The sequence below is a fragment of the Bufo bufo genome, chromosome 1 (assembly GCF_905171765.1).
Source record: "Bufo bufo chromosome 1, aBufBuf1.1, whole genome shotgun sequence".
NCBI lineage: Eukaryota > Metazoa > Chordata > Amphibia > Anura > Bufonidae > Bufo > Bufo bufo.
The window spans coordinates 295,627,855-295,765,350 of record NC_053389.1 but is presented as its reverse complement, the minus strand read 5'-3'; the positions used below and the strand labels follow the sequence as shown (position 1 = coordinate 295,765,350).

The 137,496-nt window shown below is 45.1% G+C and overlaps 1 protein-coding gene across 1 annotated transcript; it reads left to right on the top strand.

The window, feature by feature from the left end:
* The first annotated feature begins 18,958 nt into the window (after positions 1-18,958).
* Positions 18,959-117,706, top strand: LOC121005713 (E3 ubiquitin-protein ligase RNF213-like). Its single transcript, XM_040438508.1, has 11 exons — positions 18,959-19,064; positions 28,172-28,330; positions 37,913-38,079; positions 40,409-40,583; positions 40,614-41,288; positions 41,325-41,599; positions 55,998-56,098; positions 83,015-83,161; positions 104,287-104,489; positions 109,082-109,362; positions 117,443-117,706. Exons 2-11 carry the CDS (start codon positions 28,222-28,224, stop codon positions 117,704-117,706), a joined length of 2,397 nt encoding a protein of 798 aa, XP_040294442.1. The 5' UTR covers positions 18,959-19,064; positions 28,172-28,221.
* Positions 117,707-137,496: the final 19,790 nt, after the last annotated feature.

The following is a 137,496-nucleotide window of genomic DNA, read 5'->3' as shown; positions in this document are numbered from 1 at the left end:
TACAGTATAGTTCTCAACAAGCAAGTGTCCATTTTGTATCAATAGTCCATAACAGTCCCCCCTTGGAAACTTGATTGTAGACTTTCCCTTCGCCTAGCGAATCCCCTGGGCATACCATTCGTATCCTCTTCACCCGCAGTGGCGACAACCTACCCCTTATAGGTAGGCTCCCGGTTGCTCGGACTTGTGGTAATACCCTGGGATTCATCTCACCCTATCTCAGCCAGGCATCATTGTGAGGAGGGGGATCTGTGTTGAACGATGTTTCCTTCTGTTCTTCCTCATCGTAGAGAAGCATGATAGGTCGTTCATCAGTTTTCTTCATTCTTTTTGAAAAGCGGGTCACACAAATAAGAACAAGCTTAATCACTACATATATCACCAATATTATTAGGGCTACCTGCAATATTACTTGGACACTTCCCATGAGCCAACCCCCAATACCTTTAAACCAGTTGTCGGGGTTAAGGAAAGAGAAGGTATCAGACCACCATGTATCTTTACCAGCTTTATGTGAGTCCAGCCATTTATCCCTTAGATCTGCCATTTTCTCTATACCCACCTTAACTTGCAAATTACCCTGCGGGTCTATGTAATGGCAACAAGAGGGTCCCACAACCTGGCACATACCTCCATCTTTAGCTGTAACATAATCTAGAACTAATGTGTGTTGGTTGGTGACAATGATTAACTGGTTTTGCAGAATGTTCGAGGTATTCATAAGTCTCATCACTTCCCATATTTGGTCATCCAGGTAGTCTGTTGCTACTACCAGATGATCCCACATCTGCATTATCATGGGATATATGAAGATGGAACTAACAATTTTGTTGGAAATGATCATCTCTACTACATGTGGCTTACCATTTGGTCTGGGTGTGTTATCTTTGGCCCTACGATACAAGGTGTGTTTAGGTACTGCATTTATGTCAATTTCAGACACTTTGGGCCAGATTTATCATTAGCTCAGGTCAGAATAATGGAGTGAAAAAGTCCCAAAAAAGTCCCAAACGCTAAAACTGCGCACAAATTTGCGACTTTATTCTGCTCTGCACTATGCTCGCCAGTTTTCTGAAAGTGGGCGTGTCTTCTTATGTAAATGAATCTCTAGACAGATTTACTATTGGGACTATTTAAAAAAGTCGCAAAAAAGTCGCAAAAAAGTCCCAATTTCACTCCAGTGAGGACCATGCTTATCTTATGAGACTTTTTAATAGAACATGCGACTTTTTCATAAAAACGTGCGACTTTTTCGTAAAGATGTGCGACTTTTGTAAAGCTGCTTACTGACGGATAAACTGCTACCGTCAAACCACATTTATTACAGTCTTAAAGGGCCGATCATAAATCTGACTTGGCTAAAACTGACTTTAGCCATATGTTAAAGTGGAGTGAGCTGTCAGAGGAATGATAAATCTGGCCCTTTGTGTCCACAAACTAAGTATATGTCTTCTGGAACTGCCACTGCTGTGCTATTGAATAATCGGGTAATTAGTTTGGCTAATTTAATCCCCTTCGCCAACTCATATCCTTTTAACTGACCTTCAGTGTCTTTAGCTAATATGCCTGTCATGAGATCCTGTACAGTATGGTTGTTACAGGGCAGGTCCTTTCCGTTCACTGCATCTACACCAATACACTGCACGTGGCTATCTGTTTTTTAATTCATTGCAACCTGAGTGTATGTTTGGACTAAATGTCATACCTTTGGTTTGTACTTGGAGACAATAACAGTGTGTCCAGCTAGGAAAACATGTGACATTAGCCCAGTGTCCCTCTTGCCAGGGAGTAGAGCTATAATCTACCGAGGGTCCTGATCTGTTTATCATGAGCCATGGGGCATCTGCCCACCCTGCGACAGGTAAGGCCACTTCCCTGTCCTTGTGTGTACTGGATTTAACTTGGTGTATACTAGTGAGAAAGATGGTAGAATTAGACAGGTCAATCAGTTCAGAAAGGTCCAGGGGTATTGCAAAATAAGGCATACTGGTTGAACTCACGGGACTGTGGGTACAGATCCAACAATCTCTCAGAGTCTCATTCAACCCCTGGACTAGAATTTTATGGGGCCATATCAGTGAATTGTCCCATTCATCACCCAGTGGCGTGAATACTGCAGATATGCCCACTGTCAAAGTCATGATCAGTATGTGAATCCTCATGGCTTATGGTTCCTGGGACGATGGGACAGCCTTCACTCTTTTACAATGTGAAGCATGGATCCAGGTGGGTCTCCCTTCGAGTTTCACAGAGGTTGGGGTGGTCAGCAACACCTGGTAAGGTCCCTCGTATCGTGGTTCGAGGGTGCTTCTGACGTGTTTCTTGACCACCACCCACTCTCCAGGTTTGAGAGTGTGGCTTCCCTCTAGGGAGTTAGGATCTGGAATGGAAGAGAAAACTTGTGCACGTATGTTAGACAATTGTTTACTCAGGGCAATCACATATTTTGCAACAGATTCATAATGTATTTGCAATTGCTGTGGGAAGTACTGCCCCATCCTAGGCCCTGTCCCAAACAAAATTTCATATGGAGTCAGTTTGTGTGGAGGCCTAGGGGTGTGTCTAACTGAAAATAGTGCTATTGGCAGGCATTGTACCCAACTGAGCCCTGTCTCCCTAGTCATTTTCAGCATCTTGGACTTCAGTACCTCGTTCAGTCGTTTGACTTTGTCGCTGCTTTGGGTTCTGTCGGGACACTAGGGGTGACATAGGAGTGACGGGGGGGTCCGGACCGAATGATATTAAAGGTCCGTTCATGGGCGTTGGCTGGGGACAAGATGGCGCTGTAGCTAACACGGGAAGTGATGGGACGTGCCGGGGAGTAGTTACCAAGGTGTGGTTTTGTGGGTGGGGAGCCCCACAGGCAAGGCACATATCACGGGAGGAGGGATTCTGTTGACCACATGTTTTGCAGGTCCACCCACCTGCTTTCTTCCCGGATCCATTATAGGGTGGTGGCAAGTCATGTATCAATGCAACACCAGGTTTACAGAAATATCTCTGTCTTTTCTCATCAAAATTTAGTTCTCCCCCCCGTCTGTTCAAATTCTTTACTACAGTCCAACCACACACGGACCATGTCTGTCAATTTATCATCCTCTAACTTCTCTCTTTTCTCATTCAACAACGTCTGCCGCGTAACAGGGCAGTGTGCCACCTTTTGTTATGTTATACAGATGTAGCAGGGTTAGCACTCAAACTCTTAACTCAAATTTCCTAAATCATCATGTTATCTTGAAACAAAAGCCATTGAAAAGCAATTGAAGGTGTTTGCTTCTCCGGTCCGCCACGTACTGTTCGGGTGAACAGTAGCCCTTCGGGACACTTTCCTCATTTCCCATCTTCTGGATCCTTCACCTTGTTCTGGACAACACAGAAACCCAATATAACACGTTGAGCCTAATGTCCCACACACTCTGGGTAGACACTGGCCGGTCTCCTCCCTTCTGTCGTCTCTCGGTCACAACACTGGGGTGACCGATTGACACAGGCACTTTAGAAGACCTTTTGGTTTCTATCCGTCTGTGTTTCTGTTACAAAGGGTCGCAAATTAAAAACAATAAACCACAATACATCAAGGAAGAACCCTTGAGTACTGTCTCATCGTCTCTCGCACCTACTGGAGCCGCCTAAAGACCTCTGTATAGAGTAATCACTGGACGTGAAGACCTTTGAGTCCCGGTCAGCACACTCTGGGCTACCGCGAACCGCTCTCCACCCATCTGTGATCGTCCCCTTTATGAAGATTTGAGTCAGACACCGGGCTGAACTCCGATACAGGCACACAGGAGAACTCCGTGTCTCAGTCAGTGATACTTGTCAACAGGGTCTTTACAACTTATAGGCATAACACAGTACATCAAGACTTTAAAAAAAACATATGGGGTTCTTACTTTCATGCCCTCGAGGACGTCCCAGACTGCTGCCGCACCCCTCCCTCAGACGAACTCCAAGAGGCTACACCAGGGGACACTTTATAGGCAAGATGACTCAATTTTCCTACCTCGTATCACGGGTTGCGATCCCGGTGTCCGTTAGTGCGCCTCTCCTCGTCTGGTCTCTGGGGGTACGGGAACAGAGGGTCCAATCCTCGAGCCCCACGTTGGGCGCCAAATTTGTTCTGGTTCTGGCCAAGCTGCCAGTTCGGTTGATGTACTGCTCCAAATTAAATAATGTACGTGCACGGAGAGATCAAACTGAGACAACACACAGCTCGGAGTTATAACAGGATCTCTGGTTTATTTGAGGAACAGCAGACAGTATATAGGACTGAAAGGAATGGGGGGTGTAAGGTGGCGTGTATCTTTTCTATTGGCTATAAACTCTTAACTTTTCTGTAACATTGATGACAAGAGGAAGTTCCCCCCCTCCCCCCTTGCTGGTGAGTGAAACCGTTACTTCTTCTTTCTTTAAAACTGCTTGCTTGAGCTGAACGGAAACAGTCTTGTGACACATGATAAAGCAAAGAGCAAGATTCTTATTATAGGGATTGGCTGGGTACCTGGCCGCCATTTTAACTACAGTATAGTTCTCAACAAGCAAGTGTCCATTTTGTATCAATAGTCCATAACACAACTAACATCCTTGCAGTCTAAATGTCTCAAGAATGGACGCTGTGGGGTGTAACAAAGGACGGTGGAGTACTAGCATAAAGGTGACAATATACAAAGTAACTAAAACCACCCGTCCAACCCTACACAGGGTACCATGTTACCTACCCATATTACTGCTGTAAACTGGTGACACGAATCCCCAAACGCCTCTACCTTTTTTTAACACGTGTTTCGCCACGTAGGCTTCGTCAGGAGGTACACACAAACTAAGACAGGATTGGGCATATAAAGACTAAAGAGGAGGGGTCAATTAGCACTAACCGCGATCATCTGTGTCGGGGGCGTTCCGGCGCGGTACCGTTCATGTTGCATGGTTGCCTCCTTCAGCGCTTCCTGGTCACCTGATTTGCGACCTCGTTGGAGCACTTCCGGGTGGCAGCCACACAGCGCATGCGCCGGCCGCGTCATCCCCCGATCACATGATCACTGACCGGTCACCTGGTCCTGACGTCATAGACACATGACAGTCTCCCAGGTCCTTCAACCAAAACTGCACTATTCCCAGGTCCTGAGCGCTCCTGTGCACTCTCACAGACTCTGTGCATATTAATTGTCAATTGATCAAGACGCCATGATCCTGCAACTGACCTGCGTATCCCATACTATCTCTGACCTCAATTATGATGTCATTGTGTCATATGGAAACTGCTAATTAAATTTATCTAAATCCCAACAATGGATTGATGTCATCATTGACTAAATTGCAGGAAAAAAGGGGGGGGGGACCATTATCTCATCCATTCATACAAGGAAGAAACACTTAATTAATAAATAAACTGGTGCAATATATTGGCATAAAGCCACTCCTCAATCACGAGGGATAAAGTGCATGAGTGCTACAATAAAAAATGGCCAGCCATGAAATCCTATATCAGCGACCATAGTCGTGTGTAACCGTGTACAGTAAGTTGCAGGCGACCCCGACCCCCAGTGGCGAGCTGCAGGGCGGCCGACCCCAGAATAACTGGGAGTCCACCGCTCCGCAGCCGCCAGTGGCAGGTCAGTTCCGCCCCAACTGTAAATAAATAAATGAGGACATGCTGTCCAGATGAGGACGGAGCGGAACCACCCAGTATGGGTGGCCCAGTCCCCCATCAGGTGGACAACATACCCATTGAATAACCCCACTGGAGTGCTGAATACAATAACAATTGTTACCGGTGACCCCACCCCCCAGTGGACTACAGCAGAGGAGCCAGCCCAACTTGGGTGTTGGCTCGTCCGCCGTGTACAGTGGAGGGGGGGGGGGCCGCCATCCAAGAAAAAATAATAGTAAAGTGCAGAGGTCGGCTGTCCACCTAAGGGCGGACTGAACCACCCCTAACCATGCGGCAGCCTGGGTAGAGGCGTTTGGGGATTCGTGTCACCAGTTTACAGCAGTAATATGGGTAGGTAACATGGTACCCTGTGTAGGGTTGGACGGGTGGTTTTAGTTACTTTGTATATTGTCACCTTTATGCTAGTACTCCACCATCCTTTGTTACACCCCACAGCGTCCATTCTTGAGACATTTAGACTGCAAGGATGTTAGTTGTCATTTACTAGGGAACAGCATACAGGGAGTGCAGAATTATTAGGCAAGTTGTATTTTTGAGGATTAATTTTATTATTGAACAACAACCATGTTCTCAATGAACCCAAAAAACTCAATAATATCAAAGCTGAATATTTTTGGAAGTAGTTTTTAGTTTGTTTTTAGTTTTAGCTATTTTAGGGGGATATCTGTGTGTGCAGGTGACTATTACTGTGCATAATTATTAGGCAACTTAACAAAAAACAAATATATACCCATTTCAATTATTTATTTTTACCAGTGAAACCAATATAACATCTGAACATTCACAAATATACATTTCTGACATTCAAAAACAAAACAAAAACAAATCAGTGACCAATATAGCCACCTTTCTTTGCAAGGACACTCAAAAGCCTGCCATCCATGGATTCTGTCAGTGTTTTGATCTGTTCACCATCAACATTGCATGCAGCAGCAACCACAGCCTCCCAGACACTGTTCAGAGAGGTGTACTGTTTTCCCTCCTTGTAAATCTCACATTTGATGATGGACCACAGGTTCTCAATGGGGTTCAGATCAGGTGAACAAGGAGGCCATGTCATTAGATTTTCTTCTTTTATACCCTTTCTTGCCAGCCACGCTGTGGAGTACTTGGACGCGTGTGATGGAGCATTGTCCTGCATGAAAATCATGTTTTTCTTGAAGGATGCAGACTTCTTCCTGTACCACTGCTTGAAGAAGGTATCTTCCAGAAACTGGCAGTAGGACTGGGAGTTGAGCTTGACTCCATCCTCAACCCGAAAAGGCCCCACAAGCTCATCTTTGATGATACCAGCCCAAACCAGTACTCCACCTCCATCTTGCTGGCGTCTGAGTCGGACTGGAGCTCTCTGCCCTTTACCAATCCAGCCACGGGCCCATCCATCTGGCCCATCAAGACTCACTCTCATTTCATCAGTCCATAAAACCTTAGAAAAATCAGTCTTGAGATATTTCTTGGCCCAGTCTTGACGTTTCAGCTTGTGTGTCTTGTTCAGTGGTGGTCGTCTTTCAGCCTTTCTTACCTTGGCCATGTCTCTGAGTATTGCACACCTTGTGCTTTTGGGCACTCCAGTGATGTTGCAGCTCTGAAATATGGCCAAACTGGTGGCAAGTGGCATCTTGGCAGCTGCACGCTTGACTTTTCTCAGTTCATGGGCAGTTATTTTGCGCCTTGGTTTTTCCACACGCTTCTTGCGACCCTGTTGACTATTTTGAATGAAACGCTTGATTGTTCGATGATCACGCTTCAGAAGCTTTGCAATTTTAAGAGTGCTGCATCCCTCTGCAATATATCTCACTATTTTTGACTTTTCTGAGCCTGTCAAGTCCTTCTTTTGACCCATTTTGCCAAAGGAAAGGAAGTTGCCTAATAATTATGCACACCTGATATAGGGTGTTGATGTCATTAGACCACACCCCTTCTCATTACAGAGATGCACATCACCTAATATGCTTAATTGGTAGTAGGCTTTTGAGCCTATACAGCTTGGAGTAAGACAACATGCATAAAGAGGATGATGTGGTCAAAATACTCATTTGCCTAATAATTCTGTACAGGGTGTACTGCATCCACAACCACTCCTGTGCCTATAGTCCTGCACAATTCTATGTGATCTGCTGGTTATGGTTACCCTCACCCCCGAATGTGATTCTCCACATTGCAGAGCCCTCCAGGCTAAGTCTTCATGTCCTGTCCCTCTTTTGCTCTCACCTGTATTGATTATGTCATTTGAATTGAATAAAATGAGATTTTTTATCGTGATACATCCTTGCTCTTTTTTTGTACACACTGTGATCTACCGTTATTACAAATTCTGATAACTGGGACTACCTGGTCAGTGGCAGAGAGGAGGACTTGCGTGGCCCCCTGGGGTATCGGCCCACCGGTAAATTTCCCTGTAGGGTCTATGGCCAATCTGCCCCTGCTAAATTAGGCACACCTTCAGCAGTCTGTGCGCCTAGTGGAAAAACTATTCCAGCCCATGGATGGAGAAGTGTTTCGTCAACATTTATGTCTGTTTCCAGGCGTAAAGGTTGGTAAATGTGTCGGCTCCCTGTATGCCCCTACCACACCCTGAACACTCCAATATGTCGAAAAATCGTAAAGAGGGACATTATGTGCGTCGCGCATCACAGCAGTTTTTTTTTTTCATACTAGGCCACGCCTCTAACTCCGCCCGAAGCATAATTATTGACTCAGACGTCAGAACGGCAGCAGCTGGGGATCGGTTAGATATTTTTTACAGTATGTGGAGCCCCTATTTAAATATTAGCACATAAATCATCAGATTATAGATATCTTAACCCCTTCCTAACCGCCATACAGCTATATACATCGGCGATCGGGACTTTAAAGATGGCACCTGCTCCAGTTTCATACAGCAGGCTAATGTCTACGACCGGCAGTAATGCCGATTGTGGACATTTAACCCCTCAGATGCAGTGGTCAATCCTGACCAAGGCATCTGAATGCTGAAAACCCAGAAGCGTCTGCTTCCGGGGGTGCTCTGGCGCCCCCCGACGGGGATCGGGGGGCCGGAGCTTGTTGGCAGCAGCCCCTGTCCTCCTGTGTGACAGGAGGCTGCTATTTAGTAATTTGCTTGTGTAGCAGGGCTTCTCAGAAATACAGTAAAATCCTCAGACTTCAATGCTAATACATTGGAGTCTAGGAGAAAAGCAATTCAATGATTGCTTACAGTTAGGCCTCTTTCACACAACCGTTTTTTTCTTCTGTTTACAGGCTGCTTTTTGCTTTCCGTATACGAAACCATTAATTTCAATGGTTCCGCAAAAAAAAAAAAAAAACGGAATGTACTCCGTATGCATTCCATTTTCGTATTTCCGTTCCGTTGACAGATAGAACATGTCCTATTATTGCCCACAAATCACGTTCCGAGGCTCCATTCAAGTCAATGGGTCCGCAAAAAAAAACGGAACACATATGGAATGTACTCCGTATGTCTTCCGTATCCGTTCCGTTTTTGTGGAACCATCTATTGAAAATTTTATGCCCAGCACGCATTTTTTCCATGTAATTACTGTATCCTGTATATGCCATACGGAAAAACGGAACAGAAGCGGAAACAAAAAATGAAACAACGTATCCGTTAAAAACGGACCGCAAAACACTGAAAAAGCCATACGGTCGTGTGAAAGAGGCCTTATTATAACTTTTTTTAAAAGTGTAAAAAAAGGTTTTTATAAATTACAAAAAAAAATAATTAAATAAACAGATTCAAATCACCCCCCTTTCCCCAAAATGAAAAAAAAAAAAAAAAAAACATCATTGGTATCCCGGTGTTAAAAAATGCCCGTATTATTAAAATATAAAAAATTTAAAGGGGTTATTCAAGAGCTATAATGACCCCCCCATATGCCAGTACCCCTCACACAGATTGTACTTACCTCACACCCCACTTCTGATGCCGGCACACAGCCGCCGCTGCATCTAACCATCACGTGGATCAAAATATCCCGCGACGCTAGGGAGACTTGTCCCGTCATGGCCTGCTGTTGGCTTCCCCCCATATGTTTTCATCTGCGCGACAGGGACATGCACCGGCGGCTGTGCCTGAATCAGAAGCGATGCTTGTGACGGGGAGTGAGGTAAGTACAATCTATGTGAGGGGCCTGGGCATATGGGGGGCACTATAGGTCTTGGATAACCCCTTTAATCCCATATGTAAAATGGCGAAACGGACAAAAAAAGTCAAAAAATTAAAGTGATCAAAAAGTTGTACACGCCCCAAAATGGTATTACCGAAAAGTACAGATTGCCCAGCAAAAAATGAGTGTTCACATAGCTCTGCATACATAAATACTAAAAAGTTATAGGAGGTCAGAATATGGAGACTAAGGCTGGGTTCACACGAGCGTGTCCGGATTAGGTCCGGATGCGTCCCGGTGTGTTGCGGCAAAACCGCGCGAGTAGGAATGCAATTGCAGTCAGTTTTGACTGCGATTGCGTTCCGATGTTCAGTTTTTATCGTGCGTGTGCAATGTGTTTTGCACGCGCGTGATAAAAATCCGACTGTGGTACCCAGACCCGAACTTCTTCACAGAAGTTCAGGTTTGGGTTCGGTGTTGTGTAGATGTTATTATTTTCCCTTATAACATGGTTATAAGGGAAAATAATAGCATTCTGAAAACAGAATGCATAGTAAGTGATCAGTTGAGGGTTAAAAAAAATAAAAAAAATTAACTCACCTTCTCCGTTTGTTCGCGTAAGTCCCGGTCTCTTCTTTACTTCTCAAAAGATGAACTATGGGCTAAAGGACCTTTGGTGACGTCAGATCACATGCTCCAATCACAGGGTCCATCACCGCGGTGATGGACCCTGTGATTGGAGCATGTGATCTGACGTCACCAAAGGTCCTTTAGCCCATAGTTCATCTTTTTAAAGAACTAAAGACCGGGAGAACTACGCGAACAAGAGGAGAAGGTGAGTTAATTTTTTTTATTTTTTAACCCTCAATTGATCACCTACTAAGCATTCTGTATTCAGAATGCTATTATTTTCCCTTATAACCATTTATAAGGGAAAATAATACAGTGTATAGACTGTCACCTAGCAACCGTGCGTGAAAATCGCACCGCATCCGCACTTGCTTGCGGATGCATGCGATTTTCACGCAACCCCATTCACTTCTATGGGGCCTGCGTTGCGTGAAAAACGCAGAATATAGAGCATGCTGCGATTTTCACGCAACGCATAAGTGATGCGTGAAAATCATCGCTCATCTGAACAGCCCCATTGAAATGAATGGGTCCAGATTCAGTGCGGGTGCAATGCGTTCACCTACCGCATTGCACCCGCGCGGAAATCTCGCCCGTGTGAACGCAGCCTAAAAGAGAAAAAAAGAATTCAGGGTTTTTAGAGTTTTTTCCAGTATAAAAACCCAATACAAAATAGACATATGTGGCATTTCCGGATTCGTACTGGCCTGGAGAATAAAAGTAACTGGTCAGTTTTATGATTTAGGGAAGGCCGTAAAAAGAAACCCCAAAAAAACTGTTCTGGAATTGTGTTTTTTTCCAATTTCACCCCATTTATAATTTTCCCCCCGCATTGTATGCAACCGTCAATAGTGCTATTTGAAAGGGCATCTTGTCCTGCAGAAAACAAGACCTCATACAGCTATGTGAACTAAAAAAACGGAAAATTGCTTGGTCATGAAAGGGTTAAAGTCTAAACTGCACCAAACAATGAAGTTCTGATGTAATATACAGGTAGGAAAAATACAGACACTTTAGTAAGGAGCAATTTAGTAATCCACATTTATTTCCCAGGTGAAAAAGAGGGACATTTAAGGATCAAAGAGGGACTTAGGTCAAAAAAGAGGGCCACTTGTTAGGCGTGGGACTCCTTGTTATGATCCGCTGTAAGGGATGGCGTACTGCACCTTTAAGGCAGGGGATTCCCGGCAGAGCGGGTTGGCTGTGGCCGGTCACTTGGTGCTGTGAGAAGACGGAAGTGCTGAGTGCGCTGTGTGTACAGACACTAGGCAGCCTGTCACATGCCGCCGACAAGCACCTTGTCACCCTTCTTGCTGTGACAATAGTCGGTGTATCTGCAGACAGCCGTGTGACCGCCGTGCCCCATCACAGCCTGCCTTCTGGGTGACTACGCCTGTTATCTATAGTGTAAGTTTCAGTCACGTGACTTCAGAGAAGAGGCTGCACGGAGGTCAGGGAGGGCCTCCTTATATCTGCTGAGGGCGAAAAGCTTTTGCCACGTGCCTTGCAAATCAGCAAATAAGAAGTGAAATTTGAAAATATTCTCCACTTTACTTCTAAGGTAATTAAAATGCTTAGAATTTTCCACTCCCAAATCTGGACGTAAAACCTGCAGCTCGTCCGCTCTGTGTGAACGTACGCTGACGTTTCTGAGCGCTGGAGAGCGTCTGACGCCAGGCTTGATTTAGTGAGCGATGCGGCACAGGTGCGTCTTTGCACCAGTATCTGGAATCCGCTTTTAGATTTCAGGTATTTGGGTGGGTTCGCATCACGTTTTTGCCATCCGTTTAATTAAAGTATACGCTGGGGGAAAAAAAACGACAGTTGTTTTTCTCTGCGTCCTTTCCGTTTTTTTATTTTGGCTGATCGGATGGTTACCCATGCATTTATATGGAGCCGTTAAAATTGCGGTGTAGTTAACCATTTCTTTTCTGCATCCGCTGTCCATTTTTCCCGTCCGCAAAAAAAGTATTGCATGTCCTATTCTTGTCTGCAATAAACGTTTTGCGGACCCATTGAAGTAAAAAAAAATGCGGATGACCAACGGAAGTAATCCGTATGTCATCCGCATCCGTATTGATTTTTTTTTTGCGGATGGTTGCTGGGAAACCTGTATATATTAAATGATAAGAATTACAGCCTTTAATCTTTTTTTGCAGACCGCAAAAAACATCTGTCATGTGCATGTAGCCTGAAACGTACAGCAAAAACGTGATGTGAACCCAGCCTTACTGGCATAAGTAAAGATAAATGTCTGGCCTCATGCACACGACCGCATGCCCTCCGAGAAATACGGTCCGTAAGCGGGCCATATGTCCCGGAGCGGCATTGATCGTGTGCGCACGGGAGCACACAGCATCTGAGCCCTAAGAGGTATATTTTGGTAAAACCAGCTCCGATATACAGTTAAATAACATAACATTGACATTGACTCCCATTGCACGGGCGTAACTGTAGCCATAGCACGGGGTCACCAACCTTTGGTGTAAGGAGTGCCAATAAAAAAAAAATATTAAAGGCTGAAGCGCTCAATGTGCCGTGCAACACAGGAAAGTCATGTAACAATCTGTAATTAGTTTAATGTACCCTTCAGGGTGACCCTTGTCCCTGGCTTTCTTTTGCATAACGATCCAAGGTTCCTACGAGGTGACTCGGAGCTGGACACAGGCCTCAGTGGTCTGCAGTAGGCCTGACGGGCAGAAGATGGCATCCAACACATGAGAAGGGACTGTGCGTTCAAGTGATGTGTGCAGCATGTCACTACTCCTCCGAATTTGCCTAACAGACCAAGATATGGGGGACCCCCAACTAACTATACAGTTACTGACAGTGGTGGGGGGTGGCAGTGTATAGTTGGTGGGGCTCCTCCATATACTGGTGCCCTATACACTGGTCACCCCCCACAGTAATAACAACCACAGCTCACTCTCCATGCACCAATCATATCCATATCTCAACCCCCCTCCCCACAGAGTAATTACATTCAGGCTCACTATCCATAGGGGTCATAAATCTTGCTCCCATTGTCCCCTTCCCTCCCAAAAATAGTGAAAAGCTTGTTCCCCATCCTCGACTCCCCCACCCCTCCAGCAATCACATGCTGGCTCTCCAACCTCCCCCACCCCCCAAAGTTGTCAGAAGGTTGCTCCCCATCATACCTCCAATAATCACATGTAGGCTCACTATCCCCCACTCTAAAATTTGTCACTGTGCTCCTTTCTCCCATCATTAGTCACAGTGCTCCTTTCTCCCATCATTAGTCACAGTGCTCCTTTCTCCCATCATTAGTCACAGTGCTCCTTTCTCCCATTACTAGTCACAGTGCTCCTTTCTCCCATTACTAGTCACAGTGCTCCTTTCTCCCATCATTAGTCACAGTGCTCCTTTCTCCCATCATTAGTCACAGTGCTCCTTTCTCCCATCATTAGTCACAGTGCTCCTTTCTCCCATTATTAGTCACAGTGCTCCTTTCTCCCATTATTAGTCACAGTGCTCCTTTCTCCCATTATTAGTCACAGTGCTCCTTTCTCCCATTATTAGTCACAGTGCTCCTTTCTCCCATTATTAGTCACAGTGCTCCTTTCTCCCATCATTAGTCACAGTGCTCCTTTCTCCCATTATTAGTCACAGTGCTCCTTTCTCCCATTACTAGTCACAGTGCTCCCTTCTCCCATTACTAGTCACAGTGCTCCTTTCTCCCATTACTAGTCACAGTGCTCCTTTCTCCCATTACTAGTCACAGTGCTCCTTTCTCCCATCATTAGTCACAGTGCTCCTTTCTCCCATTATTAGTCACAGTGCTCCTTTCTCCCATTATTAGTCACAGTGCTCCTTTCTCCCATCATTAGTCACAGTGCTCCTTTCTCCCATTATTAGTCACAGTGCTCCTTTCTCCCATTACTAGTCACAGTGCTCCCTTCTCCCATTACTAGTCTCAGTGCTCCTTTCTCCCATTACTAGTCACAGTGCTCCTTTCTCCCATTACTAGTCACAGTGCTCCTTTCTCCCATTACTAGTCACAGTGCTCCTTTCTCCCATTACTAGTCACAGTGCTCCTTTCTTCCATTACTAGTCACAGTGCTCCTTTCTTCCATTACTAGTCACAGTGCTCCTTTCTCCCATTACTAGTCACTGTGCTCCTTTCTCCCATTACTAGTCACAGTGCTCCTTTCTCCCATCACTAGTCACAGTGCTCCTTTCTCCCATCACTAGTCACAGTGCTCCTTTCTCCCATCATTAGTCACAGTGCTCCTTTCTCCATTAGTCACAGTGCTCCTTTCTCCCATTACTAGTCACTGTGCTCCTTTCTCCCATTACTAGTCACTGTGCTCCTTTCTCCCATTACTAGTCACAGTGCTCCTTTCTCCCATTATTAGTCACAGTGCTCCTTTCTCCCATTACTAGTCACTGTGCTCCTTTCTCCCATCATTAGTCACAGTGCTCCTTTCTCCCATTACTAGTCACAGTGCTCCCTTCTCCCATTACTAGTCACAGTGCTCCTTTCTCCCATTACTAGTCACAGTGCTCCTTTCTCCCATTACTAGTCACAGTGCTCCTTTCTCCCATTACTAGTCACAGTGCTCCTTTCTCCCATTACTAGTCACAGTGCTCCTTTCTCCCATTACTAGTCACTGTGCTCCTTTCTCCCAACACTAGTCACAGTGCTCCTTTCTCCCATCATTAGTCACAGTGCTCCTTTCTCCCATCATTAGTCACAGTGCTCCTTTCTCCCATCATTAGTCACAGTGCTCCTTTCTCCCATCATTAGTCACAGTGCTCCTTTCTCCCATTATTAGTCACAGTGCTCCTTTCTCCCATTATTAGTCACAGTGCCCGTTTCCACCATCTCACTGCTAGTTTTCCCCAACAACCCCCCCCCCATCCAAGCTCAGCATCCTCCTTCCCCATCCTATTACATACTTTAAGGGTCCATTCACACGTCTGTAATTTGGGTCCGCATTTATTCCACAATTTGCGGAGCCATTTACTTTCAATGGGGCTGAAACGGATGTGAATCCGCATTATCGGGATCCGTTTTTTCGTGATCCGCAATTCCGTTCCTGAAAAAATAGAACATGTCCTATTCTTGTCCGCAATTGTAGACCAGAAAAGGCATTTTCTATTATAGTGTCTGTGATGTACGGTCCGCAAATTGCACATCGCACATTGCAGATGTCCGTGTTTTGCGGATCCGCAAAACACTTATGGATGTGTGAATGGACCCTAAGGGCGCATTCACACAACCGTAGTGTTGTGCAGATCCGAGGACCGCACATGGCCGGCACTATCATAGAAAATGCCTATTCTTGTCCTCAATTTCGGACAAGAATAGGACATGCTCTATCTTTTTTTGCAGGGCTGGGGAACGGGTAGCAGAGTCTGGTGTCTGGCAGGGCGGGCAGTGTGATGGCCGAACCTAGCAGTTGCACCCTGGGTTCTTTCAGCAAAATATGGCCTGCGTAACATCTCTGGCCCGCATGCTGGTGGTTGCCAACCCCGCTATAGAATTTGCAATGGGGGACAGTTAGATTCAAGAACATTTTACCTTTTAGTGGAGAATAATAACAATAATGTGGCTTTTTGCTATGATGTGGGTTATTATACATACCTTTAATTATTGCTACTTATGCTGCAGTTTTAATTTTCTTACAGTAGGTTGTGGGGCCCCAGCTTATTTTTCTACTTGGCCCTATAAATTATAGTTATTCCCCTGTTGTGATATCTATTTCTTGGATCTTTCCCCTTGCATTGAGAGTATGTTCATTTAGGGGTTAAAGGGGTTATCCAATTTCAAGACACCCCCCCCCCACATGTGCGGGCCATTGGCTGCTCTTCCCCAACACTGGCTGTTTTCATCTGTGTACAGGGAGAAGCAGCAGCGGCGGTGCGAGGAGCGGGGTAAGTATATTACTGGTGAGGGACTTGGCACATGTGGGGGATTTTCTTGAAATTGGATAACCCCTTTAATGGGGTTGTCCAGGTTCAGAGCTGAACCCGGACATACCCATATTTTCACCCAGGATCCCCCCTGATGTTAGCAACGGAGCAGGTCATGCTCCGATGCTCTCCCTTTCCCTGTGCAGGATCACGCAGGGCAAGTTTTTATTTTATTTACCATAACACACTGCCGGGTGGAGGCTTCCACCCAGCAGTGTATTCGGTGACATCACCGACTCTGATGGGCCGGCTTTAGCGCTGCCTAGTCGTTGTACAGGCTAGGGCAGCGCTAAAGCCCGCCCATCAGTGCCAGTGACGCCACCAGGCTCACTGCTGGGTGGAAGCCTCCGCCTGGCAGCCCTAAGGAGAGCCCGGTACGTCACCGAATCTCCACAAAATGCCTTTTCCCTGCGCAGGGCAAAGGAGAGCATCGGAGCATGAACTGCCCCAATGCTCTTGTCCGGAAGGGGGGGGTGGGCCTGGGTGAAATTCTGGGTATGTCCGGGTTCAGCTCTGAACCCAGACAACCCCTTTAACAGTTTGTGTATAATGTGATGGAAAAATGAATCTAGCCAGCAAAGGAGGATATCTTGACAATCACTATACATTAGTAACTGGTTTGTATTAACTTTCTGTACATGCCATTTGCTGAAGTGACACAACCCCTTTAACCCTTTCGCTACCAGCGGCGTACATGTATGGCGCTGGTGCGATGTGTAAACATGACGCCCGCTCGCACGTGCAGCGGGCGTCATGGCTGGCGGATCTCTGCTGTTTCATACAGCAGAGACCCGCAGCTAATTACCGTGACTGGCAATAATGCCAATCGCGGTAATCAAATGCTTTAGATGCCGTGATCAAGTGAGATCACGGCACCTAAATGCACAAAAACCTTCCTACCGATTCCCCGTGTGTTCAATCCAGGCATAGACAGTTGATAAGGTCCGGATGCGTTGCGGCAAACCCGCGCGAGTAGGTACCCAATTGCAGTCAGTTTTGACATCACATGATCTTTTACCATGGCGATGGATCATGTGACTGACCATGTGATGATCGCAGTGACGTCATCAAAGGTCCTTTTCCTGTGCATAGCAAAGAAGAAGACAGAAGAGAAGCCGGGCTGCGCGATCAAGTGGATTAAGGTGAGTTAATACAGTTTTATTTAATTTATTTTTTAACCCCTCCAGCCCTGTATTCAGAATGCTATTATTTTCCCTTATAACCATGTTATAAGGGAAAATAATAATGATCGGGTCCCCATCCTGATCGTCTCCTAGCAACCGTGTGTGAAAATCGCACCGCATCCGCACTTTCTTGTGGATGCTTGCGATTTTCACGCAGCCCCCATTCACTTCTATTGGGCCTGTGTTGCGTGAAAAATGCAGAATATAGAACATGCTGCGATTTTCAGTGATGCGTGAAAATCACCGCTCGTGTGCACAGCCCCATAGAAATGAATGGGTCCGGATTCAGTGCGGGTGCAATGCGTTCACCTCACACATTGCACCCGCGCGGAAAACTCGCTCGTGTGAAAGAGGCCAAAGCCTTACTGATGAGGCTAACAGTATTCAAGCTGCAATTCTTATTTTGGCCACGAGATGGCAGGCCAGGATAAGAAATTAGCAAACGTAAGCAAAATGAGCTAATAAAAAATTTCTGATAGACCAAAAAAAAAAAAAAGTGATAAGCTCATATATAAGGCACATAATGATCACAACAAATGTAAAAAATATATATACCGTATATATAAGTTTAAATCACCCCCCTTTCCGTATAATAAAAAAACAAAAACTAAATAACAATAAATATAAGCATCATGGGTATCACCGCGACTGAAAATGCCCATACTATTAAAATCGGAAAAAAAATTCCAATAAGGCGAATGGTGTAATGGAAAAAAGGGTCAAAATGGCCGATTTGCCATTTTTTCATTGCTTCTCTTACCACAAAAAATGTAATAAAATGTGATCAAAAAGTCACGCATATTCCAAAATGGTATCAATTAAAAGTACAGATTGTTCCGCAAAAAATTAGCCCCTGAACAGCTCAGTAGACATAAGTATAAAAAAGTCATGGGGGTCAGAATGTGGTGATGTAAAAAAAAGAAAAAAAAATTCTCAAAGTTTAAATTTATTTTTACACTATTTAGACATAAAGAATCTATACATATGGGGTATTGTTGTAATCGTACTGACCCAGAAAATGAATGAATGGGTCAGTTTTGCCATAAACGAAACGGCGTGGGAACAAAACCCATAAAACAGTGGACGGATTGCGGGTTTTTTTTCCAATTCCACCCTATTTGGAATTTTTTCCCCTCTTCCCACTACATTTTATGCTATAATTAATGGTGGCATTAGAAAGTACAACTTGTCCCGCAAAAAAATAAGCCCTCATACGGCTATGTGACCGGAAATATAAAAAAGTTATGGCTCATGGAAAATAGGGAAGAAAAATGAAAACGCAGAAACGAAAAAACCTCTGGTAGCCAAAGGGTTAAGGGAAATTCCAAGGCAAGATAGAAAGTGGTGGGAGGGCTGCAGATGAGAAATGAAACCGAAAGTTAAGTGAGTAAGATAAAAGGCTTGCAGACGTAGCTAGTACCGGGGAGTGACCGCTGAACTCAGTCAGTGATAGCTTTTCACACGTCTTACAAGGGCTGCAGGTTTATCCTTCTCCAGATCCTCTATAGGAGACCACAACATCTGCAGGAGCGCTTTGGAGGTAATCACATGGTTTAGATTTATTTCTGCTTGATTTTGATGTCCATTCACACGTCCGTGAATGTGTCCGCACCCGTTCCGCAATTCTGCGGAACTGGTGCGGACCCATTCATTCTCTATGAGGCAGGAATGGATGCGGACAGCACACAGTGTGCTGTCCGCATCCGCATTTCCAGAGCGCGCCCCCGATCTTCCGGCCCGCGGCTCTGGAAAAAAATAGAACATGTCCTATTCTTGTCCGCAATTGCAGACAAGAATAGGCAGTTCTATGGGGTGTCGGCCGGGTGTATTGCGGATCCACAATACACTACGGACGCCTGAATGGACCCTAATTAGAGTTTTAGAAACCGTATGTGTTCTATATGTTCTGGAGTATTTTATTAGTCCAGCAGATATGAGGCCGTATCTTAGGGCTACTTTGTATGATTATTTGGAACTCCAAGTATCGTTTTGCTATGGCATTTCATTTTTGTCATAGCATCCAAAAGTAGCCGAGTACAGCGCTCGGCTATCTCTGGAAGTCCCATAGAAATTGAATGGAGCATCAGACATACTACACCGCTGTACCATGGGGCACAAGGGAGTCCCGTTTTTGTGATTATTTGGGGTCCAACCAATGGCAGATTATAATATGAGCAGTTTGGGCAGCCGCCCAGGTCCCAAGTCTCCCAGGAAGTACTCACCGTCTTAAAGGTGTTGGCTACTTCTGATCAATGTGTATGTAGATTATGACACTATTAATATAGACTTTGTTGATATTCTGTGCCGTTTGCTATATCTCATAAGCCATATCCGCACAGAGGTCCTGTCCATAATTCATCTATTGTACTGCGTTGAAACAGATCAGAATCTCAAAAGTTGAAGTCCTTTTGTGGGGATAAAAAAAAAAAAAAAAGCCCCTTCCCCCAAGCCATCTACTATTGTAAAAAAAATAGAAAAATAGACATATTTGATATCGATGTGTCCGCAACAAACAGCTCTATACAAATGTCACATAATCATGATGTTCATATGTACCCCAAAATAGAACCAATGATAATGGCAACTCAACCCACAAAAGATAAGCCCCCACACAGCTCCATCGAGAGAAAAATTAAAAACGTATGGTTGTCAGAAAATAGCTGTACTGGTACCTCAGAGGCAGTGCTCCAGATGGCGACCAAAATGGTCACCAATGTGACTTAGAATTGCAAGATGGCGCCATTTGCCCCTAGACCGTCTGCTGCTCTGCCTCTTCCAGCAGACGTCTGCAGATCCGCCCCTCACACTACCCGGCACAGAGGGTGGGCGTGGCTTAGGTTCCCGCTTCCAGCAGTCTGGCAAGTTTGGAGTGGAGTCTGTTCTGTGGAGCTGAGCTGCTGGAGACATTTCCACTAGGGCCGCACAGAGCTCCTGCACCGTCCACGGCTGATAGCACGAGGCGAGTCACCCGCATGCAGATTTATTAGTGTGTTTTATAGGACTGGATCCCTATGAGGTCACAAGGAGAAGCCAGACATCGGTAAACCCTGTCAGAACAAGTATAAGCACTGGCTGTGCTGGTTTAACACCGCAGTATGGCTACATGCACACGACTGTTGTGTGTTTTGCGGTTCGCAAATCGCGGATCCGCAAAACACGGATGGCGTCTGTGTGCATTCCGCAGTTTGTGGAATGGCGCTGACAGCCATTAATATAACTGCCTATTCTTGTCCGCAAAATGGACAAGAATAGGACAAGTTATATTTTTTTGCGGACTACGGAACGGAGCAACGGATGCGGACAGCACACTGAGTGCTGTCCGCATCTATGGCGGCCCCATTGAAGTGAACGGGTCCGCATCCAAGCCGCAAAAACTGCAGCACGGATGCGGACCAAAACAACGGTCGTGTGCATGAGGCCTATGTCAGTGGGATCCGCTGTCCTGGTGTGCATAGCTTTATACTGATTTATGATGCTATGTAACCCTTAGAGGTCTGGAATGTACTGGATAACATGCACCTAATGCTGTGTTATCCAGTACATTCCAGAACTGTTACATAGCATCATAAATCAGTATAATTCTATGTGACCCCGGCAGTACAGAGCTCCTGCAGACACACTGTGGTGTGAAACCGGCGCAATCCTATCCATGCACAGACTAGTAACCATTTCTGATCATAAATCGTATAATCTATTATCATTATCCCACAAGACCAGTGGGTCTAGCAATCAGCTCTCAACCTTCCCGTCAGTCCGTGTTACTGCTGGCAGAATGATGAAACAATGGGACTCCCCCGGCCTAGGTGTTCGCTCAGCAGTCCCACGCAGATTGCCGCCTATACTGCGCACGTTCTAGAAAAGGACGGCGATGTCCGTCCACGGCTCCTTACTGACACGTGGGTAATGGGCAGAGAGCGCTTAGCTGCTCCTTTCTGCTCCAAAGGGGTTAAGCACAGGCTGGTTCAGCTGCTAGACAAGGTCCCCTACCTTTTCCACATCTCTGCTTGCTGGCAGTGAATGGAAACCTTCAAGGTTGACATTCGCAGACTGAATGGCCATGTCCAGCCACAGTTACACAGTGAGCAGCACTAGAATATGGGCAATCTTTCCTCAAGAAACAACAGCAAACAAGAAAGGTTTTCATTCACTGACAGGCAAGCAGAGGCGTTGAGAATAAAGAGTAAAGCTTCTGCAGTATTAAACTGTTTACAGTTTACCCTGCTAAGCGGAGGCTTCCGCCTAGCAGTATTGCCGGTGACGTCACCGGCACTAATGGGCGGGCTTTAGCGCTGCCGTAGCCTGTTTTAGAGATCAGGCTACGTCACCAGAGCTAATGAAAAAGCCCATACCCCGGGCGATATAGCGCATGGCAAGGGAGAGCATCGGAGCATAAAATGCTCCAATGTTTGTCTCAGAGGGGCCGGAGGGGTGAAAAGGAGGATATTTCTGGGTTCAGCTCTGAACCTGGACAACCCCTTTAACCCCTTCCCGCCCAGCATCGTACATGTATGGCGCAGGGCAGGTCTTTAAAGATTGCGCCTACTCGTGAGCGCAGCTGGTGGCTGCTGTTTTAAACATTTAACCCCTCAGATGTACCTGGGAGCGCAAAAAAACAGAAGCACAAGCTATAGTGTGTGCGTCAGCTTCAGTCCTTCTGAATGATCCAAGGCTGCCACACATAGGTTCCTATATAGTCCCTGCCTGTGGCAGGGCTCCTTAGCAACATATTGTAAGTCTCATAGATAACAGTGCTAATACATTACTACATTCCTATGGGAACTATAAAAAGGTACAAAATGTTTTAAAAAATATTGAAAAAATTCTAAAAAATATAAACACTAAAATCACCCCCTTTTCCACAAAAATGAAAATGGCTAAACAATCAAGGGCATTGCCGCGTGCGAAAACGCTCACACTTTTAAAGGGGTTTTCCGAGATTTTGATACTGATGACCTATCTTCAGGATAGGTCATCAGTATCTGATCAGTGGGGGTTCGATCAGTTGTTTGAGAAGGCATAAAAATGCTATACAACGTACTGTGCTGGGCCTGGTAAGCACAAATAAGGCTGCGGCGCTCACCTGAGCTTGGCTGCCTTCTCAAAACAGCTGATCATCGGGGTTCCTGGGTGTCGGACCCCCATCGATCAGATACTGATGACCTATCCTGAGGATAGGTCATCAGTATCAAAATCTCGGAAAATCTCTTTAAAATATAAAAATATTTATCCCATGAGGCAAATGGCAAAACAGAAAAAAAAAGTCTAAATGGCCAATTTGCATTTTTATTTTATTTTTTTTGTTTTTTTTGTCGCTTTACTACCCACAATTTTTTTTTATAAAAAGTTTATCAAAAAATCATACACACCCCAAAATAGTATCAATGAAAAGTACAGGTCACCCCACAAAAAGGAGCCCTCACACAAATCCATACACATAACTACAAAAAGTTATAGGGGTCAAAATATGGAGATGAAAAGGAAAAACTTCTTTTTTTTTCAAGTTTTTTTTTATTTTTTTCTGTGTTAAAAAAAACAATACAAACTTGTTATCGTCGTAATCGTACTGACCTGAAGACAGTGGCGTACCTCCAATAGAGGCAGACCATGCAGCTGCTGTGGGGCCCGTGAGGAAAAGTGGCCCACAGTGGAGGATAGGCCCCACCCCCTAATTAAACTCATTACGTCCTGCTCCAGTATAGTATCCCTACCATCAGTGGAGAAAACTAAAGGACCTGTGATGATGTCATCACAGGTCCTGTACATCTAGTAAAGGAACTGCACAAAGAATGGTGTAGTTCTTAGGTTAGCTAGGAGCATCTGCTAGGACCTGTGATGACATAATCTTCAGCATCACAGGTCCTGTACATCTAATAAGGGAACTGCACAGAGCATGGTGGGGCTAAGAATGGGGCATGGGGGCCCAATTTAGATTCTTGCTATGGGGCCCAGTGTCTTCTATGTATGCCCCTGCCTGGAGAATTAAAGTAACAGATCAGTTTTAACCACATACTGTAGGGAACACTGTAAAAACAAAACCCATAAGGGCTCATGCACACAAACTTATTTTATTTCCGTTTCCGTTCCATTTTTTTTTACAGGTCCATATGCGGGACCATTTACTTCAATGGGTCCGGATAAAAAAAAACGGAAATGACTTTGTTTCCGTATGTTCGCATGTCCATTCCACAAAAAAATAGAACATGTCCTATTCTTACCCGTTTTGTGGACAAGGACAGGCATTGTTAAAATGGATCCGCAAAAAAAAAACCGGATGCAAATGGATGTCACACAGATGTCATCAGTATTTTTTGCGAATCCGTATTTTGCGAACCACAAAATGTGGATCTTCAAAAAATACAGATGACGTCTGTGTGACATCCATGTTGCATTCGTTTTTTTGGGGCTCCATTGTAACAAGCCTATCCTTGTCTGCAAAACAGACAAGAATAGGACATACTCTATGGAACGGACATACAGATGCGGACAGCACACGTTGTGCTGTCTGCGTTTTTTGCGGACTCATTGAAATGAATCCAATCCGCCAAAAAAACGGAATGGACACTGAAACAAAATACGTTTCTGTGAATGTAGCCTAAACCTGTGGTGGAGTTTTTTTTTTTTTTCCAATTCCACCCCATTTGGAATTTTTTTCTAGCTTCTCACTACATCAAATGCAATATTAAATGGGGCCATTAGAGAGTACAGCTTGTTCCGCAAAAAACAGGTCCTCATACAGCTACAGTACAGACCAAAAGTTTGGACACACCTTCTCATTCAAAGAGTTTTCTTTATTTTCAGGACTATGAAAATTGTAGATTCACACTGAAGGCATCAAAACTATGAATTAACACATGTGGAATTATATACATAACAAGCAAGTGTGAAACAACTGAAAATATGTCATATTCTAGGTTCTTCAAAGTAGCCACCTTTTGCTTTGATTACTGCTTTGCACACTCTTGGCATTCTCTTGATGAGCTTCAAGAGGTAGTCCCCTGAAAGGGTTTTCACTTCACAGGTGTGCCCTGTCAGGTTTAATAAGTGGGATTTCTTGCCTTATAAATGGGGTTGGGCCCATCAGTTGCGTTGAGGAGAAGTCAGGTGGATACACAGCTGATAGTTCTACTGAATAGACTGTTAGAATTTGTATTATGGCAAGAAAAAAGCAGCTAAGTAGAGAAAAACGAGTGGCCATCATTACTTTAAGAAATGAAGGTCAGTCAGTCAGCTGAAAAATTGGGAAAACTTTTAAAGTAAGGGCTATTTGACCATGAAGGAGAGTGATGGGGTGCTGCGCCAGATGACCTGGCCTCCACAGTCACCGGACCTGAACCCAATCGAGATGGTTTGGGGTGAGCTGGACCGCAGAGTGAAGGCAAAAGGGCCAACAAGTGCTAAGCATTTCTGGGAACTCCTTCAAGACTGTTGGAAGACCATTTCAGGGGACTACCTCTTGAAGCTCATCAAGAGAATGCCAAGAGTGTGCAAAGCAGTAATCAAAGCAAAAGATGGCTGTGACGCTATGCAATCCACAGCGATACTAGGAAATCGCAAATGCGCCATATTTCGCAATCACAGAGACACCAGAGCCTTTACTAAAAATCTTCTCTTTTCACTAAAGGAGTAATTCACAGAGCAGAGGTGTCATTATCACCTCCTTGTGACAAATCTTTCCTGCCCCATGCCAAGTTGAGTAGCCATCAATCTAGTTCTCTTATGACAGAACCTCATACACCTGGTCTTTCTGCAGCCATAGTGTCTCCAATACCAGCAGGGGTCTCACACCTTTAGCCTGGGCAGCGAGCTTCAGAAGAAAAGGACAGATCCTTATCACACAGCTGGTTGGTACAGGAAGGAAGATGACCTGAAAGTCCCCTTCAATCCATAAGCTTCATATTTTTCCCATATTTTCCTAATATTTCATGGGTTATGGAAATGTGAAAGGAACCATCTTTTCAGAGATGGTTTTGGTTCTTCTAACCCACCTTCTAGGAAACCCGTGGGCAAATCAGAGATTCCCGCTCTGAGATATAAAGGTTCTCAGGCACCCTGTATCATCTTTTAGTCGTATTTGTTATCAGATGATGCGTAAAATTGTACTGATTATCAATATCAACTATATTTCTTGATTGGACTTACGGGATATGGAGAAATGGGCAAAGCAAAGATTCTGCCAGATTTTCTCCCTATGGGGCAAAGGACTGCCCCTGTTCCAATTACACAAGGCTGGACCTGAACGTGTCATAACCACTCCCCGCTTCAGAGTGGGTAAAAACAGTGACACACTCAGGTCCTGCGTCCTTCTTCTACCATCTGACGTCGACTTACATCACGACCGCCTGCTGGACACGGGCACACCCCACCATCTTGGATTATTCTACAAAGACCACGGTAATTCTGAACTTACAGACATTCTATTCCCTTCCACCTCTTACCTATTTCTATCCAAACCAATCTGTCCAACTGGCAGGTATATTTATCTGTCAGCTTTAATATATATATTTTTGTGTATAGTTTTAGAATAAAAAACTAACGATTTCATCGTTCCAGTTTTGCCCTTGTTACTTGATGACCTGATCTATGCTAAGAACTCTGTCCTCAGAAGACATACTATCAAATTGTTTTATTTTTATAAATTGTTAACTTACTAGCTAGGTTGCAAATAACCATTTCGTCCCTTTAGGATTAGCTAGCCGGAGTCTCTTCGCCCCGATTCAATACGAAGAGTGGTGGCAGCAAATTAAGTTGATTTCCAGCGTGAAATCAGTAATTTTATTTTTACCGATTGTACATACAATCGTGATTGTATCCTGTCTGGGCCCACCAACCAATCTTAAACGTCTTCTGTGCTCACAGTGGATTCGCCTCCAGAAGTCTCTGGTGGAGACCTGTATGGCAACTGTGGCATAGTACGACAGGATTGGCGGGTGGTTGTCACAGTGGCTACTTTGAAGAACCTAGAATATGACATATTTTCAGTTATTTCACACTTGTTTGTTATGTATATAATTCCACGTGTGTTAATTCATAGTTTTGATGCCTTCAGTGTGAATCTACAATTTTCATAGTCATGAAAATAAAGAAAACTCTTTGAATGAGAAGGTGTGTCCAAACTTTTGGTCTGTACTGTATGTGAACGGAAAATAAAAAAGTTATGGCGCCAGAAAGGCAAAAACGAAAAACCCTCTGGAGGTGAAAGGGTTCATTTTTGTGAAGCAAGTGTGGGGTCAAAATGCTCACTACACCCATTGGTAAAATCAGTGAGGGTTGTGTTTGTAAAATGGGGTCACTTATTTTTATTTTTATTTTTTACTTCACCTCAGAGCCTCTGCAGCTGTCAGTCAGTGCTGTATAAGTGTCCATTCAGACGTCCGTAGAATGGGTCCGGATCCGTTCTGCAATTATGCGGAACGGGTGCAGACCCATTCATTTTCAGTGGGGCCATAAAAGATGCGTTCGCAAAAAAATAGAGCATGTCCTATTCTTGTAACAAAAGGAAAATCTGGGCACTCTCAAGATATCAGGCCATATAACATTTATTACTACGCAAATAAATAAAATACAGATTGATAATTCATAAAACTCCACTATTCATACACCTCCTAGGAATAAAATATACATGCCAACACGGATCCCTAAAATGTAAGTATAAATGAATAAATAAGTGGCCGTAGGTCACAAAATAGCTCTGTAAAGTAGAAAGCAGCACTGTCAATGAGGTAGATGTATTACACTTTATAATTGCACTTGATGTATAGTCCCAAATAATATCCTAAGGATCAATAAATGTTCCTGGTGTGGTATCACCAACTGGATCCTGTAAGTCAATAGCAAATCATGTATATATGCACTCAGAGAGATAGCGGCGTCCCACTGGGGAAAGAAACTTTCTCTTGCTCCCTATGCCTGCCGGAAGAATCAAGGCGATCTTACCATGTAGGTGAGTGTCCCCAAGGGTGCTCGGTTCGGTGGTCCTGTGCTTGTCAGACCAATACTCACAACACGAGTGTCTCCTGTCTCCGTTCTCCCGCAATGGTGGTACGTTTAGCTACGTACAGCTAGACTCCAGCTGATCTGGTTAGTCTTGCGCTGTGTGATTCACCTTCCCATTTGCGTGGCAGACGGTATTGCAATCAGCGGCAGGCACGGTCACTTCGGTCCTGGCTAGGTAACAATCACTGCGGTCCTGGCTAAATACGTTTCGGGGTATCTAGTCGCCCCTTCCTCAGTAGCTCAGTATTGGTCTGACAAGCACAGGACCACTGAACCGAGCACCCTTGGGGACACTCACCTACATGATAAGATCGCCCTGATTCTTCCGGCAGGCAGTCATAAGTGCCGGTGATGTGCGGCATCAGTGTTTTGCGGTCCACAATTTGCGGACCACAAAACACTATGGACGTCTGAATGGACCCTAAATCACCAAACCAGGCCTCAAATGCACATGATGCTATTTTTCGTCTGGATCCTGCAGTTTGCCCATACAGCACTTTATGACTCCATAGGGGGCATAGTATTGGGCACTATGGCACATTCCACCTTAGTAATTGCACAGTAGTAAACCAGTGTTAGTAAATGAGCCCACTGTTCGGTTTTCTGCAGGTCATGATTAATCTAGCTGATAATAAATGTAAACTTTGTACTATAGATTCCACAAAACGCGCTGCCTCGGATGGTTTACTTTCTTTAGAAGATGAAGTGTTGCAATTGTGGCCATGAACCTCCTGAAGAAAAGGCCAAGTTCTGCAGTATGTGTGGAAAATCCATGCAACCACCGGCCCCTATCAGTACAGCAATCCAAGGTAAAACGCACTGTTTTTTAGATTATTAATATTTCATTAAGGGTGCGTTCACTTGACATGGTCAAATTGGGGTTTCAGCAATGTGTAGATAAAAATCTGGATTTTGCCCCAATTTTGTTTAAGAACACAATTTGATCACACAGTGTGAACACACCCTGATGTTAAAGGGGTTATCCGAGTTATTTTTTTGTTCTTTCTATGTTCCTAACTAAGCAAATATAACAGCTTTCCAATTCACTCACTTTATCTGCAGTGGCTGCTTTCTCAGATTTCAATGAGGGTCACATGACCTGTGATGTCAGCTTCTCTCCCTGCTCTGATAAAGGTAGTTTACAAGCCTGTAAAGAGACGTCACTGTGCTGGCCACGCCCCCCTCCACTGCCGTCTGCTCTCTGCTAGGATTCTTAACCCCTTCAGCTGCACAGCTCTGCAGGCAGTGAGAGACAATTCTGGGCACATGATCTGACATACTAGAGATAGCATTACACAAAAAGGTAGGGGGAAGATCCTGTGTGTATTAGCAGTGTTATTATACAGGTGGGACATGTAGTCCTACACATACAACATGCTGCAGAGTCTCCCAGCACTCAGGGCAGCTCTTGTATTCACTCCCTTAGCGGTATCATTATACAGCTGGGACTTGTAGTCCTACACATACAACATGCTGCAGAGTCTCCCAGCAGGCAGACATGTCACTCAGGGCAGCTCTTGTATTCACTCCCTTAGCAGTGTCATTATACAGCTGGGACTTGTAGTCCTACACATACAACATGCTGCAGAGTCTCCCAGCAGGCAGACATGTCGCTCAGGGCAGCTCTTGTATTCACTCCCTTAGCAGTGTCATTATACAGCTGGGACTTGTAGTCCTACACATACAACATGCTGCAGAGTCTCCCAGCGGGCAGACATGTCGCTCAGGGCAGCTCTTGTATTCACTCCCTTAGCAGTGTCATTATACAGCTGGGACTTGTAGTCCTACACATACAACATGCTGCAGAGTCTCCCAGCACTCAGGGCAGCTCTTGTATTCACTCCCTTAGCAGTGTCATTATACAGCTGGGACTTGTAGTCCTACACATACAACATGCTGCAGAGTCTCCCAGCAGGCAGACATGTCACTCAGGGCAGCTCTTGTATCCACTCCCTTAGCAGTGTCATTATACAGCTGGGACTTGTAGTCCTACACATACAACATGCTGCAGAGTCTCCCAGCAGGCAGACATGTCACTCAGGGCAGCTCTTGTATCCACTCCCTTAGCAGTGTCATTGTACAGCTGGGACTTGTAGTCCTACACACACAACATGCTGCAGAGTCTCCCAGCAGGCAGACATGTCACTCAGGGCAGCTCTTGTATTCACTCCCTTAGCAGTGTCATTGTACAGCTGGGACTTGTAGTCCTACACATACAACATGCTGCAGAGTCTCCCAGCAGGCAGACATGTCACTCAGGGAAGCTCTTGTATTCACTCCCTTAGCAGTGTCATTATACAGCTGGGACTTGTAGTCCTACACACACAACATGCTGCAGAGTCTCCCAGCAGGCAGACATGTCACTCAGGGCAGCTCTTGTATTCACTCCCTTAGCAGAGCAGGGGGAGGGGCAGAGATTGTTTTTATTGCATGTAAACAAAGGGCCAGGGAAATTAGGAAAAAAATATATATTTTTTTGCATAAAACTTGCTTAGCTCAGTTATATATCAGATTTTCAGTGCTATATTTTTTTTTTTCATAACTCTGACAACCCCTTTATTGTGTCCTCGCTGGTTTGTAAAATGTAAAAAACCTACAACAAAAACAACCTCCTTTTGTTACTTGCTAGGTGTTGTTGATTTGTCCAAAGGCAATAACTTAAGTCACATTGTTTACACATTATAGAAATTGCACCCTTTGAATAAAAAATGAACAATCATATACCTATTCATGAATCAGTTTTTTTCTTCAAAGTGTTTTTTGCTCTGTTTTGTGGCGTTTTTTTCTCCTAACATTTTAAACAAAGTATATATTTTCTGGCAAGTCCTATAGAGAAACCTATGGAAATTAGCCCGAAAAAACGTCATACCTTGGGTATGCTGCTCTAAATATGTGTCCAGTCCTGTAATGTGTCCAACGTTGAAAAACACCCAACAAAAAAAACACATCTTATGTTGTACAGTTCATAATTAGGGATCAGCGAGTCGACTTCGGATGAAACATCCAAAGTTGTTTTGCATAAAACTTTGTTCCAATACAATACGAAGCAGGAGCTCCGTACAGTATTGGAATGTATTGGTACCACTTGGAACCGAACCAGAGTTTAGGAAATGTTTTTTTACAGTACAAATTAATTTATGAAGTTATTACCCAAAGTCTCGTGAGACTTTGCGAAGCAATAACTTCGGCTCATCGGAGCCAATACATTCTAATACTGTACGGAGCTCCTGCTCCGTACAGTATTGGAACGAAGTTTTATGCAAATCGACTTTGGATGTTTCATAATGTACTATAGACTTTAAAGTTGCATTTATAGACTGTAAGAAGGTACCTGGAATCATCGTGGATGGACGGTATGTGTCCCCGAGGTTCCTGGCCTCAGTGAAGTAAGAGCCGGTATTTTATGTGTCAGCAGCAGCTATTGCTAATTGACACCTTGTGATTTAGCATGGCTGTCATAGCTGATCCAGGACGGCTCTTACTGGGAGTAGTCAAAGTGCTGGGTGGGTGACTACTCCCCATGTTCCAGGCCGGGTTTTGCCAGGCATAAAAACCAGCCAGCACTGCCAGGTGTGGTGGATTTACCTCCCTCTGACAGTGGAGCTCAGGAGTCTGTGTTCTCTGAACTGAGGGCTGTGCTGGGATTTGAGGTTTGACCTGGGCTGGAGGACTCAGACCTCTCTTAAGGCGAACAGGCCTACTGTGGACTTGATGAGGCTGAACTGCTAACAGGGTGTGAATTAACACCCAGGAGAAAAGGGTGACTTTTATTGTTTATTGACTTTCCTTGTGTATAACACCAAGCCACCTGCGTTTTGTGATACACCTTATCTGCATTTTGTTATACACCAGTGTGTGAATAAACACCGCTGTTTGATTCAAGAACTTTGCCTATATACTGAATCCCCACAAGACACAACACCAAAAAACAACAACTCCTGGCTAGGTTAGAGAATGCTTGCAAAGACAGTCTCTCACTCTGGAGGACCAGACCTGTCCTGCATTACACAGACAACCCAATGATTTCAAAGGGAACTGTGTAATGCTTAATTTCTCCTGTGGTGGCACTGCAGTGTTTAACAAATATAATAGACCCCTTTAAAGGGAGTCTGTCATCAGCATTTCACATTTGTAACCCTTCCCATAGCTTTCAAGCATGCTTACAGTTAATAAAAACGTTACCTTTAGCATCAATCCTGGACTAAAACCGTCAAAAAACATCTTTGTAGCATATGCAAATGAGGGCTCGCAAGTGCCCAGGGGTGGCGTTACCCTCGTAGGTGCCCTGCTAGCTCAGCCTTTTCTTCGCTTCCCCCCGCCCCTTCCTTCCCTCCGCCCGCTCATCCTTTCCCTCTGACCGCCTATCTACTAACTTGTTGTTTCGCCGAGATCCCGCGCCTGCGCACTCAGGCCGGCTCATGCGCACTGTGATGCCCATTCCTTGTACGGCATCACAGTAATTAATGCGCATGCGCCGATGGACCGCCTCCTTTGTTGTGTTTTCGCGTCATTAGCCGGCGCATGCGCAATAGTTACTGTGATGCCGTACAAGGAATGGGCATCCAGGGCTCCAGATGGCGACCAAAATGGTCGCCAATGCGACTTAGAATTCACAAATGGCGACAAGACTTTTTAGTCTTGTCGCCATTTGCGACTAGACCCGCCGCCGCAGCTCTGCTCAATACAGCGCGGGGCACAGGAGATGATAGTTCTCTGCCCCGCCTCTGATGTTCTTCTCAGCAGCTCTTCTCTCCCTCCCCCCTGTGCTGCCGCCGCCGCCAATAGGAAGAGAGACAGGAGGAGGAGGAGGGGCTGTGTCCACTGCGCCGCCAATGACGATAACTGACCTGTTAATACAAATACAGGAGGCAGGTGCCGGAATCAAATAGCCGGCACCCGACCTCTATGACAGGGAGCGGTACCTGAAGAGTTAACTGCCGCTGATCGCAGCTCCCTGTCGTAGAGGTCTGGTGCCGGCTATTTGATTCAGGCACCCGCCTCCTGTATTTGTATTAACAGCTCAGTTATCTTCATTGGTGGCACAGTGCGCCCCCCCCCCCCCCCCCCCAGTATAATAAACATTGGTGGCGCAGTGGGAAGTGCCAATGAAGGTTAAAAATAAATAAATAAATTAACTCCCCTCCTCCAATTGATCGCGTAGCTGCTGGTCTCCTGTTCTTTCTTCAGGACCTGTGGTGACGTCACTGAGCTCATCACATGGTCCATTACCATGGTGATGGATCATGTGATGAGCACAGTGATGTCACCACAGGTCCTTTGACAGGTCCTGAAGAAAGAACAGGAGACCGGCTGCTACGCGATCAATTAGAGGAGGTGAGTTAATTATTATTTTTTTTTTAACCCTCATTGGCACTACCCACTGTGCCACCAATGTTTATTATACTGCGGGGGGGGGGCACACTGTGCCACCAATGTTTATTATACTGGGGGGGCGCACTGTGCCACCAATGTTTATTATACTGGGGTGTTGGGGGGGGGGGGCACACTGCGCCACCAATGTTTATTATACTAGGAGGGGGGGGGGGCGCACTGTGCCACCAATGTTTATTATACTGGGGTGTTGGGGGGGGGGGGGGGGCACACTGCGCCACCAATGTTTATTACACTGGGGTGTTGGGGGGCACATTATACTGGGGTGTTGGGGGGGGGCACACTGCGCCACCAATGTTTATTATACTGGGGGGGCGCACTGTGCCACCAATGTTTATTATACTGGGGTGTTGGGGGGGGGCACACTGCGCCACCAATGTTTATTACACTGGGGTGTTGGGGGGCACATTATACTGGGGTGTTGGGGGGGGGGCACACTGCGCCACCAATGTTTATTATACTGGGGGGGGGCGCACTGTGCCACCAATGTTTATTATACTGGGGTGTTGGGGGGGGGCACACTGCGCCACCAATGTTTATTACACTGGGGTGTTGGGGGGCACATTATACTGGGGTGTTGGGGGGGGCACACTGCGCCACCAATGTTTATTATACTGGGGGGGGGCGCACTGTGCCACCAATGTTTATTATACTGGGGTGTTGGGGGGGGGGGGAGCACACTGCGCCACCAATGTTTATTATACTGGGAGGGGGGGGCGCACTGTGCCACCAATGTTTATTATACTGGGGTGTTGGGGGGGGGGCACACTGCGCCACCAATGTTTATTACACTGGGGTGTTGGGGGGCACATTATACTGGGGTGTTGGGGGGGCACACTGCGCCACCAATGTTGATTACACTGGGGTGTTGGGGGGCACATTATACTGGGGTGTTGGGGGGGGCACACTGCGCCACCAATGTTTATTATACTGGGGGGGGGCGCACTGTGCCACCAATGTTTATTATACTGGGGTGTTGGGGGGGGGGGGGGGGGGGGCACACTGCGCCACCAATGTTTATTATACTGGGGAGGGGGGTGCACTGTGCCACCAATGTTTATTATACTGGGGTGTTGGGGGGGGCACACTGCGCCACCAATGTTTATTACACTGGGGTGTTGGGGGGCGCGCAGTGCGCCACCAATGTTTATTATACTGGGGTGTTGGGGGGCGGGCGCACTGCGCCACCAATGTTTATTATACTGGGGTGTATATAATGTTTATTATATTGACCTTCTACTTAGCATTCTGTATTAAAGAATGCTATTATTTTTCCTTATAACCATGTTATAAGGGAAAATAATACAGTGAATAGACTTTCATCCTAGCAACCGTGCGTGAAAATCGCACCTCATCCGCACTTGCCTGCGGATGCTTGCGATTTTCACGCAGCCCCATTAACTTCTATGGGGCCTGCATTGCGTGAAAAATGCACAATATAGAGCATGCTGCGATTTTCACGCAACACACAAGTGATGCGTGAAAATCACCGCTCATGTGCACAGCCCCATAGAAGTGAATGGGTCCGGATTCAGTTCGGGTGCATTCCGGTATTTTGAATGCCAGATCTGGCACTAATACATTCCTATGGGGAAAAATGCCAGATCCGGCATTCAGGCAAATCTTCCGTTTTTTTCGCCGGAGATAAAACCATAGCATGCTGCGGTTTTATCTTTTGCCTGATCAGTCAAAATGACTGAACTGAAGACATCCTGAACGGATTGCTCTCCATTCAGAATGCATGGGGATATGCCTGATCAGTTCTTTTCTGGTATAGAGCCCCTAGGACGGAACTCTATGCCGGAAATAAAAAACGCTAGTGTGAAAGTACCCTAAAATATTAAGTTTAAATCCCCCTTTCCCAATTTTACATATAAAATATATAAACAATAAATAAACATAATTACATAGCGCTGCGTCCGAAAAGTCCAAACTATTAAATTATTAAAAAATATCTCCTATGCGGTGAGCATTCGCCATTTTTTAGTCACCCCAAAAAAATAGGATAGGACTGTTCTATTATGGGCCGAACGTTTCAGAAAAAGCTAAATGCACGCAGCTTTTTTTTGGTGTTTTTTTAATTTTTTTTTGCCCTGTATTTATGGTGACAAAAGCGAATCTAAATTTTGGTATCGAAACAACCCTACGCCAATCTGATCGGCGTAGCGTTGTCACGATACCAAAATTTTGATTCACTTTCGATTTGGCGACAAAAAATTAGATTTGGCTCCTAAATTTTTCAGTTCAGGAGCCAATGGCTACTAGGTATTTTTTTTTGTCTGGAGCACTGGCATCGCAGTGCGCATGCGCCGGCCGACGGACTGAGTGCGCAGGCGCGGGATCTCCGCGAAACAACAAGTTAGTAGATAGGCGGTCAGAGGGAAAGGATGGGCGGGCGGAGGGAAGGAAGGGGCGGGGGGAAGCAAAGAAAAGGCTGAGCTAGCAGGGCACCTACGAGCGTAACGCCGCCCCTGGGCACTTGCGAGCCCTCATTTGCATATGCTACAAAGATGTTTTTTGACGGTTTTATAAGTCCAGGATTGATGCTAAAGGTAACGTTTTTATTAACTGTAAGCATGCTTGAAAGCTATGGGAAGGGTTACAAACGTGAAATGCTGATGACAGACTCCCTTTAATGAATATGCTAGGGAGCCTAAATGTCAAATATGAATATTTCTTCTACACTTAAGGCTCATTTACACAGGCAGATTATCAGGGGGATTATGAAGAATGGACCCTTGTTCCTAATCACTATCATTCTATTATAGTAACGATCGTTCAGGTGCATAGCTATAGGAGAAGCAGGGGAAGTGGCTGCTTTGGGGGCCAAACTAAGAAGGGACCAACTTTACAGTAGGAGGACTAAAAGATTTTATTGTCAGGGCCCCATCAACAGTATTATACAATGACATTATATACACATACGAGTATTATACAATGACATTATATACACATTATATACATGTACGAAATGGACGGAGCTGCTGCCGGGCCTCGTCTGAAAGCACAATCTTGACTAGCCACAGGAGTGAGGGTTTCATAGGAGTCAGGAGTTGCGAAGAAGTTGCTGTGGGAGGGGGGCCTGTTCAAAAAATTTCTGTGGTCCCGGTCATTTCTAGTTACGTCACTGCGATCATTCATCCCTATAGGGCCCGTTTATCCCTATAGGGCAATAATTGGGAACTATCTTTCATACCAACACTCATTGGCCAGTGTAAATGGACCTTTACCTCTAAGTATGAGAAGTTGTTACAAGCTCTATGTATTGAAGCATGTTTTCAGAAAAAAATTAAATGCTTCAAAAGTGTCTCAAAATTAAAATACAAATTGCAGTATTTTCCACTTTAAAGAGCACCTTTTCTGTAGAATATGCCAATATAATTAGACTTTTCGGTATTAAAGTTTAAAAAAACTTTTACTGGACTTGCTTAGATGTCCTCCATTTCTGTGGCTCCATGCTTAGACAGCAGCATTGTACTGCCTGAGTATGCGCTACAGGTACTGATTGACTGACTGAGGCTTTCTTTCACCCCCAGTCAGTCTCTAGAGCCAGCTGACATGTCACTCTCTGACTGACTGAAGGTGAAGGCTGCCGCTCATCTCACCTTAAGGCTACATGCACACGACCATATGTGTTTTGCGGATGAAACTGATGACGTTCCGTATGGCATCCGTTTTTTTTGCGGATCCGTTGTAATAATGCCTATCCTTCTCTGCAAACTAGAAAAAAATAGGACATGCACTATTTTTTTGCGGAGCAACGGAACGGACATACTGATGCGGACAGCACACGGTGTGCTGTCCGCGTTTTTTGCGGACCCATTGAAATGAATGGGTCCGCATCCTATCCGCAAAAAAAAACGGATTGGACGCGGAAACAAAATACGGTCGTGTGCATGAGGCCTAAAGGGGTTGTCTGCTTTTTTCTATTGATGACCTATACTCAGGATACGTCGTCAATATCAGATCGGCGGGGGTGATCAGCTGTTTGAAAGACCCCAGCGTCCGTACGAGCCCTGTCTTTTCCTTATTGTTTACCTGCTCCCTGTCAAAACTGCAGCAGAGTGCAGGTGTAATTACAACTATAGCGTCCCATTTACTTCAATAGGACTGCTTCTTCTAGTCGAGGAAGGAGCCGTCCCATAGAAGGGAATGGGACGCTGTTTGTAATTACACCTGCTCAGCGCTGCGATGCCGACGGCGAGCAGGTAAACAGGTGAATAGGAGGCAGTACTCATACGAGGGCTTCTTTCTCCTCATACAGCTAATCAGAGGGGGTGCCGGGAGTTGGATCCCCGCCAATCTGATATTGAGCACCTGTCCTGAGGATGGGTCATAAATATAAATAAAGCGGACAACCCCTTTAGGGTCTACCCCTTTTTTTTTTTTCTCTTGCCAGACATCTTTATTGGTAGAGGGGGCATGGCTTAGTGGAGTTGGGCATGGCCTAGGACAGTGATGGCTAACCTCTGGCACTCCAGCTATGGTGAAACTAGGATTCCCAGCATGCTCCATTCATTTCTATGGAGTTGTGAGAACAGCCAAGCAAGTGTACATCTTGGGAGTCGTAGTTTACCACAGCTGGAGTGCCGGAGGTTAGCCGTCACAGGCCTAGGATGTTGACCTAATTGGGGTTAAGCAAGTGGTCACCCTAGTCCCTCTTCTGGGCTGGGAAGCAGGATGCGTATATGCTGTCTATATCTATGGATTTGAAAGGTGGTGTTTCCATCAGCCATATTAACAGTAACTGAGACTGTCTGAAAAAGCTGAATGGAATTTTTTTGGGATATTGCAACTAATAGCTTGTTCCTGGCACCTCTTTGATTGAAACTGACATCTGAACTTTGCCACGCTTGGATGAGTCTTTGCAGTTATGGACTACAGTCCTGTGTGCCTCTTATTTACTAATGTACTGCTTGTATATAATGTTTGATGTGCAGTGATTTATATTATATGAGGTATATCTTAACTATGTTTTATATATAATGCACTCTCTACAGAGGATACAAACAAGAATTCGATCCTTCTGTCTGAGATTGAATTGGAGCCTGGGAAAGAACTGGTATTAGATGAAGGCAAAATACCTGCCTGTATCGAGCCAGCAAGTATAGCTGAGCATGAGCCTCCATCACTGGGATACACTGGTCCACCAGGCAAGAAAAAGAAGGTAAGTACCGGTAACTTCATTTAGTATTTAAAATGGGGCTGTTGTATATAGAAACTACATCAGTGCTGATCACTGTATACACTTTAATATGGGAAAACTTTGTCACTTTTCTAGCATTTAAAAATGTTTGGTCCAAAAGCTTACAGTCTACACAGTGCTTATTGATTTGCATTCATACTTTTTTGCTTAAAGAAACAGTTCTAGGAAATATTCCTAGTTTAATATGGTTTTTACAGACAGCTTTTTAATACTGTTGTTTTCCCCACAAAAAAATGCAGAATACAAATTGATGGCAAAATTCTGATGACCAGCCACTCACACTCCTAAACATGAGAGGTTTGATGCTCAGTAATACAGTTGCACACCAATATGGTTTCTACGAGGTGCTAGTCTCATAACCCAACTGTTTTAATCTACACATTACATACATGCTGTACATTCTGAATGTCTTCAGCCCTTTAACTTTTTTCACATTTTGTGGCCTTGTGCTAAAATAAAATAAAAAATCAAGTTTTTCCCCATCATTCTGCACTCAATGCCCCATAATGACAAAATGAAAACAGAAAAGAATCTGCTAATTTATTGAAAAGGAAAAACTAAAATATTGCATTGACAAGTATTCAGACCCTTTAGTCAGTACTTAGTTGGAGCATCTTTGGAAGTGATTACAGCCTCCAGACTGCTTGGGTATGATGCCACAAGGTTTGTTCATCTGAACATGGGGATTTTACACCATTCTTCTCAAGCTCTGTCAGGTTGGATGGGGACTGTCGGTGGACAGCCATCTTCAGGTCTCTTCAGATATGTTTAATTCAGTTTGTCAGGGCTGTGGCCGGGGCACTCAAGGACATTCACAGAGTTGTCTCTAAGCCAGACCTCTGTTGTCTTGGCTGTGTGCCTGGGATCATTGTCTTGTTGGGAGGTGAACCTTCGGCTCAGTTTGAGGTACAGAGCACAGGTTTTCATTAAGAATATCATTGTACTTTTTTCCATTCAGCTTTCCCTCAACCCTAACCAGCCTCCCTGTCCCACAGCATGATGCTCCCACCACCACTCTTCACTGAAAGGATGGTATTGGAAAGTGCCTGGTTTCCTCCAAGCATGATGCTTAGAATTGAGGTCAAAAAAGTTTAATCCTGGTTTCATCAAACCATTGAATCTTGTTTCTCATAGTCAGAGTCTTTAGGTGCTTTTCTTGAGCATCCAGAGTGACCATTGGGTTCTCGGTCATCTCTCTAATGCCAAGGCCCTTTCCCCAATTACTTAGTTTGGTGGGGTGGCCAGCTCTAGAAAATCTTCTACCTTAAAAGGGTTTTCTGAGATTTTTTTTTACTGATGACCTATCGTGTGGATAGGTCAACAGTATCTGATCGGTGGAGGTCCGACACCCAGGACCCTTGCCTATCAGCTGTTGGAGAAGGCACCGGTGCTCCTGTGAGCGCCGCAGCCTTCTCACAGTTCACCAAGCACAGTGCCATAGATAGTATAGTGGCTGTGCTTGGTATCACAGCTCAGTTCCATTCAGTGGAATGGGGCTGAGCTGCTCCTAGGCCACGTGACACATGAATGTGTCATCACTCGGCCTAGGAAAAGCAGAGAGAAGCCGGGGGCGCTCACAGGAGCACAGCTGCCTCGGTGTTAGACCCCGACTGATCAGATACTGATGACCTATTCAAGTCATCAGTAAAAAAATCGTGGAAAATCCCCTTTAAAGGGGTTTTCAGGAAATTAAATATTGATGATGTATTCTCAGAGTAGGTCATTAGTATCTGATTGGTCAGAATCCGGCTCCTGGCATCCCCACCCTTCAGCTGTTTGAAAAAGGTCATGGCAATTATTTATTGATTATTCTCCCATTCATTCACACTGTTATCAGTATGACTGCTTAGTAATGAGCAAAGTGTAACTAATTTGCCAGTGTAAATAGGCCTTTAATGTTGCAAGTTTTTTTTTTCCATAAATTCAAAAAGGAAGGAAATTAGGAGTTCCGGCTCAGGAAACAGGTACTGAAACTGCATAGCTCTGTCTACTGTTCAGTGTCCAGCGTTAGTTACTGCAGCGCTGTACCCAAAGCAGACATCTCCTCTATTTTGGGCTTCTAAATAAAACAATAGATCTGACACCTGGGAAATAATGTCAGAAATCAAAGTTAAAGGTTCATGGTCATCTTTACATTCCAATTATTGAGATAGGGGTGAGCCCCATCTCCTGTAGATATACCATAAATGTCGAGTTGGTAATACCTCTTTGAGACACAAGACTTTTAAAAATCCCTTGCATCGGTTGCATTTGTTCTTGAAATACTGTATAACTATATATTTTTGTACAGAAAAAAAACAAGAAGAAAAAAGGAATGTCGGGTCAAACTGAATTTATGTCTCTTCCTGCAACATTGAATGAAAGCCGAGACACTGATAGTCATAATGATGAAGATGAGTGTAAGAGCCTTGAGGTGTCTACTGAAAACAACACTTCTTTATCTACATCAGCAAAAGTCATTTCAGATAACAATGCCATGTCTGAATTTCACTCTGGTAACACTGCCACGTTAGCTGTAAAGACCGTTTCAGAGATAAAGGATTCTAACCTAATAACCAAAGAAATACAAGGATCAATGGAAACAAAAGAACATGAACTTCTACTGTGTAACAAGATGGAATATTCAGAGGACAAAGATGGAAATGAAGAGCCCAACAACAAGGAACCGATTCATAATGTGACCAAATCTACTGGCAACCAAGTGATATCAGATGATAGAACTATAATAGAAAAACTGAAGGAAAATGAAAGTGGCAACAAGAAAAAAACTAATCATAAGCAAACCACAACGGAGGCGGAAAATGTGACTACTAGCAATAGTGTGGCACCAAATGATGGCACCACAAGCAATGAAAGCTCCAGTAATAAGGACAAGGTCACTGATCAGGTCAGCGGACAGACGTCCAAACATCTGAATACTGGGCCTGATAAAAAAGGGGATGATGTGAGCACAAGCTTAGACTCCGAAAGTAAGGACAAGGTCATCAATCAGAATGATGGAGAGAGATACACCATAGCAAATGAATCCAAGTCCAGACTGACGGATGGAAAGGAAATTTCCAAAGACAACAGTAATTCTGACCATCAAGGTATGGATGCAAACAATCCAAATAATAGTTCTAACAAAATGTCTGTTGCGGCACAAGAACCTGATAAACAAGGTAAAAAAGAAAATCAAAAGGGAAAAGTGACACATGGCACCAGTGCCAATGACGGTTATAAAGATGGCACGAATGAAAATGCTCCTAAAAATGCTTCAAGAAAAAACAAAAAGAACACAACAGGGCAGGATAATAAAAATGATGGTGATCGTGAAAGAGATATAAATGAGCCAAAAACAAATCAACCAAATAAAAAAGACATTGATGATACGAGTAATGAGGATACTAAGAAAGATCCTGAAAGTAGCAAAATGAAAGAAGGAAAAAACAAGAAAGGGGGAAATAAAGCCCAGGAAAAACAAAAGTCGAAAAACTCTGAGGTAGGTTTCTAAACGTAAGTGACATTATAATGTGTGAATAATATTTGTTGTAGGGTATGTATTCCATGATATACCACCTTTACTTCACTTGTAACCTGCTTGTTTTCCAGCAAGTGAAGCCAATCACTTTTTCCCATACACAGATGGATCCAGAAGTATTTGGACAGGGAGCCAATTTTCATAATTTAGCCTCTGTGCACAACCACAGTGGATTTCAAATGAAAATTTCAATATGTGACTGAAGTGTGGACTACTAGCATTAATTCAAGGGGGCTGAAGGGAAATGATCAACTGTTTTATGCTGCCTTATCTGAGTTATAGAGAACTTGATTGAAATTCTTGGACTTGGTCACTTACTTTTTCAGCCCAGTTTTTACTTAAAATCCCTGAAAAACTCAGGGATAGACTCCCAGTATTTATGAGATGCGGCTGCCCCCATGGATATTTGACATCTCTCTTTCTATACTGTGTATAGGATGAAAGCTACCAATCAAGAGTGGGTGTCAGAGAGCAGGGAGCTCTTAAAAAGCATCTGTCAACAGGATCAACTCTACTAAACCAGGCATAATGCCTGGTAGGGTTGAACCTGCTGAGTTAAATACCTCATTTATATTCCCTTTGGGCAATAGAGCTTTTCCATTCTTCACTTAGACCACTCCCCCATCCCCTTTTTTACATTATTTCATTCTCATTTATGACAGATTGAGGAGATAAAAGGTTTTGCGTTGATTCCAAGCTTTACATTTGCTAGCTTAAAGGGAACCTGTCACCTCCAAAAACCATCCCAAGCCGCCAGCAGTACCTGACAGTAGCCAGCAGCGTGTTTCCGACGATAATTTTCTTCCTGAAGGCGATGCGGCTAATGCTCAGAAAACGTTCTTTTCTGAGCAAAGACAGCCGAACTGCCGTCTGTCAGTCACAGCGAAGGGGCAGGAAAGGGGGCGTGGTTACCGTGACTTGAAGCAAGGAGGCCGCTGCCCCCTTGACTTCAAGCATGACTAGAGAAGCGTGCTGGCAGGGAATAAAATAACGTTTTCTGAGCATTAGCCGCATCGGCCTTCAGGAAGAAAATTATCGTCGGAAACTCGCTGCTGGCTACTGTCAGGTACTGCTGGCAGCTTGGGATGGTTTTTGGAGGTGACAGGTTCCCTTTAACATTTGTCCAGAGTTGCCTCAATGCAGGTGAATGAGGCCATCATTGGGTTGAAACAAACACAGAAGAAACCTGACAGAGAGATAGCAGAAACTTTAGGCCAGATCACTCTCCCTTAAAACTAATGGATATATGCAACATGATGCAAGGCTAGTTACTGCATTGTGATGAACATATCTGTTATGAAGATCTCATGTGCACTGCTTACGGTTCCCACACGATTGATCAAATATTACACAGCCAGGCTCCCAATGTAACTGCTGGAATCAGATCTAGCATTGATCTCAGCAAGACACGAGACTTTTCAAGACACAAGACTTTTAAAAATCCCTTAGATGCCATGTTCTCTATAGACCGCAGCATCTAAGTGGTTGAGAGGTAGGGGAGCCTGCCTCTGTTTATCCATTGTCACACTGTGACATGATTGTGGGGTACCAATGTGATACAATGGCAGCCAGCATAATAACATAGCACCCGTATCTATTTTTTTTAATCATTAAAATATACATATTCTGTTCTGCTGCAATCGTAATGACCCATAGAATAAAAATGGTTTATTATTTGTAGAACATTGGTTAAAAAAAAATTGAGGATTTGTCTTTTCTTTTAACACCCCCCCCCCCCCAAAAAAAAATATAAAAAAATTAGTCTATAATTTATGTATATACCCCAATATGGTACCAACTTGTCCCAGTAAAAAACAAGCCTCCATATGGTTAAAAGTAAACCTGTGTACAAAAGCAGTAAAAATGCTATACGTTTGGATTTTTTACTGACCCCTAGAATAAAGTTAACATGTTATTTGTACTGCATGGTAGACGGCGGGAAAAGAAACGGCAAATAAAGATTGCAGAACTACTGGGCTTTTTGCATTCTCTTCCAAAAATAAAAACGAATTCAAGCTTGTAATTAGACTAATAAAGTTATATGAACTTCAAAATGGTACCATTGTAGAATACAACTCATCCCACACAAGCCCTCATACAACTACATCGATGGAAAAGTTTAACTTCTGGTTCTTAAAATGCAACAATGAAATAAAAAAATAAAATGATTTACTTCTTTGCCACCCCTCACATAATAGTACATCAGAGGGATGTGAGAGGTCTATGGAGCAGGGCCATCAGCCGGCATCTTGCTGCAATGACTGGGATCACAGAGAACTGTGATCCCGGTTATTTAACCTCTCAGATGCCATGGTCAATAGTGACCACAGGATCTGAGCGGTTAGAAAGAGAGGACTCACAGTGAAACTGCCTCTTTCAATAAGACGGCCTGGAGCCTTGTGAAGGTTCCCAGGCCTGTCAAAGTGAGCTGCCTCCAAGTCATCAGAAGAGCGCATATTCAAGTCTCCTAACGGGACTAAAAATTACAGCAAATAAAAATGGGAAAATAAACAATAAAAAAGTAAAAATAATAGACATTTCTGAATGTGGCAATGTCCAAACTATTAATCCTTTCTACCCCAGAGGTTTTTTCATTTATTGCGTTTCCAGACCCGTAATGTTTGTATTTTTCCGTTCACATAGCCGTATAAGGGCTTGTTTTTTGCGGGACAAGTTGTATTTTCCAATGTCGCCATTTAATAATGCATATGATGTAGTGGGAAGCAGGAAAGAAAATTCCAAATGGGTGAAATTGGGAAAAAAAAGCAATTCTCCCACAGTTTTACAGTTTTTTTATTTACAGTGTTTGATATGCGATAAAACTGACCAGTTACAGCACTTTCATTCTCCAGGTCAGTACGAATCTGGTAATAGCTTATGTGTAGTTTTTCTTGCGTTTTGATACTGATAAAATAATAAAAACCTTACAGAAAAAAAAACTGTTTTATTTTATTGTTGCCATATTCTGATCCCTATAACTTTTTTGTAGTAATGTGTTATGGAGCTGTGTGAGGGCTCATTTTTTGCGGTGCGATCTGTACTTTTCATTGATACCATTCTGGGGTGTGTACGATTTTTGATCACATTTTATTAAATTTTTTGTGGGAATTGAAGCAACCCAAAACTGTGAATCAACCATTTTGACTTTTTTTTTTTTCCATTTCATTGTTTGCCATATGGGGAAAATATTTGTATAGTATGGATGTTTTTTTTTTTTTGTATTTTTATTTTGGGGAAAGGGGGGTGATTTGGATTTTTAGATTTTATTTTTTATTTTTAAAAACTTAAATTTTTTATTTTTACACTTTTTTTTATAGTTCCCATAGGGAACTATAACAAGCAATCATTAGATTGCTATTCTCATATACTCCAATGCATTAGCATTGGAGTATATGAGAAATGTACTAGTTTCCTATGGAGCCCTGGTAGAGACAAGGGCTTCATAGGAAACACTATGCCGCAGCCTCTTGTCATTCTCAATGACAGGGGCTGCCGCATACATGCTTCGGCTCCTCCGATCACTGCCAGGGGGAACTGGAGCATACCCAGTTTTTGCACGCTCAGATGCTATAGTCAGGGTTGACCATGGCATCCAAGGGGTTAAATGTCCGTGGGTGTCTGCTGTATGAAACAGCAGGCACCCTGCAGCTAAGGCGTCCGCTTCCGAGCGGCCGCCATCTTTAAACACCCGGCCAGTGCCATACTAGTATTGCACTGGTCAGTAAGAGGTTAAAATATACAAATGGTTTTCTGGCACAGTGTACGCTGTAACTAAAATAAAAATTATAATTTGCCATATTTGGTCACCTTTTCCTCCCCCAAAAATTGACTAAAAAGTGATCAAAAAGTTGTATGTACCCAAAAATGGTACCAATAACAACTACAGATCTCCCTGCAAAAAAACAAGCCTACAAACCGCTATGTAGACAAAAAGATAAGGGTACTTTCACACTTGCGTTTTTCTTTTCCAGCATAGAGTTCCGTCACAGGGGCTCTATACCGGAAAATAACTGATCAGTTTTATCCCCATGCATTCTGAATGGAGAGTAAGGCTAGTTTCACACTTGCGGCAGGACGGATCCGACATGCTGTTCACCATGTCGGATCCGTCCTTTGGCTGTTTCGCTGTGCCCCCGCTCCGTCCCCATTGACTATAATGGGGATGGGGGCGGAGCTCCGGCGCAGCACGGCGGTGCACGGAGAAAGCCGCCGGACTAAAAAACCTGACATGCAGTAATTTTAGTCCGGCGGCCTTAAGCCGTGCACCGCCGTGCTGCGCCGGAGCTCCGCCCCCCATCCCCATTATAGTCAATGGGGACGGAGCGGCGGCCCGGGGGCACGGCGAAACAGCCGCAGGACGGATCCGACATGGTGAACAGCCTGTCGGATCCGTCCTGCCGCAAGTGTGAAAGTACCCTAATCCGTTCAGTTTGCATCAGGATGTCTTCAGTTCAGTCGTTTTGACTGATCAGGCAAAAGAGAAAACTGCAGCATGCTACGGTTTTATCTCCGGCGGAAAAAACTGAAGACTTGCCTGAATGCCGGATCCGGCATTTTTCCCGATAGGAATGCATTAGTGCCGGATCCGGCATTCAGAATACCGGAATGCCGGATCCGTCCTTCCGGTCTGCGCATGCGCAGACTGAAAAAAATAAATGCCGGATCCGTTTTGCCGGATGACACCGGAAAGATGGATCCGGCATTTCAATGCATTTTTTTCGACTGATCAGGCATTTTTAAGACCGATAAGGATCCTGATCAGTCTTACTAATGCCATCAGTTTGCTTATGTTTTGCCTGATCCGGCAGGCAGTTGCGGTGACTTGCAGTTGCGCTGCTTGCCGGATTTCTCTGCCGCAAGTGTGAAAGTACCCTAATAAAGTTATGGCTGTCAGAATGTGGCGATGCAAACAAATAATTTTTTGTTTTTTCAAAGGCTTTTATTTGTACATACCTCTCTGCTGCACACATACATAGTAAAGCTATTCCATACATAGTACTGCAGAAGTATATAGTGCTTCTATATGATATACAGTGCTTACACACATACAGTGAGGAACAGAAGTATTTGAACACCCTGCGATTTTGCAAGTTCTCCCACTTAGAAATCATGGAGGGGTCTGAAATTCACATTGTAGGTGCATTCCCACTCTGAGAGAGAGAATAAAAATAAAAAATAGGAAATCACATTGTATGATTTTTAAAGAATTTATTTGTCTTGCCCTGCTGAACATAAGTATTTGAACACCTGAGAAACAGCAAGAATTCTGTCTCTCAAAGACCTGTTACTGTACCTTTAAAAAAGTCCACCTCTACTCCACTCAATAATCTAACTTAGTAGCACCTGTCTGAGCTCTTTAAAGACACCTGTCCACCCCATAGTCAGTCAGACACCAACTACTACCATGGGCAAGACCAAAGAGCTGTCAAGACACCAGAGACAAAATTGTGGACCTCCACAAGGCTGGAAAGGGCTACGGGGCAATTGCCAAGTAGCTTGGTGAAAATAGATCAACTGTTGGAGCAATTGTTAGAAAATGGAAGAGGCTAAAGACAACTGTCAGTCTGCCTCGGACTGGGGCTCCATGCAAGATCTCACCTCGTGGGGTATCACTGATGATAAAAAAGGTGAGGAATCGGCCTAGAACTACAAGGGAGGAGCTGGTCAATGACATAAAGAGAGTTTCAAAGGTCACTGTCGGTAGAACACTATGCCGTCATAGTTTCAAATCATGCATTGCACGGAAGGTTCCCCTGCTCAAGTCATCACATGTCCAGGCCCGTCTGAAGCAGTGGCGTGCCCGGGGGGGGGGGCGGTCCGCCCCGGGTGTCGGCTCTCACGGGGGCGCCAGGCCCAGAATCAATGACCACTTCCATCAATACAGATGGAAGCGCTCATTGCTGGAGCGCTGACGCCCACATACTGCGGTGAGGCACGGGAGCGCATAGTTCCCTGCCTGCCCCGCCGCCGATCACCCCCATAGGCTTCAGGCCTAGTAGGCCTGAGGCCTATTCGGTAGTGAAATCCCAGCGCAGGCGTGCGCGATGACATCATTGCGCGCGCCTGTGCTGGGACGCAGCAGCACAGTGAAGTGTGCGCACCTTCCTCTGCGAGCAAGCGCCCGGACATAGGTGAGTAGTTAGCTTTTAGATTTTTTCTCTTTTTTTTTTTGTGCGATTTTTGGGGGACACAGGAGGACATGTGGGGGGGCAAATTATCATGGGAGGGATTACTATGTGGGGGCAATAATTATGGGAGGGAATAGGGATTACTATGTGGGGGGGCAAATTACTATATGGGGCAATGTGGAGGAAACTACTGTGTGGGGGAAATTACTATATGGGGGCAGTGTGGGGGAAATTACTGTATGGGGGCAGTGTGGGGGAAATTACTATATGGGGGCAGTGTGGGGGAAATTACTGTGTGGGGGCAGTGTGGGGCAAATTACTGTATGGGGGCGGTGTGGGGCAAATTACTGTATGGGGGCGGTGTGGGGCAAATTACTGTATGGGGGCAGTGTGAGGTAAACTACTGTATGGGGGCAGTGTGAGGTAAACTACTGTATGGGGACAGTGTGGGGCAAACTACTGTATGGGGCAGTGTGGGACAAATTACTGTATGGGGGCAGTGTGGAGGAAATTACTGTATGGGGGCAGTGTGGGGGAAGTTACTGTATGGGGCAGTGTGGGGGAAACTACTGTATGGGGGCAGTGTGGGGGAAACTACTGTATGGGGGCAGTGTGGGGCAAATTACTGTATGGGGGAATTGGGGGAAACTACTGTATGGGGGCAGTGTGGGGCAAATTACTGTATGGGGGAATTGGGGGAAACTACTGTATGGGGGCAGTGTGGGGCAAATTACTGTGTGGGGGAAGTTACTGTGTGGGGCAGTGTGGGGCAAATTACTGTGTGGGGCAAATTACTGTATGGGGGCAGTGTGGGGGAAACTACTGTATGGGGGCAGTGTGGGGCAAATTACTGTATGGGGGCAGTGTGGGGGAAATTACTGTATGGGAGCAGTGTGTGGCAAGTTACTGTGTGGGGGAAATTACTGTGGGGGGTCAGTGTGGGGGAAATTACTATATGGGGGCAGTGTGGGAGAAATTACTGTATGGTGGCGTTGCTATCGGGGAGGCACTGTAGGGGCAATTCTATTATTTCTGAGGACACTATACAGGGATTATTACCTGGAGCACAATATAGGGTGTTATTATTACTGGGGGCACTCTAGGGGACATTATAGCTGCTGTGGACACTATAGGGACATTTGGGGTCCTTTATCAAACTGGTGTAAAGTAGAACTGGCTTATGTGCCCATAGCAGCCAATCAGATTCCACCTTTCATATTTGACTGCTCTTTTGGAAATCCAATTCTACGTTACACCAGTTTGATAAATGACTCCAATTATGTCTACTGGAGTCACTATTTTTTCAGCAGTATAGTACCTGGGGTATTGGGGGGCACAACGGGCACAGTATTAGGGGTGGCAGCAGGATGACACTGTGGGGACACCAGGATGGGGAGGTTAAAGGAAAAACTGAGAAATCTAACGTGTCTGTGTTACAAACTCTGTAGAGACAAGATGTGGCCGAAAGAATTTGTCATGGCGGAGGAGAAGAGGAAAGAGAAGGTCTACATGACAGGAAATGTCCCTGGATGTAAGAGGTATGTGGTCAAGTATTGGGGGGGGACTTTTTGGTCTAAACTTCACTCGTCATGTTTGGAGGAAAACGAAGGATGAGTTGCATCCTAAGAACACCATCCCTACTGTGAAGCATTGGGGTGGTAACATCATGCTTTGGGGGTGCTTTTCTGCGAAGGGGACAGGATGACTGCACTGTATTAAAGAGAGGATGAATGGGGCCATTTATTGTGAGATTTTGAGCAACAACCTCCTTCCCTCAGTCAGAGCATTGAAGATTGGTCGTGACTGGTCTTCCAACATGACAACGACTCGAAGCACACAGCCAGGATAACCAAGGAGTGGCTCCGTAAGAAGCATATCAAGGTTCTGGAGTGACCAAGCCAGTCTCAAGACCTAAATCCCATAGAACATCTTTGGAGGGAGCTGAAACTCTGTGTTGCTCAGCGACAGTCCCGAAACCTGACAGATCTAGAGAGGAGATCTGTGTGGAGGAGTGGGCCAAAATCCCTGTTTCAGTGTGTGCAAACCTGGTCAAGAACTACAGGAAACATTTGACCTCTGTAATTGCAAACAAAGGCTTCTGTACCAAATATTAACACAGATTTTCTCAGGTGTTCAAATACTTATGTTCAGCAGTGCAAGACAAATACATTCTTTAAAAATTATACATATGTGATTTCCTGAATTATTATTTTTTTTATTCTGTCTGAGTGGGAATAGACCTAAAATGTGAATTTCAGACCCCTCCATGATTTCCAAGTGGGAGAACTTGCAAAATCGCAGGGTGTTCAAATACTTCTGTTCCTCACTGTACATGTATACACATTACACACAGATGCTGCATACTGATACATATTCATACACATTACACATACAAGCCTACAGTATACATACACATGTATACTCATTACACAAATAACCCATAAATATTGGGACATCGACACAATTCTAACATTTTTGGCTCTATACACCACCACAATGGATTTGAAATTAAACGAACAAGATGTGCTTTAACTGCAGACTGTCAGCTTTAATTTGAGGGTATTTACATGCAAATCAGGTGAACGGTGTAGGAATTACAACAGTTTGCATATGTGCCTCCCACTTGTTAGGGAACCAAAAGTGATGGGACAGAATAATAATCATAAATCAAACTTTCACTTTTTAATACTTGGTTGCAAATCCTTTGCAGTCAATTACAGCCTGAAGTCTGGAACGCATAGACATCACTTGACGCTGGGTATCATCCCTGGTGATGCTCTGCCAGGCCTCTACTGCAACTGTCTTCAGTTTCTGCTTGCTATTGGGGCATTTTCCCTTCAGTTTTGTCTTCAGCAAGTGAAATACATGCTCAATCGGATTCTGGTCAGGTGATTGACTTGGCCATTGCATAACATTCCACTTCTTTTCCTTAAAAAACTCTTTGGTTGCTTTTGCAGTATGCTTTGGGTCATTGTCCATCTGCACTGTGAAGCGCCGTCCAATGAGTTCTGAAGCATTTGGCTGAATATGAGCAGATAATATTGCCCGAAACACTTCAGAATTCATCCTGCTGCTTTTGTCAGCAGTCAAATCATCAATAAATACAAGAGAACCAGTTCCATTGGCAGCCATACATGCCCACGTCATGACACTACCACCTCCATGCTTCACTGATGAGGTGGTATGCTGAGGATCATGAGCAGTTCCTTTCCTTCTCCATACTCTTTTCTTCCCATCACTCTGGTACAAGTTAATCTTGGTCTTATCTGTTCATAGGATGTTGTTCCAGAACTGTGAAGGCTTTGTTAGATGTCGTTTGGCAAACTCTAATCTGGCCTTCCTGTTTTTGAGGCTCACCAACGGTTTACATCTTGTGGTGAACCCTCTGTATTCACTCTGGTGAAGTCTTCTCTTGATTATTGACTTTGACACACATACACCTACCTCCTGAAGAGTGTTCTTGATCTGGCCAACTGTTGTGAAGGGTGTTTTCTTCACCAGGGAAATAATTCTTCGGTCATCCACCACAGTTGTGTTCCGTGGTCTTCTGGGTCTTTTGGTGTTGCTGAGCTCACCAGTGCGTTCCTTCTTCCTTCTTTTTAAGAATGTTCCAAACAGTTGTTTTGGCCACGCCTAATGTTTTTGCTATCTCTCTGATGGGTTTGTTTCATTTTTTCAGCCTAATGATGACTTGCTTCACTGATAGTGACAGCTCTTTGGATCTCATCTTGAGAGTTGACTGCAACTGATTCCAAATGCAAATAGCACACTTGAAATGAACTCTGGACCTTTTATCTGCTCATTGTAATTGGGATAATGAGGGAATAAACACACACCTGGCCATGGGACAGCTGAGAAGCCAATTGTCCCATTACTTTTGGTTCCTTAACAAGTGGGAGGCACATATGCAATGTAATTCCTACACCGTTCACCTGATTTGGATGTAAATACCCTCAAATTAAAGCTGACAGTCTGCAGTTAAAGCACATCTTGTTCGTTTCATTTCAAATCCATTGTGGTGGTGTATAGAGCCAAAAATGTTAGAATTGTGTCGATGTCCCAATATTTATGGACCTGACTGTACATATAACAGTAAGAATCTCTGGCTGTTGTAACTTAAATGGGCAGAAGAGAGACATGGAAGCCAGCACCCCTCTCTGCATCTCTACCTCACTGCACCTTGGGAAAGTGCCACTCCGCCAACTAATTACGCCTCTGTCCAGGGCCTGAAAATGATGTTAACTCCTTAACTCCCAGCACTGGCGGGGTCTTTGAGGATGGCGCCTGCTCCTGAGCGCTGCGGGCGCCATAGCCGCAGGTGGCCGCCTGCTTCTTATAGCAGACACCTGTGGCTCATGACCGCAACCGGCAGTAATGCCGATTGCGTACATTTAACCCCTCAGATGCCTTGGTCAATCCTGACAGCAAAACGGAAAAAAGCATCCAAATGGCCGATTTTGGTCACTTCATTTTCTACAAAAAATGTAATAAAAAGTCATAAACACCCCAGAATGGTATTAATGAAAAGTTCAGATCGCCCTGCAAAAAATGAGCCCCCACACAGGTAATTACAAAAAATTACAGATTTTTTTTCCCACTTTTAATTTTTTTTATCGCTATCAAAACGCAAGAAAAACTATACATATAAGGTATCGTCGGATTCGTACTGACCTGTAGAATAAAAGTACGGTAACTGGTCAGTTTTATCGCACATCGAACGTCGTAAATAAAAACCTGTAAAACTGTGGTGGAATTGCTTTTTTTTTTTTTTGCAATTTCACACCTACTTTCCACTACATCATATGCAATATTAAATGGTGGCGTTGGAAAGTACAACTTGTCCCGCAAAAAACAAGCCCTCGTTTGGCTATGTGAACAGACAGATAAAAAAGTTATGGCTCTGAGAAAGCAGAGAGCGCAAAACGAAAAAGCAAAAAAATAAAAATAAAATGCCTGAAAGAGTTAGCATATGTGTAAATGCATATTACGTTTTCATAAACTTGCCATCTTTAGGATGGGGTTCGCTAAAGACTTTGGTTGCATAATAGCTGTGATAGCAGGAGTGATTTGCTCTGCATGAATGTACAGGGTGGGCCATTTATATGGATACACCTTAATAAAATGGGAATGGTTGGTGATATTAACTTCCTGTTTGTGGCACATTAGTATATGTGAGGGGGGAAGCTTTTCAAGATGGGTGGTGACCATGGCGGCTATTTTGAAGTCTGACATTTTGAATCCAACTTTTGTTTTTTCAATAGGAAGAGGGTCATGTGACACATCAAACTTATTGGGAATTTCACAAGAAAAACAATGGTGTGCTTGGTTTTAACATAACTTTATTCTTTCATGAGTTATTTACAAGTTTCTGACCACTTATAAAATGTGTTCAATGTGCTGCCCATTGCGTTGGATTGTCAATGCAACCCTCTTCTCCCACTCTTCACACACTGATAGCAACACCGCAGGAGAAATGCTAGCACAGGCTTCCAGTATCCGTAGTTTCAGGTGCTGCACATCTCGTATCTTCACAGCATAGACAATTGCCTTCAGATGACCCCAAAGATAAAAGTCTAAAGGGGTCAGATCGGGAGACCTTGGGGGCAATTCAACTGGTCCACGACGACCAATCCACTTTCCAGGAAACTGTTCATCTAGGAATCCTCGGACCTGACACCCATAATGTGGTGGTGCACCATCTTGCTGGAAAAACTCAGGGAACGTGCCAGCTTCAGTGCATAAAGAGGGAAACACATCATCGTGTAGCAATTTCTCATATCCAGTGGCCTTGAGGTTTCCATTGATGAAGAATGGCACCACTATCTTTGTACCCCATATACCACACCATACCATCAGTTTTTTTGTTCCAACAGTCTTGGAGGGATCTATCCAATGTGGGTTAGTGTCAGTCCAATAGCGGTGGTTTTGTTTGTTAACTTCACCATTCACATAAGTTTGCCTCATCACTGAACAAAATCTTCTGCGTAAACTGAGGGTCCTGTTCCAATTTTTGTTTTGCCCATTCTGCAAATTCAGTGCGCCGATCTGGGTCATCCTCGTTGAGATGCTGCAGTAGCTGGAGTTTGTAAGGGTGCCATTTGTGAGTAGCTAATATCCGCCGAAGGGATGTTCGACTAATGCCACTCTCCAGTGACATGCGGCGAGTGCTACGCTCTTGCTGAATGAAGCTAGGACAGCCACTGATGTTTCTTCATTAGAGACAGATTTCATGCGTCCACATTTTGGCAAATCCAACACTGAACTAGTTTCACGAAACTTAGCAAGCAGTTTACTAACTGTAGCATGGGAGATGGGTGGTCTCGTAGGGTGTCTTGCATTGAAATCTGCTACAATGACCCGGTTACTGCGTTCACCAGACATCAACACAATTTCTATCCACTCCTCACGTGTTAACCTCGGCGACATGTCAATATCTGTAAACAAAGAGAAACTTGTAAATAACTCATGAAAGAATAAAGTTACGTTAAAACCAAGCACACCATTGTTTTTCGTGTGAAATTCCCAATAAGTTTGATGTGTCACATGACCCTCTTCCTATTGAAAAAACAAAAGTTGGATTCAAAATGGCCGACTTCTAAATGGCCGACATGGTCACCACCCATCTTGAAAAGTTTCCCCCCTCACATGTACTAATGTGCCACAAACAGGAAATTAATATCACCAACCATTCCCATTTTATTAAGGTGTATCCATATAAATGGCCCACCCTGTAGACTCCACCAATTGTTTTCATGCTGTAAAAAAGTGTTCTTTTTCTCCTGCCCACTGAAATCAGCTTAATATGAAATGTGTAACTTAACAATATTTTAGTTTTTATTGGGGAAAATATGATATTTGATATGTGACATCTGCACATTATGAATATGCAGGGAACAGAGGATTATTGTCCAATGTACTAATATTTATAGTTTTTTTTTTTTTTTTTCTAAAAAAGTAATAATAGATGCACCTTTCCTTACAAACTGTCTGTCATTAGTGCTGTATTCCATTTATTAACCCCTTAAGGACAGAGCCTATTTTGGGCTTCATGTCATGGGTATTTTTCTTTTTTTGTGTGTTTTTCATCTCAACGTTTCAGAACCTGACATGGCTGCATGAGGGATGTGTTTGGCAGGACAGGTTGTATTTTTAACTGCCTCTGGGCCAGGGTAATTTCAGCTTTTAGAACCAGACACAGTTTAGCAGTTTTTTTCAGTTTGTGAGATCCGTTTCAGGGATCTCACAAACGGTTCAAAACGGATCAGTTCAGCCCCAATGCATTCTGAATGCGTTTTGGTGTCCGCATGGCGATGCGGAGCAAACTGATCCGTCCTGACTTACAATGTAAGTCAATGGGAGCGGATCCGTTTTCACTGACACAATATGGTGCAATTGAAAACGGATCCGTCCCATATTGACTTTCAATGTAAGTCAGGACAGATCCGTTTTGACTTTGTTCTGCATAATGCAAACAGATCCGTTCTGAACGGATCTAAGCGTTTGCATTATAGGTGCGGATCCGTCTGTGCAGATACCAGACGGATCCGTACCTAACGCAGTTGTGAATGTAGCCTTAGTTTGACAACTTACGTTTGTGTTTGTTGAGCTAGCAAATTTTTTTTTCATCTACTTTTTGGAAATAAATCTAATTTCCATATATTTTTTGATACACATCATTTATGCTTTATTTTAATATTTGAGAAAAAAATTGTAAAAAGATATGCTTTTTTTTTACATTTGTATGGCAATAATATTACCTTACAAAAGACTTTAGGGGAGATTTATCAAACTGGTGTAACGGTAAACCAATCAGAGGAGCTCTGAAAAATGAAAGGTGGAATCTGATTGGTTGCTATGGGCAACTAAGCCAGTTCTACTTTACACCAGTTTTAATAAATCTCCCCCTTTGTATTTGCGTTCTTCTTTATTGGTAAGTTCGATATACAGTATGTCTAAATGTGGGTCTTGTCTAGCAGTACAATCCAGCATTTTTCTTTGGTGTAGGTCCCCCACCGATCAACTACCGATGGCCTATCCTGAAAATAGGCCTTTCGTTAAATAAGGCTGGGCAACCCCCAAGTATTAGCCATCTTTCTCCATCTCTGGTGTATTTTTGTTTTATGTGTCATTGGATTCAAAGGGTTGTGATTATTTATACCTTTTGAGATAGGTTTAGAATGATTTTTGTGAGAAGTAGAATTTACAAAGTTCTGTTTTTCCAATTCCTGTAGCAGAAGTCAGTGGAAAAACCAGAGAACCAACAAAATGAAGATGGAATAAAGGTGTCAAGTTCTCCAACTAATGAAGTTCCAAATACATCTGCATCTGCAATGTAAGTTAAATGCTTTGTGGAATGATAGTATACTGCTTCTTAACTTAATGTTTAAAGAGAACCTTTCACCGATTATGACAATGTGAACTAAGTATACAGACATGGAGAGCGGCGCCCAGGGATCTCACTGCACTTACTATTATCCCCGGGCGCCGCTCCGTTCTCCCGCTATGCCCTCCGGTATCTTCGGTCACAAAGTTATAGTAGGCGGAGTCTGCCCTTGTTCTGCTGTAGCGCTGGCCAATCGCATTGCAGAGCTCACAGCCTGGGAGAAAATAACCTCCCAGGCTGTGAGCTCTGCGCTGCGATTGGCCAGCGCTACAGCAGAACAAGGGCTGACTCCGCCTACCATAACTTAGTGACTGAAATCTCCGCCTACTATAACTTAGTGACCGAAGATACCGGAGGGCATAGCAGGAGAACAGAGCGGCGCCCAGGGATAATAGTAAGTGCAGTGAGATCCCCGGGCACCGCTCTCCATGTCTGTATACTTAGTTCACATTGTCATAATCGGTGAAAGGTCCTCTTTAAGAATTTTCTTCTCATATATTACATTTATTTAAGTGATGTGCCCATTGTGTATGAATGAGCAAAAAAGTTGAACGTATTCACATTTGTAGTCGACAAAGCAAAATGCTGAACAGCAAATGTTTTTTCTTTTTCTCTTTCCCCCTTCTGTATAAGTGTTAGGCCTCATGCACACGACCGTTGTGTGTGGCCGTTGTGCCGTTTTCCGTTTTTTTTCGCGGACCCATTGACTTTCAATAGGTCCGTGGAAAAATCGGAAAATGCACCGTTTTGCAGCCGCATCCGTGATCCGTGTTTCCTGGCCGTGAAAAAAATAGGACTATGTCCTATTTTTTTCACAGCCAACGGTTCACGAACCCATTCAAGTCAATGGGTCCGTGAAAGAACACGGATGCACACAAGATTGGCATCCGTGGCCGTAGGTTACTTTCATACAGACGGATCCGTCTGCATAAAAGCATAACGGTGGTATTGGTTATCAGCTGTCCGACCCCTAACCATACCCCACTCTTTTTCTTACTCCAAACCCCGTATCCAACCCTCACCCATACCTCATCTCTAACATGCCCCAAAATGACACACAGACACCAGGCTTGGATAAATCGGCCACAGCAGCCGTCTTTTATTAACATATAAACATAACATATAATAAATAACAATTCTCCCCCCTTCCCCCCGAGGGGAAGTCCTTGAAGCCCCCAAACAACCGCAAATACCCCAGTGGGTGAGCCATCTTGCTTCCAGCCGTTGCCCTCCAGCTCAGAAGCACCACTGAATGGCCCCTTTTAAATCCGTCACCACTGGGAGTCCAGCCCCAACCATGGAGCCCTCCCAGCATCCTCCTCTGTGAATATGACCAACTTCAAGGACCTCCCCCCGCCACCAACGCACAGACTTGACTGCCTTAAGTCTGCGCGTTCCTCCACAAACGCAAGGCTACTTCAATCCCCTCCTGGATTGCAAGGCTCCACATGTCCAAGCCAACCGCATTCAAATGCACCCCGTCCGCCCGCCAAAACCCCCCTACACCCTTCTCAAGCTCCATATGCCTCACGGCCACCGCCCCATTCCTGGCCATGAACCGACCCATTGCCCGGTTCACCTTAACCCGTGCCCTGTTCACACCTACCACCGAACGAGCATCCCTCCACACCATCCTAGGAACAATATCGGACCAGACCGTCACCATCCGCGGGAACAAGGCCCACAACCGCAGCAAGTCGAATTTGATCCCTTGCAGCAACTCGCGGAACGGCCGCGCCACCAGGTCATTACCTCCCACATGCAGAACCAAAACTTCAGGTGCCCTACCTGCCTTACGAACCTGTGAATCTTCGGCAACACCCCGGCCCAAACCATACCTCTCCGCCCTAGTCATCTCACCACCGCCACGGACCTCGAGAACCCCAGGTGCTGACCATCCGGCCGAACCGCTGCCCGGACGGCCCCCCAAAAGACATAAGAATGCCCGAGGATCCAAACCAGGGTCGGCACTGCATCTGCAACGAGAAACAAACCCAAGAACAAACAATAATGACATTGCATAAACACCATCCACCTATCCTACCCCATCACCCGCCAGCCGCTCCCCTATAGACTGTGCAATCGAATGTACGATCTAAACCGCACAGACTCCCATCGCCCAATCCTTTTTATAATCTCGTCGCCCAACCCCCACCTTGCCGCCTCCGTTGCCGCCCCAATTCTAAAAGAATGACTCGAGTACCCCTCAGGCCCCAAGCCCAACCGAACCAGACATTTTGAAAAAACCGCCGCAAACTGAAAACGCGACAAAAAGAATCATCCTCATGCACTAACAACGGCAACATCCCACTCCTCCTGCCGCCCCAGTAATCCCGTAAACTCCCCACCGGGCACATGGCGCAATCCGGGACCCCAAACAATACTACTCTCCGCCCCCGACCTTCCGCATCCGTCTTGGACCAGCGAATAACGAACTCCAGCCTGTCTTGGAATAGCTCCACATCCGCCCTCTGCAACCCCCCAGCCTTACGCACTGACGGTCTCACCAACTCCCCCACCCGTAACGCCCCAAAAAACGCCAAGGAAAACGCCAACCGGAACAACCGAACCTCTGAGGCGGAACAACACACTACCCCCAGCTGCTCCCCCAGTTTCAACAACAACCCGAAGGACACAGGTCTCCTGTTATCTCCCCCCGCACACGCCCTTCACCACCCCTTCAACGCCCGCATTACCAAAAATGACTTAGTCACATCCGGCCGCTGCTTACACTTAAAACCGAACGCCAATCCGGCCATGCAGCTATTCATCTTTGCCACGGACCAGCCCTCTTCTCTACAGTGACCCACAAACAACAACATTGGGACCTCCAACTCCCCCTCCCCAACACCCAACTTACTGCACCAATCCTCCCAATACTGCCACGATTTCAGATACAACTCCCACGTCCTAGGTGCCAGCGATGCCTGAATAAGACTTGCTACCGTTCTTCCAGTACCTCCCATATACAACTCGGGCATTCCCTCCCAAACTCCTCCGCGTCTGGAGCCAACTGCCGAAAACGGTCCCACTGTGAACGAGAGAGCGTCAGCTATGCCATTGTCCACTCCCGGCACATGAACCGCCACCACCCACGCACCCCGGCAATAAAGCCCATGCTACCCGCTGCATCCGAAAACAACTCGAAATCCATAAATAACGAGCGACCGTTATAACGCTCCAAAAAGGAACTCCACACCCTCAAGTCCGCTCTCAACTCCTTTCCTAAACGCACATAATGATGTGGTGAAACCACCCCCCCGTCGCCATAGCCAACCTCCTACAGAACACCCTCCCCATAGGCATGATCCGGCAAGCAAAATTGAGTTTTCCGAGCAGCGACTGAAGCTCCCGCAACTGCAGCTTTTTTAAGCGAGACGCCCTCGCCACCTCCCCCTTTAAATCCTCCAACTTATCTAAGGGCAACCTACATTCCATCCTATCCGTGTCAATCACTATCCCTAAAAAACTCAACTCCGTAACCGGCCCTACCGTCTTGTCCGTAGCCAACGGGACCCCAAACAACGACTCCAAGGTATGCAACAACAAGGCGCACACCCTAGAACCCGACGGACCAATACATAGGAAATCGTCCAGGTAATGAATGATGGACTCACACCCAGACGAGTCCGCCACCTCCCATTCTAAAAATGAGCTAAATGCCTCAAAATACGCGCAGGACAGGGAACAGCCCATAGGCAGGCACCTATCCACAAAAAACTCCCCCCCCCCCCCCCCCCCCAATAACATTCCAACAAGTGTAAACAGTCTGGGTGCACTGGCAGCAACCTAAACGCAGCCTCGATGTCAGTCTTTGCTAATAGCGCCCCCCTCCCAAACCTCTTAACCCACTGACTGCCGCATCAAATGAGGTATAAACCACCGAACACAAGGCAGGGTCTATACCGTCATTGACCGACGAGCCTTTTGGAAAAGACAGATGATGAATAAGCCGAAACTTATTCATCTCCTTCTTCGGAACCACCCCCAACGGTGACACCAGTAAATTCGCCAATGGTGGAGCCGAAAAGGGGCCCGCCATCCTGTCTAGACTGACCTCCTTGCTAAGTTTCTCAGCCACCACCTCCGGGTGCTCCAACGCTGACCTCAAATTTTTCCTAACCAAAACCGCTTCACACTGAACAAACGGGATCCGAAAACCAACTGAAAAACCTTCCCGCAACAAAGCCGCCGCCTCCCTATCCGGATACCTGTCTAGAAACGGGCCCACCGTGTGCACCTCCGCACACCGAGCACTTGTGTTTAAATTTACACTTTGCTCCGAATTTACATGTTCCGTCATTAAATGCGAAACACAGCCCCTTTGCTGAAGCTGACGCAACATTAGGCTGCCCACTACCTCCTGCCTCCCCCGAAAGGACTGACCCTGTCTCACCGGCGCGGTAACCTTCAACCACAAAGCTATATCTTTGTGATCCCACTTAATCTCGGGCCGCACCGCCTTCCGCTGCCGGAACTGTTCATCGTACCTCAGCCACGCTATCCCCCCATACACCCTGTACGCCTCCCCAACTGCATCCAAATAACAAAACAACGCCGAACAGCACTCTGGCGCCTTCTCCCCAATTACGCTTGCTAATATCGCGAACGCCATCAGCCAGTTTGCAAACGTCCGCGGTATCAGGCGGTACCTACGCTTCTCTTCCTCCTCCTTCTTACCCTTATCCCGTCTCGCCCTATCCAAGTTAAATTTGTCTAGAGGAAGCAAAGAAAAAATCTCTACATACTCCCCCCTCCAAATCTTCTCCCTTACCTCCTGCTTCAAATGTGCCCCCAATGGGCCCTCAAAGCACACATAAACCTCTCCCCTTGCCCTATCGTCCATCCGAACAGTCTCCTCCTCTACCGCGCCCCCGCCTGCGTCTGCACCGACGACATCGCAGCCCCCCCACTCACACCAGCCCCCCCAACCGCACTCGCTTCCCCAGAGGGCCCGGCCACCCCCCACGCTGGTAACGGAGACGCCCCCCCCATACCCCATTCTGCAAGCAAACCTGCCAGCCCCCCCAACAATTGCCCTAAACCCCTGCTAACATCTACTAGGGACCCCCCAACACCCCCAACAAACTGCGCTAGCGTTCCCCAAGAGGCCTCACCTGGCTGCCTGGGTGCTGTGTCCCCACCAGCCGTAGATCCGGACTCCAGCTGATCCCTCCTCTGCGTTGCCGCCTCATCTTCTAGTCCCCTAGCCAGGCCCAGGCTAGAGACATTAGGCCCTCCATCTTCTTGGGCTGCGAGGGAGTGGGCGGGGCTTCCTCTTCCTTGTGCAGTCCTCACTGAAGACAGGGGCCTGCTACCGGACACCGAAACGACTGCAGCAGCCCCGTTCCTCCCGCCAACCTGTCCACGCCGAGGGGACTCAGCCTCCGATCCTGGGCTCGAGACCCCCGCTCCTGGTCCTTCTCCCACGCCGTCCGTCACAGCAGAACGAGGTGACCGGGCCCGGCCACCTCGCAGGCTCCGCCTACTAGTCGGATTCCTCCCACGCCGGGGAGTACTGGAGGAAGCGTTCCCCGCCGACCCCCGGCGTGGAGGGTCCCTTGAGGGGCTCCGTTTGCGGCGCTGAGCCTTGGAAGGGGGCTGGGCAGACTGAGAAGCCTGCGGGCTATAGCGCGCCGGCGGCCTGGCCCGCCGCGGCCGTATTAACACTGGCTGAGGCCCAGCCGGAGCCTCAGCCGCCCCCTGGAGCATCTGCTGTACCTGCGCCTGGATCCAGTCGGCGCCGCAGACCTCCGCTGCTGCCCTCAAACGAGCGATGATCTCCTCCAGCTGCTCCATTTTGGTTACCAGCTCACAGCACAAGGTACCAGCTCTTTTCAGGATCCTGACAAAATGGCCCCCGGTCTCCCCTCAGCTTCCCTATTTAACCCCTTAACCACACCCCTACACTTAAACCACCCAATCCCCCACTTCCACAGATTCCTCCTTTCATCCCCTCTAAACTCCACCTAACCTACTCACTGGGGTCTCCCTAAACCAAACCCCCGTCATGATGCCCTCCCCTAAGGCTGCGCCCCCAGTCCGGCCATGACTTTTTCAGAGCTGAGTTTTCACTTTGTGAAAACTCAAATCCGACAGTATATTCTAACACAGAGGCGTTCCCATGGTGATGGGGACGCTTCAGGTTAGAATATACTAAAAGAACTGTGTACATGACTGCCCCCTGCTGCCTGGCAGGTGCTGCCAGGCAGCAGGGGGCAGCCCCCCCCCTGTAGTTAACACATTGGTGGCCAGTGGGCCCCCCTCCCTCCCCTGTAGTTAACTCTTTGTTGTCCAGTGCGGCCGGCCCCCCCTCCCTCCCCTGTAGTTAACTCTTTGTTGTCCAGTGCGGCCGGCCCCCCCTCCCTCCCCTGTAGTTAACTCGTTGGTGGCCAGTGCGGCCGGCCCCCCTCCCTCCCCTGTAGTTAACTCGTTGGTGGCCAGTGGGCCCTCTCCCTCCTAAGTAAAATCTCCCCCCCTATCATTGGTGGCAGCGGAGAGTACCGATTGGAGTCCCAGTTTAATCGCTGGGGCTCCGATCGGTAACCATGGCAACCAGGACGCTACTGCAGTCCCGGTTGCCATGGTTACTTAGCAATTTGTAGAAGCATTATACTTACCTGTGAGCTGCGATGTCTCCGTGTCCGGCCGGGAGCTCCTCCTACTGGTAAGTGACAGATCATTAAGCAATGCGCCGCACAGACCTGTCACTTACCAGTAGGAGGAGCTCCGGGCCGGACACGGAGACATCGCAGCTCGCAGGTAAGTATAATGCTTCTACAAATTGCTAAGCAACCATGGCAACCGGGACTGCAGTAGCGTCCTGGTTGCCATGGTTACCGATCAGAGCCCCAGCGATTAAACTGGGACTCCGATCGGTATTCTCCGCTGCCACCAATGATAGGGGGGGAGATTTTAATTAGATGGGGGGAGGGCCCACTGGCCACCAACGAGTTAACTACAGGGGAGGGAGGGGGGGCCCACTGGCCACCAACGAGTTAACTACAGGGGAGGGAGGGGGGCCGGCCGCACTGGACAACAAAGAGTTAACTACAGGGGAGGGAGGGGGGGCCCACTGGCCACCAACGAGTTAACTACAGGGGAGGGAGGGGGCCGGCCGCACTGGACAACAAAGAGTTAACTACAGGGGGGAGGGGGGGGGCGGCCGCACTGGCCACCAATGAGTTAAAAACGGGGGGGGGGCAGCAGGGGGGCAGTCATGTACACAGTTATTTTAGTATATTCTAACCTGAAGCGTCCCCATCACCATGGGAACGCCTCTGTGTTAGAATATACTGTCGGATTTGAGTTTCACGATCTAACTCATATCCGACAGTATATTCTAACATAGAGGTGTTCCCATGGTGATGGGGACGCTTCAAGTTAAAATATACCATCGGATTGGAGAAAACTCAGATCCTATGGTATATTAACTCCTGACTTTACATTGAAAGTCAATGGGGGACGGATCCGTTTGAAATTGCACCATATTGTGTCAACGTCAAACGGATCCGTCCCCATTGACTTGCATTGTAATTCAGAACGGATCCGTTTGGCTCCGCACGGCCAGGCAGACACCAAAACGACTTTTTTTTCATGTCCGTGGATCCTCCAAAAATCAAGGAAGACCCACGGACGAAAAAACGGTCACGGATCACGGACCTACGGACCATGTTTTTGCGGACCGTAAAAAAAAAACGGTCGTGTGCATGAGGTCTAATTCAGTGCTTCGATCCCATGGCATTCCAGTGATTTGTGACCTCTCCTGACATGTCTGTTTTAGTAAATAGTTGTTTGCACAAAATAATCATGGTAATCAAGTAATGGTTTTCCAAGGGTTTCCTCAGACACTCCCAACGACATACTGAAAGGCAACTTAGATTATGAGCTCTACTGGGGACAGACTGATGATAATGTCTGCGATGCGCTGCGGAATATAGTAGCGTTATGTAAGTGTATAAAATAAATAGCTCACCCACCGTTCCACATCCAGCCTCCAAAGTGCACAGAAAGCGGGAGAACCCCCAGATGAAAGCATTCAAGGAAAATCTTTAATAATGCTATCTGGTGGCACTAAGGAGCATCTGGTGGCACTGGGGGGGGAAGCTGATGGCACTGGGGGGAGCCTGATGGCACTGGCGGGGCAGCTGGTGGCACTGGGAGGCAGCTGATGGCACTGAGGGGGCAGATGATGGCACTAGGAGGGAACCTGATGGCATGGGGGTGGGTCAGCTGATGGCATCAGGAGGAGGGGGCTGATAAGTTTTTATAAAGAAAAACGTTCCTTTAATTCTTTTTTTGTTATTAGAGTACTCGATTAATCGTTGGATTAATTGATAGAATACTCGATTACAAAAATAGTCGATAGCTGCAGCCCTAGAATCAATATAGAATCAGTTAGAAAACACATTATCTGATGCTGTTAACAGTAATTCTAGTATCCCTCATCTGCATCTAAACATTTTTCCCAATACCATAAAACCTAAGTAAATTTATGGTCAGGGCTAGGACAACGTCGGCGTACGCAGAGAAACCTGCCCTGAACATAGTGGCTGAATTGTGCCGGAAGCCACGGGCGCGGGTACACCAGTGAGGAAAAGGGGGCATACCTGATGGAAGCCTGAGAAAAAGGGCGGGAGGGAGGGGCGTGAGGCTCGGGCGCCTGGCTGAACGGAGGGAAGGTGACTAAATAGCCAGACGCCCCTCCCACAAATGCAGGCTGGTAACAGCCTTACAATTTATGGTCAGGGCTAAGACAACGTCGGCGTACGCAGAGAAACCTGCCCTGAACATAGTGGCTGAATTGTGCCGGAAGCCACGGGCGCGGGTACACCAGTGAGGAAAAGGGGGCAAAAAACAACAGGTAGGTGCAACACTTTTATTTACAAATTACAAAGCCAGAGAACGAAAGGCATGAGATATCTCGGTTTGAGGATTGGGTATATACCTGGTAAAGCAGGAGGATCGCCACCGCCCCATGGACCGGATGACGTGAGCCGGCACCTGATGTCGGGAAGCAGCGGAGGCTGCCCCTATACGAAATGAGTGCCCTGAAATTACCTTGGGGTCATAGCCTAAACCCTGGGCGAGGGCACGGATATAAGCGATGAATTGCGAGGTGCTGAGAGGCTTGCCTGCATGCGGCAAGAGTGGACTGTCGGGCAATGAACCTTGGATGAGTGCTGTCAGTTGATGCAGCACTTGAACTGGGCACCAATTGTTCAAGGTCGGGTAGAACTTGATTTCAGAGGGAGGACCCGTCTGATTGGTTTTGGTGGAGGGTAGAAGCAGAGTGTAATGGCCCTGGCCCCATGACAGATGTTGCTTCAGAGGATGGTTTTTTCGATTTGGACCAGCCAGAACCTCTCCGGGCCGGAGGAACCCATAAAAAGAGAGATACATAGCCGCTTTCAGAATCAGGCTAGTGGAGGGCCCAAAAGGATTACCATCCAATGACGAGGAGAGATCCCTGAACAACTGGCCGGATACTGGCTGCCTATGGCTCACGGATCCCTTCCCTTCCTTTTGAATGCCCCGAAGAGTGGCTTTAATAGCTTGGATGGAAAAATAGGACCTGTGACGAGGATTGGCCAGCATAGCGTGATGTTGAAGTCCGGCCAAATAAAGTCTGATGGTACCATACGACAGAGAGAGATGCGAGTGACAATAGGCCAGGAAGGCCATGATGTAGGAGATCTCGGAGTGTTGACCCCTCGGATGATTCCTAGAGAATTTATCAAACGCCCTTAGGCCAGCCTGATAATTCCTCGCCGTATTACGTGACAATGATTTGGCGACCAGGCCCTTGGCCTCCTCTAAGAGCGAATCTAAACCAGAATGAGGGTGCTGAATTGGGGCACCGGGGTGCCTGACCGATCCGCGTCGGGTATTTCCTGAAAGAAAATTGGAAAGTTAGCACGGGAAAGCGCGTCCGCAGCCCTATTCTGCTCGCCTGAGATGTGTACGCAGCGCATGTGAAAATTATGGTGGAGGGATAACCACACTAACTTGCGTAATAACGCCATGATCCTGAGGGACTGGGCTTTGCCCTTGTTGACGATGTCCACCAAGGTCTGGCTATCCGTAACGAACGTCACGGAAGAGTTAGACCAGAGGTGACCCCAGGCCTGAGCAGCCGCCACTATGGGATATAGTTCCAAAAGGGGGGAAGATTTTAGAGCTGCAGAGTCCGAGGCTAATTCTGGCGGCCATCCGGCAGCCAGCCAATGAGATCTGAAAATGGCAGCGAACCCGGAGGAACCGGCGGCGTCGGAGAAAACCATGGGGGAAGAGGAATCCCACTGCGGAACGAACAAGGAAATGCCGTTCCAGTTAGCGAGAAAACTGCTCCACATGTCGAGATCTGCAATGGCCTGGCTGTCCAAATGGACGACAGAATCTTGTTCCGGGGCCGAGGGCAGGAGACATAGCAACCTGGAAAGGAAGGCCCTGCCTTGAGGCATAATTCTGGTGGCGAAATTAAGCATCCCCAGCAAGGATTGGAGCTCCGCCCTGGTCAGCGAGTGAGACTGGACTGCCCGGGAGATGGCTGAGCGGATCCTGAGCAACTTCTCGCTGGGGAGGCTAGCTTCCATTCTAACGGTATCTAGAATAATGCCCAGGAAGGTGACTGTAGTGGCCGGACCCTCAGTCTTGGCCGTGGCCACGGGGACCTGGAGTCGGGAAAAAATATCCAGAAGTGAATGGGGAATGGAAGGGACCTGACTGGGCCTTTCAATGAGGAGAAAATCGTCCAAGTAATGAACGACCATGGATAGGCCACCGTGATGGTTGAGAATCCAGTGCAGAGCTTTAGCAAGCTGTTCAAAAAGCCAAGGGCTGCTCTTGGAGCCAAAAGTAAGCCGGTTGGCAAAATAAAATTTATCTGCCCACTGGATGCCGTAGTACTTCCAAAGCTGCGGGTGTATTGGAAGCAGCTTAAAAGCGTCGGCAATATCTACCTTGGCCAACCAAGCCCCGACACCTGCTTGAAGAATGTACTGGATGGCCTCGTCAATTGAGGAATATTGCATGGAATATTCCTCAGACGGAATGAGTGAATTAAGACTGGGGATGGAGGACATATGAGGCGCGGAGAGATCATAAATGAGACGTTTTTTATTTGAAGATGACTTCGTGACCAGGCCGATAGGGTTGATGCGCCACGACTGGAATGGGATCTGAAGGAAAGGACCAATGACGAACCCTTTGTCGACCTCTGCCTGAATAAGAGTGGTCACCGTCTCAGGGTCACTGGAGGCGGATAGCAGATTGGGGCCCAACCAGCAGCCCTGGGGGGGCGTGATAATGCCGGTATGAAACCCCTCTCTGCACCCATCCAATAAGAAGGCGACAAAGGAACGATCTGGGTGGTCCTGCAGGAGTGCAGCCAGTAACTTTAAGTTGAGGTCGGCTAGTCAGGAGTCCCTGGCTGACTTCCTGGGACATGAAGGACGAGGGTGGGCCCGAAAACAAAGGGAGCAGATGTGCAGTGCTCGGCACGCATTGAAAGCACAGCCCTTGGCATTAAAATTATTGCACACCTGGCTACTGCCAAGGTACACAATGGGCCTACCCAGTTTATCTAATGATGAGGAAGACCTGGAGGACCCGGACGGACCTGGAGTGGGCGCTGACTGAGGATCTTGCATCGGATTAGGGCACCATTCCGTGGAATAAAAGATGGACTGGCAGATGGCACACAGGGGAGCCTTCAGACCTGCGAAGTGCCGGCAGAATAACTCCATGTCCAAGTCTGCCCAGTTGGACATGAACTGAAATTGATTCAGGGCTGCGGCGGCTTTGGCAGAAAACGAACGATGATAATCGTAAAATGCCGAGCCGCCGTACTTGTGCCCCAAATCCGTAATCCGGTACAAGTAAGTATCTAATTCTTCCCTGCGATTGGGATGGGCGGAGCATATTACATCCCTGTAGAGACTGAAGGCCAGGACGAACTCGGAAACCGACAGCTTCCTATTTAACCGAGCATCCTTGGCCTTCAACACCACGGAAACCTCTCCGCAATTAATCACCCGGTTTTCGGAGATATCCTGGGAGGCAATCAAAATGGATGCTAAATTAACGTCCTTGCCTGCCAAGATATCCTTCTTAATATGCTCCGGAACGAAGTGGGAAGGAGCAATTTGGGGGGTGGCAGAAGGCCTACCTGCAACGTCCGGAGGAATGGCAGGAATGACTGCCGAACCTGGAGATTGCGGTGAGGCTGCTGGCCTGGATTCTAAAACCGCGACCCTGTTCTGAATGTCCGTGACTGAGCTAACGAGTCCGGTGATGGATGACTGGATCTGGGCTAGAGCCAGCCGGATGGAGTCGCTATTGGACTGCTCAGCTGTCGGACCCGGAGTGGTCATCAGGAGCCGGTATAATTTGGCCTTGCGGGCCGTCGCGGGATGCCGAATCCCCCTGCGATTGAGTTCGGCGATTAACTTTGGCACAGTCCCAACTCCTCAGAGATGTGTTGCTAAAATGCCCCGAGACGGATGATCCTGGCATGGAGAGGTTGTCCTCCATATCGGACATGTGAGACATGATGACCTGGGAAAAAAGGGAACTTATGTCTACCGGAAAAACGAAAAAGAAGCACAGACGGAAGCGGTGGTAGCGGCCGAAAGAAGGTGAGAGACTGAAGCGTGTGAAAGTGACCAACGAAAACCTACCTGACGGGAATGTGAACGGATTTAGAAAGATGATTTCCAAAAACCCCAATCGATTAAGTGGAAACTAATAAAAAGAACGGACTTGAGTATCAAACTGAGAGTTAACCCTACCCCAGTGACCGTCTCTGAGCCGACTTACCTGGAATTGCCTCGAAATTCCTAGATGAAACGAAGGAGAGGAAGGAAAAATAACAACTGCCCAATCTAAAGGAAGGAACAACCGACATCAGCATAGATGTAAAAACCTAAGAAAATGCAGACAAAACCTGGGCGATCCAGGAACATTGACAACCTGGGCGATCCAGGAACATTGACAACCTGGGCGATCCAGGAACATTGACAACCTGGGCGATCCAGGAACATTGACAACCTGGGCGATCCAGGAACATTGACAACCTGGGCGATCCAGGAACATTGACAACCTGGGCGATCCAGGAACATTGACAACCTGGGCGATCCAGGAACATTGACAACCTGGGCGATCCAGGAACACTGACAACCTGGGCGGTCCAGGAACACTGACAACCTGGGCGGTCCAGGAACACTGACAACCTGGGCGGTCCAGGAACACTGACAACCTGGGCGGTCCAGGAACATTGACAACCTGGGCGGTCCAGGAACATTGACAACCTGGGCGGTCCAGGAACATTGACAACCTGGGCGATCCAGGAACATTGACAACCTGGGCGATCCAGGAACATTGACAACCTGGGCGGAACATTGACAACCTGGGCGATCCAGGAACACTGACAACCTGGGCGATCCAGGAACATTGACAACCTGGGCGATCCAGGAATGTTGACCACCTGGGTGATCCAGACAATTGACAACCTGGGCGGAACCAGTGACGTGACACCCTGGGAAGACCGCAAGGCACGGGAAGACCCCGGATGATCCACCGGACCCCAAAAAGTGGAAGGATCTGGAGACGGAAGCAACGTGACGTAGCAGAACCGTAGAATTGGACAGTAATGTATCACCAACTTCACGGCGCAAATTCTGGCAATGTGATGCTGAGGCAGTGACGAGGACGGACTGACTGTAGGGAAGCGTTCCCCCCCTGATAAATGGCATTTATGAAAATTCTTTTTTTTTTTTTTTTTTTTGCCCCCTTCTTCTGCTGTCTTTTTTTTTTTTTTCGTGCCCTGCCTAATAGAGGGCATATGGTTGAAAACTGCGTCTTCCCCCCCCCCCCCCCCAGAATGAAAACGCTGCCTGCATCACATAGCCAGAAAAATGCCCGAATTACTTGTGCTGACCCTTGCTGAAAAAAAAACAAAATTTAGGAGAGTGCATGGGTGGCGAGAGGGAACAAAACTGACAGCCCAAAGTGAAAACTACTTAGTACCCCCAGTAGCGCGGCACGTGACCGGCAAGATAGTGAACCAGGACGCCGGTTGCCGGCGCTGCAGCCGGAATCGGAACTAGGCAGGGGGAGAGTGGCACCTGACCAGTACCACCAGGGGGCGCGAGCTCCGACGTGAGGCTCAGCTGGTGCGACGCGAACTGCACCTCGATTACCTGGAGAGGAGGGCGATGGAGAGGATGATTCGGACGCCGGCGGTGCCTGTATGCTGGAACCGGAAGGAGGTCACGAAACAGAGAGGAAGGAGAGGAAGGAGCGCGATACCACGGAATGCGTGAGGCTCGGGCGCCTGGCTGAACGGAGGGAAGGTGACTAAATAGCCAGACGCCCCTCCCACAAATGCAGGCTGGTAACAGCCTTACAATTTGTTTAAAGGGAACCTGTCACTGGGATTTTGTGTATAGAGCTGAGGACATGGGTTGCTAGATGGCCGCTAGCACATCCACAATACCCAGTCCCCATAGCTCTGTGTGCTTTTATTGTGTAAAAAAAAAAACGATTTGATACATGTGTTAAGGCTGGCCGCAGGCTAGCCTGGATTTGTGGGAGGGGCCGGTACCTGTCTTAAGCAGTCTGGCTCTCCCAGGCAGCCTGGATTTGTGGGAGGGGCCGGTACCTGTCTTAAGCAGTCTGGCTCTCCCAGGCAGCACGTCGGCATTCGGACGTCTGCTACTTCCGGGTGTGACGTCATCAGCAAGCGTCCTGCACGAGTCGGATCTCAGAGAAGCCGGGTGTACCTTTCACTTCAGTCTGCAAGCTGTTCAGGTCGTTTTCCATGATAACTGCTTTGTTTGGGGAGCGTGGCAACGTGGAGGAGGGTAGGAGGGTGTGTAGAGAGGGGGAAGTGTGCCGGAGGATCGCTTCTCCTCACTGCGTTCAGGCACATGCAATTCAAGTTTTGGCACCAATGGGCAGCATTGTCACATAGTTGGAGCTCATTGCCTGTCTCAGCATAACCTGTATCTAAGTTCATACAGGGGCTGCGAGTCATCTGGGCTCAGCAGGTTAAACTCTGGCAGCTGGGTCCTGGTGCCATTACTGAGTTGATTACTTACAAGGTTGCTGCTTGTGCACATGTTTGACACTCATCACATACACTACATACATACCTTAGACACATAGTTCGCACATCAGGCAGTTTGACGATAAAAAAAAAAGTGGGTTGTTCAAATAAAGAAAAAAAAAAAAAAAAAAAACCTTTATCCACCAAGCTTCATCCATACACCTCTAGCATAGGTACATCCGCCAATACAGCTACACGCTCGCACGACATACAAACCCCGTTTCATCTCGTAGACTAGTGTCATACGGTCTGTTTTCCACAAATCCTATACTTACATACATCACCTACCACGTCTGTAGGTTCTTTAGCCCGCAGTATTCGTTTTTAATTGATCTGCCACGTCACAGATTCACACAAACTCGGGCTCGCTTCATACGTCAGTGGAAACGACTATCATACTCCCTGTCAGCCTCGAAGGCTTTTCGTTCAATCGTTTCACGCTGCTGGGGGGGGGAAGGGGGGGGGGGGGGGAAGGGGAGGGGCTTAGATTCCGTCAGCTGGGTCCTGGTGCCATTACTGAGTTGATTACTTACAAGGTTGCTGCTTGTGCACATGTTTGACACTCATCACATACACTACATACATACCTTAGACTCATAGTTCGCACATCAGGCAGTTTGACGAATAAAAAAAAAAAAAAGGGTACAAGTGGATTGTTAAATAAAGTAAAAAAAAAAAAAAGTGGGTTGTTCAAATAAAGAAAAAAAAAAAAAAAAAACCTTTATCCACCAAGCTTCATCCATACACCTCTAGCATAGGTACATCCGCCAATACAGCTACACGCTCGCACGACATACACACCCCGTTTTTTATCTCGTAGACTAGTGTCATACGTCATACGGTCTGTTTTCCACAAATCCTATACTTACATACATCACCTACCACGTCTGTAGGTTCTTTAGCCCGCAGTATTCGTTTTTAATTAATCTACCACGTCACAGATTCACACAAACCGGGCTCGCTTCATACGTCGGTGGAAACGACTATCATACTCCCTGTCAGCCTCGAAGGCTTTTCGTTCAATCGTTTCACGCTGCTGGGGGTGGGGGGAAGGGGAGGGGCTTAGATTCCGTCATCTTGTTTGTCAGCTTACGGGCAGCAGGTCGTAGGGTTAACAGGTCGTTTGTTTTTTTTTTGTTTTTTTTTTTTCTTTTTCTTTTTTTTTTTTTTCTTTTTTTTTTTTTTTTTTTTTTTTTTTTTTGTGGTGTTTGTTGTGTTGTTTGCAGTGGTCTACGCCATCTGCAACTTCAGCCAGTGCAGGCTCCTGCATGTCTGTGCCACATGTTTTAGGGCACATCCGGTCACGGTCTGCACATTGAAGCCGGCGTGACTGAGCCGGGTGAATGTGGAGGCACTAGACCAGCTGCTGCGGCTTCATCCGGTTCAGCCGTTCCGTACATTCCTGGTGGAAGGGTTTTCACGGGGATTTCACACTGGGCTCATCACCTTGCCCCAGCAGACTCATGAATGCCCCAACTTGCAGTCGGCTTCTAAACATGCTGGTCTGGTGGATTCACTCTTGGCAGTTGAGCTGGACAAGGGTTTCATCATTGGTCCTTTCCAGTCCCCTCCTTTCTGCACTTGGAGGGTGAGCCCGGTGGGGGTGGTGCAGGGAAAATATTCCAATAAATTTCGTTTGATTTATGATTTGTCTGCTCCACATTCTTCCCACGTTCCTAGTCTCAACTCGTTGATTCCGTCCGAGGAATTTTCCTTGAAGTATACTTCCGTAGACCAGGCTATTCAGGTCATTCTTCAAGACAGGCATGGGGGCTTGGCTGTCCAAAGCAGATGTCTCTGATGCGTTCAAACTGCTGCCCATTAGCCCATCTCTCTGGCAGTGGCATGGCATCAAATGGAGAGATGCGTACTATTTCGCCACCAAGTTGACGTTTGGTTCCTAGAGCAGCCCCAGTCTGTTTGACAGGTTAGCGCGGGCACTGGAATGGATTTTGTTGGAACAGGGTTGCCAGAATGTCATTCACTACCTGGATGATTTTCTGTTGATCGAAGAACCCTCACAGGCACCTGTTGACTTGCAGGTTCTCTTGCAGGTCTTCAAGGAGTTAAACGTTCCAGTGGCCGAACACAAAACAGAAGGGCCTGCGCAGGTTGTCACGTTCTTGGGGATCTCTCTGGATTCACGTGCCATGTCAGCCAGTCTGCCACAAGACAAACTCGACAGAATCAAATCAGGTGTCCGTTCCTTGCTTATGTCTCAGGTTGCAAGAGAGAATTGCAGTCTGTTGGGCATGTTATACTTTGCCATGAGGATCATTCCTCAGGGTAGAGCATTCATTTCAAGATTGCTAGTCTTATTACAACAGACCAGTGATTTGGACGCATCAGTGCATCTTAATGCGAACGCCCGAGCAGATCTGTTCATGTGGGACAGATTTCTCAGTGGGTGGAACGGCATTTCCATGTTTATTCCGAGGGCCACTTCTGATTCTCCACACGTATTTTCAGACGCGGCTGCCTCGGTAGGTTTCGCGGCCATATTTGGCTCACATTGGTTCGCCGGCTCATGGCCCACACACGTGCTACAGTTGCCGGGGTTTTCTCAGATGTCGGCATTGTTCGAGATCTATCCTATCGTAGCAGCTGCTATAGTCTGGGGGCATAGGTGGTCGGGTCACACGGTGGTTTTCCACACTGACAACATGGCGACCGCAGAGATCATTAACAAGGGCAGATCTAAATCGTTACTTATCATGTCTTTCATGCGTAGATTGACCTGGATAGCTCTGGAACAGGGGTTTCATTTTCATGCCCGGTTTTTGGACGGGGTCAGCAACGTTGCAGCTGATGTTTTATCTCGTTTTGATTTTTCTCGCTTTTTCTTACAGAACCCAGAAGCAGACTCAGTGGGCACCCCGGTACCGGACTGGCGGCTGCTGGTCTTGGATTAGACTCTCTGATGGTGGTCGCCAGTTCACTCATTACCAAGTCTTTGTCGGCCAGTACGTTGCGGTCGTACCGCCGAGCGTGGGTAGTTTTTTCGAACTTTTAGTTGGCATATCCTAGAGGTGACACAGGTCAGGTCAAGTATATGGTGGCTTTCGTGCCTTATTGTCATTCGGTATTGGCTTTATCCTACAACACCATTAGGCTATATTTGGCTGGGGTGCAGCATTTTTTGGCACTTCAAGAGCCAGACAGACCCTCTATATTTTCAGCTCACCCGATCAAGGCCATCCTCAGAGGCTTTCAAAAGAGCCAGGTCACGGTCAAGTCGGTCCGTCGACCTATTAAGGGGGACACGTTTCGTAGCCTGTCGGAAGTTCTCACATTCTCACCATTCAGAGTCCTTCCCAGCCTGGTGATCAAGGCGGCGATGTACTTGGCGTTTTACGGGTTTTTAAGACCAGGTGAAGTGACACAGGCCAGACAAGGGGCGGTGGCTCTCCGCAAGGGAGATTTAGTCAGGATGGGCAGTAACTCATTGCAGTTGCCTCACAACAAAACAAGGCAGGTAGGTCCCGGCCATGTAGTTAAGTTCTTCCAGACCACAAACGCATGGTGTCCAGTGACAGTCTTGGACAACCTCTTGCTGGCCCTTAGTCTTCACAGCCCCACCGACCCATTACTTCCATTCCCTGTTGGTCCACTGACGTCCAGCCAGTTCATCAAACATATTCGCATCCTGTTGACCAGTGTAGGATTGAATCCGGCTCAATTCTCGGGGCATTCTTTCCGCATCGGTGCGGCATCCGCAGCGTCCAAGCATGGAGTCCCTGTGCATATCATTAAACACTTGGGGCGCTGGCGCTCGGGGTGCTTTGTACGGTATATCCCGGAGCCACAAGCGGAGCTGGTCCAAGCATTCAGTACATTGGCAGAGTAGCACCTAGCACCTCAGGCCTATCCTTCCCTCACTGGTGGGTTTTGCCCCCTTTTTCAGGCATACCGACCTAGTGAGGCCAAGGCACACCTCAGGCCAATTAGGTAGGGGGGTGGTGGTTGGGCATCTTCCACTCGTTTAGGTCCTGACCACAAGTGTTAAGGCTGGCCGCAGGCTAGCCTGGATTTGTGGGAGGGGCCGGTACCTGTCTTAAGCAGTCTGGCTCTCCCAGGCAGCCTGGATTTGTGGGAGGGGCCGGTACCTGTCTTAAGCAGTCTGGCTCTCCCAGGCAGCACGTCGGCATTCGGACGTCCCCTGCCCACCCATTCCCATTCTTCATTCAGTCATTCAACCATCACATTCAGGGTATGCCCCCTTTTTCAGGCATACCGACCTAGTGAGGCCAAGGCACACCTCAGGCCAATTAGGTAGGGGGGTGGTGGTTGGGCATCTTCCACTCGTTTAGGTCCTGACCACAAATGCAAATTAACCTCAGATGAGTCCTGTGTGTGAGATGAGTCAGGGACAGGACTCATCTGAGGTTAATTTGCATATGTATGAAATCGTTTTTTTTTTTACACAATAAAAGCACACAAAGCTATGGGGACTGGGTATTGCGGATGTGCTAGCGGCCATCTAGCAACCCATGTCCTCAGCTCTATACACAAAATCCTGGTGACAGGTTCCCTTTAAATGTACAGGCTTTGAGAGGTACACACTCTTTTTTTTTTTTTTTTACTCGTTTTATTGAAGTTTAACAACAGCATGGTGCATCACATTCTGGAGCAGTGTCAGCCCACGCAGGGGAGCCACCAGCTCCACATCAGACAATGAAAATACACGGTGCATTGGATAATTTTCACATTATTCAACCGCCCGACATCAATAGGCATCATAAACTTACATACTAGCATTTAGACACCCATCGCAGTGGGGTCTACAGACGCGGAGTGCAAGTGCACAGATTGCAAAGAATGAGTAGAAGAGCACCACTCCCCCCACACTTTCTGAAACTTTCCTGGGCATTTTCTATGAATGTATACCACTTTTTCCATCGTCATAGCATGATTCATCAAGGTCTTCCATTGGCCCACTGTAGGAGATCTCTCCGCCATCCACCTCAACGCTACTGCCTTCCTGGCCAGGAATAGAGCCTCTCCCAAAAATACTCTCTGATAATGTGTCCACTGTTCCTCCTCTAATATCCCTAGGATACATATCTTTGGGCAGACCCCTATCGAGACAGGTATCATTGTGGAGAGGATTTCTACAACTTTACCCCAGAAAACCTGTAAATACCTGCATCCCCACATCAAATGCCAGAAATCAGCATTCTCCTCTTGACATCTATGACACCCGCTGCTGGGCGATCTCCCCATCTTATACAGTCGAAGGGGGGACAAATAGCTCCTATGCAATATGAACAATTGTGTCAACCTATTATTTACCGATGGGGAAACCTTATTGGGTACCAACATAGCCTCCTCCCAGTCTTCAGCTTCAAGATTTGGAATGTTAGCTTTCCATTTCGCTTCTACCACCAGTGGTTGTAGAATCATGCGATCACCCAGCAAGTTTGTGTACAGTATAGAAATGATGCCCTTAGGTCCCTGCGATCTCAACACCCCTATTAATGGATACTTAGAAATACTGCGATTCGTGCCTCTAAACTGAGCATTCAGGGCGTGTCTTAACTGAAGGTACCTATAAAATAAAGAGTGGGGAATCTCAAACTTCTCCTGTAGTTGCTGCATAGTCCGCATTACACCTCCATCATATAGCTCAGCCAGTGTCATCACCCCACACCCTTTCCATGTCATCGAGCCCTCTAACGTTATCAAGTGTGAAAACATGGGATTGTCCCAAAGTGGAACCACATCTGGTAAATCTACATAGGAGTTGAATTTTGCCGCTTTCCATACTTGATTAGCCAGTCTATGGGCGAGAAGTAACCTCTTGGAAACTGTGCCTGGAGACTCCAACACCGGCCATAGAGTAGATAGACTAAGGTGTTCCCTCAACCAGTACTCCGGCCCAGGTAGATCTCCCTGTCTAACCCAAGCCGCTATATATTTCAGCTGGCTGGCCAAATAATATAGGAAAAAATCAGGTAGAGCCACCCCACCCCTTGTCTTGGACCTCTGTAGCACTTTCTGTGAAAGCTTCCTCCTAGCCTTGCCCCAAACAAAAGCCGTAATCAGGGAGTGCAACCTGTCAAAAAATGTCTTGGGTACCGGGGCGCATGCGTGCGACAAAAGATACAGACCTTTGGGAAGCAGAATCATTTTAACTAGATTCAATCTCCCCATCACCGAGATCGGCAATGCTTTCCATGTCTTAAATTTATCAATAAATAGGGACTCTATCGGGTCTATATTCTTTGCCACAGACACACATGGGTCTTTTGTGATCACAATGCCAAGATACTTAAACTGATCCACTACTGGTAGATTATTTATACACTCTGGCCAACCATGATCCCAAAGAGGCATAATAGCTGATTTCGTCCAATTTATGAGCAAGCCCGAGTATGTGCCAAACTTCTCTATTACCTCAATTGCCCTGGGAAGGGTCCGCTCAGGCTCATCCATAAACAGGAGGAGATCATCCGCGTACAGGCCAACCTTTTCCTCTCTATCTCCTTTAGATATCCCTATGAAGGATCCATCCTGCCTGATACGCAAGGCTAAATGCTCAATCACCACCGCAAACAAGAGGGGGGAAAGGGGGCAGCCCTGTCTTGTGCCTCTATGCAAAGTAAATGAATCTGACTGGGTTCCATTCACTAATATATTTGCCTTAGGTCTCTGGTACAAAATCTCAACCCACCTTATGAACCCCGGTCCAAAGCCAAATTCCTTCAGGATCCGCAATAGGAAAGGCCACTCCACAGAGTCAAAGGCCTTGGCCGTATCAAGTGACGCCAGGGCCCATTCACGACTCTCCGCTACTCCTATCTGAGCAATGACCTGGGCTCTCCTGATATTGTCAGAGGTGGTTCTCCCCGGCATGAACCCTGCCTGATCCTGATGTATTATAGACGTAATCACTTTGTTTAAACGGGAGGCTAGTAACCTAGTCAGAATTTTGTAGTCTAAATTTAGCAATGATATTGGCCTGTAGGAGCCACACGCAGTTGGGTCTTTATCCGGCTTCAATATGACCACAATAGTGGCATCATACATGGTCTCAGGTAGCTGATGACGCCTTAATGATGTTGAATACATTTTAAGGAGTTGAGGGCTAAGAATCTCACTGTACCTTGAGTAAACTTCTATCGGGATCCCGTCCGGGCCCGGTGCCTTCCCAGCTGGTATATCATGGATGGCTAACTGGATTTCTTCCAGGGTTATGTCCTTATCTAGTAGGGCTCTATCCGCCACATTTAGCCTAGGATGTTCCACCTCTGAAATGTAGTCATTCAGATCCCTCTCCGTGTATTGAGCAACCGAGCTGTACAGTGATTGGTAGAACCGTTTGAATCCGTCAAGTATTCCCTCTCCGGACTCCACCAACTGTCCCTCCGGGTTAAAAATTCGTAGTACCGGGGGGGACGATTGATTGGCTCTAGCAATTTGAGCCAGAAGCCTACCCGCTCTATCACCCGATTCAAATGACTGTTGCTTCATGAAAAATACTTTACGCTCACTTTTCTCCTTAAGATATAGCATATATGACCTACCCTTAGTCATCCATTCTATCCTATTCCCTTCTGTGGGATCAGAGCAAAAAGAGGCCTCGGCCTCCCTACATTTGGTGTGCAGGTCTAATTCCTGGCGAGACGCATCCTTTTTTACATAGGATATAGAGGACTTCAAACATCCCCTCAGGTAGGCCTTCAGGGTGTCCCACAATAATGGTACACACTCTTTTAAGGCCATAAAAGAAAGCATTTGGGACAAAAAGCATTCCGGATATTTGCATTAGGTACACGATATCTATTGGGTCTCAAGTACAGACATGATCTGGTATATTATCTTTATATATATATATATATATATATATATATATATATATATATATATATATATATATATATATATATATATGAGTTTTTTGTCTGTCTGGACGTCTGTATGTCTGTTCTTTATGCGCGACCAAACGACTGGATTGATCTTCACCAAATTTGGCACACAGGTACATCAGGTGTCCAGGAAGGTTTAGTCTCAGCTCTCTAGGACGTACCGTTCTTGAGATATTCGCCAAAAAAAGTGACCTACATTAGCCCAATACAAGCCTGCAAGTTTTTCTCTTCAAATCCCAACTGCCATACACACGTCACGTGTCCCTTATGAGCCAATAGAAGCTCACAGGCTCTTAGTCTCCACATACACACAGTTTTACTCCAGGTTTCCATAACAACCCAGCCATTTTTCTTCACTGCTGTAGGTCAGCTTTAGGCTAAGGCTACAGGACGACAATAAGTCGCGCGACACATAGGCCACGACTACACTGCTACATGCATCCATCTTGGATGGATTTTTTTGCGACTGTCATGTTGCAGTTGCAGCATGTCGCAGTGCGACACCATAGCCTATCATTATAAAACATTGTTGAGACGAAATGTTGCGCGACACTTGTCCTCGTGTAATCCTACCATATAAGGGGCAGGGCGCTGTGGAGGTCACTGTTAAAGGGGCGGGCACTGTGGAGGTCACTGTTAAGAAGGCAGGGGCCACTATTAAAGGGGCAACTGCTGTGGAGGTCACTGTTAAGGCAGCTGGGTACTGTAAGGTCACTGTTAAGGGGGCAGGCCCCTGAGGAGTTGACTGTCAAGGGAGTAGGCTGCTGTGAAGGTCAAAGTTAAGGGGATGGGCTGCTATGGAGGTCCCATTTTAAGGAGACAGGGCACTGGGGGCGGGGGTCAGTGTTAAGGGGCGAGGAGCTGTGGAGTTCACTGTTAAAGGGGCGGGGTGCTGTAGAGGTCACTGTTATGGGGGATACTGTCGATATCTTTCAACGGCACACACAAACATTAAAGCGAACCTTTCACCTCATTTTCACTTTATAAACTAGCAACAGTACCTTATAGATCATCTTCAGTGTGTTCTTATACATCCTTGTGCTGCTTTCATGCGCTGTATATGCATTAAAAAAATCGTCTTATAAAGTTATGATTTCCTGCTCCAACAGTCACGCTAGAAGTCAAGGGGGTAGCCCTTCCCTCACCTCTGGCTGTACCTCCCCTGCCCTAACGCCGCCTCTATGCACTGTAATTGGCAGCCGGCTCAGTCGCCGGGACCGCGCTTGTCAAGGCTGCGCATGCGCCGTCCGCGATGCCTGCCTGTCTGCTCTCCCTCCCGTGCGTGAGCGCGCCCCTATCTTCACGCTCCAAGTGCCCCACGTGATCACTGTAGACTTGCCGCAGATTGCAAGCCAGTGATCATCGGGAGCATTGTTCTAATAATCCGCAGGTATTTTAACCTCAGTATCTGAGGAAAGGGATTTTAGGGATCATTATTTCAGAAGACTTAAAGGTAGGCAGACAATGTCATAGAGCAGCAGGAAATGCTAGCAGAATGCTTGGGTGTATAGGGAGAGGCATTACCAGTAGAAAGAGGGAGGTGCTCATGCCGCTCTACAGAGCACTAGTGAGAACTCATTTGGAGTATTGTGTGCAGTACTGGAGACCATATCTCCAGAAGGATATTGATACTTTGGAGAGAGTTCAGAGAAGAGCTACTAAACTGGTACATGGATTGCAGGACAAAACTTACCAGGAAAGATTAAAGGACCTTAACATGTATAGCTTGGAAGAAAGCCGAGACAGAGGGGATATGATAGAAACTTTTAAATACATAAAGGGAATCAACAAGGTAAAAGACGAGAGAATATTTAAAAGGAGAAAAACTGCTACAAGAGGACATAGTTTTAAATTAGAGGGCAAAGGTTTAAAAGTAATATCAGGAAGTATTACTTTACTGAGAGAGTAGTGGATGCATGGAATAGCCTTCCTGCAGAAGTGGTAGCTGCAAATACAGTGAAGGAGTTTAAGCATGCATGGGATAGGCATAAGGCCATCCTTCATATAAGATATGGCCAAGGGCTATTCATAGTATTCAGTATATTGGGCAGACTAGATGGGCCAAATGGTTCTTATCTGCCGACACATTCTATGTTTCTATGAGTTCACTAAAAGAGTTCAAGAGGGGCCTGAATGTATTTCTGGAGCGTAATAATATTACAGGCTATAGCTACTAGAGAGGGGTCGTTGATCCAGGGAGTTATCTGATGTATCTTCTTTACTGTGCTAGTTTTCATACATGATGCAGTATGTTCCAGTGGAAATGTTCTGTTTCAATAAAACCAGTGTACACTACGTGCAGAATTTTTAGGCAAATGAGTATTTTGACCACATCAACCTCTTTATGCATGTTTTCTTACTCCAAGCTGTATAGGCTCGAAAGCCTACTACCAATTAAGCATATTAGGTGATGTGCATCTCTGTAATGAGAAGGGGTGTGATCTAATGACATCAACACCCTATATCAGGTGTGCATAATTATTAGGTAACTTCCTTTCCTTTGGCAAAATGGGTCAAAAGAAGGACTTGACAGGCTCAGAAAAGTCAAAAATAGTGAGATATCTTGCAGAGGGATGCAGCACTCTTAAAATTGCAAAGCTTCTGAAGCGTGATCATCAAACAATCAAGCGTTTCATTCAAAATAGTCAACAGGGTCGCAAGAAGCGTGTGGAAAAACCAAGGCGCAAAATAACTGCCCATGAACTGAGAAAAGTCAAGCGTGCAGCTGCCAAGATGCCACTTGCCACCAGTTTGGCCATATTTCAGAGCTGCAACATCACTGGAGTGCCCAAAAGCACAAGGTGTGCAATACTCAGAGACATGGCCAAGGTAAGAAAGGCTGAAAGACGACCACCACTGAACAAGACACACAAGCTGAAACGTCAAGACTGGGCCAAGAAATATCTCAAGACTGATTTTTCTAAGGTTTTATGGACTGATGAAATGAGAGTGAGTCTTGATGGGCCAGATGGATGGGCCCGTGGCTGGATTGGTAAAGGGCAGAGAGCTCCAGTCCGACTCAGACGCCAGCAAGGTGGAGGTGGAGTACTGGTTTGGGCTGGTATCATCAAAGATGAGCTTGTGGGGCCTTTTCGGGTTGAGGATGGAGTCAAGCTCAACTCCCAGTCCTACTGCCAGTTTCTGGAAGACACCTTCTTCAAGCAGTGGTACAGGAAGAAGTCTGCATCCTTCAAGAAAAACATGATTTTCATGCAGGACAATGCTCCATCACACGCGTCCAAGTACTCCACAGCGTGGCTGGCAAGAAAGGGTATAAAAGAAGAAAATCTAATGACATGGCCTCCTTGTTCACCTGATCTGAACCCCATTGAGAACCTGTGGTCCATCATCAAATGTGAGATTTACAAGGAGGGAAAACAGTACACCTCTCTGAACAGTGTCTGGGAGGCTGTGGTTGCTGCTGCACGCAATGTTGATGGTGAACAGATCAAAACACTGACAGAATCCATGGATGGCAGGCTTTTGAGTGTCCTTGCAAAGAAAGGTGGCTATATTGGTCACTGATTTGTTTTTGTTTTGTTTTTGAATGTCAGAAATGTATATTTGTGAATGTTGAGATGTTATATTGGTTTCACTGGTAAAGATAAATAATTGAAATGGGTATATATTTGTTTTTTGTTAAGTTGCCTAATAATTATGTACAGTAATAGTCACCTGCACACACAGATATCCCCCTAAAATAGCTAAAACTAAAAACAAGCTAAAAACTACTTCCAAAAATATTCAGCTTTGATATTAATGAGTTTTTTGGGTTCATTGAGAACATGGTTGTTGTTCAATAATAAAATTAATCCTCAAAAATACAACTTGCCTAATAATTCTGCACTCCCTATACATTTTTCACGTGCTTATTTATTTTCTCTGCAGGGATCAGGATCTTGAAATATGCTTTCATGTTATTATATCTAAGGATTTTGGCCTCAAAGTGAATGAAGATAAAGTCATAGTTAAAGGAGGAAATATTACAGGATATGAAGATTGGAAAAGTGTTGTTTGTGAAATGCATTATACAAAGTAAGTTACATATGTAGGTTATGCTTCCAATAATATTGTGGATTTAACTCATCTGCATAAGGCTACTTTCACACTGGCGTTTTGGCTTTCCATTTGTGAGATCCATTCGGGGATCTCACAAGCGGTCCAAAACGGAACATTTTTGCCCTAATGCATTCTGAATGGATAAGGATCCGCTCAGAATGCATCAGTTTGCATCAGTTCCGTCACCATTCTGCTTTGGAGGCGGACACCAAAACGCTGACTGCAGGGTTTTGGTGTCCGTCTGACGAAACTGAGCCAAACGGATCAGTTTTGACACACAATGTAAGTCAATGGGGACGGATCCGTTTTCTATGACACAATCTGGCACAATAGAAAACGGATCCGTCTTGGCTATGTTACAGATAATACAATTGGATCCATTGTGAACGGATGCAGACGGTTGTATTATCTGAACGGATCTGTCTGTTCAGATCCATGACGGATCCGCACCGAACGCGAGTGTGAAAGTAGCCTTACTTTTCACAGAGCAGGATAGATGAAGATTGTTTTCTCATTTATCCTCTTGCACACTGGACCTTCACAAACAGTATGTACATTGATAGATCTGACTCATTGCACATGGTCCAGGCTGTAGCCTTGTAGAGGTGTTTTGAGCTTTTGAATAAGGCTAGGGCAACACGACAGCATGTGTTGCGTGCCAAAAAATGGTGCGATATTTCATGTACTGTATTTCAATAATGTGCCAATGTGACATGCTGCTGCTACTACGACAACATTAGCAAAAAACTTTACTAGATTTCTTGCGACTGTTGCAGCATTTCGCATGTGACACCCTTGAAATACATTACATGAAATGTTGCACGACTCATATAACTACAGTATGTAGCTTTCACATGTGGCATAATTCTACACCACAGGCAAATCCACCCCAAAATCTGTGTGTCTTAGTCTAGTATCACACTGGATCCGTCTTGGCTATGTTAAAGATAATACAAACGAATCCGTTCTGAACGGATGCAGACGGTGGTATTTTCTATGCTATACAATATGCAAATAGCGACCACGTGGAATACATGGTGGATTTTGCACAGGTAAAAATCCTGAAATCTACAGAATTACACTGACCTAATGCTGTCAGTATAATACAATCCAATCCAGGATTCTAAAGGTAACATAGCATTATAAATCAGAATAATACTGTGTGATATTGTCAGAGCAGCGGAGGCCAAAAGGGACCTCTCACTAACACGCTGCAAGTCTATTGCATTCAACTTGCTCATGGCCTTAAAGACATAGTTGGAAAATATTACATACATCGCTACAAAACATACAGGGTAATACCAGCGCCACATACCTCTTACTTTCAATGACTTTTCCTCTGATGTAGATGTTCTTTCCTAATCTTCTCCATTCAGACCAGACCACCATGATGATTTATTTTAGCCAGCTCTTATCTCTGCAGAGTTTGACAAACGGACATTCACACGTCCGCAATTCCGTTCCGCATTTTGCGGAACGGAATTGCGGACCCATTCATTTCTATGGGGCAGCACGATGTGCTGCCCGGATCAGGAATTGCGGACAAAAATAGGCATATTCTATTAGTGCCGACAATGTGCGGTCCGCAAAATGCGGAACGCACTTTGCTGGTGTCCGTGGATCCGCCAAACACACACGGATGTGTGAATGGACCCTTAGTTTTCTACTTTTCCATCATCTTCTCACCTTCTGAACACCCTATCCTGTGCTCCCCAATACTATACTGCAGAAGCTGTCCCCCTAGAAATACTAGTACCACACAGACAGTGCCCCTTCAATAATTATTGGCACACAGTGCCCTAAAAAATAACTGCACCCAGCAAATAGTGCCCCGGATACTAATAGTGCTGTAAACATGATGTTCCCCAAAAATAATTGTCCTAAGCTGATACTGTGCCAGGTTGCCACCCACATTAATAGTGCTCCCCAAAGTCTCACCAATAGAATTATCTGCCAGAGTGCACTTAGTGTTAACAGTGCCCCCAATAGTAATAATGCTCCCATTAAGCTAATACTAGTAATAATGCTCTGAATGCTCCCCCACTAGTAGTAATCTTCCTTGTTATGTGTGCCAGTACAAAAATACTCCCTTATATTGTGTTTGCTAATACAAAAGTTACCCCTTTATAATGTTCGCTGGTACAAAAAATACCCCCTTATAATGTGTGCCAGTGCAAATAGTCCCTTGTAATGTGCACCAGTACAAAAAATACCTTTTTATAAGGTGCGCCAGTGCAAAAAAATACCCATTTACAATGTATGCAAGTACAAACAAACCCCCCTTATAATGTGTGCCAGTGCAAATAGTCCCTTATAATGTGGGCCAGTACAAAAAATATCCCGTTATAATGTGCACCATCACAAAAAATGCCTTCTTATAATTCGTGCCAGTGCAAAAAATACCCTATTTAGTGGCCCCAGTAGATTCTCCCATATTCCTCTTCCCATAATTGCCCAACAGCATGGTGCCAAATATTTTTTTTTTTAAATAATTACCTCCATGTGGTTGGCAGTGATACACTACAGGCCTCCTCTGGCCTTTGTCCCTAGATGTATGCTGCCTGGCTCTGTCACCGAGATGATGATTAGTTTATTTTACCGCCTGTGCCAGCCTATGATATGCTACAGACACTGTACTGTAGCATTTCCTAATTGAGAAGAATGTATTTCTCTGCTTATAAAGCTAATACATATTGCTGGTTTATTCACAGGCACAATATATGAATGAAACCAGTAATATGTATTATATTTCTAAGTATAGAAATAACTGAGTTCTCAATATGATAAGTCTGTAGCCTGGAGGTAGGTGGTCTGCCTTGCATGAAGAGATCCCAGGTTTAGAATCTTGTGAGAGACTTTCAGATTTTTTTTCTTCAGATATTTTTTTCTTCTTCCTCATTTAACCCATAATAAATGTCTATAGCCTTATCATACTGAAAATAATGTTTTTATGCTTAGAAAGCTAATTCATATTGCTGCTTTCTTGATAATCATATATTGTCAATAAACAGGTTGTGTGTTGGTTTGCCAGTCAGCCCTATTCAATTTAATGAAGCAGAGTTACAATACAAGACACAATCTATCAACAGGTTTTGTTCGGTTTTTAGAAAGAAAAAAAAAATCTTTTGCTAATCCTGAAAAGTGCACTGTTTTTGCTGTGCTTTATTTACCTGACTTTCAGCCTTTTCCGGAACGAGGGAGGTGGGGATCCTGGACTGCCATGAGCCCTTTTGGACCAGTGTTCCCTGTAATGGTTGGCTGGTTATGACGTTCTGTCTGTGAACTTGCTACGTATACCCATATATTATGTATAATTTTTTTTTGCACTGTGTAAGTTGCATTTAGGGCTTTTTTTTTCCATAGGCCAAGGAGTAGGTCAATTATGGTGTTGGAACTTTCATTCAAACACTCATTCCTGATAATTGGCCCAAAGCAGGGGTGGATTGGGAATTTAAAATGGCCCTGGAAAAAAGCCTAAAAGTGGCAATATGTTGTAGGTGGGCCCAGATTGACAGAAGGTGGGGCCAACATGAGTAGGCAGGGTCAACTCAAGTTGGTGGGGCCAGAAATACCATAGAGGGAACAGTATATTGTGCTGCAATTTTTTTTATTTGGCTCAGTGCAGCACAGTAGAACCAATTATCTTCCTAGAAGCTGCACCTCTGTGGTGGCCAGTGCCAACTACCATGTCCTGTCGTCCTCCTTTTCCTCCGTATCTAATTAATATATGGAGAAAGGGCATGAAGAGTTAAAACACAGGCAATAGCACAGAGTCAATCCTACCTTCAGCACTCTAACTGGTGTTTCATCATTATCATACATAAAGGTGTATACAGCACCACATACCTCTTACATCCAGTGACTTTTCTCATCTTCTCCACTCGGATCAATCTGCCATGATGACTTCTCTCAGTGACGTCTCCTCTGATGTAGACACTCTTTCCTCATCTTCTCCATTACGACCAGATAACACATGATAACACCTTGCAGCCATGTTCCATCTCTGACACACCAACATCTTGGAGTCCTCAAATTTCCATCATATTCCAACCATGGTAACATTGTCATCCTGCTGCTACCATCAATACTGTGCCCCTCAATGCCCCCAAATAATATACAGTAGAAATGCTAATGCCCCCTATAGTGTCCCCAGTTACAGTAATGCCTGCCCCCAGCAATAACAATGCCCCTGTTGTGCTTCCAGTATGAAAAATGCCCCCGACAGTGCCTTTATTAATAGTACTGCCCCTACAGTGCCCCCTATAATTCCTTGATTAATAATAATGCCCCCCACAGTGCCCCTAGTATTAATTATGCCCTGGGTATTTAAAATGCCACCTTAGTGCCCCCAGTAATAATAACACTCCAAATATTAGTGTCTCAAGCAATAATAATGCCCCCAGTATAAATTATATTTTGTACTAGCAGAAGGACCCAGCTTCGCTCAGGTATATTTAATCTATTTCATTTAATGTTTGTGTGTGTTGTTAAAAGAGATCAACCCTATCCACTATAACAATGACATCTATAGCACCCCACCCCCTTAACAATGACCTCCACAGCACCCCACCCCTTAACACTGACCCCCCCCCCCCCCCCACAGTGCCCCGTCCCTTAAAATTGGACCTCCACAGCAGTCCACCCCCTTAACTGTGACCTTTACAGCAGCCTTCCCCTTTAACAGTGAGTTTCACAGCACACCACCCCCTTGACAGTGACCTCCATAGGGACCCGCCTCCTTAACAGTGGCCTTTACTGGATTGGGGGCGTGTCCTTTTGAACAGATCACTTTAAGACAGCAGCACTGTGCTGTGTGCTGTCTGAGTGTGAGCTGCAGGGAGAAAGTCACCCTCCCTCCCACCTCTGCAGCTGACAGAAGTTGATTTTTAACTTCAATATTTCAATCCCTGTCGGCTGAGGAGTGGGAGGGGGAGTGGCCTAACTGAATCAGGTGCGTGGCTCAGCAGGATCTAGAAGTTTTTTCAATCCCTGTCGGCTGAGGAGTGGAAGGGGCGGTGGCCTAACCTGATCGGGGCGTGGCTTACCGGGACCTAGAAGTTGATTTTTAACTTCATTTTCTCGCCCATTCCATTGGGGGACACAGACCATGGGACACAGACCATGGGTATAGCCTAGGCCAGTGATGGCGAACCTTTTAGAGATCGAGTGCCCAAACTGCAACCCAAAACCCACTTATTTATCGCAAAGTGCCAATTTACCCTAAACACTACAGTCCAATATCATATATCTTCTATGTACTTTATCATTTAGCTATAATAGCCTGCCTACATTCAGTGCGCTGCCTGGGCTGTTCATAGTGCGCCCTGCGCTGATGAATGGCAGGAAAAGTCTATGGCATATTGGTACACCACAGACTTATTCCAGGATGTGGGTGCCCACAGGGAGGACTCTGAGTGCCACCTCTGGCACCTGTGCCATAGGTTTGCCACCACTGGCCTAGGCCATTACCAGGATGAGACACTATGCAAATAAAGAAGAAAGCTCCTCCTCCACGGGCTATACCCCCAGACTCCCACAGGAGGACCTCAGTTCTTGCTTAGTGTCGGATAAGGAGGTTGACACTTCAGTTTTTTCTACTCACGTTTGTTTTTTTTCTCAACAGAGGACACATGGCAGCATGGGGCTGCCCTGGTCTCTCATTGGAGCGAGTGCCGGGGTCGAAATGGCGTCCCCGGCTACCTCCATTCCCCCCCCAGAAGATAAATGGAACCGGGCTCAACTTGCAGCTCCGGCGGCCTACCAGTTCCAGGGTCACCTACTCCTGCCCTCTATCCAGATCACTGCCACTCCTTGTGCCAGCTGACTGAAGAGGTGTACCCCGCTGGTGTGGAGCAGAGGGTGAAGACTGCAGGACGCAGATAAGTATATGCGGCTCTCCTGCAGACCCCCCCCCCCTCTGTGTGACACTTAGGGCCTGCCTGATGGCGTTGGTGATGGGGGAGTGAGAGAGAGAGAGTGATTCCTATCTTGGGGCAGTGGCAACTTCGCATCATGTTTCCGCTGCAGTGGTATGCTACCTGCGCCGCTCTGTGGTCCGCTGGCCGTTCTTTCTCCCACTGCCATTTTCGGGGGTTTGTACTTCCCGCGCGCGCGGGTTTCGCGCTATTGGTGACACGACTAGGGGGCGTTGCCTAATGCTTCTGCTCCGGCGCTTGCGTTCACCTCAGCGCTTCTCCTCGCGTGGCTGCTCCTCCAGCTCCTCTCAGGTCGCGGTAGGGTGCTTTTTACTTACCATCTGCTGCTGCAAACGGTATGAGACCCTGACCCTTCCGATTTGTCTGGGTGTCGCCATCATGCCAAAACCAGGGGCCCCCCAAAAGTCTTCTAAGGCGGCTCCTCAGGCTCCACTGGGGTCCTGCAAGGTCTGCTGTTTGCCTCTATCTGTATCAGGTGCCTGTAGTGCTTGCCTTGCCTCGGGACAGGATCATCGTCATCGTCGTCATCCTCCTCCTCCTCCTCCTCTCCCTCAGCCCAGTCCCTCTTCCGCCCCTTCGGAGTCCGCGGAACCCTCCTGGGCCTCTGCCATATCTAGGGCGGCCGCGGACTTAGCCCCAGTCTCACGTGCCGCCATGGCCTTTATGGAACGCATGGCAGCCACGGATACTGTGGCTAGCACCGCTCCACCTCACAGTGCTTCCCACAGGGGACGCTCCACTGTTAAGAGGCAGCGTGCGCAGCAGCATCCCTCCTCGGATGACTCTGCTTCACCCCCTCGCCTGAAGGCGAACTCAGACTCTCCCCCTCCTCGCAGGGACCAGAGGTCTGAAGGGGAATGATCCAGCTCGGACGAAGACACTGAGCTGGAGCCGTCGCCTAAACTGTCCACCATGGTGGCGGACTTGGTCACAGCGGTTCGTGACACCTTTGATATCCAGGGGGACCCTCCATCCACCAGTAGCCAGGAATTCCCCCTTTTCTATTCCAGGAAACCAGAGGCTGTCGCATTCCCCATCCATGGCGAATTTGCCAAGGTCCTTTCTAAGGCCTGGGACCGCCCTAATCACCGTTTTTCTGCCACAAGACGCATGGATACTCTTTATCCATTTCTGGCAGAGAACGTGCAGCAGTGGTCTTCCTCACCCAAGGTCGACCCGCCAGTGGCCAGATTGGCTAAGAATACGGCCATACCGGTCTTGGACGGTTCCTCCCTGCAGGACTCCGTTGACAGGCGTTTGGATTCTCTTTCCAAAGCCATCTTCACGCTAGCAGGCACAGGGCTGCGGCCCGCGTTCGCCTCAGCCTGGGTGGCCAGGGCACTTTCGGTGTGGTTGCAGCGCCACTCTCAGGACCTCACGGAACAGGATGCCTCTGCGGACACTTTGAACTTTGTCCTCCAGATGTCTCAGGCGACAAAATTCCTCTGTGAAGCTTCCTTGGATGTCAGCACCCTCTTTGCGCGTGTTTCGGCTCTCTCGGTCACGCAGCGCAGGGAAGTCTGGCTGAAGGTTTGGGACGCTGATGCTTCCTCAAGGCGTTCTCTCACTAACCTCCCTTTTGCGGGTTCCAGGCTTTTTGGTGCTAAGCTGGACGAGATTATCTCGGACGCTACGGGGGGCAAGAGCACCCACCTGTCCCAATCTAGATCCAAGCGCACCTTCAGAGTTAAGTCCCCTGGTCCTAGGAACCAGTCCTTTCGTCGCTTCTCCTTTTCCAGGTCTACGACGGCCCCCTCCTCCAGTGGCTCTCAGGACTCCCACAAGAAGCCTTCCTTTAAGCCCCAACCCTCCTGGCGCCCGCAGGCACAGTTCCAGGGGAGTTCTGCCCGCCCCGCGGACCCCAAGCAGTCCTCCGCCTGAAGGGGCGCCCCCACCTTTTGCAGTGGGGGGGCGACTGCTTTCCTTTCAGCAGGTTTGGAGAGCTCACATCCAGGACGCCTGGGCCCTGGAAGTTGTAACCTCTGGTTACAAAATAGAGTTTGTTTCCAGGCCTCCGGAACGCTTCTTCCCTTCTCGGATTCCGGGGGATTTGACTCGGGCCTCGGACCTATTACAAGCGGTCTCTTCCCTTCTGGACAGGGAAGTAATTGCCCCAGTCCCTCTACAGGAACAAGGCGCTGGGTTCTACTCCAACCTATTCGTAGTGCCAAAAAAGGAGGGTTCAGTGCGCCCGGTCCTGGACCTGAAGCTGCTAAACAAGTCCCTGAGGGTGCGGAGGTTCCGGATGGGATCCCTCCGCTCCGTTATTGCCTCTCTTCTTCCAGGGGAGTTCCTCGCGTCTGTGGACATCCGGGACGCCTATCTGCATGTCCCTATCGCAAAATCTCACTTCAGATTCCTGCCCTTCGCCATTGGGGGACGTCATTATCAGTTCGTCGCACTTCCCTTTGGGCTACCGACAGCCCCGAGGGTATTTACCAAGATCTTGGCGCTGCTCATGGCGCTTCTTCGTACCAGAGACATATCTCTGTTGCCCTACCTGGACGACATACTTATAGGCTCCGTCCCTTTCCCAGGCAGAGGACAGCGTCCGAATCACTGTCCAGACTCTGGAATAGTTCGGCTGGCTGATCAACTTCCCGAAGTCCTCTCTTCGTCCTTCCCAGAGGGTGATTTTCCTGGGGATGATTATGGACACTGCGGCAGCCCGGGTATTCCTTCCGGATGCCAAGTCCTCTCGGATTCAGGAGTCGGTGTCTCGTCTTCTGCACTCCCGGTATCTCTCCATCTGGGAGCGCATGCAGGCTCTGGGGCTGATGGTGGCCTCCTTCGAAGTCTTCCCCTTTGCCCAGTTTCACACTCGGCCTCTGCAGCAGGTGATCCTGTCCTCCTGGGACAAGACATCGCGAGGTCTGGACTCTCGGATCCGCCTGCCTCCTCGGGTTCGCGTGGAACTCCCGTGGTGGCTCTCCTCTCGCAACCTGACTTCAGGGAGGTCCCTGCTTCCAATCTCCTGGACGGTCGTCACCACCGACGCCAGTCTCCTGGGTTGGGGTGGCGTTCTCCGGACGTGGACGGTTCAGGGGGTTTGGTCAGCGGTGGAGGCCTGCCTTCCGATCAACATTCTGGAGCTCAGAGCAATTTTCCTCTTCCTTTCTCATTGGACTTCTCTCCTGGTGGGTCACCCGGTAAGAGTCCAGTCGGACAATGCCACAGCCGTGGCTTACATCAATAATCAGGGCGGGACCCGAAGTCAGATGGTGATGCAGGAGGTGAGAGGGATCCTTCAGTGGGCGGAGACTCACGTTCCAGTTCTGTCGGCGGTGTACATCCCGGGGGTCGACAACTGGGCGGCAGACTTCCTCAGTCGCAACAAGGTGGATCCGGGAGAGTGGTCTCTGCACCCGGACGTATTTGAGGACGTCTGTCATCGTTGGGGCAAACCGGACGTGGACCTGATGGCATCCAGACTCAACAACAAGGTTCCCACGTTCCTGGCCCGAGCTCAGGATCCGGAGGCGTACGGGGTGGACGCTCTGGTGTCTCCGTGGCGAGATTTTGCCCTCCTCTATGTCTTTCCACCGCTGCCGTTACTCCCAAAGGTTCTTCGCAGGATCGCGGTAGAAGGGATTCCGGCCATCCTCATCGCCCCAGATTGGCCTCGCCGTGCCTGGTTCTCGGAGGTCACTCGGATGCTGGCGGACGTTCCGTGGCCTCTTCCTCTCAGAGAGGACCCGCTGTCTCAAGGACTGATCTTCCACTAGAATTTACGGTCGCTTCGTTTAACGGCGTTGCTGTTGAGACTGCCATCCTGAAGAAGAGGGGCTTCTCGGACTCCGTCATGAAGACCATGATCAAGGCCAGGAAGCCAGCTTCATCCCGGATATACTAACGTACCTGGAAGACCTTTCTTGCCTTTTGCGAGAAACTAGACGTTTTCCCCCTTCGTTTCTCTGTTCCGGTGGTCCTCTCCTTTCTCCAGTCGGGCCTAGAGCTGGGAATGTCCATGAGCTCTCTAAAAGGTCAAGTTTCGGCTCTTGCCATTTTCTTTCAGCGGTCCCTGGCTCTGCTCGGGCCTGTGAGGACCTTCTTGCAGGGGGTGGCGCATTCGGTTCCTCCGTATGTTCCTCCTCTGCCCCCCTGGGATCTCAATCTGGTTCTGTCTTCCCTCCAGATGGCTCCCTTTGAACCCCTGAGGGAGATTTCCCTGACTCTGCTCACCTGGAAAGTGGTTTTTCTGGTGGCCATCACCTCTATCAGGAGGGTGTCGGAGCTGGCGGCTCTTTCCTCTAGGGAGCCCTTTTTGGTCTTCCACAAGGATAAGGTGGTGCTGCGCCCGGTACCTTCTTTTTTGCCCAAAGTGGTCTCCGCCTTCCACCTTAATGAGGACATAGTCCTGCCCTCTTTTTGCCCTTCTCCAGCGAACCCCAAGGAGCGCGCTCTACATTCCCTGGACGTTGTCCGTGCTTTGAGTGTGTACCTTTCGGTGACTGCCCCCTTCCGCCGTTCTGACTCCCTTTTCGTGGTTCCCGAAGGGCCTCGTAAGGGTCTGGCGGCCTCCAAGGTCACTGTGGCTCGGTGGATTCGGACGGCTATTGCCATGGCGTATCGTTCCCGTGGCAGAGCTCCCCCGGTGGGGGTTACCACTCACTCCACCAGTTCGGTGGGGGCTTCCTGGGCTAGGCGTAATCAAGCATCTGCTTCGCAACTTTGTAAGGCGGCAACCTGGTCGTCCTTACATACCTTTTCAAGGTTTTACCAACTGCACTCTTTGGCATCGGCTGATGCTGCCCTCGGGCGCAAGGTATTGCAGGCAGTGGTTCCTGTTTTACCATTGGACGTGCCCCTCTGGCGGTGTTGATCTTTTTCCCACCCCATGGACTGCTCTGGGACGTCCCATGGTCTGTGTCCCCCAATGGAATGGGCGAGAAAAGGAGATTTTTTGTGAAACTCACCTGTAAAATCTTTTTCTCGTCTTTTCCATTGGAGGACACAGCTCACACCCATTCTTGTCTGTTGCAGGAGGGGTTGGTTCATTTATGTCGGGACCTTATGGTTTCGGTCCGATGGCGGTATTCCTTTATGTTTTTTCTTTTGAAAAGTTTCTGGTCTCCTTCTCCTACTGCTTTTGCACGCACTGAGGTCCTCCTGTGGGAGTCTGGGGGTATAGCCCGTGGAGGAGGAGCTTTCTTCTTTATTTGCATAGTGTCTCCTCCTGGTAATGGCCTAGGCTATACCCATGGTCTGTGTCCCATGGTCTGTGTCCCCCAATGAAAAAGACGAGAAAAAGATTTTACAGGTGAGTTTCACAAAAAATCTCCTTTTTTTAAATCTCTATTGGCTGAGTGGGAGGGTGTGTGGCCTAACTAGATTAGGGGTGTGTCCTTTTGAACAGCTTACTCTAAGACAGCAGCACTGTGCTGTCTGGGTGTGAGCTGCACCCCTGCAGCTGACAGAAGTTGATTTTTTTACCTTCATTTTATCAATACCCGTCGGCTCAGGAGTGGGAGGGGGCGTGGCCTAACCGGATCAGGGGCGGGACCTGTGGGCCGGGTTTAAGTTAGTCTTTTGAGGGTGGACACATTGCGGCAGGGGCGTGTCTGGGCTCCTTCCTGCAAGAGTGACGCCCCTCTGGGCACCTTACTGGCTCATTTGCATACCAAATAAATTGGATTTTCAGAGGATAAAAACATCTATTGCTGGAACAAAGGCACATCTTGAAATAAGATAAGTGCTATTAGGCCATGGCTTTACTTCAATAGCAATTATCCTGGTGACAGATTTCCTTTAACCCCTTAGGGACCGGGCTCATTTTCACCTTAAGGACCAGGCCATTTTTTGCAAATTTGACCAGTGTCACTTTATGTGGTGATAACTTTAAAACGCTTTGACTTATCCAGGCCATTCTGAGCTAGTTTTTTCGTCACATATTGTACTTCATGACACTGCTAAAATGGAGTCCAAAAAACTCTTTTTTATTTATAAAAAAATACCAAATTTACCCAAAAATTTTAAAACTTTGCAAATTTTTACGTTTCAATTTCTCTACTTTTATAATACATAGTAATACCTCCAAAAATAGTTATTACTTTACATTCCCCATATGTCTACTTCATGTTTGGATCATTTTAGGAATTATATTTTATTTTTTGGGGATGTTACAAGGCTTAGAAGTTTAGAAGCAAATCTTGAAATTTTTCAGAAAAAGCTGAAGTCTGAAGTCACTTTGTGAGACTTAGATAATAGAAACCACACAAAAATGACCCCATTCTAGAAACTACACCCCTCAAGGTATTCACAACTGATTTTACAAACATGGTTAACCCTTTAGGTGTTCCACAAGAATTAATGGAAAATAGAGATACAATTTCAAAATTTCACTTTTTTGGCAGATTTTCCATTTTAATATATTATTTCCAGTTACAAAGCAAGGGTTAAAAGCCAAACAAAACTCAATATTTATGGCCCTGATTCTGTAGTTTACAGAAACACCCCATATGTGGTCGTAAACTGCTGTACGGGCACAGAAGGAAAGGAATGCCATACGGTTTTTGGAAGGCAGATTTTGCTGGACTGGTTTTTTGACACCATGTCCAATTTGAAGCCCCCCTGATGCACCCCTAGAGTAGAAACTCCAAAAAAGTGACCCCATTTTAGAAACTACGGGATAGGGTGGCAGTTTTGTTGGTACTAGTATAGGGTACATATGATTTTTGGTTGCTCTATATTATACTTTTTGTGAGGCAAGGTAACAAGAAATAGCTGTTTTGGCACCGTTTATTTTTTTGTTATTTACAACATTCATCTGACAGGTTAGATCATGTGGTATTTTTATAGAGCAGGTTGTCACGGATGCGGCGATACCTAATATGTATACAATTTTTTTTATTTATGTAAGTTTTACACAATAATATCATTTTTGAAACAAAGAAAAAAATAATGTTTTAGTGTCTCCATAGTCTGAGAGCCATAGTTTTTTCAGGTTTTGGGCAATTATCTTAGGTAGGGTCTGATTTTTTGCGGGATGAGATGACTGTTTGGCACTATTTTTGGGTACATATGACTTTTTGATCGCTTGCTATTACACTTTTTGTGATGTAAGGTGACAAAAAATGGCTTTTTTTACACCGTTTTTATTTTTATTTTTTTACGGTTATTTCGGACGCGGCGATACCTAATATGTATACTTTTTTAAATTTGCTTAAGTTTTACACAATGACAGCTTTGTTAAAACAAAAAAATTATGTTTTAGTGTCTCCATATTCTGAGCCATAGTTTTTTTTTAATTTTTTGGGCGATTGTCTTAGGTAGGGGCTGATTTTTTGCGGGATGAGGTGACGGTTAGATTGGTACTATTTTGGTGGGCATACGCCTTTTTGATCGCTTGCTGTTGTACTTTTTGTGATGCAAGGTGAAAAAAAATGGTTTATTTAGCACCGTTTTTATTTTTTAATTTTTACGGTGTTCATCCGAGGGGTTAGGTCATGTGATATGTTTATAATGTTTATAGAGCTGGTCAATACGGAAGCGGCGATACCTAATATGTCAACATTTTCTTTTTTCCTATTTTTAACCAATTTTTTTTAACTTTATTTGGGGGAAATGACTTTTTTTTTTTTTTTTTTTTTACTTGAAACTTTTAATTTTTTGGGGGGAAAACTTTATTTTGGGGGTCTAATCCCCTTTACAATGCATTCCAATACTTCTGTAGTGTGTATTACTCATACAGCTTTCTGCCTTTGAGATCCAGGGGGCTGGATCTCACAGGCTCGTCACCGGAAGGCAGCGCCGATGCCTAAGGAAGGCATTGTGCTGCCTTCCATGCCATCGGGTCCCCCTTACAGCCTCACGGGGACCCGATGGCACCTCCGACCGCAACTCCCGTAAAAGCAGTAAACCGCATTGACCTAAGGTGCCTGCGGGCGGTCAATCTGCTCCTCCTGGACGCATCGGCGCGTCCTCTCGCGAGACGAGAGATTTCCTGTGAACGCGCGCACAAAGGAGCGCGCGTTCACAGGATCGGGAGGTAAACGAGTAGCGGCGATCATTCGCTGGCAGGCTGTAGATGCGATTTTTTTAACCCCAAAAAGGTATATTAGATGCTGTTTTGTTAACAGCGTCTAATATACCTGCTACCTGGTCCTCTGGTGGTCCCTTTTGGTTGGATCGACCACCAGAGGACACAGTCGGCTCTGTAAGTAGCACCAAACACCACTACACTACACCCCCCCTGTCACTTATTAACCCCTTATTAACCCCTGATCACCCCATATTAGACTCCCTGATCACCCCCCTGTCATTGATCACCCCCCTGTAAGGCTCCATTCAGACGTCCGTATGTGTTTTGCGGATCCGCGGATCCGCAAAACACATACGGACGTCTGAATGGAGCCTTACAGGTGGGTGATCAATGACAGGGGGCTGATCACCCCATATAGACTCCCTGATCACCCCCCTGTCATTGATCACCCCCCTGTAAGGCTCCATTCAGACGTCCGTATGTGTTTTGCGGATCCGCTGATGCGCAAAACACATACGGACGTCTGAATGGAGCCTTACAGGGGGGTGATCACCCCATATAGACTCCCTGATCACCCCCCTGTAAGGCTCCATTCAGACGTCTGTATGTGTTTTGCGGATCCGCAAAACACGGACACCGCGGATCCGCAAAACACGGACACCGGCAATGTGCTTTCCGCATTTTGCGGATCCGCACATTGCCAGAACTATATAGAAAATGCCTTTTCTTGTCCGCAATTCTATAGGCTCTACAAAAAACGCAGTGTTCGCCCAATCAGGCCTGGTCTTGTGCGCACACTTGCGTTCAGTCCGCCCCACCGCAGTGACAGAAATATTTTTTTTCTGATCACTGCAAAAACACCGTAAAATCGCTGCGGCGCTATATAAAGATCACTTTTGAGGGGCATGGCGAGTTCATAGAAGATTTATTTTTTTTGGCACAAGTTAGCGGAAATTGATTATTATTATTTTTTTTTGTTTTGTTGTTTGTTCTTACAAAGTCTCATATTCCACTAACTTGTGACAAAAGATAAAATCTCACATGAACTCACCATACCCCTCACGGAATCCAAATGCGTAAATTTTTTTTGACATTTATATTCCAGACTTCTTCTCACGCTTTAGGGCCCCTAAAATGCCAGGGCAGTATAAATACCCCACATGTATGGCAAAGAATGCCATCCGATATCTGGGTATTAATATAGGGAAAACCCCGGAATCGATATACTCGATGAATTACCCTCCTTTGATCCTGAAAATTCAGGGAGACATAGATAGGTGGTTGCATCTTCCCCTTTCCCTTTTGGGCAGATGCCATTTATTAAAAATGATCAGCTTCGCACGTCTATTGTACCCTATGCAAACGATCCCGCTGCTAATTAGACACGTAGATATCCAATCTTTGGAATCAGCGTTCCGTTACTTTTTATGGAAAGTCAAGCGTCCGAGAATTTCACTACGGAAATTGCAACTTCCTAAAGAAAAGGGAGGAGTGAATTTCCCGGATATCAGGAGATATAACCTTGCCAGCAATCTTAGACATGCCATGGATTGGTTGACGGGAAGAAGTAGTTACTCAAACTACAAATTAGAATCGCATTTAGCTTCCCCCTGGTCCTTGTCTGCACTGCTCCACACTATATATGCCAACTTGCCTCAGATTCTGAGAAAAAGTCTAATCATAAAAGACACGGTAGCTACGTGGAAAGCAGTGCGGAAGGAGTATGGGCTACCATTTTCATTATCAAAACATTTGTCTATTTGGGGGCATCCCGAATTTTTGGAAGGAAGACTTAACAAACAATTCCGAGACTGGAGAGCCAGGGTAATACGCTCTGTAATTGATATGTGGCACAGTGCGGATCACCGTTATCTGAGTTTTGAAGAACTGCGCACCAAATACGATTTGAGTTCTAGTCATTATTTGGCATACCTTCAGGTGTATAGTTTTTTAAGAGGTAAGAGAATTCCCCACAAATAGATTTGACCTCCTAAGAGGCACGACTACTTCTTCATTATCCTTATCAGACCTACAGGGTAGATTACAAGAGGCTAGACAGGAGACTTTTCCTCTTCAACCATTCAAGGCATGGGATAAGGAGCTTGATAGGCAAGGAGTCCATGAGAGTATTTTGAAGGGATGGCTATGCCTGAGAAATACGACCTCCAATGAAATTTGGCGAGAAACTCAATTCAAAATAGCGCACAGGGCTATATATGGGTTTTATAATACAAGGTCAGCGGTTCAGGCAAATAAAATAACACATTGTCCGAAATGTACATTGGAAAATTCCAACTTGCTCCACGGATTCTGGAATTGCCCAAAGATAGTGGAATTCTGGATGACCTTTATAACGTGGCTAAAAGACGTAATGTACATCACGATTTCACTAACTCCAGAGTTAATCCTGTTCCATTTTTACCCCAAGGGTACGAAGTTAACACAAATTACCCATGTTTGTATCATGGCAGCAAAAATATGTATACTCAGGAACTGGCTACTCCAGACAATCCCCTCAATCGGGGAAATCATCATCCAAATAAAATGGTGCCTAAACAGGGAGATCTTTGCGGCAGAACAATGTACAGAAAAAACACTACAAAAGTTAATGAACAGGTGGAGAGGGTTTATCAGTAAGGTATTAGAACCGGTAGAGATCAAAACACTTATGGATCCTTTGAAGCAAACGTCCTGGTATCTACTAGAGCAGATGAAGGGCACATTAGGTAACCTGGAACAGTAAGGCCCCGAATAACATTAATAACGAACTGATGTTCAGGTGGGTTTAGGGGGATAGAGAGAGCACTGGCGTGAGATAATATCTGGTCTTCTTTAAGCTAGGGGGGGAGGGAAGGGGGGTGGGTGGGTATGTTTGTTTCTGTTCAATCAACATGAAAAATTGGTAAAATTTTGGTTTGTTTCTATGATGTGATGAGCTCTGATACATTATTGTAACATCTGTCAATGTATTTATGATATTGTGAACATTGGATGTATGTATCTTGTACTTGCATCAGATGAAAGACGAACTAAATAAATCAAATTTGGTTTAAAATAAATACCCCACAAGTGACCCCATTTTGGAAAGAAGACACCCCAAGGTATTCCGTGAGGGGTATGGTGAGTTCATGTAAAATTTTATTTTTTGTCACAAGTTAGTGGAATATGAGACTTTGTAAGAAAAAAATAAAATAAAAATATCATTTTCCGCTGACTTGTGCCACAAAACTAAATATTCTAGGAACTCGCAATGCCCCTCACGGAATACCTTGGGGTGTCTTCATTCGAAAATGGGGTTACTTGTGGGGTATTTATACTGCCCTGGCATTTTAGGGGCCCTAAAGCGTGAGAAGTAGTTTGGAATCCAAATGCGTAGAAAATGCCCTGTGAAATCGTAAAGATACTCTTTGGAATTTGGGCCCCTTTGCGCACCTAGGCTGCAAAAAAGTGTCACAAATGTGGTATCGACATACTCAGGAGAAGTAGGGCAATGTGTTTTGGGGTCTCTTTTTACATATACCCATGCTGGGTGAAAGAAATATCTCTGTAAAATGACAACTTTGTATAAAAAAAAATGGGAAAAGTTGTCTTTTACAGAGATATTTATCTCACCCAGCATGGGTATATGTAAAAAGACAACCCAAAACACATTGCCCTACTTCTCCTGAGTACGGCGATACCACATGTGTGACACTTTTTTGCAGCCTAGGTGCGCAAAGGGGCCCAAATTCCAAAGAGTATCTTTACGATTTCACAGGGCATTTTTTACGCTTTTGGATTCCAAACTACTTCTCACGCTTTAGGTCCCCTAAAATGCCAGGGCAGTATAAATACCCCACAAGTGACCCTATTTTGGAAAGAAGACACCCCTAGGTATTCCGTGAGGGGTATGGTGAGTTCATGTAAATTTAAATTTTTTGTCACAAGTTAGTGGAATATGAAACTTTGTAAGAAAAAAAAAAATCTTTTTCCGCTAACTTGTGACAAAAAATAAAAACTTCCATGAACTCACTATGCCCATCAGCGAATACCTTAGGGTGTCTACTTTCCGAAATGGGGTCATTTGTGGGGTGTTTCTACTGTCTGGGCATTGTAGAACCTCAGGAAACATGACAGGTGCTCAGAAAGTCAGAGCTGCTTCAAAATGCGGAAATTCACATTTTTGTACCATAGTTTGTAAACGCTATAACTTTTGCGCAAACCAATAAATATACACTTATTGCATTTTTTTGATCAAAGACATGTAGAACAATAAATTTAGAGAAAAATGTATATAGAAATGTAGTTTTGTTTGAAAAATTTTACAACAGAAAATGAAAAATGTCATTTTTTTGCAAAAATTTCGGTTAATTTCGATTAATAACAAAAAAAGTAAAAATGTCAGCAGCAATGAAATACCACCAAATGAAAGCTTTATTAGTTAGAAGAAAAGGAGGTAAAATTTATTTGGGTGGTAAGTTGTATGACCGAGCAATAAACCGTGAAAGTAGTGTAGTGCAGAATTGTAAAAAGTGGTCTGGTCATTAAGGGGGTTTAAGCTAGGGGAGCTGAGGTGGTTAAAGGCTGTGTACAACTTCGGAGGCAATTTTTGTTTATGATTGCATTTTACTCATTTTTGGCTAAAAATCATATTTTCAATTGGCCTTTATTAAAATATTAAGACATTCTGTCACAAAGGGTTAACAAGTTTTCTAGCTGTGTGAATTGTACTATCACTTACTATCATTTTGTGCACCTCATCTAATAAACCTTATGTCTAAACTACTAAGAGGTCATAAAGACTTAGGCTACTTTCACACTTGCGGCAGTGTGTTCCGGCGGGCAGTTCCGTCGTCGGAACTGCCCGCCGGATCCGCCGATCTGCCGCTGACTGAAAGCATTTGTGAGACGGATCCTGGTGCGGATCCGTCTCACAAATGCATTGCAAGGACGGATCCATCTTGTACATTTTTTCACATTTTTACCTATCTGCGCATGCGCATGCCGGAACGACGGATCCGGCATTCCAGATCCGGCGCTAATTCATTCCTATGGGAAAAAATGCTGGATCCGGCGTTCAGGCAAGTCTTCAGTTTTTTTCGCCGGAGAGAAAACCGTAGCATGCTGCGGTTTTCTGATCAGACAAAACGACTGAACTGAAGACATCCTGATGCAAACTGAACGGATTACTCTCCATTCAGAATGCATGGGGATAAAACTGATCAGTTCTTTTCCGGTATAGAGCCCCTGTGACGGAACTCTATGCCGGAAAAGAACAACGCAAGTGTGAAAGTAGCCTTATTTAAGCCACATTCTTATCAGTAAGAGCTGAGCTATAATGAGTGTTTATCATGTCAGAGAGCAGAGATAAGGAGCCTGTCAGCTTCCCAAATGACGGAAAAGACAGAAAATCCCCAGGCTGTTACTAGAGAATGTCAGCTCTGTACAGAAAAAAGGGCGCTATATTTTTAATAAAGACCAATTAAAAAAATGATTTTAGCTCAAAATAAGTACAATGCAATAATAAAACAATTGCCCCCAAAGGTGGATCACATAAAAGGGAACCTAGCAGTAGATTATTTCTGCCATAAGCACAGGCAGCATGAAATACTGTACTGACAGGCTCTTACATTATAAAGAACTGTCTTACTGTGAAACACTACACTGTTTTCGAGAACACACAGTTTTAAAATGAACTGGGCACAGTGGCAATGTCCACTGGCCGGTTTAGCCCGAGCCCCAGCATCTTTTCTCCTGGGTTGACTTGATTGACACTTTCTCTCTGTTTACATTGTTTGCATATAGCAATAGTGACAACAGAAAAAAAGAGAGTTGCTCATAGGGTTAGTATGTGGAGTTAAAATAGATATGACTAGCTGGTATATAAAGGCTCACCTAATTTGGTTGTGCAAGGCTTAGGCTCAACACTCAGTAGAGATTTTAACCCTTTCCTGATGCGTGGATTTTCCATTTTTGCATTAAAAATTTTCACTTTGTCTTCCGAGAGCCATAACTTTTTTATTTTTCCATTCACATAGCCGTATGGATATGAAATGGGGTGGAATTGGAAAATAAAAACGCAAATCCGCCATTTACGGGATTTTTTTTATGGCGTTCATTATGCGGTAAAACTGCCTTGTGCTCTTCATTCTCCAGGCCAGTACGATTCCGGCAATAACACCTATGTAATAGTTTTTCTTGCGTTTTAATACTAAAAAAATAAATAAAAACTTGACCCCCATAACTTTTTTTTAGTTCTGTCTATGGGGATGTGTGGGGGCTCATGTTTTGCGAGACGGTGTAGTTTTTGATAATACCATTTTGGGGTGTGTATGACTTTTTTTTTATCACTTTTTATTCAATTTAGTAATGACAAAATGGCGAATCGTCCAGAGTCTATTCCAGTCTATGAGACAAGCGATCACATGTTCAAGTACCCTAATAAGTACCCTAAAAAATACTGTAAAAAAAAAGGAAAAATAAATATTTTCAAAAATGTAAAAAACACAAAAATAAAAAAAATTCAAATCATCTCCTTTCCTAATTTTACATATAATAATACAAAATAAACATAATAGCTATTTTTGCTCCTGAAAATGTCTGAACAGTTAAAATATGAAAGCTATATTCTCCTCTGCAGTGAACGCCATAACAGAAAAAAAAAGTAGTAAAACATAATAAAAACTATATCAGTTTGGTATTGCTGTATAGTAGAGCACTGGATTACAGATACTTGCTGTAATCATACTGACCCGCAGAATAAGGTTGTCATGTTATTTTTAGTGTACAGTGAATGTCGTAAAAACAAAATAAAAAAATCCTGGGGGAACTGCCATAGACCTCATACGGTTGTGTGAACAAAAATTATGGCTCTTGGAAAGCGGGGAAAGAAGGGAAGGAAAAATAAAACAGAAAAAACAATAATAGGTTGTGTCCGGGCCAGGCTCACGATATTTTGTGCTGTTTCATGTTTTTGTTTTTAAGGCTACTTTCACACTAGCAGCAGCCTTCTCTGGCAGGTTGTTTCGGCGGGTGAACAGCCTGCCGGATCCGTGCTGCCGCTAGTGCACGCATGCAGCCAGAGGTCCGCTGGAATTCCTGCGGCAGCACGGCAAACATGGTGAGAGGCGGCCAGAATAAAACTGCTGCTAGTGTGAAAGTAGCCTAAAATAAAATATGATTTGTTTATTTTGTTTTTATTTTAGGGAGCTCAAGGACTTTGGATTCTTGTATGAAGGACGCACTCATGTTTCCAAGAACAATCTGAACAGAAACATCCAGTACAAGTATGTTGTTTTACAGAGCAATGGACATGAAGAATATGAGTACATTTACGGTGAAACGGCAGACAAATCACACATTATCAACCGCTGCCTGTTCATACCATCAAATTATACCATTAAAGGAGGTGAGATTACTATAACACAAAGGTCTTCTTTTTGTTTTCATTACTATCAAGACATTGAAATCTTAACTAATAGGACAGTGTCTGTTTTGTTGTATTAATAACAATGACCTGTCCTTAGGATAGGTCATCAGTATTATATTGGTTGGGCTTTGACTCTTTGCACCCCTATTAATCAGCTGATTAAACTGATTTCTGCACACCAGATGAAGCAGTTGAACATCGCTGCTCCTAAAGTTCACAATGCAAACGATACCCCATATGTCTTCAAATGTTCTCAATAAAAACAGGCACTCACCATCTGGTATAGTCTGGATCGATGTTTTACTTAATATAGTAGTATAAAAACATACATATAATTCTACAATTAAATACAATTATAATAACCCTTAGATGCTGTCTATATGCTGTGATTATTGCTATTTTTGATTGTATTTGGGGATAGATCTGGAGCTAATCTTAATCTTGGATACCCTTAACCTAGTGTCTAAATAATATCCACATCCAATATTGTATATCAATTCGTATAGTACACAATGTGCAAGAATCACAATAATCTGTTGGAAAGCATATATCAAAAACCATGTATCAAAGACATGTGTAAAAATTGTGAAAGTTCTTCTGATAGGAAAATAGTGAGAGTTCTTGTGATAAAAAATCTCCTGGTGTGTTCAATACAAAAATATAAAAATATATATAAGAATAAAGCAAAAGTCACAATTTCTTAAGTCACAATTTCTTTCAACATCCCCAATTGATGAGTTAGTTTTGTATTGCCTCTATAGGGTTAGGTATCTATGTGAATCGGGTTTGCGTCTGGGGCGTCCCCCTGATGCGTTCCCTCTTACCTTCCCTTCTGAGGTGGGCTTCGTATTATGGTGTTTGCCTCTTGCAGGATCGATTTTGCTGTGGTGCCTCTTTTTGTGGAGTTCAGTATCAGATAATATTCCTCCTTACTCCGATCTCAGGGCTCCTTGGCGTTCCACACTCTCTCCTCTCTGCGTGTCACCGTCCCGCTGTACTCTCGTCTGTGCTCTCGCTATCTCGCGGTAAGACGCAGCAGGTGATCTCACTTATTATTTCGATCTGTGCAAGTACTGAAGTCCGTCTTTATAATATAGAATATATCTTTGTACGGATTTAGGTGGGTAGTTGTTTGCTCTCAGTTTGAAATAATAAGTGAGATCATCTGCTGCGTCTTACCGCGAGATAGCGAGAGCACAGACTAGAGTACAGCGGGACGGTATTAAAGGGGTTCTCCGGGCTTTTAATACTGATGACCTATCCTCAGGTCACCTGGCACTCCCGCTGTGCAGCTGTATGAAGAGAAGGTGCGTGCAGTGTGCACATGCGGTCTCCCGTCTCTCTTCCTGCTCACTGCTGCTTTGCCTTAAACATAGCAGAAGCGAGCAGGAAGACAGATGGGAAACTGCACGTGCACACTGCACGTGTCGGCTGTTGGACCCCCACTGATCTGATATTGGTGACTAGGGATGAGTGAACTTGTGTTTTCAAGTTAGGAGTACAAAGTTCATGTTATCTAAGAATTCCGTTATGGATTCCGCGGAATCCATAGGATGCACATAATTTATAATGAGACGCAGGCCTTGTCATAAATTAGGTGTATTCTTCTGCAGTCCATGCACCTAACAAAAAATATAGGACAGCTCAGAGCTGCCGTAGATTTCTGGCTTCATTTGCACCAAAAAAACAGTGTAAATAAAAATAAATTTGTCTTGTCTGTTGGCCACATCCCTTTCCCACTCTTGCCATGTCCACTTCTGGAAAAGTGGCGAGGGCGACCTAAAAAGAGGCATGTATTTTAAAGCCACTTTCTGGTACAAGAGAGATGATAAATGTTAAGCATTTAATGTCGTTTTTACTTGCTGTTTTGTGGCTTTTGTATTTCATGAAATATTGTAACTGCATTTTCTTCATTTGCCTCCTAAAAACAGAATTAAAAGTTGCTAAAAAAAAATTTATGTACCCAAGAAACTATGCAAATTTCAGTATTGTTGTATCCTAAAAAGTCTTAGAATAAAGTAAACATGATGAGTTGATGACCATAAAAATAAATCCCAAAGAACAATGGCTCAGCCATTTACTAGTTGCATGGTAAATTGTCTCAGCCTGTGATTGGCAGAGCGGCATTTCCTATGTGTCAAGATGGGACCAGGAAGTAGAGGTGAATAAAAAGTTGCAAACCTTTGGCATTCAAGTGAGCAATAATTCGATACTCACGACCATTTGTGGAAACCTTCCAGCAATATCTCCTTCCCAACGATGCACAGGAGGGGAGTATAGCATCTTTTATTTTATCTTCAACTCCCTCTGAGACCTTTGCCAAAAATGTTTCCCTGTTTGACAATTTGTCACTAAGGGATTATGCACTAAGGGGAAATGCACTTACTGTGTCTGATTTATGCACCAACTATGAATTCAGGAGTACAATAAAAGTCTCTTCCCATTACCTTAATTGCATTGGTACACAAATATTGTTGAGCAATTTCTCCTTCATCCCGCCCCTTGGAATCTATCAGTAGGAATTAAAACCATATGTCCTCTACAGGATTTATTCATGACTGTTTTGTTTGAAAACATATAGAAAAGGGCAAGTTTGTCTCCTGTTTACTTTAAAGCGGTTATCCAGGAATTGATAATGTTTGACCTGTCCACAGGATAGGTCATTACCGCATAAGCAGGGGTCCGAGTCCCGAGTGCTGATCAGCTGTTTCAGGGAGCCACTGCATTCTATGGAGCTCTGGTGAGTGCATATGGCTGCCGGCAGCTCTCCAACCATAGCGCAGTACGTTGTATAGTGGTAGTACTTGCTATTTCCATGAGGTCCAACTAGGCCATGTGACCGATGTGCGGTGATGTCACATGGCATAGGAAGAGGCCGCGATGCTCATGGAGCGCAGGCCTCTTCTAACCGCTGGTCTGCATGGGTCTTGTGTGTTGACTCCTCGCTGACCTAAAATTGATGAACTATCCTGAGGATAGCCCTTTTAATCATTAATTTCTAGATTTAAGGATTTTTTTAAATAATGTTGGTGAAAACTGCCAATTTTGCAAGGACCGTCTGACGATTTGTTGCTCGTAGGGTTGTCCAGACTCCCCGTTGGCACATGTCGGTGGGAAAGAAGAATAGGGCAAGTTGAATTTTAACACCAAATCCTTTCGTTCAAAAGGCAGAGAAGTCATTGCCAGAGGTGTCTGTCAGCAGCTTAAACGGGTTGTCCAAGTTATGTAAAAAAACATAAAGCACTGTAAATCTCATGTTGCTGCAATATATACGTAAGATAAGCAAGTTTTAGGCAAAAAAATATATATTTACTCATTTTCCTAGTTCTGTTCTGGCCCTTTGTTGATATGCATTTGCAGAGCTTTGGGGGCGTGTAACAACAATCTCTAAAGTTTGACTCCTAAATATTTGTGGTTGTCAACAAAATCTGCCTTTTCCTCCCCCTGCTCTGCAGGGAGTGAATAATATTGCTGCCCTGTCTGCAGTCCGACTGCTGGGGTACTCATGTTGTATGTGTGGGACTACAAGTCCCAGCTGTACAGTACAATGACATTGCGGATACACACAGGATCTTCCCCCTACTTGTTCTTGTGCAATGCTCTGCAGACACTTCTTCACAGCCAGTACAAGAGCACAGAGAAGAGAACTCCTCCAGTCCTTGTCAGCTCTGTGTAGGAGGGAGGATCCTGTGCACAGGATCCTATCTTCAGTGCCTGCAGAAGAGAAAACCCTGCAGCTGCACAGTACCTGAGTTAGAGCCTCCAATCCTGAGTGTGTGCTGCTGAAGTGGGAGGGGAGACACAGGGCTCAGCCAGCAGATCAGGCAGTGCAGGGGGCGTCGCTTGTCGCTCCAACCAGCCCAGCCTTCACAGTGATGTTCCGTGCACAGAGGCAGACCTGCTCCCTCCTGCCCCCTCAGGGTTGTGGACAGAACGTTATCAGAGCAGAAAAGAAGCTGACATCACAGGTCATGAGACTCTCGGGGCCACTGTAAATGAAGTAAGTGAATTGAAAACTCCCTACATTTATATTTGCTTAGTTAGAAACATACAAAGAACACAAAAATATCTTGGGACAACCCCTTTAATCTCATCTCACTATTTATCTGACAGCTATTTAAGGTATATGCCCACATTTGGTGTTCCTTTAAAGAGAACCTGTCATTACTACATGCAGGTAACATATTATAGAGCAGGAGGAGCTGAGCAGATAGTTTTATGGGAGAAGATTCAGCTGTTTCTGAGCTCAATTCAGAGGCCATCTTATCAGTGACTGAAATCATTCTCTGTGCAAATGTGTATACAAAGTTCTAAGATGACCCCTGTGTACAACTGAAATCAGAAAAAGCAGAGATTTATATGTATATATTACAAGTTTTACTAAATCTTTTTCCCTAAAACTATATATTTGCTAAGCTCCTCATGCTCTATAAGATGCTGCCTGCTGATTGCACTGCATTTCATGGTGGCACATTCCTTTTTAAAGGAACTTTAGTATTGTGCCTAGTTTTCCTTTAGGTGTCTCAGCGGACATTGTTTAATGCAATAACTGTATTTTTTGTCCTTCTTAGAGTGGCATCAGTATGATGACGTGTGCCTTAAAAAGAATAAAGGTTTTCTGAAATATCTGAAGAACCCTTTGGAACATGTGTGGAAAAGTGAATCCATCTATAAAAAGAAAATGAAGGCGGGTGAAATCATGCTCAGCAGCATTTACAGTATTCTGGAGACCTGCGATGAGATCAATTTGTCTGGCTTTTTTCAACAACTGCAGCAGTTTTATTATGTGGCGGCACGTTTTCCTGTGGATAAAATAGTAGACTGGCATTCCCAGCAATATGACAAAGAAAAGGTATTTATAGTAACATAACATAGTAACATAGTACATAAGGCCGAAAAAAGACATTTGTCCATCCAGTTCGGCCTGTCATCCTGCAAGTTGATCCAGAGGAAGGCAAAAAAAACCTGTGAGGTAGAAGCCAATTTTCCCCACTTTAGGGGAATAAAAAATTCCTTCCCGACTCCAATCAGGCAATTAGAATAACTCCCTGGATCAACGACCGCTCTCTAGTAGCTATAGCCTGTAATATTATTACGCTCCAGAAATACGTCCAGGCCTCTCTTGAATTCCTTTATTGTACTCACCATCACCACCTCCTCAGGCAGAGAGTTCCATAGTCTCACTGCTCTTACCGTAAAGAATCCTTTTCTATGTTTGTGTACAAACCTTCTTTCCTCCAAACGCAGAAGATGTCCCCCCGTCACAGTCCTGGGGATAAATAGATGATGGGAGAGATCTCTGTACTGACCCCTGATATATTTATACATAGTAGTTATTAATTGAACCATTAAACCTATTTGTGGCACATAAATAGTACACAGAAACAAACCAAAATATATTAAAGATATCTTCCAGTTTTATGTAAACAAAGCTTCCCTATCGTTGCATGAAAATAATTATTATCACACACCATAGAATGATCTATATGTAGTGGCAGTAATACTTATTATTTTGGGTATTTTTTTTCTCTTATGCTGTCGGTAATTGTATGGCATATAGCATGGTAGGGTTGATGACACTGACAAAAATGATACCTTTCAAGGTACCAGTTGGAACCGAACCTGAGTTCGGGAAATAGGATTTTTACAGTAAAAATGATTTTATGAAGTTATTACGCAAAGTCACGCGAGACTTCGTGAAGTAATAACTTTGGCTCATCTGAGCCAATACATTTTAATACTGTACGGAGCGCTCGCTCCGTACAGTATTGGACCGAAGTTTTATGCGAATCGACTTCGGATGTTTCATCCGAAGTAGATTCTCTCATCCCTACCTGTCACCATAAAAATGCGAAGTAGGGCTACTTTCACACCTTCAGTGTGAAATCCCGGCATGGCTGTTCCAGCAGACAAGCAGAGATTCGGCCGGACACAAAGCGCATCATGCAGAGTTTTGTGTCCGGCTGGTTCTCCGCTTGTCTGCTGGAATGCATACAGATCTCCACTGTATCACATTATGTGGTGTGAACATAGCCTAATCTGCAGGCAGCATGTTATAGAACAGGAGGAGCTGAGCAGAATGATAGATAGTTTTGTGGGAAAACACTCAGTATAAGGCCTCTTTCACACGACCGTATGACTTTTTCAGTGTTTTGCGGTCCGTTTTTCAAGGATCCGTTCTTCCGTTTTTTGTTTCTGTTGTGTTTCCATTTCAGTTTTTTCCATATGGCATATACAGTATACAGTAATTACATAGAAAAAATTGGGCTGGGCATAACATTTTCAATAGATGGTTCTCCAAAAACGGAACGGATACAGATGCATTTTCGTATATGTGTTTTTTTGTTTTTTTTTGCAGACCCATTGACTTGAATGGAGCCACGGAAAGTGATTTACGGGCAATAATAGGACATGTTCTATCTTTCAACAGAAATACGGAATCGGAATGCATAAGGTGTACATTATTGAAATAATTGGTTCCGTATACTGACTGTATACGGAACGCAAAAAACTGCCCGTAAACCGAAAAGAAAAACGGTCGTGTGAAAGAGGCCTAACTTGTATTTCATGCATTTAAATTCCTCGTTATTTTGGGCTTTGAAGTCAAGCAGACGGCCCTATCAGTGATTGACAACTGTGTGTACACAGTCATAGAGGGAAGGCTGTCAATCACTGGTAGGACCGACTCCTGGACTTCACAGCCCAGAATGAGCAGATATATAAATGGATAAATTACAAGTTATACTAAATATTTTCCCATAAAACTATAGATCAATCTACTCAGCGCCTCCTGCTCTATACCATGCTGCCTCCAGCTCAGATACCATGTTCAATGCTACAGGTTCCCTTTAACCATTGAACACTCTGGGTTAACTCCCTAAACAACTGTAGACTACCACAGATATTGGCTATTGACCTATAAATCACTCTAGACATCCAGTAATTGTACCAGGGACATCATCCCTAACCTCTGAATTATCATATATATAAACATGTGACGTAGTGTATAAAAAGTTGACAAAGTGAGTTTTGGAAATGTTTCCATCATAAGTGGCAATGTAACCAGGGTTTCTTAGCATTTTGCTGTATTTTACAGTCTACATTCAAATACCCTCCATTCTGTTGACAACTATTAGGTTAGGTTTTCATGTAATGGAAAACAAATCTGTTGTGGACCTGTGGCAACATCCACGTTTTACAAGCAGATTTTCCGATATTTCACCCTAGACATAGCAATGCATGATATTCACAGTGTAAATCAGCAAAAAAAAATTTCACTTTCTGGATTTAAAATGTTTCCCGCATGTCAGTTTCCATGTGGATTTTCCACAGAGAGTGGATAGTATTTAAAAAAAAATCATGTAAACATACCCTTAAAGGCGTTCTTTGAGATATATATTATAAAAATGGCTGTAAATTTATCAGATTAATAAAGAAAAATTTTATACTTACTGTCCTGAATCCTCTCCATACCAACGCTGCCAATCTTTTCTCCCTGCCACTGCAGCCATGGCATAATGGTTTGACTGAAGTTATGACATTCCCCTATATCACATGTGACTGCTGCAGCCAACCACTGGCCTCAGCGTTACACAGCATACAGTGGTTACATGTTTTATATGGCCACGTGACTGCTGCAGTCAAAACAACAATGCCCACCAGAGAGGATGAACAGCGACCCTGGAATGCATTTTATATTAATCTTTTCACTGCCTGTCACGGTAGGTGAGGGAAGGGAAGCAAACCAAATACAACAAAAGCAACAAAACACCAGGCTAGGCCCCAAAGCTAGGGAACAGGGAAAGGTCACCACCTGACAATCCCTGAGCCTTTCCCTGACTGCTGACAACATGAGCAAATACTAAAGGTGGAAGTGCTCATGCGCTGAAACCTAAGCCCTGCTGAAACTGAAACAAACCCTCAGCTAGGGAGCTGGAGATAAGACACTTGTGGCCCGTTGCTAATGGCAATCCCCAGCAAAAATGGATACTAAGGCATGGTACAATCTCCCAGTAACCTCCAACATGTGACCATGCATACAATGGGAGGAGGCAGAGAGCTCTGAGCCCCACCCAAGACTGGCTGATATAGCCCGGGCCTCACATGTGCACCAGAATGCTGCCGGTTTAGCGTTAGGTTCCTGAGCTACTTGAGAAACCTTGGCGCGGTGCTCGGGCTCAGACATGTCCTCCAAGCAGGATATGTTGGCTAATTCTCAATTTTACACCAGTACGAGGGTTAGTAAGACCACAGAGTGCACCTGTCTTTGTTTTTGTTATGTTAATGTTATTAGTGGACAACCACACCAAATCACCCACACATAGGTCCGGACCAGTCATACGTCTCTTGTCAGCCATCTGTTTATATCTTTCACCCATTTTTTTCAAATTAGTTTGAATCTTCCGCCAGATAGAAGACAACGAAGAAGAGAATCTCTCCTCTTCAGGTATACCAGAAGATTCAGTCCCAGAAAAAGTACCAAACTGAGGGTGAAAACCATATGCGCCAATAAATTGGGACTTATCAGTGGATTCCTGTCTACGGTTATTCAAGGCAAACTCAGCCAAGGACAAAAACAAAGACCACTCTTCCTGATTTTCGGCGACAAAACACCTCAAATAAGTCTCCAGGTTCTGGTTAGTGCGCTCAGTTTGTCCATTCGACTGAGGATGGAAAGCCGAAGAGGAAAGACAATTGAATTCCCAGACGAGTACTAAATGCCTTCCCGAACCTGGAAACAAATTGCGTCCCCCTATCAGACACCACATCAGAGGGGATGCTGTGTAATTTCACAATGTTATCAACAAACACCTGAGCGAGAGTTTTAGCATTGGGCAGACCTGACAATGGTACAAAGTGAGCCATCTTACTGAAGCGGTCCACCACCACCAAAATCACAGTTTTCCCAGAGGAACTTGGTAAATCAGTGATGAAGTCCATGGAAAAATGTGCCCAAGGACGAGACGGGATGGATAAAGGAATAAGAGATCCTGAAGGCCGAGTGTGAGCCACCTTAGCACGTGCACACATCTCACAAGCTGCTACATAGCCCTCAACACATTTACGCAAACCTGGCCACCAGAATCTCCGGGAAATGAGATCCACAGTGGATCTACTCCCAGGGTGTCCCGCAAGGACAGTATCATGATGTTACTTGAACACCTTGTGTCGAAGTTCAGAAGGAACAAACAACTTCACTGAAGGAAAGGAATCCGGTGCCTCACCTTGAGCCCCCAACACTTCCGCCTCCAGTTCGGGATAAAGAGCGGATACCACCACCCCATCAGCCAAAATCGGAGCGGGATCCTCCGAATCATCCCCCCCAGGAAAGCTACAAGACAAAGCATCCGCTTTGACGTTTTTGACCCCAGGGTGATAGGTGACCACAAAATTAAATCTAGTAAAAAACAATGACCATCTGGCCTGCCTATTCTTATGGTCAGTAATTACCGTAATCTGATGAATCGCTTCTTCTAGCCAATGGCGCCATTCCTCAAAGGCCAATTTAATGGCCAGCAACTCTCTATTCCCAACATCATAATTTATTTTGGCAGCAGAGTTTTTTTAAATAAAAGCACACAAGCGCTATTTCCTAGGAGAGGGACACTGCGACAAAACTGATCCGACTCCCACTTCTGATGCGTTAACCTCCACAATGAAGGGTTGAGACACCTTGGGTTGCATCAGAATGGGAGCGGAAGCAAAACATTCTTATATTGCAGAAAAAGCATGTAATGCTTCTTCCGACCAGACTGAGAAGTCCACACCCTTTTTTGTCATATCAGTCAAAGGCTTGACAGTAGTGGAATAATTCAGGATACATTTTTTGTAGTAATTGGTAAAAACCCAAAAACCCCATCAGAGCTTTCTGATTCTCCGGCCGATCCCATTCCAGTACCGCACGGACCTTTTCAGGATCCATGCGAAAACCTGAGGCGGAAAGTAAGTAACCCAGAAACCTGGACAGCAAACACACATTTCTCCAACTTCGCATACAATTTATTCTCCCGAAGGATCGATAATACTTGTCTTAAATGATCCTGATGAGTCTCCATATCGGGTGAGTAAATTAGTATGTCATCGAGGTAAATAACAACAAACCTCCCCACCAAATTATGACAAATGTCATTGATAAAGTGCTGGAAGACTGCCGGGGCATTAGTCAAACCAAAGGGCATGACCAGGTTCTCGAAGTGGCCCTCAGGGGTATTAAAGGCCGTCTTCCATTCATTCCCTTCCCTGATTCTTATCAGATTATAAGCCCCTCTAAAATCCAACTTAGAAAACACCTTGGCTCCGACAATCTGATCAAATAAATCCAGGATCAAGGGAAGAGGATAAGGATCACGGACAGTAATGAGATTCAGTTCCCGGAAATCTAGACATGGTCTAAGGGTCCCGTCTTTTTTTTTTAACAAAAAAGAAGCCAGCTGCCATAGGTGACTTAGATGGCCTAATATGTCCTTTTGTCAAACTTTTGGCAATATACTCCCACAAAGCTACTCTTTGGGGTCGGGTAAGATTATATAGCTGAGATTTTGGCAATTTAGCTCCAGGAATAAGATTGATCGGACAATCATACTCTCGGTGAGGGGGCAACTCCCGATCTCCTCCCTCAGAGAATACGTCAGCAAAAAATCATAAAGAAATGAAGGTAACGCCTTTGGATACCACAGAAATAGATGCACCGAGACAGTTGTCCATACAAAAATCACTCTAATTACAGATTTTTCTAGTTTGCCAATCAATGGTAGGATTATGTTTGATCAACCATGGTAAACCCAGTACCAGATGAGCAGGCAAACCTTTCAGTACAAAACAAGAAATGGACTTAACATGAGAATCACCAACCCTCAAATGAATGTCCTGCACAATATGAGTTAGATACTTTTGCAAGAGAGGAGCGGAATCGATCGCAAACACTGATATCCCTTTGCATGCGCTTGTTATAAAACCATGACTCTGAACAAATTGATAATCAACAAGGTTAACCCCTGCACCACTTTCAACAAATACTTCTAACTCAATATTCTCAGAGTCTAGCGCCACCATGGCTAGCAGGAGAAATCGGGTACTGCAGGTAGAATACAAATATACCTTTTCTGACTCCTCATTCACGCTACCAAGGGTAATGGAACTAATTTTATTAGAAAGAGCCGCTTTTTTTTTTTTTTTTTTTTTTCCTTCACTTTGAGGCTATCTAAAAGGACACACATTAATAAAATGTAATTTTTTACCACAGAAGAAACAGAATCTTCTCTGACCACTAGAGTTCCTATTACCAGGGCAATAAGAGACCTGACCTAACTGCATAGATTCATCCCCAGGCACTGGTTCAAGTGTCACTGTACAGAACTGACTATGGAGAGCTGGGTCATTCCAGTCCGAGTCAGTCACCCACCTTCTAAATTCAGCACAATACGACTCAGGAGAACGTTGTCCCTGACTCAAGCTACGCAGATTACATTCAGCCAGAGAGACCCGGTCTGGATAATAATAAATCAGGGGCTCTGAAAAATTAATCCACCGATCGGAGGGACTGAGAATCGATTGGCAGAGAAAAGGCCCAAGACTGAGCATCACCTTTTATCAGAGAAATGATAATCCCCACTCTTTGATTTTCGTCTACAGATGAGATCGGTTGTAGATTAAAATAAAATCTACAAGATTTCCTGAACCGAACAAAGTTATCACTTCCCCCAGAAAACCTATCTGGGAGAGCGACCTTAGGTTCAAGGCTGGCCTGGTTCCCACCAACGGAGCCAGAGGCCAGAAATCTCTGACACAGTACAACAGAATTACAGAGGTCAGCTACCTCCCAAGATAATTCCTGCATGCGATCCACCAGTGCATCAACAGCTTCCATTTTGCACAGAGCAAGGAAAAATAAATGACCGGTATGGGCGGTTTATAATGTCACGGTAGGTGAGGGAAGGGTAGCAAACCAAATACAACAAAAGCAGCAAAACACCAGGCTAGGCTCCAAAGCTAGGGAACAGGGAAAGGTCACCACCTGACAATCCCTGAGCCTTTCCCTGACTGCTGACAACATGAGCAAATCCTAAAGGTGGAAGTGCTCATACGCTGGAACCTAAGCCCTGCTGAAACTGAAACAAACCCTCAGCTAAGGAGCTGGAGATAAGACAACCGGTTCCTAGCGCTTGGTGCAGGAACCAGCGTCTTCCTGAGGACTAGCCAGAACACACAACAGAAAGGGAAAGGGTAGGACTTAGCTTAAGACAGACGCGGAGCAGGAGATGCACCAAACACAAGCTGAGAACTCCAGAAGCAAATATAAACCGCAAGGGCTATAGTGAGAGGCAGGTATAAATAGCACCACTAAATAGCTAATGAGCAGAACCTGTGGGAAGGTGGGATGCTGCTCAAAACCACAACAAAGAGAAACAGAACAATCTGTCAGACTCACGTGAAGCAAGTCTGTCAGATCTTTTCAGGCTTCTCACGGGGCAGGTGTGACACTGCCATTTAAAAAAATAAGGAAAAATCTGTAACCTGGACAACCCCTTTTAATAGGAGTTGTACACACACTTTCCCTTTTGAGACACAGACTCTAATAAGGCCTTCACAGTTGCTGTGTGTATTGGCATGGCCTGTTTTTTTTTATTTTTTATGATATTTTTTATATTGCAGAAGATTTGGGAGCAGAGAAGACATGGTTTTCAGTTCCCCGGAAAATGATTGGGTTGACTTCAATAATAGGAGTATCTATCTGTCTTTACTATAGACCCACTCTCATCAACTAAAGGCCATAGAGAGAATGCAGCTCCATATTGGAGCTCCAAATGAATTGAACATACATACAGTAGCTCTGATACCTTTATTCTCCTTAATTACTTTATTAATTGTATGGGATATTATGAATAAAAGACTGTTTTTATGTGATGATACTAATAATGATTTTTGCCCCATAGGTGAATTACTTGATGATGACGTTGCTCAATACGATCTGTGACCCTTTCATTAATACAAATAAGCAGCAGGAAAGTAATGTGAGGCTGAACAGATTAATTGCAGGATTAATTTGCCTCTGGATTGCCCGTTTTTATGGCATTCATGGTAGTAAAGAGCATTTAACAAACATCTGCTGTATTCTCTGCTTGGATGAAATGCCACGAGAAAAGTTAATTGATGAGCTTAAGAATGCAAAGACTCTCTTCGGAAACTTTCCAGAGTAGGTTTTCTCAATTCTTGAATGGTTTGGTTATAAATGAGTGCTGTTTTTATTCCTATGTAGAAGTCCATAATGATGAGAGATTACTACAAAGCCAGATACTGAAACATATTCTGTTTTCTAATCAGTTTTTTTGTGATTTTATGTCTTTATTTTATTTGATAGGACAGCCATCTTTCCGGAGCCACAGCTCTGCTCTGTTAACAGCAGTTAAAGGGGTTGGCCACTTTCTGGCTATTGTTGATCAATGTGTTTGTGAGATGATTGTCCTTGTTAAAATTCTGCACCACTTTCTATATTTCATGAGGTATACTCCCTTGTTTTCAAAGTCTTTCATGCTGTCCACACAGAGGTCTTGTCCATAAAATGGCTGCTGATGGAGGGTCATGTGACCAGGCAAATCACCTCCATGTGATGTATCTTCCATTCAAACGCACTGCACCTGCACTAAACTTCTAACAGAACAAGTGGAAATGGCAAGTGCAGTGTGCTTGAATGGAGGAGGCATCGCATGGAGGTGATTTGCCTTGTCACATGACCCTCCATCAGCAGCCATCTTAAAGACAGGAGCTCTGTGTGGACAGCATAAAAGACTTTGTAAGCAAGGGGCATACCCCATGAAATATAGAAAATGGTACAGGATTTCAATAGAGGCTTTATTAGTAAGTGTCATATAATCATCTCACAAACACATTGGTCAACTGTAACCAGAAAGTGGCCAACCCCTTTAAATGTATCCTTTACATTAGCCACATAGGGCATAGGGCACAACAGACAGGAGATGTTCTGTGGGAGAGTTTTCAAGACATGTTCTGTGACCTGTATAGAGGTCATTGTGCAGGGAGGGAGTAGATAAGTTGTGACCGTCACCTATTGTAATTGTGGATTCTGTGATACCTAGCTAATACTAATCCTATAATGATAATGAGATGATGGCTGCTGAAAAGTGATCTCTACAGAACAAAAAGTGATCAGTGTAAAAAAAACTGCATTATATTGTAATGAAAAAATAAGATAATTCGGTGGCTCACTGACTGTGCAGTATGGATAGAGGTGCTCATACACCGGTACACCTAAAAACCGTGTAAACAATAAATTGAAGAAGAGTAGTTGTGATGGCACACTCTCATTTGGTATAGATTGACATAGGTTGTTGGATTTAAAAACGTATTTATTTGCACTTTTAATATAAAAACAATTTAATAGACTGCCTTGGTATATATTCCAAGAGCTAAGGTGCTATATGCAGGCTAAATACACAACAGTGCTATATGAACTGAATGTGCAAATGTGCTAAATGTGGGCTGGATACAAAAATGCTGTGTGTCAGCTATAATATAAAGGGCTATGTGCAAGCTGAGTACACTAAAGTGCTAGTGTAAATTGGATGCACTAAAGTGCTAGTGCAAGCTGGGTACACTAAAGTGCTAGTGCAAGCTGGGTACACTAAAGTGCTAGTGCAAGCTGGGTACACTAAGGTGCTAGTGCAGGCTGATTATGCTTAGGTGTTGATATAGGCTAAACACTAAGGTGCTAGTGCAAGCTGGGTACACTAAGGTGCTGGTGTTTTGTCTACATATATTAAAGTGCTAATTTGCATAATATGTATAGAAATGCTAACATAAGCTAAAATACACTTACCGTAAGTGCTATACATATATAAATGTGATGCTTGCTGGATATAGCTATAAATGAGCTGAATGTATTCAGTACTGTGGGCAAATGAGGTATGGTATTCAGTAAGCTTTGAGTATAAGCAGTATACTATAGCTAGATATGGAGGTAGACAATAATATCTAAAAATGCACAGTTAGGGATAAATCCTTATGCATTGCATGCTTAAAATCAAGAAAAACACTCGGTATGGAGGTAAACAATAATATCTAAAAATGCACAGTTAAAGTATAACTGTCGTATTATTATTTTTTTTGAGTATTGGATTGTGGTGATTAATATCTCCTTGGTGGCCCTATTTCAACTTTTCACTGTGTACTCAATTACCTCTTAATTCCACATTTTTGTTCCCTGTACTGCCTACTTTTACCTGTGCTTAAAATAGGGTTGCTAGGCATGGAACAGAGGACGCAGAAGCAGGCAGCGTGCAAGGTCGGATTACTGACAGCCAGGGACTGTAAGTAAATGATTAAAGCTAGGTCCTCCCCAGCAGCTGATAACAGTGCCTGGGCTGTGTGCACTTCTCCCTGTCCCTGCGCTTGGCAGACGCTCCCTCACTCAGCAGAGCTGGAGAATGCAGAGTGGAAGCAGCGCAGAGCAGGAAAGGGAGATCTGCCATCTGCTCAGTGTATAAATGAAAGCAACATGTGGTAAGAGGACCCCTTTGTGCTGCAGGAGATTAACCCTTTAGGGGGAGGGCTCTGGTTACTGACACTTTTGGGAGGCTATTGTTACTGGCTAGTGAGGGCAGGCGGGATTAGCCTCAGGGTGAGGGCAGTGGAGGCCATCTTAACTTATTTGGTTGCTAAGGGCTGAATCTTATTAAATATGGGGTCAGTCAGTCTAATAGTAACTGATTCTGGAATATCATGTTATTAGCAACTATATATATGAAAATTCATCATGAAGGGACCAAGTGAAGTCCCGAAACGCGTTTAAGGAGTACGGAGGATTATTGCCAATAGAGCAATAGCAACATACAAAGAGGGACCTGGAAGCAGAAGCGCTCCCCTAACATCATTTGCACTCTCAAACCGGCCCGGCAGATCCCGATCACGTGACCAATACTAGGTCACGTGCATACCTAACAACAGACGCGCGCGCTTGGATACCACGTGGGACGCCGTCAGCCGGAGAACAGAGCTGCAAGCAACATTTGGAGCACCGACGGAAGACATCACCGCGTGGTGGGTAAGTGATCTCTGAACCCAAGACAGTACGGGACGCCGTACCGAGGTCCAGAACACCAATTCCCCCACAGGTTGTTGTTTCTTTCCTCCACAAGCAAAAGCTTCACATTGTATACTATACAGGATAGTGCTTTTTTATCCATTTTTCCTTTTAGCGCTACCTTATATAAACTATAGTCCCACATGGGACCACACTGTGTGTGATTATATTTTACAAAACTTGACAACTTCTTTTTTTCGCAACCTATATATCTATCTACTTATAAAGAGTCATAGACTGATCACCAACTGCTGGGAAAGGATATTATATCCATAGAAGCCCACCAGAGAAGATCCAACTCATGGTCAATAGTACCAGTAGTACATCTTATTCACCTTTTTTTTATCACCTGTTTTACCACCTTTTTACCACCACTTTATATACTTATTATCCTAATGGACTAGACACCACTAATTTTCCCACACGGATCCATCCTAAAAAACTGGTACCAGCCACCCCTTATCTGGCACCCACCACATGTGCCTAGATTCCCCTACTCACTCACCTATGCTATAAAAATCCCTATCTTATTTTTAAACTAGTATTTTAAATAAAAACTACCATTATTAATCCCACTTATGAGTGTGACTGCTATCTCTTTATTTTAAACTCTCTTTCTTTGACTGGGTGAGTCAAACCAGCAGTTCAGCACCTCAGCCATTCCATTGAGCAGTTGAGCCGCCTTATCTCTCTCTTTTTCAATTAACTGAATAGTGACTTGGTATTAAATAAAATTTCGATCACAAATGTTCCCACTTTGTGGGGAAAATGTCTACCGGATTGCGGGTATATGCAGTAGTAATGAGAAACTTGATAGTTTAAATTCAGCTGCTGTGAGCTGGTTGGGTACGTTACCACTCCTCGCTGATTTTGGTTGCTTTGTCCTGCAAGGACCTTACGCGGCGTCCCACGTGGTCTCTTGCTTTATCTTGTGGCGTCCCACATGATCCTGGCGGGGCGGTACGTCACTTAGTCCGCGATTCCTGATTGGTTGCTTTCTTCGTTACGAAGATTCGCAAGACGCTGCGATTGAACATATTCGGCTTTGTGTCGTTCCTTTTAGTGCGTGGATACGATCTTTGATAATTGTCCTGGTATTGATGGTCCTCACTGTTTCTCTGTACCAAACGCGTTTCGGGACGAATTCTTGTCCCTTCCTCAGTGGTTAATAGCTGTATACTGGGAACAAGTGAGGGTTTATATATGGTGTCTCCTTCAGAGGAGTGTGTCCCAAATTAGGTTGAGATGTTTGTAAGTCCTGGACCGGATCATTAATTTAGAATATTTTTGTTTGGATATACGTATAAACTTTCATATAGTGTCTATATTTTATTTATTGATGTATATTTTATAGATTGTTTTATAATAAAGATTCAAATATAAAAACAAGTAAAAAGTGGAGTGTGTCTACAGTTCAAATATCTAGAGATAGATGTATAAAAAGTTATAAGAAGTTTGGTATATGCATTGTGTGGGGATTCTTCCTTATTTTACTGCTTTTATTAGCACCTAGAATATTTGGACTGTATATTCATATGCAGAATTTCAATCTTTTCGTGATTTGAAATGGCCAAACATCGATGCGGTTTGTATGCGGTTACTGTGCGTTTTATTATTTTGTTGGTGTTTTGTTGTTTTTTTTTTTAGTCTTTAAGTGTGTTACTTTATACTCCTTGTGGTGTTTTTAATGTTCCTGAGTATGGAGAGATATTATCTAGATTTTTACTTATTATTCTTTTGTCTTGAAAGGATATTGTGTTATTTAGATTGGTTTTCTTGATGCTATATCACACTGTATTTTTAGTTTGGCTGGGTTTCTAATAGGGATCGACCGATATAGATTTTTTAGGGCCGATACCGATAATTTGTGAACTTTCAGGCCGATAGCTGATAATTTATACCGATATTCTGGGAATGTTCATTTTTGAAAAAAAAAAAAATTTCCTACACAAATCTGCTAAAAATTAATGTTTATTGTTAACGTGTATTTAAATTTTTTTTTGTAAGGCCTCTTTCACACTTGCGTTGTCCGGATCCGTCGTGTACTTCATTTGCCGGAAGTGCCCGCCGGATCCATGTAACAACCAACGATTTATACAGGAAAATCATGACTATTAACAAGGTTGCCCAAAGTTTCGCATCCCACTGTATTAGAGTATTAAATTCATATATTAGTTTTGATTCTATTCTGGACATGTTTTCAATATGATTGCCTCCTCTCCAGGGTTTATTGATTTCTTTCAAGGGCTATGAATTTCAATGATGTAGGGTCACTATTATGGTGGGTTTTGTAATGCTTGGATACTGTGTGTTGCTCGTATTCTTTTTTGATGTTGGCCACATGTTCGGCTATTCTTGTTTTCATTTGTCTTTTTGTTCTGCCAATATATTGTTTAGAACATGGGCATTCCAACATGTAAATAACATCTGTAGTATTACATGTTAGGCACTCATCGATTTGTAGTTTATATGAATTTTGTGTAGATCGAACTTGGGTTGTTTTTCTCGGAAAGTTGGTGCATTTGCAGTTGCTGCAGCGTCCGCACCATAAAAAACCTTTTAATGAGAGCCAGTTTTTAAGTGTCCCTTTTTGTTTTCTGTTTTATTGTAGGAGCTATTTTAAGACCTAAATTGGGGGCTTTGGTGTATACTATTAGTGGAGTAGTATTTAGTGATGAACCTATAATTTTATCATTTAGTAAATGGTGCCAATGTTTGGTTATGATTTTTGCAATGACCTTATGTTGGGAATTGTACGGTAAAATCAATCGAGCCTCATCGTTTTGTTGGGTGATTTTTGCTTTTTCTTTGAAAAAATCTTGCCTATCCATTTTTTTCACTTTATTTAGTGAGCTTTCTAATAATCTGTCTGGATTCATTTTATTTTTGAATTTTTGTTTCATTTCTGCTGCTTCCTCTTCAAACTTGATGTCATTAGTGCAGTTTCTTTTGAGTCTCCTAAACTAATTTATCGGAATATTGGTTAGCCATTGTGGGAGATGGCAGCTGGAAAAAAGTATGTGACTGTTTGTTTTTCATTACTGGTTTGTGGTAGGTACTGCATATTAACTGGTTCTTGTTGATTTGGATAAGTAGATCTGGAAATTCTATTTGTGTTTTAGTGATGTTTGTTGAAAATTGTAAGTTCAAGTCATTGGTATTGATACTGGTCAGAAATGATTGTAAAGAGATGTCTGTGTCTCGCCAGATGAAAATGACGTCTCCAGAGCACCAGACTCCCCCCCAAGTAGAGGCTGTATGACATCCTCCTCCCATTGAAACATGAAAATGTTAGCATAGCTTGGGGCGAATCTGGTGCCCATGGCTGTACCTTTTTCTTGTTGGTAATATTCTGAGTCAAATATGAAGTAATTGTGTGTAAGTATATGATGGACCCCAGAAATGTGAATGTCAGGCTACCTTCACACTAGCGTCGGGGCTCCGATTGTGAGCTCCGTTTGAAGGGTCTCACAAGCGGCCCCGAACGCATCCGTCCAGCTGCCAATGCATTCTGAGTGGATGCGGATCCGCTCAGAATGCATCAGTCTGGCAGCGTTCAGCCTCCGCTCCGCTCAGCAGGCGGACACCTGAACGCTGCTTGCAGCATTCGGGTGTCCGCCTGGCCGTGCGGAGGCAAACGGATCCGTCCAGACTTACAATGTAAGTCAATGGGGACGGATCCGTTTGAAGTTGACACAATATGGCTCAATTTTCAAACTGATCCGTCCCCCATTGACTTTCAATGTAAAATGAACAACTTTCAGACTTATAATTTTTTCGAAACTATAATGCAGACGGATCCGTTCTGAATGGATCCAAACGTCTGCATTATAGGAGAGGATCAGTCTGTGCAGACACCAGACGGATCCTCTCTGAACGCTAGTGTGAAAGTAGCCTCAATTTGGTCCTCTTTTAGTGATGATTTATTTGTTAGATGTTTTTTGAGTGCTATGGTGCCCTGGGTGTGGTCTATTATAGTATAGAGTGAGTTGACATCTAGTGTACCTAGAGTCCAGTTTTCTTGGCATTCTATTGCTTCTAGCACAGTGATGATGTCTGTGGTGTCCTTTATACAGTACAGACCAAAAGTTTGGACACACCTTCTCATTCAAAGAGTTTTCTTTATTTTCATGACTATGAAAATTGTAGATTCACACTGAAGGCATCAAAACTATGAATTAACACATGTGGAATTATATACATAACAAACAAGTGTGAAACAACTGAAAATATGTCATATTCTAGGTTCTTCAAAGTAGCCACCTTTTGCTTTGATTACTGCTTTGCACACTCTTGGCATTCTCTTGATGAGCCTCAAGAGGTAGTCCCCTGAAATGGTTTTCACTTCACAGGTGTGCCCTGTCAGGTTTAATAAGTGGGATTTCTTGCCTTATAAATGGGGTTGGGACCATCAGTTGCGTTGAGGAGAAGTCAGGTGGATACACAGCTGATAGTCCTACTGAATAGACTGTTAGAATTTGTATTATGGCAAGAAAAAAGCAGCTAAGTAAAGAAAAACGAGTGGCCATCATTACTTTAAGAGGTGAAGGTCAGCCAGTCAGCTGAAAAATTGGGAAAACTTTGAAAGTAAGGGCTATTTGACCATGAAGGAGAGTGATGGGGTGCTGCGCCAGATGACCTGGCCTCCACAGTCACCGGACCTGAACCCAATCGAGATGGTTTGGGGTGAGCTGGACCGCAGAGTGAAGGCAAAAGGGCCAACAAGTGCTAAGCATCTCTAGGAACTCCTTCAAGACTGTTGGAAGACCATTTCAGGGGACTACCTCTTGAAGCTCATCAAGAGAATGCCAAGTGTGCGCAAAGCAGTAATCAAAGCAAAAGGTGGCTACTTTGAAGAACCTAGAATATGACATATTTTCAGTTGTTTCACACTTTTGTTTGTTACGTATATAATTCCACATGTGTTAATTCATAGTTTTGATGCCTTCATAGTCATGAAAATAAAGAAAACTCTTTGAATGAGAAGGTGTGTCCAAACTTTTGGTCTGTACTGTATATGAAGGGATAATTTTAACATAGGGTTGTAAAATATTATCAATATATTGAGATAAGTTTGAGGTTATGGATCCTATTCCTGAGATGATTGGTGTCCCAGGTGGTGTAACTAGATTTTTATGTATTTTTGGTATACAATAGAATGCTGGTAGTCTTTTTTGGGTGGATGTGATAAATGTATATTCCCTTTCCAATAAAATCCCTTTATTTTGGCCTATAGTGCAGTATTCAATTAGTTGTTTTTGGTAGTCATATGTTGGGTCCTGTTTTAATTTCTTATATGTCTCTATCTGCAAGTTGGCGTCTACATTTTTGGTTGAAACTGTTGGAGTCTAAGATCACTATTGCTCCTCCCTTATGGGCGGGTCTGATTGTGATTTCTTCCATAGCTTGCAGTTGTTTCATTGCCTCTTTCCTTTTTTGTTAGATTGTTGGATGTTGAATATACCTTCAATCTTCAAATGTCTTGTTCTACACTTTTACGAAAAGTTGTGATCCGAGAAAAACAACCCAAGTAAGATCTACACAAAATTCATATAAACTACAAATCGATGAGTGCCTAACATGTAATACTACCGATGTTATTTACATGTTGGAATGCCCATGTTCTAAACAATATATTTGCAGAACAAACAGACAAATGAAAACAAGAATAGCCGAACATGTGGCCAACATCAAAAAAGGATACGAGCAACACACAGTATCCAAGCATTATAAAACCCACCATAATAGTGACCCTACATCATTGAAATTCATAGCCCTTGAAAAAAATCAATAAACCCTGGAGAGGAGGCAATCATATTGAAAACATGTCCAGAATAGAATCAAAACGAATATATGAATTTAATACTCTAATACCTTCTGGCCTCAATGCCGAACTTGAGATTTTTGGATTCCTTTAACCCCTTAAGGACTTAGGGCGAACCGGTACGCCCTATTTCCCGAGTCCTTAAGGATTCAGGGCGTACCGGTACGTCCTAAGTTTAAATTGCTATTTCGGAGCGGCGGGGGTTAATTGTGACAGGATGCCGGCTGAAATCATTCAGCGGGCATCCTGTCACAATGCCGGGGGGGTCCTGTGACGCCCCCGTGTCGGCGATCGCCGCAAACCGCAAGTCAATTCAGACCTGCGGTTTGCGGCTTTTACCTGCGTTTGCAGTGGTGATCGGCGGTGCCATCGGGTCCCCATGCGGCTGTAGGGGGGACCCGATGGCATGGAAGGCAGTGCGATGTCTAAGGAAGGCATCGCGCTGCCTTCCGGTGACAAGCCTGTGAGATCCAGCCCCCTGGATCTCACAGGCAGGAAGCTGTATGAGTAATACACAGTGTATTACTCATACAGCCAATGCATTCCAATACAGAAGTATTGGAATGCCTTGTAAAAGGGATTAGACCCCCACAAGTTGAAATCCCAAAGTGGGACAAAAAATGAAGTAAATAAAAAAGTTTCCCCTCCCAAAAATTAAAAGTTTCAAGTAAAAATAAACAAAAACGTCATTTTCCTTAAATAAAGTTAAAAAAAAAATTCGGAAAAAATAGGGAGAAAAAAAAAGTACATTTTAGGTATCGCTGCGTCCGTATAGACCGGCTCTATAAAAATATCACATAACCTAACCCCTCAGATAAACACCGTAAAAAATCAAAAATAAAAACTGTGCTAAATAAACAATTTTTTGTCACCTTACATAACAAAAAGTGTAATAGCAAGCGATCAAAAAGTCATATGCACCCCAAAATAGTGCTAATCAAACAGTCATCTCATCCCGCAAAAATGATTTTTTGCTTCAAAAATGATTTTTTTTTGCTTCAAAAATGAAATCATTGTGTAAAACTTACATAAATAAAAAAAAGTATACATATTAGGTATCGCAGCGTCCGTAATAACTTGCTCTATAAAAATATCACATGACCTAACCCTTCAGGTGAATACCGTAAAAAAATAAAAATAAAAGCGGTGTTAAAAAAGCCATTTTTTGTCACCTTACACCACAAAAAGTGTAATAGCATGCGATCAAAAAGTCACACGCACCCCAAAATAGTCCCAATAAAACCGTCATCTCATCCCGCAAAAATCATACCCTACCCAAGGTAATCGCTCAAAAACTGAAAAAATTATAGCTCTCAGACTATGGAAACACTAAAACGTGATTTCTTTTTGTTTAAAAAAAAAATCATTGTGTAAAACTTACATAAATTAAAAAAAAAGTATACATATTAGGTATCGCCACATCCGTGACAACCTGGTCTATAAAAATATCACATGATCTAACCTGTCAGATGAATGTTGTAAATAACAAAAAATAAAAACGGTGCCAAAACAGCTATTTCTTGTTATCTTGCCTCACAAAAAGTGTAATATAGAGCAACCAAAAATCATATGTACCCTAAACTAGTACCAACAAAACTGCCACCCTATCCCGTAGTTTCTAAAATGGGGTCACTTTTTTGGAGTTTCTACTCTAGGGGTGCATCAGGGGGCTTCAAATGGGACATGGTGTAAAAAAAAAAACAGTCCAGCAAAATCTGCCTTCCAAAAACCATATGGCATTCCTTTCCTTCTGCGCCCTGCCATGTGCCCGTACAGCGGTTTACGACCACATATGGGGTGTTTCTGTAAACTACAGAATCAGGGCCATAAATATTGACTTTGGTTTGGCTGTTAACCCTTGCTTTGTAACTGTAAAAAAATTATTAAAATGGAAAATCTGCCAAAAAAGTGAACTTTTGAAATTGTATCTCTATTTTCCATTAATTCTTGTGGAACACCTAAAGGGTTAACGACGTTTGTAAAAGCAGTTTTGAATACCTTGAGGGGTGTAGTTTCTAGAATGGGGTCATTTTTGGGTGGTTTCTATTATGTAAGCCTTTCTGAAAAATTTCAAGATTTACTTCTAAGCCTTGTAACATCCCCAAAAAATAAAATATCATTCCCAAAATGATCCAAACATGAAGTAGACATATGGGGAATGTAAAGTAATAACTATTTTTGGAGGTATTACTATGTATTATAAAAGTAGAGAAATTGAAACTTTGAAATTTGCCATTTTTTACAAATTTTTGGTAAATTTGGTATTTTTTTATAAGTAAAAATTAATTTTTTTTTACTTCATTTTACCAGTGTCATGAAGTACAATATGTGACGAAAAAACTATCTCAGAATGGCCTGGATAAGTCAAAGCGTTTTAAAGTTATCAGCACTTAAAGTGACACTGGTCAGATTTGCAAAAAATGGCCAAGTTCTTAAGGTGAAATAGGGCTGAGTCTTTAAGGGGTTAAACAACATCCTAAATAGGGGGGGGGGGGTGCCCTTTGACAACAGTAGGATAGAGGTCAGGCTGTTCTACCAGCACCTCTATCCTCTCTTCTCTTAGGGCCCTCTTCCCATACACTTCCTTCCATGCAACACATAAGAATATTTATTAGAAGTTTAATATTTAGGCCTAAAACAACGAAAACTCTACTATCCAAGGAATTTCAAGAATAGAACAACATTGAAAAACTGAACTATTATTACATGTTAGAAACCCAGCCAAACTAAAAATACAGTCTGATATAGCATCAAGAAAATAGCATCTAAATAACACAATATCCTTTCAAGACAAAAGAATAATAAGTGAAAATCTAGATAATATCTCTCCATACTCAGGAACATTAAAAACACCACAAGGAGTATAAAGTAACACACTTAAAGACCAAAAAAAAACAACAAAACACCAACAAAATAATAAAACGCACAGTAACCGCATACAAACCGCATCGATGTTTGGCCATTTCAAATCACGAAAAGATTGAAATTCCGCATATGAATATACAGTCCAAATATTCTAGGTGCTAATAAAAGCAGTAAAATAAGGAAGAATCCCCACACAATGCATATATCAAACTTCTTATAACTTTTTATACATCTATCTCTAGATATTTGAACTGTAGACACACTCCACTTTTTACTTGTTTTTATATTTGAATCTTTATTATAAAACAATCTATAAAATATACATCAATAAATAAAATATAGACACTATATGAAAGTTTATACGTATATCCAAACAAAAATATTCTAAATTAATAATCCGGTCCAGGACTTACAAACATCTCGACCTAATTTGGGACACACTCCTCTGAAGGAGACACCATATATAAACCCTCACTTGTTCCCAGTATACAGCTATTAACCACTGAGGAAGGGACATGAATTCGTCCCGAAGCGCGTTTGGTACAGAGAAACAGTGAGGACCATCAATACCAGGATAATTATCAAAGATCGTATCCACGCACTAAAAGGAACGACACAAAGCCGAATATGTTCAATCGCAGCGTCTTGCGAATCTTCGTAACGAAGAAAGCAACCAATCAGGAATCGCGGACTAAGTGACGTACCGCCCCGCCAGGATCATGTGGGACGCCACAAGATAAAGCAAGAGACCACGTGGGACGCCGCGTAAGGTCCTTGCAGGACAAAGCAACCAAAATCAGCGAGGAGTGGTAACGTACCCAACCAGCTCACAGCAGCTGAATTTAAACTATCAAGTTTCTCATTACTACTGCATATACCCGCAATCCGGTAGACATTTTCCCCACAAAGTGGGAACATTTGTGATCGAAATTTTATTGAATACCAAGTCACTATTCAGCTGATGTCAACACTAAACATTCCATCTAAGTGACATTCCAGATTCATTATGTCCTAATGACATTTCTTTTCTTTTTTGTCCTGAACAAAGTTTCTGTGCACTGAATTGTATGCATAACATACATAGTGATTTTCTTGATTTCAAGCACACAATGCATAATGATTAATCCTTAACTGTGCATTTTTAGATATTATTGTTTACCTCCATACCGAGTGTTTTTCTTGATTTTAAGCATGCAATGCATAAGGATTTATCCCTAACTGTGCATTTTTAGATATTATTGTCTACCTCCATATCTAGCTATAGTATACTGCTTATACTCAAAGCTCACTGAATACCATACCTCATTTGCCCACAGTACTGAATACATTCAGCTCATTTATAGCTATATCCAGCAAGCATCACATTTATATATGTATAGCACTTACGGTAAGTGTATTTTAGCTTATGTTAGCATTTCAATACATATTATGCAAATTAGCACTTTAATATATCTAGACAGACACCAGCACCTTAGTGTATCCAGCCCGCATTGGCACTTAAACATACCCAGCTTGCACTAGCACTTTAGTGTATTCAGCTTGCACTAGCACTTTAGTGTATCCAGCTCACACCAGCACCTTAGTGTACCCAGCTTGCACTAGCACCTTAGTGTTTAGCCTATATCAACACCTAAGCATAATCAGCTTGCACTAGCACTTTAGTGTACCCAGCTTGCACTAGCACTTTAGTGCATCCAATTTACACTAGCACTTTAGTGTACTCAGCTTGCACATAGCACTTTATATTATAGCTGACACACAGCATTTTTGTATCCAGCCAACATTTAGCACATTTGCACATTCAGTTCATATAGCACTGTTGTGTATTCAGCCTGCATATAGCACCTTAGCTCTTGGAATATATACCAAGGCAGTCTATTAAATTGTTTTTATATTAAAATTGCAAATAAATACGTTTTCTCGCTGGTATCATTGGGGGACACAGGACCGTGGGTATAGCTTGCTGCTGCCACTAGGAGGCGACACTAGGCTGAAAAGTGATAACTCCTCCCCTGCAGGCTATACCCCCTCCAGCCTGGAGAGAGCATATCAGTTTTTAGCTTAGTGTCGTAGGAGGCAGACCTCCCTGCTTATCAGGGTGGCTCTTTTACAATTTTGTTTTTATTTTATTTTATTTTATTTTTAGGTTAAGGGGCACAGATTCGCATGCGTCTCTGTCTCCCTGGGAGGCTGGCCGGTGTTGCCTGCTCCACCGCCCTGCCTCCCCCAAGAAGACAAAGCGGACCAGGGCAGCCTCGCTCCCCTGCTTCCCGCCAGCAAGAGGGCCACCTCCTCCCCAGCCCTTCTCTACATGGACCCCTGATGCCTGGTGCCAGCGGTCGTGGGGTGGCCCTGCTGGTACAAGAATAAGGGTGAAGAACACAGATGAAGACAGGTGAGTTTTTACTGTCCCTCCCTGTCCCCCTCACATGGCCCCTTCTTGAGGGGGTAACTAATCCTCCACCCGTCGCCTAGCTCACCTCAGTAGAAGGGTTAATCCGATTTCACGGCGGCGGCATCTTTTTCACCCCTTCCCGATCTACAAACAGGCGCCTTCTGCGCCCTATTCCGGTCCCGCCGCTCTCCGATTGACCGGGTGGGCTTCCCGGTCGACCAAGCGACGCATCTACTCGGCGGCTCCTTTTCAGGAGCCCGCCAAGTCGTCCCGGGAGAGCAGGCAGAACGGATCCCCTACTCGGCCGGACGCCGCAAAATCTAGGCCCCGGCTTTATTCGGGCCTACCGTTTTATTTCTTTCTTTTCCCTCCGGCCACGCTATTTACTCCTCTGACGGGCTTACGCGGTCAGTGGACACAGGCGACAGCATTCCGGACATCGATCCAGGTACGCTCTGTGCTGTCTAGCGGTGAGTCCCGGTCGGCGTGTTAATTTAGTCTCCGGCTTTGCGGCCTTCTAGGCCGGAACTTCCTCCCTCATTTCAGGCCCCTGTTTACTATAGGTTTATATCTGCAGGCACAATGTGCCTTAATATGGCAGTATACAGCCCTTCCTGACCCCCTCTCCATATCAGGCTAGGTCCTCACCAAAAAAAAAATATATAAATAAATTATGCGCATTCAGATCCTGCCCTCCTCAGCCCACAAAATCCAATGGAGTGCATCTGAGGGATCCCAATCTGCCCTCTGAGGCCGTTTGGTTGATTATGCTCCAACTGCGCAAATCCAGTGGAGTACATCTGAGGGATTCCCATTCCGCCCTCCGGGCCGTTTGGTTGATAATGCTCCAACTGCATAAATCCAGTGGGGTACATCTGGAGGATCCCAATCCGCCCTCTGAGGCCGTTTGGTTGATTATGCTCCAACTGCGCAAATCCAGTGGAGTACATCTGAGGGATTCCCATTCCGCCCTCTGGGCCGTTTGGTTGATAAATGCACCAACTACGTAAATCCAGTGGAGTACATCCGAAGGGTCCCCAATCCGCCCTCCGGGCCGTTTAGTTGTTAATGCTCCAACTGCATAAATCCAGTGGGGTACATCTGGAGGATCCCAATCCGCCCTCTGAGGCCGGTTGGTTAATGGTGCTACAACTGCGCAAATATCCAACTGCGCAAATCCAGTTGAGGACAACTGAAACTTCCCATCCACCCTCCGGGGCGTCTGTTTGAGTTTCTCCTCCTGCGTAACTCAGCGGAGGACCTCTGGAAGTTCCCAATCCACCCTCCTGGGTCGTTTGGTTAATAGAGCACCATCTGCACAATCGGTAAGCAGACCTTTAGTTCCATTCCACCTCCGGGGTAGTTTGGTTCTTATATCAACACCGCCACAGCCTGCAACAGCCATGGGCTAGAGGCTGAGAGGTGGAACTGCGCACGAGCGGGCCGAAGCAGGACAGTTATTCGGACTCTGATATGAATCCGGATTATTTTTCCTAGATTACGTCCGTGCTAACCGGTTCTGGTGTATGCATTAACCCCTTCCTTAGGCACTATTTGCACTTCTACTAGATACAGTGCTTAATTTGGGTTTTAACCCCTTCCTGAGGTGGACTGACCTCACTAGCATTGGCCTCAATGCCAGCCATAGGTGCCCCTCGTTCTGTGAGTGGCGGAATTGAAGTTCCACTGGGCTCAGTATCGTCAGCATACATTAACCTTTTGTATAGGTGGCATTATGGCATTCTCACTGCTGTTGCAGTGTTTACATAAGCATTACACCCTTTCTGGGGTGGGATGATGGCACTTCCCACAGAGTACAGAACTCGTCATATGCAAGTGCCTGCTAGGTGCGTTACCCCCTTCGATGGGTGATGTATTTGCTCTACCTCGGGTTACAGTACTTACTGGATAGGTTACTCCCGATCATAGGTAAAGTGTTTGCACTGCCACTGGGCGCAGTGCTTGCCGTAGATTTTTCCCCCTCCATTGAGTGGGTACTTACACTTCCGTAGATTGCGGTTCTGACTATCACGCTACCCCCTTTCCTAACCGGGGGTTTGCGCTTCCGTTGGTTGCTATTCCATCTCCCATTTGCCATCACATACTTCCTATGGCATTACCCTCTACAAACGATCCAGTAACGGGGGAATCACTATGCATTTTTGCATGCTGTATTTCAGCTACGCCACGACTCTAGATGCCTTGGTTTCCTTCACAGGTGGTCCGTGGCAACAGTCGGTACCGCTGGTGCCTGATATTCTCCATCTAGTGGCATATGGATACTGCCACTGGATACTATGGATACTCCCATATTGTATCCCTCTTTTCTTCATGCACTTATTGGAGACACAAGAATGTCGGCCTTTGTGCTCTCAGGGGAGTCACCCAGCCTTATGTGTCCTAGAGACTCCCCATCCCCACGAGCCTCCACCATTCAAACGGCTTCTCCTTCGCAGGGTAGTCTTCACGCTAGGGCTAGATGCTCCTAATCGCTGTAGCAAGACAGCCCCCCTCAGGTAGGGGTTCTACCCTGGTACTAATTCGGCAGTTGCTCCTGTTCAGCGCCCTTGTCAGGTGGAGGGTTTAAGGTTAGCTCTACTAACTGGGCCAGCTTGATACCAGAACTTCTACTGGATGTCCTCAGGCCTTCCCCTCATGTCCACGCTGGCGGAGCATGCGGTAGCCCCTACCGCACGAGGGGTGTTTGAGTCACCACTACATGCTGAGGTTCCTTCTGCACAGTTCTTTCGTCAGGCAACGGATTCCTCTAACACGAGAATCAGTGACCTCTACGGTGTGGCCTACTCCTCGGCTGGAGTATGGCGTGAGCATTACTCTTGGGGCTTCCCTTGTAGGGCCTCCCCTTCAGGCAGAGTATCGCATCACCACTAGACGCTGTAGAGCTCCAGTCTCACATGGGAATGGGCTTTAGTTCTGGCCTCTTTATGGTTTACTACCAATAAGGGTCCGTGGCTCTGACAACTGTTGTCCTTCTGCCACATCCAATCCATATCCATATGTTTGAGAAAGGCTCTTGATGTGAGCCGAAACGCGTCAGAGTATTGTATGTGACTAATAAAGACATCATCTTTTGTTAAAGACTACAGTGAGTGCCGGTCTTTCTTCATTATTATTATTATTATTAACTATTGTCCTTCTGTCGTCGGCTCGGGTGTGGCGATGGTGTAGTTACCATGACTGATCAGCACCTACCTTTTGAGTGCGTTCTACTGGGTAGATCAGTCCCTACGGCACTCGTCAACACTAGATTGCCGTTCTAAGCGGGACCTGGATTCTAGTAGTCATACCGTAATGCCATTGGTGCTACCTCTCTTCAGATGTCAGTGATATCACCTCAAGCCAATGGTGGTTGTTCTTTCACTGCTCATTCCGGGGGTGGACTGAGAGCCTTCCCAAGACGGGTAGGGTGGGTGTCTGTTACGACGTCCCCCGCTAGTAGGGGTTTCGTCCCTGGTACGGATCACACGTTTCCTTTCCGGTCTCCCCTCGTGGTGGATAACTGATCTCCTTATCCTCCTGTCTAGCTGACCAGTAGCCATGGGTTGTACGACTCTGGAAGCCCATCTCTATTTTTTCACGGGCCCAGGGTTCCTCGGGTATGGCGAAGGCGTTGGACGTCGTAGTCGAACTTCACCCAGCAAGAGTATTTCTCTCTACCAATATCCGTTGGTCTACCAATATTCCGCTCCCTAGGGGGCGTTCTCTGGACCAGAGGTGAATCCTACGGACTTGGCCTTTTAGTTCTGCTTCCACAGCTGCGGCCAGGAGCCAGCTGTTTGGTGGCGTTATTTTTTATTTTAATTTTTTTCTCTGAATTGATACGCCTTCTTGTACGTACTTTTTTCTTTGAGTATGAAGGTGGTCGCCTTTCCACGCCTCACAGACATGATTTTCTCTTCTTTCTCCCTCGTAGTACACGGACTGAGCTCTCCATCAGCCATGTGACTTGGCCTCTGAGCTTGCTTGTCCTTGTCTAGCGCTTACAGCCCTATGGACTTCTACCAATTCTTATCCTGGGGTCCTTGTCAAGGCTGACGGTCTCCAAAGGATGTTTTCCAGGTAGATCCGTTCAACAGTTGCTCGGGCATTCCGCCCTCGGGTAGGCAACGCCCAGCTGAGTCTTGGCCCACCCGACCAGCGGTCGGCGCTTCTCGGGTCTATCTCCTTCATGCAGTAGCTTCCAGTGTGGAAGGCAGTATCTTGGTCTTCCGGGCACACGTTCAAGTCTTACCGGGTGCCTTCCTAGGCACCGGCGGATACTGTTCCAGGCAGCAAACTCTTGCAGGCTGCAGTGAGTTACGCATCCTCGAGGGCGTTTTTTCTCCATGGGCATGTGATTTGTTCCCTCCCCGTGGACTGCTTTAGGACGTCCCACGGTCCTGTGTCCCCCAATGATACCAGCGAGAAAACGAGATTTTTGTGAAACTCACCTGTAAAATCTCTTTCTCGCGTAGTTCATTGGGGGACACAACTCCCACCCAGTAATTTCTGTTTGCTGTGATAGTTGGCGGTTGTGGAGCCAGTATGGCCCCAGTTCTGGTTTGATCCGACTGGCGTTGGTCAGTTGTTGGTTGTTTACCGTATGGTTATTTTCTCCTACTCCTATTGCTTGGGCACAAACTGATAACTCCTCCCCTGCAGGCTATACCCCCTCCAGCCTGGAGAGAGCATATCACTTTTCAGCCTAGTGTCGCCTCCTAGTGGCAGCAGCAAGCTATACCCACGGTCCTGTGTCCCCCAATGAACTACGCGAGAAAGAGATTTTACAGGTGAGTTTCACAAAAATCTCGTTTTTAAATCCAACAACCTATGTCAATCTATACCAGATGAGAGTGTGCCATCACAACTACTCTTCTTCATTATATTGTAATGTAGATAGCTATAAGGTAAATGAGGAAAGAAAAACAATAGGAATGGAAAAAAGTGATGTTTTTTTCTAAACCACTGCTGCTGTTCAGAGAAATGGCGTGCTGCGACGTGGCTGTGCTGGAGTTGAGTAGTTCATCCCTTAATGGCCATGCGGTATTGAAGGTGAGCGCAGCCATTAGGGTACTTTCACACTTGCGTTCGGAGCGGATCCGTCTGGTGTCTGCACAGACGGATCCGCTCTTATAATGCAAACAATGGTATCCGTTCAGAACGGATCCGTCTGCATTATATTTCAGAAAAAAATCTAAGTCTAAAAGTTAGTCAGACGGATCCGTCCTGACTTTGCATTGAAAGTCAATGGGGGACGGATCCGTTTGAAATTGCACCATATTGTGTCAACTTCAAACTGATCTGTCCCCATTGACTTACATTGTAAGTCTGGACGGATCCGTTTGGCTCCGCACGGCCAGGCAGACACACGAACGCTGCAAGCTGCGTTCGGGTGTCCGCCTGCTGAGCGGAACGGAGGACAAACGGAGCCATACTGATGCATTCTGTACGGATCCGTTCGGGGCCGCTTGTGAGAGCCTTCAAACGGAACTCACAAGCGGAGCCCCGAACGCAAGTGTGAAAGTAGCCACAATACAGACCCACTGAAAGTTGAATTAGAGCAAGCCGCAGCTGTAAAGTGATTTAAGAATAAGCCAGGAATCTGGAGTCTTGCCATCTGGGCGGCTCTCTGGTGGCTTCTCCTTGTTCGGCTTGGTTAGATTAATTAACACATGGGGAGAGTCAGTTTGAATGAGCAGGGCCCATGGTAAAGGCAGCCTGACTCTCTTAAAGGGTTCTCTTTAAAGAGATTTACAGTTAAAATTACTGGTAGTAGTCAGTTGGATTCCAGCTCTTTTTTATATAA

Coding starts and splice junctions, on each gene's coding strand:
- LOC121005713 (XM_040438508.1), top strand. CDS start 28,222: ATGAAGTGTTGCAATTGTGGCCATGAACCTCCTGAAGAAAAGGCCAAG. Junction 38,080..40,408: donor CACCAGGCAAGAAAAAGAAG/GTAAGTACCGGT, acceptor ATTTTTGTACAG/AAAAAAAACAAGAAGAAAAA. Junction 56,099..83,014: donor AATACATCTGCATCTGCAAT/GTAAGTTAAATG, acceptor TTTTCTCTGCAG/GGATCAGGATCTTGAAATAT.